This window comes from Choloepus didactylus, chromosome 6, assembly GCF_015220235.1.
Source record: "Choloepus didactylus isolate mChoDid1 chromosome 6, mChoDid1.pri, whole genome shotgun sequence".
Classification (NCBI taxonomy): Eukaryota; Metazoa; Chordata; class Mammalia; order Pilosa; family Megalonychidae; genus Choloepus; species Choloepus didactylus.
The window spans coordinates 18,308,304-18,452,482 of record NC_051312.1 but is presented as its reverse complement, the minus strand read 5'-3'; the positions used below and the strand labels follow the sequence as shown (position 1 = coordinate 18,452,482).

The 144,179-nt window shown below is 41.8% G+C and overlaps 5 protein-coding genes across 9 annotated transcripts in view; 4 read left to right on the top strand and 1 right to left on the bottom strand.

Annotated features, from left to right (window-relative positions):
* GLYATL1 (glycine-N-acyltransferase like 1) overlaps positions 1-5,266 on the top strand; it is a 9,193-nt gene extending 3,927 nt beyond the window's left edge. The window contains 6 exon segments of the mRNA XM_037839483.1: positions 2,632-2,651; positions 2,653-2,730; positions 3,052-3,179; positions 3,182-3,237; positions 3,663-3,756; positions 3,759-5,266. Coding sequence (XP_037695411.1) covers positions 2,632-2,651; positions 2,653-2,730; positions 3,052-3,179; positions 3,182-3,237; positions 3,663-3,756; positions 3,759-3,955 — 573 coding nt within the window. The 3' untranslated portion in view covers positions 3,956-5,266.
* A 25,765-nt stretch (positions 5,267-31,031) lies between these two features.
* Positions 31,032-39,451, top strand: FAM111B (FAM111 trypsin like peptidase B). The gene is given in 12 exon segments (XM_037839197.1): positions 31,032-31,307; positions 35,807-36,027; positions 36,029-36,135; positions 36,789-37,000; positions 37,003-37,200; positions 37,656-37,903; positions 37,906-37,998; positions 38,001-38,132; positions 38,134-38,583; positions 38,586-38,754; positions 38,757-38,795; positions 38,798-39,451. Coding segments are annotated over 11 exon segments (2,163 nt in total). The 5' UTR covers positions 31,032-31,307; positions 35,807-35,829; the 3' UTR covers positions 39,115-39,451.
* Positions 39,452-56,598: 17,147 nt separating this feature from the next.
* FAM111A (FAM111 trypsin like peptidase A) lies at positions 56,599-65,652 on the top strand. 3 transcript variants are annotated; one of them, XM_037838327.1, is made up of 3 exons: positions 56,599-56,709; positions 60,525-60,554; positions 63,004-65,652. In XM_037838327.1, exon 3 carries the CDS (start codon positions 63,043-63,045, stop codon positions 64,747-64,749), a length of 1,707 nt encoding a protein of 568 aa, XP_037694255.1. In that variant the 5' UTR covers positions 56,599-56,709; positions 60,525-60,554; positions 63,004-63,042; the 3' UTR covers positions 64,750-65,652. The 3 variants fall into 3 exon arrangements, with proteins under 3 accessions (XP_037694255.1, XP_037694256.1, XP_037694257.1); XM_037838328.1 differs by lacking the exon at positions 56,599-56,709 and adding an exon at positions 59,869-59,968; XM_037838329.1 differs by lacking the exon at positions 56,599-56,709 and adding an exon at positions 59,953-60,156.
* On the top strand, positions 59,883-120,911 carry DTX4 (deltex E3 ubiquitin ligase 4). Of its 3 annotated transcripts, XM_037838326.1 has the most exons (10): positions 59,883-59,968; positions 60,525-60,554; positions 98,807-99,530; positions 105,486-105,547; positions 105,905-106,066; positions 107,875-107,936; positions 108,868-109,020; positions 110,910-111,071; positions 114,855-114,944; positions 117,538-120,911. In XM_037838326.1, exons 3-10 carry the CDS (start codon positions 98,914-98,916, stop codon positions 117,769-117,771), a joined length of 1,542 nt encoding a protein of 513 aa, XP_037694254.1. In that variant the 5' UTR covers positions 59,883-59,968; positions 60,525-60,554; positions 98,807-98,913; the 3' UTR covers positions 117,772-120,911. The 3 variants fall into 3 exon arrangements, with proteins under 3 accessions (XP_037694254.1, XP_037694253.1, XP_037694252.1); XM_037838325.1 differs by lacking the exons at positions 59,883-59,968; positions 60,525-60,554 and adding an exon at positions 90,321-90,960 and having other exon boundaries at positions 115,205-117,675; XM_037838324.1 differs by lacking the exons at positions 59,883-59,968; positions 60,525-60,554 and adding an exon at positions 90,323-90,960.
* A 635-nt stretch (positions 120,912-121,546) lies between these two features.
* Positions 121,547-125,984, bottom strand: MPEG1 (macrophage expressed 1). Its single transcript, XM_037838323.1, has one exon. The coding sequence runs from the start codon at positions 125,813-125,815 to the stop codon at positions 123,659-123,661; it is 2,157 nt and encodes a 718-aa protein (XP_037694251.1). The 5' UTR covers positions 125,816-125,984; the 3' UTR covers positions 121,547-123,658.
* Positions 125,985-144,179: the final 18,195 nt, after the last annotated feature.

The window sequence follows — 144,179 nt, the reverse complement described above, 5'->3', positions numbered from 1 at the left end:
ATTTGCTGTTCATATCCTTTGACCATTTTTGTACTTGTTTTTTTTGTCACTCTTAAAGTTCTGTAACAGTGTTTGCAATAAATAACACTTTTGTGTATGCTACAACTTTGCTTCATAATTTATAATTATTCTTATTTTATTGATGGAGGCTTGACATAAGGAAAACTTCAGTTTTTATTTGTGAACTCAAATAGGTTGTATTTTTCATCATGACTTCTGAGTTTCTTTTTTGATTAGGAACATCTTTCACACTCCAAAGTTATGCAATATTTTCCTAACTTTTCTTATAATATGTTGATTATTACTTTTTAATTTCAATCTTCATTTCATCTGGAATACATTTTTGAATACCAAGAATTAAGATTTTTTAAATTTCTTTCCTCTATATTGCTACCTAATTTGCTGTACTGTGGTTAAATAAAACATTCTACTGAAACTTAAATGTCTTTTTACAAATTAAGCATCTGTGTATTTTTAGATCCATTTCTGTATCTATTTCTAGTCTTATGCTATTTCAATGCCTTTATAGTAAGTTTTAACATCCAATAAAGCAAATGTCCTTCCGGTATTCTTCTTTTTCATTTTCTTTTCCTTCTTATGGACTTATGAGCTATATGGACTTAAACTATTTTTCCACCAACTATTCATACTACTGTTGCAATTGTGAGTGGCATTGGATTTACCTTTTTTTTTTTTTAAACAATTGTGGAAGGATTGATATTCTGGGGATATGAAACCTTTTCATCTGGAAATCTGGTATGTATCTCTATTCACTCAGTTTGTTTTACACCGTTTGGTGAAATTTTAGTGTTTTCATTGGGTAAGCCCTATGATTTTCTCATTAAACTTTTCAGGTATTTATGGTATTTATCATAACTTTTAATGGAATTATTTTTCCTTTTCCATATCTGACTGTTACTACTTAGCTATGGAAAAATTTTAAGTTCTTAATTTCCAACTATGTCAGAAGATTCTTCAAAATTCTATTTTTGTTTTCTGTTGGAGTGTTTGTGTATGTGTGTGTGAGAGAGAGAACGTCTCTTGGATTTTCTAAATATATAATACTGATCTACAAACAAAGACAATTTGCTTCTTCTTTTTTTTTTTTCCAATATCTGTATTGGTTTTTAGTTTCTTGCCTTATTGCATACTGTAGCATCTAAGAAAACACTACTGACTAAATAGCTCCCTCCTTGTCTCATTCCTGATTTTAATGAAATGGTTTAACAACTCACATTTGGAATTATATATGAGTCTGTCTTCACGTGTTTATTTTTCTCCTATTCCTATTTTCTTGAATTTTATATTTAGAATAATGACAGGATTTTATGTTATTTGGTTTTGTTTATTTCTTTTCTTTTCCTTTTGGCAATTGATGTAATCATGTAGTTTTTCTCCTTTAATTCATTACACTGAATGATTTTCTGATTCTAAAGTAGTCTTGCCTTCCAAAAATAAACTCAACTTGTTCTTGTGTACTATTCTTTTGATACACTACTGAATATTTTATTCAGAATCATTGCACCTGCATTCATAAATGAAGATGGTCAGTGAATCTCTTTTGTTCCTTTTGTTCTTTCTTTCTGTTTCCATCTGTCACTTACCTGGTTTTGCTTTATGCAGAATATTAATATAAAATAACCTGACTGACCCTGACACCTTTTAAATAGTAGATATTTAATTTCACTTATAGTATTTTCTATTAGTCTGTTCAGATTCCCTATTTCTTTGAAGGTCAATTTTGATAGTTTATTTTTTGAGAGAAATCATTCATTTCTTCTAATTGGTACAACCTTCTCCTATTATTCTTTTATTCGTTTTCTCTGTTTCCTTCTGCAGGCTTTTTTTCCTTTTTCTCTTTGTCTCATTTTTCCTTAAAAATCAGAGGTTTAATTTTTTTATTGGACATTTAAAAATAAGCTTTTAAGCTTTACATATCCTTTGCATGATGTATTGTTCTCCTTTCATTATTTTCAGTTCTTTTTTTTTGTTTTGTATAATTGTTGCCTTTGTTTTCTTTTGGTTCATTTTGGCATTCTTTTTATAATTTCCTGAATAGTTAAACTTTGTCTATTTTAAGTCATTCTTTTAAAAATCAGACCTCAAAATATTACTATTTAGAATTCTTTAAAGTTTTGATTTTAGTCATGTTCAGGAACTGAATTTATACAAGCACACTCAAGTTCCAGAATATTTTAAAAATAGTCACACTATTTTATTTTCACTCTTTAATAATACAATTTCCAATATAATACACTCACTGCTAAAACTTTGACATGTATTGCTGCTTTTTATTCCCTCAGAAAGAGATTCCTTCTGTGTTCCTATCTTACGTTCTCAGGGACTTTGTGGCTTGCCAGAAGGGAGATTCCAAGTCTCTTTCTTCCAAGTCAGTGAGAATAATACTACATCAAGTTACACAGATTACTATTCAAAATTCTGAATACTTTATTCTATTTGCAGGCTTTTTGGTTTGAATAAAGTCTTACTATTAATCTGGGCAGGAACAATGTCTCATGGTTGTACCCACTGGAGTATCTCTCCCAAGCTCTAAACACTGTGGATTCTCAATAAATGAAAGTTGAAGAAAAAGGTCCAGGGAAGGATCTGACTTTTCACCATCCCATACAGGAGATGACTGATAACACGGATCAATGCATATCATCTATTTTCTAAAGAGCCTCAAAACTTACAAGAAGTTCTGGAAAACTGTGGGGCCATCAACAGGACATAAATGTCCAAATCCAAGGTAGCAAGGCAGAGACAATGGACAACATCACTGCTTCTCAAAATGAGTTCCCAACTAACACTGCCAGCATCACTCGGAGCTTGTTAGAAATGCAAATTCTCAGGCCTACTGGAATCAGAAACTCTGCGGGAGGGGACCAGAGAGAGGCAGCAATCTGTGCGGTAACCAGTGCTCCAGGTGACGCTGACATACGCTCAAGCTGAAGAACCACTAAGCGACTGTATCGATTTATTAATCATGTGGGAACAGCAGATGCAGCGAACCCTAAATCCCTGAGAGTATTTCTCACCTCTCTCTCCAAGTTGTCAAGACAGTTTGGGTGAGAGACTAAGAAAGGTTGTATCTTTAAAGTCAGTCCAAGTGGAATACCTGAACTCATGCCTCTGTATAACAGAAGACATCCTGAAGCTCAATGCCTCCAGTAAGAGCAAGCCAGAAACTGGTGTGAGGCAGGGCATCCAAATGAGTTTAGGCAGTACACAAAGCATGTGCCAATCTATCCTGCGGCTTTTCTTTGATATTATTTCTTATAATTTTGTAATTCACTGAAGTTTTAGAATAAGGAAAGGATGAATTCATTCACTGATATAAATAAAATATACTCCAAGCTATATTTTATGTCATATAATAGTGATACTTATCTGTAACTATTATTGTAAATATCATATATAATAAATAAAATAATATTTATTATATTATACATACTGTGTATATATACACATATAGGTGTATATATGCATATGTGTATGTATATATATACTTAAGTATATTCAAAATAAGCCACTTTTGAATGGTGCCTAAGTAATTGAGATGGCTGCCTGAGAGCACTGGAGTGAGATGGTATCTGGAAATTATAGGAGTAGGGATGAAAGTTGCTTGTTTTCTTTTCACAGTGAGGATCCCAACTTTTAAGTTTTCCCAACTGGACACCTCTCATTCTGAGCTGGTGAATGACACCTGGGACTGGGGTAAGAATGAGAGGAGCCTGCACAACATCCAGTGCTGCATTAGACCCCACCAGCATGCTGTCTGCTGGGCCCAGAGCATCCCCTGGGGCCGCCAGAGAACCCAGTAGTGAAGTGTGAATGGCCTGCACTCTGGATGGATACCAAACACCAACAGCCTCCTGAGACAGCTGATAATTCACTACAAGAAATCTTCGCCTCAGGGGAATATTTCATTTTACCTCTCTGTGTTGGAAAATAATGAAAAATCCCACAGATCTGTGGCACAAAGTGGATTCTTTGTGGTCCCATGTGCATGGTACCAGTGGACATGCTACCCACAGAAATTCAGTTCCATTTGTTGAAACAATGAAACTTTTTTTGCCATCTAGGGCAAGCTCCCTCGTAATATTGAAGAAGTCACAAAATACCATTCTTTCATTCACAAATGTTTATTGGGCATTTATGATGTGCCAGGAACTCTTCTGGCATGGAGATACAATATTAAAATAGACACAACCATACACCTGAAAAGCTTACAATCTAGGGGAGGATAATGCAGTCTTTCAATTCGTATGACAAGTGCTGCTGGGACTAGAAAGGGTTAACAGTAACCCCGTAACTGGGAAGCCAGAGGTGGTTTCCACATTGGGATTTGGATAAAATTAAAAGCAGAAGTTTAGGGTTGTGTCAAAACAACATAATCTGGCACTTAAAATGCAAGGGCAAACGCAGAAAGTGAAAGAAAAAACAAACTAAATTTGCCTATTTCAAAATATGCCTCAGGCAGGTCCCACATCCAGAAGAAGATACTTATCCAGGGTTTGAGGCACAGACCGCTTAGAAGAGTCCAGCTAGCGCCTTCACCTTCTTTGCCCATTCTTTGAGTGCAAGTCAGGTTCCTTTACCCAATCCTGTATTGCTTCATTAAAATAATGATTCCTAATCTTGGTCATGTGGCTGTTATAAAGAAACACCAAGAAAACAAAGGAAATAGGAAACGATTTTTAAGAAGACAGCAAAATTAAGTCCAAAATTAACAACAACAATAAAAATGAATAGAGTGCTATATATATTATCAATGCAATGTATTAATATCTCCAGGGAAAGCCTTCCCCAATGGTTCATTTTATGAAAAAGAGATAATGTACCAGAGAAGACAAACACTTGACCCAAGTTTTGGCATTCCATTCCCTCTGTATTCATGGAAGATTAGTCCAGTCATCCAAAACACTCTCTCACTCCTGGTCATCTAGGTAAGATCTCATTGAGCCACCGAATCCTTCTCAACACATTTCTCCATGGAACCAACTTTGAAGCCAATTTATTGTCATCCATGCCTATGGATATATGTAAAAGAACATGGACTTTGGAGTCAGATGAACTTGGGTTTGAATCCAGGGATCTACTTACTATTGTATAAACTGGGACAACAAATATAATATCCCTAAGCCACAATTTTCTCTTCTATAACATTAGGATAATAGCCCCTACGTCATAGTATTGTGAAGAATAAATGAGTTGATGCATTAGAGGTAATTTTTCAGAGTAGCAAACATGAAAAATGGTTCAATAAAGGGTAGCTTTTATCATTATACTTAAAAAAAGCAAACGGGTTATTTGTCCTGTTAAAATATCTCTATCTTATATTGAGTTAAAAAGAAAGTTCAAGAAGCACATTTGAAACAAACAACAGGAGAGGATTAAAAGGTTCGAGAGAGAAATACTAGGTAAATGTTAAACTGAAAGCAAGGTAATGCCATCAATTTCAGTCAAATGAATTGCAGGTAAAGAACATGTGATAAATATAAAATCCTCTCCCCAGATATGTCATGAATCTTCCTAACAACACAACACAACTACAAAATACATATAGTGACACCTGATAGATACAGAAAGAGAGATTGGCAAATCCACAATGATGGTGGGAGAATTCAGATCATGCCCTCAGAAAGCAACAGATCAAGTAGATAAAAAATGAAGACAATTGAGATTTAAGCGATACCATTATAACCTGATAGTTTATTGGGGCAGGCGCTGCATGTCCAGTCCTGGTGCTGAGACTCATCAGTTTAGCCTGTGGATAAATGCCACAGCATGTCATGTCAGGACAAAAGCAAGTGTGGACGATGTGGGGGTGAGGACTTGACAAGACTGACCACAACAAATGCATGTCCTAGGCTGCCTCCCACCCACTTCTTGCTTCTGTCATCCCCAAACTTGGAAGGTTTCTTTAATGGTTCCTGTCACCACGACAGTCTTCTCCCTCAAGTGGACTGGGGTTTCCTCCAGTTTCATGTGCCTGCTTAAAATTTCTGGCCCAAAGAGAGCACTATTTTTTTTTCTGTGAACTTACAGATATATTTTGTTATGTTTGTTTTTATCTTTTCCATTTCTCCACATAATTATTGGTAAGAAGACAGACAAGTTCACCATTTTGATTCCTCCTTCACCTAAATTTCTTTCTTGTTCATCTGGTCGCAGACCATTTCCCATCCATTGGATCCTTCATGTTCACTCACACAGTTACCCTTGTAGTCATTTGAAACAGGGCCAAGTCTACTACGGACATTAACTCACTCTGAAATATTACTGAGTCTTGGGCCTTGCCCCTACAAAAGCAAGTGGTTTTTCCTTTGACTTTCACTAAAGCATAAACTCAGGAGTGGGGGAAGTATTAAAATTCCACTGATCCCAATGGGCTGTCCATGAAGGTCATCTTGTGTCTTATTAGGGTTTTTTGAATGGGAAAAGGGGATAGGTTGGGAGGATCTCTTTCCTCCTTCCTTCCTCACCCTGAAGATGTTCCTGTTCTCTCAGGGAGAAATCAGGGTCAGCCCAATGGAAGCAGTTGGAAACCAAGCCTAGTCTTGTCAGCATGTCAAGAGTAGCTCATGTGCCCAGGGTGAGATTTTAAAAATTCAACAGTGATACCCAGGGATAATGAATAAAACATTTAAAAACCGGTAATGGCAGCAAACTGCCAGAAGAGTATGTCTTCCCAATCGCCTAATTCAGAACTGAAGATCATGGCACCTCACTAGCAGCCTCAGACATCCCCAAAGGCTACCCACGTGCTCCAACCAACACACACACACACACACACACACACACACACACACACACACACACATGCACACACACATCTACCTCCATTTTCTTTGGCTCCTGGTCTCTTCTAACTTTAGCCTACATTTTTATGTACTGTGCCCCCAAACTCATATGATGTGGGGCCTCTGACAATCCTTTTTTGAACATGTTCTCTGATCTCCTAAAAACTATTCATGAGAATATATTTAAGGTAAAACTTTTCATTTCAGATCAACAACTCTTCTGTGAATGCACATGAACTTCTTAGTCACCAGGAAAATACATGAAAAAAGGAGTTATTAATTAATTATTTCCCCTGTAAACCTTTTCTAAGTGTACCCTGTGTATCTATGACTCATTTAAAAGATATTTGTTAAAAGTGCTACAAAATACTAGCTATTCTTCTTCTGCTTCCCCCTTCTCCCCAGTAAGATGAGATCTATTCAATAGATTTGCTTCCCAATTCTACTCCTTCCTTACACTCAGTTGACTGTTATGAGTGAGACAAAATGTTTCTATTCCGCTACCCCTGTTTCCCTGAGCCTAAAGCAGGGGGTTTCAGTTCCAGGTATCAGTAGAATTTCTCTTGCAGTGCTTCAATTCAGTTTAAAGTATATTTCTTTAAAATTTTTTATCGCACATTCTCAGAGAGTCAATCCCTTTCCATTTTGATTTAACTATGCACATAAAAACTTGCCAGATTATTTTGCTCACCACTCTTTCCTGTTTCTCTGCTCTTGCCAAATATCTCTATTCCTATTTATTTGTTGTTTGGCTAGAATTCTTTCTGCAGTATTTTCCACATAGAAGTGTGTTAGTGATATAATTTCTGGAGTCTTCTGGATCCACAAAAATCTTTCTTTGACCCCCACAGAGGAATGATGCCCTGTGACCCCACATTTCAGGATGAATGAATTTTATTTTCCCCATTTTACATGAGAGGAAACTGAGGCTAAAAGAAATTAGGTAACCTGTCCGAGGTCACACAGCTTATAGGAAGCTGATGACTAGCAATGAGAGTTTCAGATGGGAATTAATGATTGAAATCACTGGATAAAAAGAGGTTTTAACCCAACTTTAAAGACTGTAAAGAGTTGGCAGAGCATATGCTTTCTCATCAGGAGTCTGCAATGACCCAGGGACAACTTCAAGGCCCAGCCACAGCAAGGGGTGCACTTGGTTGACGGCGACAAGGGTGTACACCACCTCAGTACAGGGAAGCTGCTACATGTCTGGGCTCTCAACTGTATCCCTTGCTAGTCATGTAGCTCTTCAGGGTGTGTGACTAGTTCCCATCCTCAGTACAGCTGGTTTGTATTAATTATAGATCATATAATAATCAATCTCGGCATCCACAATGGTTGCTCAGGATGTTCTCCTTACATTACACAGAAACTGGCAACGTAGCAGCATTCCTCATTCATTATGAGTTCAGGGCAAGGTTTGGGTAAGAAGTTCAATCCAGGGGCAACTCCCAGGTATCCTTGACTGTGGTGTTTGGCGAGTGGGGTGCAGAGAGAAGAGGGACATTCAACCATTCCGTTACATCCTTTCTTCTGAGGCAAACCCAGGAATGGAGAGGACATCTTCTGGCTCTTAGCCCAGAACAGTTTCTACAACCCCACAAATGCTTAAGTGAGAAGATGCTGAGACAGACAAACAGCAGAGTCTTTCTCTAAACTATAACTGATTCCTAGTAGAGGTCTTTTGGTATGTAAACTTCACCTTTCTTAACTGTAAGGCAGAGACTTAAAACGTGCTATCCTCACTAACAGGAGGAGGGAAGAAGAGAGGAACCTATAGATAACTGAGATAGATGAGGGGTTGGGTAATGTTGTCCCTGAGGACTGAAAGAATTTAGGAACCAAGAATGATATAAATAAACACCCCCCATCTTCCCGTCACTGCCACCCCAGTCCTGGGGCATTTCAGTGAGCACTAGGCAAGGCTTTCTCCCTTCATCCCCAACTCATTTTACTTTGCTGCTTACCCATCCCAGTCACCAGTGTCCTACAGGGAAATAGAAAATTTAAAAATTAATACTTTTACCAAATAGTGAGATGTACCATAGGAATAAGAAAGCAGAGGAGGAGAGGATGGTATTTTATAAGAAGTGGTCAGGGAAGGCCTTTTGAAAACCAGACGTTTGACAAAGTTCTGAAGAAAGAAGAGAGAGAAACAAATACATACCAGGGTTGGAAATTTCCAGATTCAGGAAGTACTACTGGATTGGAAATTTCCAGATTCAGGAAGTAGTACTGGAAGTGCCCAAGATCGTCCATTGGGGTGAACGAAGAAAATATTTCACCTTCCATTTATATTCATTTTATCTAAGAAAAATAAGAAATTAAGTATGCCTAACATTTAATATATCAATTATATTTGAACAAATTTCTACTATATAAATAAATATATATGGAGAAGATGCTCAGTTTGTTAAAAATCATAGATGTGTTAAATAAAAAGTTCAGAGATTCTACTGCCTAAGACAATGAGTTCCTGAAAGGCAAGGGTATATTTTATCCATCTTTGTATCTCAGTCGCCATCATATCATTTGGGACATATAGCTGTCAACAGCATGTTGAAAAATATAAGAAACCATGCTGAGCATAATAATGCTGTGTGTAACTTTTTTATTTCCTCTGTTTGAGAGGAAAGTTCTCATTCTTTTGTATTTTTAATAGCAACTAGACTCATACCTTGCCCAGATGGGTCCCTCAGTAAATGTCCTGGATGAACAGATGACTAAATGGACAGAAGGATAGACCAATGAGTGGGGAGAGATGATTCACAGGACCTGCAAGCACTGAAATGGTGCAAAGGCAGCCTTGGCACAATAAAAAACCTTGGGTTTTGATGTCGACATGAGTTAAAATCATCCAAAGACTGAGGTTCCCCAAGTTTGTTAATTTGTTTCCTAATCTGTGAAACAGACAAAGAATGAAATGAAAAGGTGACTAAATGAGACAACCCAATGGAAAATGCCAACACATAATGCCTGGCATTTAGTGGATGCTTCAAACAGGTTACCTTCCGCTATACTCTCTTTTTACCTCCTGCAGCCTGCACCCCACTCTAATGGTCAGAAATACTTAGTTGATAATGCAAAAAAGATCTCACACTAGCTTTGCCCCTAGAGACGCCCTTTACAAAAATTCCAAGGACCCCTCGTGATGGAAAGACACACGCTTGCTGAGACACAGGGGAGGCAGGACTTAGTTAATGGACAGTAAGGCAAATTGGCAAAAAAATGAACTGAGCCCATCTGAGTTATAGCACCAGTGGACAAACAGGTGGACCTTCAGGGAGAACCTGAGGAGGTATTTTTCACTCCACGTCTGCCTCACTCTATTCACAGCCACAGAAGCAATCAGCGTTTGGAAGCTCTTGGGTCCCACAGAACTGAGGATTGGACAAACCACCTCTACACAGCGCTGGTTTGGGCCATTAAGAGCGTCAGTCCTCGCATCGGCCCCGCCCTCCCCTCTGCTATTCCCGTCACGTTTCCTCCGGGGCCATCCTCTGGTACCCTCTGCAGGGAGCGCGCGGGAATCCAACCAACGCGGATAAATTGCCTTGCTGGCTGGGAGTCAATCCCGGGAGCTGGGAGCCGCGGGCACTGCAGGACGGTCACGCAGGGATAGGTGGGAGCGGCAGGGCCGGGAGGGTGGCTGAGAGAGGAAGCGCCCAGAAAAGATGGGGACTGATGAACAGTAGAGAGGAAGTAAAGCCTGGGGGGTAAGGGCGTGCGGGCAGATTGCCTTAGTTGTAATTCTGGCTCTGCTAATAGCTGTGTGTCTTGAGGTCAGTTACTTGACATATCTATGGCCCCAATTTCATTCGAAATGGGGATAATGAGCTGCCTCTTATAGTTGCTATACGGATAAAATTAATTAAAATTTGTAAGGTGCTTAGTTTAATTTTTATTCAACGAAATTTAAAATTGGCTTTAAAGATGGTCAGCAGATCAGCAGCACCTCTTGAGAAATGGAAATTACCGGGCCCAGCCCAACAGAATCAGGATCTCTGGGAGTGGAGGCCAGGAAGGCTTGTTTTCACATGCTGGTAAAATTTGCGAAGCGCTGGTCTAGGGCAGAGTTTCTCAGTCGGTTCTGTTGATGCAGGGTGCTTGTTAAAAGATGCAGATTACAGTGCCTTACCCCAGCCCTACTGAACCAAAACATGGGGTTGACACTAATGCAACGTGTTTATAATAGCGTGGTACATGGGAACTCTATTTTATGATGATTTTTCTGTAAACCTACAATTTCTCTAATAACAATAAATATATATATATAAATATATATATATATATATATATATATATATATATACACATATATGTTGGATCACAGAATCTGCCGGTTTTAAAAAGCTACCCATGTGATAAGTTTGAACATTGTTGTGGGGCATCATAAACAGGCAAATCTCTTTAACTTACAAGTAGGAAAGAAAGACACCCCACCCCACCCCCAAGAGGCAAGAGACATACTCAAGGTCTTCCTGCTGGGTTCTAAGACGCTGAAAGCCTTTAAGGTTAAAATCCTCCCTTCCATCCAACAAGTCCTATAGTCTCGGGCAAACTACCCATTTCCAAACCTGTGAAATGGGGGCAAGTCACACCTACCCCTAGAGGCTGCGAATGTTAACCAAAACCAAAACAAGTCAGCTACCAAGCACCGCCCACTGCCAACCAGGGGTGAACAAAAGGGTGGTCGTCAAGTCCGCACCCTTCTCCAGACCCTTAGCCTGAAACGCCTGCAGGCCCCTGGAACCCGCAGGGCCAGTTTCTCTCCGGGAGTCCTTATTAATATAAGACGCCTTGGAAACGCGAGTGACTGCCCGGGGTTGGGGGTTGGTGGGGAGGGAGAGAGGGATTCCAGAGAGGGCCGATCTCCTGACCTCTGAGCTTGGTCTGGGTCCCGCCCAGCCTGGGGCTCAATGGTTCTCTGGACCAGGAGAAATGCGCGCAGCCCTGGGATTTCCGCATCCGCAGTAGGAAAGCCGCGGGGAGTCCACTCAGCTCACCACTGCGTTTTGGACCCAGGTCACCTCTCCCAGCGACACAACGGGTAATTCTCTTCCTGTAGAGAGGAAACTCCCTGCTTGTTCTCAGCCTCCTCCTCGGGGTCCCTGAAGTCCAGGCAGGGAGGGATTTACCTTCTCCATGCAGGTGTCGCCTTTCTAAGATAGTCCGGATCCGGAGTCTCTGTGGGAAGGTTTAGCTGCCTGGGCTTCAGGACTGTGCTTGAGCAGTTGCTGGAGGCTTAAAGCCCCCACTCCAGCCTTCTTTCAAGGAGGCAGCTTCTAAACAAGAGTGGCTCGGGCCCATATGAACACATAGGAGCAAGGGAAGAAGGAATAGCCGATCGCTTCTAAAATTTGCAGATTCCATTGTAAACTCTGGGATAGGATGTCCAGGCTCTCATCCCTAAACCCTGGTCAGCAGCCAGTGCTACTTCAGCCTCCCTGATGCTTTATTCTTTGTACAGCTGAGGACAGTTCCTGTCTTCTCCTCTATCAAATTATTCCAACAAGATCTTCCATCAAACTCTTCCATCAAGACCCAATCTAAAGCTTTTTCTCTGAGGTACACGCTCAACGGAGATGTAACGGTGCCTTCCTCTCTGTTCCCATAACATATCGTCTACAACTCTAAATACAAAAATCAGCTACTCTGCTAGGATTTGAGGGAGAGGGCATCTTTCAGGGTTTGTGGAGTCATTATCCAAAAGCACTGGCCTTGTTCCTTAACTCCACCAGGCCTGGCCTTAGTATTTAATCCAGTCCCACTTCCCAACCATTTAAGTACTCTTTTCCTCTTTATGGGTTTGTCAATAGCAAAATAATCCCAACCATCCATTTGCCACTCAGCTAAAAGAATTCTTGTCACATTGATAATAAAATCCAGACTTCTTTCTATAGCAGACCAAGTGCTTAGTCCCAATGGAATATGCAGACTATGCAGTCATATTCCTTCCATATTCCTTTCCATCATATTCTCGGTCTCCAGGGCTGTCGGGCAAGTTCAACAGCTTCATATTAGTATCAGCTGAAGGTGAGGATTCCTTGAGCACCCCCGATTCTGTCACTGCTGCCAAGATCCAATAGATTTACATCAAACCTTCTCTGGCATCCTAGCACAGCCAGGAAAGGGAAAGCAAAGCTGAAGCTCTACTCAAGAGATTGCATACAAACCTATTGGCCCTAATCCAGCCAGTTTGAGCAGTTCCTTTGTGAGACGGAGTTTTATATTTAAGGTAGAAAGTGATAACTGCCACCTAAAGTGTCATCAGGTTAATTATTCCAAGCATGTAGGCCAGTTACTATTTCAATGACTACCAACTGAAGAGGGAGTATAAATATCAGCTATGTGCTAGGCTTAGGGAGCAGGGAAGCTCTGGAATTGGCAGAAAGCATTTACTGGTTAGGATGTCATTACAAATTAAGGGTGAACTACAGACAAATAAGAATACACATATCATCTAAGAAATAGGGGATCTAAAGAACAAGACAGGCTTTTTCTTTATTTTCCGCCAAGACATCTCCCTGTGAACTTTTTTCCTTTTAATTTTCACTATACCTCAATTATACTGTTCAGTTAATGTCTCGATGTCATCACCATCATAAGTCCAAGAGTCTCGTTCTCTGTCGCAATTTCCTCTTTTTTAATTTTCTTGTCCGACTCCGGGGGGCGCTGCTCGGGCTCCACGCCGCAACTGCGGAATCCGAGCAGGAAAAAAGCGGGAATCGCCCGGCGCCGCCCACTCCCGCGTAGCGCTCGGTCAGCTGCTCTCCCAGCGGGCGAGGCCTCTGCGTGCAAGAGACGCCCATGCCGAGGGAGGCGGTTCCTCAAAGTTTATCCCGGGAACGGCGGCTGGTCATAGACGGGAGTGTACAGGGTGGATCAGTGGGCCGTCGGCCCCGTCTTCAGGACAAATATGATGGGTAAGTGTCCCCCGGGACCGAGCTTTCTCCCGCTCCTCTCACTGGCTGAAGCGCGGCCAATCGGCTTCCGTATTGGATGAGTTGCCGCTCAAAGAGGCGGACTGTCTCCAGGTATCTCCGTCTATTGGCCAGATGCGGTGTCAATCCCGAAGACGGTTCTCGGGAGCGCGGAATTCGTCTGGCTTGAGGGAGAGGTCGGCCAGGGGAGCGAGCTGAGCGCCAACGGCCGTCACGCGCACAGTGTGATGCTGGCTCTCCTCTTTTGTAAGGGGTTCTCTTGGTCCTGGGGCAGACGTGGAATTCTGATGAGATTGTTGCCAAGGACACTAGGCAGAAGGACCCCAGAATCAGGGAGGTTCTGGATAGGGGCTGGGTGGCTGCCCATTGTGGAGACCAGCACTCCCTCCCCCGCCGCCCAGCTTCAGGGGTCGACTGGACTAACAGAGTTTTATTGCTGAAAAGACCCTTTCAGATAGTCTAAGCAGCTGTTCCACCCAACAAGTGTTGTGCAATTGCGGAGGAGAAAGGGTGATTGTTAAAAGTGCAAACTCTAACTGCACCCCAGATCTACAGAATCAGATTCATTAGGATGGGCCCTGAAATCTTTTTTTTTTTTTTTTTTAACAAGCTCATAGAGGGTATTTCACTAAAACAATGCATTTTTGGTCTGATCCAAACTCCGTCATTTACAAATAAAGAAACATATCTAAGGAGGGTTCAGGGAGAAGTTTGGAGTGAAGTTTCCCTGCAAGGTGTAAAACTTAAGACGATTCTGTCTTAAAGAAATGTAATGCATTCTGTGCCTGTACTTTACATTTTCGTATAGCCACATTTCCAAAAAAAGTAAAAAAGAAACAGGTGGAATTGCCCTTTCTTTAACCTAGTATTTTAAAAATATTATCATTTGAACCTTACTACAAAAATATTGAGATATAGTTTACATTTTTTTATAGTGACTTTAGAAATTGGTTTGTGTTTAACACTTACATAATATGTCAATTTGGACATGCCACATTTCAGATACTCAGTAACTACCATATTGAAACGTTCAGCTGTAAGGTTTCAAATTCAAATCCTCAAGAATTCTGTCTTTTGAATTTTAGCATTCTCCTTAGTGTGTATTTTCATCTCATTCTTTAATAACTGATGAAATTGTGAATTATTTCATGTGCTAATATCTTCTTTTGTGAGGTACTATTTTGCCTATTTTTAATTGGTTTGGTTTTGTCATTATTGAGTTGTCAGATTTCTGTATATTTTCCAGATACAAGTCCTATGTCAGATATACATTGTGCAAATATTTTTCCCAGTTGACTTTTTTCCATAACAAATAAACTTTAATTTTAATGAACTCCAGTTTACTGAGTTTTCTTTTAATTTAAATCATGCTTTTTATCTTATATTTAAGAAATCTCTGCCAAACACAAGGGCACTAAGGTTTCTCCTATATATATTTTCTTCTAGAAGTTCATAGTTTTAGCTTTAATATTTAAATCTCTGATCCATTTAGTTTACTTTCATAATGATGATACATATAATCAAAAATAGCTCCTGAATTTTTTTCAGAACCAACACAAAAGTTAAATTCCCCAAACTAGCATAGAATTATGTGCCGAACATCTTTGAAAAGTCCCTACCAGGATGCTTAAGCCCAGAAAGCCAATTAAGCCCATAAATAAGCACACCTATTCCAATTAAAAATAAAGCTCTGCTTACACTTAACCCACCCCTATAAGACTAACAGGTCCCTACTCCAATGAACAAAACCTATTAGTCTTTCTGTTTATAAAACTGTCCATAAACTCCAGGTCCTTGAAGCTGCTTTCACATTTTCAGGCTAAGGGTTTCCTTGCTGCTGAAGGAATCTTGGTGTCCTGAATAAAATGCTATCAATGGCACCTGACATTCTTTTTCAATGGCGAGGAAAGGGTCAAGGCTTATTTGTTTCCATATGGCTATTCAATTGTTCCATGATTTGTTGAAAAGATTATCCTTTTCCAACTGAATTGTCTTGGCACTTCCGTGGAAAATCAATTGATCGTGTATGTGTGTGTGTGAGGGGGGGTTATTTTGTATTTTTGTATTTTTTTCTGTTCCAATGATCTCTTTGTCTATAATTATGCTATCACCCTGCCTTGATTACAGTAACTTTATAATGAGATCTGAAAACAGAGGGTATAAACCAAAGTGTTTTGACCATTCTAGATCTTTTACATTTCCATATAAATTTTAGAATGAGCTTTTCAAATTTCTACAAAAAAAAAAAAAGATGCCTGTTGAAATTTTGATTGGAATTACACTGAATGTATCAATCAACTTGAGAAGAATCAGCATGTTAACAATATTGAGTTTTTCAATTCATGAACTTGGAGCATGTCTGCATTTATTCAGCTCTTACTACATTTGTTTCCAAGGTATGGGTCAGACTTATCCCTATACAGTTCATATTTTTTTCAAGATCTGTAAAGAGTATTTCTTTTTAATTTCAATTTCCAATTGTTTTATGTTAGTTGTCTTAGTTTGCCAAGTTGCTGTGACAAATACCAGCAATGGGTTGGCTCAAACAGTGGGAATTTGTTGTCTCATGGTTTCAGGGGCTAGAGGTCTAAAATCAAGGCAGAGGCAAGACCATGTTCTCTCCTGAAGTCTGTAGCATTCTGGTCCTCACTTGCCTCACTCCTGTGGGTTCCTTGGGTTGCATTTCTGCCTCTGTCACAGTCTCTCTCCTTGTATGTGCTTTTCCAGTTTCTGCTGACTTCTGACTCTTCCAGCTGAGTCAGAATATCCTCCATTAAGAAGGCCTCCAATCAAAGGGATTGAGACCCATCCTCATTCAGTTTGGCCACATCTAACTAGGCTCTTAGAAGATTCTAGTCACAAATGAGTACATACCTGAACTAATAATGTACCATCAAAGGATCTTATTTAAAAATAGGTTCGGAGGCGGGGCAAGATGGCGGACTGGTGAGCTGTATGTTTTAGTTACTCCTCCAGGAAAGTAGGTAGAAAGCCAGGAACTGCGTGGACTGGACACCACACAGCAATCTGACTTTGGGCATACTTCATACAACACTCATGAAAACGTGGAACTGCTGAGATCAGCGAAATCTGTAAGTTTTTGTGGCCAGGGGACCCGCACCCCTCCCTGCCAGGCTCAGTCCTGTGGGAGGAGGGGCTGTGAGCTCTGGGAAGGAGAAGGGAGAACTGCAGTGGCAGCCCTTATCAGAAACTCATTCTACTGATCCAAACTACAACCATAGATAGACTGAGACCAGACACCAGAGAATCTGAGAGCAGCCAGCCCAGCAGAGAGGAGACAGGCATAGAAAAAAACAACACGAAAAACTCCAAAATAAAAGCAGAGGATTTTTGGAGTTCTGGTGAACATAGAAAGGGGAAGGGCAGAGCTCACGCCCTGAGGCTCATATGCAAATCCCGAAGAAAAGCTGATCTCTCTGCCCTGTGGACCTTTCCTTAATGGCCCTAATTGCTTTGTCTCTTAGCATTTCAATAACCCATTAGATCTCTGAGGAGGGCCCTTTTTTTTAATCCTTTTTTCTTTTTCTAAAACAATTACTCTAAGAAGCCCAATACAGAAAGCTTCAAAGACTTGCAATTTGGGCAGGTCAAGACAAGAGCAGAACTAAGAGAGCTCTGAGACAAAAGGCAATAATCCAGTGGCTGAGAAAATTCACTAAACACCACAACTTCCCAAGAAAAGGGGGGTGTCTGCTCACAGCCATCATCCTGGTGGACAGGAAACACTCCTGCCCATCGCCAGCCCCATAGCCCAGAGCTGCCCCAGACAACCCAGTGTGATGGAAGGGCTTCGAATAACAGGCACACACCACAAAACTGGGTGTGGACATTAGTCTTCCCTGCAACCTCAGCTGATTGTCCCAGAGTTGGGAAGATGGAGCAGTGTGAATTAACAAAGCCCCATTCAGCCATCATTTCAGCAGACTGGGAGCCTCCCTACACAGCCCAGCAGCCCAGAACTGCCCTGGGGGGATGGCACTCACCTGAGACATAGCACAGTCATCCCTCAGCAGAGGACCCGGGGTGCACGGCCTGGAAGAGGGGCCCACTTGCAAGTCTCAGGAGCCATATGCCAACACCAAGGACTTGTGGGTCAGTGGCAGAGACAAACTGTGGCAGGACTGAACTGAAGGATTAGACTATTGCAGCAGCATTAAAACTCTAGGATCACCAAGGAGATTTGATTGTTAGAGCCACCCCCCCTCCCTGACAGCCCAGAAACACTCCCCATATACAGGGCGGGCAACACCAACTACACACGCAAGCTTGGTACACCAATTGGACCCCACAAGACTCACTCCCCCACTCACCAAAAAGGCTAAGCAGGGGAAAACTGGCTTGTGGAGAACAGGTGGCACATGGACGCCACCTGCTTGTTAGTTAGAGAAAGTGTACTCCACGAAGCTGTAGATCTGATAAATTAGAGATAAGGACTTCAATTGGTCTACAGATCCTAAAAGAATCCTATCAAGTTCAGCAAATGCCAAGAGGCTAAAAACAACAGAAAATTATAAAGCATATGAAAAAACCAGACAATATGGATAACCCAAGCCCAAGCACCCAAATCAAAAGACCAGAAGAGACACAGCACCTAGAGCAGCTACTCAAAGAACTAAAGATGAACAATGCGACCATAGTACGGGATACAAAGGATATCAAGAAGACCCTAGAAGAGCATAAAGAAGACATTGCAAGACTAAATAAAAAAATGGGTGATCTTATGGAAATTAAAGAAACTGTTGACCAAATTAAAAAGATTCTGGACACTCATAGTACAAGACTAGAGGAAGTTGAACAATGAATCAGTGACCTGGAAGATGACAGAATGGAAAATGAAAGCATAAAAGAAAGAATGGGGAAAAAAATTGAAAAAATCGAAATGGACCTCAGGGATATGATAGATAATATGAAACGTCCGAATATAAGACTCATTGGTGTTCCAGAAGGGGAAGAAAAGGGTAAAGGTCTAGGAAGAATATTCAAAGAAATTGTTGGGGAAAACTTCCCAAATCTTCTAAACAACATAAATACACAAATCATAAATGCTCAGCGAACTCCAAATAGAATAAATCCAAATAAACCCACTCCGAGACATATTCTGATCACACTGTCAAACACGGAAGAGAAGGAGCAAGTTCTGAAAGCAGCAAGAGAAAAGCAATTCACCACATACAAAGGAAACAGCATAAGACTAAGTAGTGACTACTCAGCAGCCACCATGGAGGCGAGAAGGCAGTGGCACGATATATTTAAAATTCTGAGTGAGAAAAATTTCCATCCAAAAATACTTTATCCAGCAAAGCTCTCCTTCAAATTTGAGGGAGAGCTTAAATTTTTCACAGACAAACAAATGCTGAGAGAATTTGCTAACAAGAGACCTGCCCTACTGGACATACTAAAGGGAGCCCTACAGACAAGAAACAAAGAAAGGACAGAGAGACTTGGAGAAAGGTTCAGTACTAAAGAGATTTGGTATGGGTACAATAAAAGATATTAATAGACAAAGGGGAAAAATATGACAAACATAAACCAAAGGATAAGATGGCTGATTCAAGAAATGCCTTCACGGTTATAACATTGAATGTAAATGGATTAAACTCCCCAATTAAAAGATATAGATTCGCAGAATGGATCAAAAAAAATGAACCATCAATATGTTGCATACAAGTGACTCATCTTAGACACAGGGACACAAAGAAACTGAAAGTGAAAGGATGGAAAAAAATATTTCGTGCAAGCTACAGCCAAAAGAAAGCAGGTGTAGCAATATTAATCTCAGATAAAATAGACTTTAAATGCAGGGATGTTTTGAGAGACAAAGAATGCCACTACATACTAATAAAAGGGGCAATTCAACAATAAGAAATAACAATCATAAATGTCTATGCACCCAATCAAGGTGCCACAAAATACATGAGAGAAACACTGGCAAAACTAAAGGAAGCAATTGATGTTTCCACAATAATTGTGGGAGACTTCAACACGTCACTCTCTCCTATAGATAGATCAACCAGACAGAAGACCAATAAGGAAATTGAAAACCTAAACAATCTGATAAATGAATTAGATTTAACAGACATATACAGGACATTACATCCCAAATCACCAGGATACACATACTTTTCTAGTGCTCACGGAACTTTCTCCAGAATAGATCATATGCTGGGACATAAAACAAGCCTCAATAAATTTAAAAAGATTGAAATTATTCAAAGCACATTCTCTGACCACAATGGAATACAATTAGAAGTCAATAACCATTCGAGACTTAGAAAATTCACAAATACCTGGAGGTTAAACAACACACTCCTAAACAATCAGTGGGTTAACGAAGAAATAGCAAGAGAAATTGCTAAATATATAGAGACAAATGAAAATGAGAACACAACATACCAAAACCTATGGGATGCAGCAAAAGCAGTGCTAAGGGGGAAGTTTATAGCACTAAACGCATATATTAAAAAGGAAGAAAGAGCCAAAATCAAAGAACTAATGGATCAACTGAAGAAACTAGAAAATGAACAGCAAACCAATCCTAAACCAAGTAGAAGAAAAGAAATAACAAGGATTAAAGCAGAAATAAATGACGTAGAGAACAAAAAAACAATAGAGAGGATAAATATCACCAAAAGTTGGTTCTTTGAGAAGATCAACAAGATTGACAAGCCCCTAGCTAGACTGACAAAATCAAAAACAGAGAACACCCATATAAACAAAATAATGAATGAAAAAGGTGACATAACTGCAGATCCTGAAGAAATTAAAAAAATTATAAGAGGATACTATGAACAACTGTATGGCAACAAACTGGATAATGTAGAGGAAATGGAGAATTTCCTGGAAACATATGAACAACCTAGACTGACCAGAGATGAAATAGAAGACCTCAACCAACCCATCACAAGCAAAGAGATCCAATCAGTCATCAAAAATCTTGCCACAAATAAATGCCCAGGGCCAGATGGCTTCACAGGGAATTCTACCAAACTGTCCAGAAAGAACTGACACCAATCTTACTCAAAGTCTTTCAAAACATTGAAGAAAATGGAACACTACCTAACTCATTTTATGAAGCTAACATCAATCTAATAGCAAAACCAGGCAAAGATGCTACAAAAAAGGAAAACTACCGGCCAATCTCCCTAATGAATATAGATGCAAAAATCCTCAACAAAATACTTGCAAATCGAATCCAAAGACACATTAAAAAAATCATACACCATGACCAAGTGGGGTTCATTCCAGGCATGCAAGGATGGTTCAACATAAGGAAATCAATCAATGTATTACAACACATTAACAAGTCGAAAGGGAAAAATCAATTGATCATCTCAATAGATGCTGAAAAAGCATTTGACAAAATCCAACATCTGTTTTTGATAAAAACTCTTCAAAAGGTAGGAATTGAAGGAAACTTTCTCAACATGATAAAGAGCATATATGAAAAACCCACAGCCAGCATAGTACTCAATGGTGAGAGACTGAAAGCCTTCCCTCTAAGATCAGGAACAAGACAAGGATGCCCGCTGTCACCACTGTTATTCAACATTGTGCTGGAAGTGCTAGCCAGGGCAATCCGGCAAGACAAAGAAATAAAAGGCATCCAAATTGGAAAAGAAGAAGTAAAACTGTCATTGTTTGCAGATGATATGATCTTATATCTGGAAAACCCTGAGAAATCAACGATACAGCTACTAGAGCTAATAAACAAATTTAGCAAAGTAGCGGGATACAAGATTAATGCACATAAGTCAGTAATGTTTCTATATGCTAGAAATGAACAAACTGAAGAGACACTCAAGAAAAAGATACCATTTTCAATAGCAACTAAAAAAATCAAGTACCTAGGAATAAACTTAACCAAAGATGTAAAAGACCTATACAAAGAAAACTACATAACTCTACTAAAAGAAATAGAAGGGGACCTTAAAAGATGGAAAAATATTCCATGTTCATGGATAGGAAGGCTAAATGTCATTAAGATGTCAATTCTACCCAAACTCATCTACAGATTCAATGCAATCCCAATCAAAATTCCAACAACATACTTTGCAGACTTGGAAAAGCTAGTTATCAAATTTATTTGGAAAGGGAAGATGCCTCGAATTGCTAAAGACACTCTAAAAAAGAAAAACGAAGTGGGAGGACTTACACTCCCTGACTTTGAAGCTTATTATAAAGCCACAATTGCCAAAACAGCATGGTACTGACACAAAGATAGACATATAGATCAATGGAATCGAATTGAGAATTCAGAGATAGACCCTCAGATCTATGGCCGACTGATCTTTGATAAGGCCCCCTAAGTCACTGAACTGAGTCATAATGGTCTTTTCAACAAATGGGGCTGGGATAGTTGGATATCCATATCCAAAAGAATGAAAGAGGACCCCTACCTCACCCCCTACACAAAAATTAACTCAAAATGGACGAAAGATCTCAATATAAAAGGAAGTACCATAAAACTCCTAGAAGATAATGTAGGAAAACATCTTCAAGACCTTGTATTCGGCGGCCACTTCCTAGACTTTACACCCAAAGCACAAGCAACAAAAGAGAAAATAGATAAATGGGAACTCCTCAAGCTTAGAAGTTTCTGCACCTCAAAGGAATTTCTCAAAAAGGTAAAGAGGCAGCCAACTCAATGGGAAAAAATTTTTGGAAACCATGTATCTGACAAAAGACTGATATCTTGCATATACAAAGAAATCCTACAACTCAATGACAATAGTGCAGACAGCCCAATTATAAAATGGGCAAAAGATATGAAAAGACAGTTCTCTGAAGAGGAAATACAAATGGCCAAGAAACACATGAAAAAATGTTCAGCTTCACTAGCTATTAGAGAGATGCAAATTAAGACCACAATGAGATACCATCTAACACCTATTAGAGTGGCTGGCATTAAACAAACAGGAAACTACAAATGCTGGAGGGGATGTGGAGAAATTGGAACTCTTATTCATTGTTGGTGGGACTGTATAATGGTTCAGCCACTCTGGAAGTCAGTCTGGCAGTTCCTTAGAAAACTAGATATAAAGTTACCATTCGATCCAGCGATTGCACTTCTTGGTATATACCCGGAAGGTCGGAAAGCAGTGACAAGAACAGATATCTGCACGCCAATGTTCATAGCAGCATTATTCACAATTGCCAAGAGATGGAAACAACCCAAATATCCTTCAACAGATGAGTGGATAAAGAAAATGTGGTATATACACACGATGGAATACTACGCGGCAGTAAGAAGGAACGATCTGGTGAAACATATGACAACATGGATGAACCTTGAAGACATAATGCTGAGTGAAATAAGCCAGGCACAAAAAGAGAAATATTATATGCTACCACTAATGTGAACTTTGAAAAATGTAAGACAAATGGTTTATAATGTAGAATGTAGGGGAACTAGCAATAGAGAGCAATTAAGGAAGGGGGAACAATAATCCAAGAAGAACAGATAAGCTATTTAACGTTCTGGGGATGCCCAGGAATGACTATGGTCTGTTAATTTCTGATATATATAGTAGAAACAAGTTCACAGAAATGTTGCTATATTAGGTAACTTTCTTGGGGTAAAGTAGGAACATGTTGGAAGTAAAGCAGTTATCTTAGGTTAGTTGTCTTTTTCTTACTCCCTTGTTATGGTCTCTTTGAAATGTTCTTTTATTGTATGTTTGTTTTCTTTTTAACTTTTTTTTCATACAGTTGATTTAAAAAAGAAGGGAAAGTTAAAAAAAAAAAAAGAAAAACAAGGAAAAAAAAGATGTAGTGCCCCCTTGAGGAGGCTGTGGAGAATGCAGGGGTATTCGCCTACCCCACCTCGATGGTTGCTAACATGACCACAGACATAGGGGACTGGTGGTTTGATGGGTTGAGCCCTCTACCATAGGTTTTACCCTTGGGAAGACGGTTGCTGCAAAGGAGAGGCTAGGCCTCCCTATAATTGTGCCTAAGAGCCTCCTCCCGAATGCCTCTTTGTTGCTCAGATGTGGCCCTCTCTCTCTAGCTAAGCCAACTTGAAAGGTGAAACCACTGCCCTCCCCCCTACGTGGGATCAGACACCCAGGGGAGTGAATCTCCCTGGCAACGTGGAGTATGACTCCCGGGGAGGAATGTAGACCCAGCATCGTGGGACGGAGAACATCTTCTTGACCAAAAGGGGGATGTGAAAGGAAATGAAATAAGCTTCAGTAGCAGAAAGATTCCAAAACGAGCCGAGAGGTCACTCTGGTGGGCTCTCTTACGCACACTTTAGACAACCCTTTTTAGGTTCTAAAGAATTGGGGTAGCTGGTGGTGGATACCTGAAACTATCAAACTACAACCCAGAACCCATGAATCTTGAAGACAGTTGTATTAAAATTTAGCTTATGAGGGGTGACAATGGGATTGGGAAAGCCATAAGGACAACACTCCACTTTGTCTAGTTTATGGATGGATGAGTAGAAAAATAGGGGAAGGAAACAAACAGACAAAGGTACCCAGTGTTCTTTTTTATTTCAATTGCTCTTTTTCACTCTAATTATTATTCTTGTTATTTCTGTGTGTGTGCTAATGAAGGTTTCAGGGATTGATTTAGGTGATGAATGTACAACTATGTAATGGTACTGTGAACAATTGAAAGTGCGATTTGTTTTGTATGACTGCGTGGTATGTGAATATATCTCAATAAAATGAAGATAAAAAAATAAAAAATTAAAAATTAAAAAAAAAAATAGGTTCACAGCCACAGGAACACTGATTAAGATTAAGAACATGTCTTTGTTGGTATACATAATTCAATCTATCATACTAGTTGATTTTTGTATATTGAGCATGTATCCTACAACCTTGCTAAGCTTTCAAATTGATTCTAGTATCTTTTATTTTAGATTCCTTAGGATTTTCTGCATAGACACATATTGTCTACAAATAAAGATGGTTTTACCTCTTTCTTTCAAATCTGGATGTCTTTTGTATGATGTTGAATAGAAGAGGCAGCAGGGGATACCCTGGCTTTGTTCCTAACCTTAGGATTTTCCCTAAGTCACCGTTAACTATAGTTTTCATAGATACCCTTTATCAGATTGAGGAAGTCCCTTTCTATGCCTCATTAGCTGATAGTTTTAAGAAGAGTGGGTGTTGGAGTTTGTCAAATGCTTTTAAGATGGTCATATAGTTTTTCTATTTTAGCCTGTTAATACAGTGAATTCCAAAATATAAACCAACATTTCATTTTTGAAATAAACTCCACATGGTCATAAAGTATATGGATATGATTGATTTTGTTTGCTAAAAACTTTTAAAAATATTGCATGCATGTTCATAAGGGATAGGATATTTAGTTCTTTTGTAATGTTGGTCTCTTAGAATGAAGTAGAAAGTGTCAATTTTCTGGGAGAGTTTGAATAGAAATAATATTATTTTGTCCTTATATGTTTCATGGAATTCACCAAGGAAGCCACCTAGGGCTATAGTTTTTGTAGGACTCTTTTAAGTTAAGAAAAAGAAAATAAATGTATTTGATAGCTTTAGGTTGTATGGGTCATCTATTTCTTCTGGAATGAACTATGTGAAGTTTTTGTCTTTTAAGCAGTTTGTCCATTTTACCTGAGTTGTCCAATTTATTGGCATAAGGTTTTTCATAATATTCTTAGTTTCCTTTTTATTGCCTTTGGGATGTATAGTGATGTACCTCTCTTATTCCTGATATAGTTAATTTATGCCTTCTCCCTTTTTTTCCTAATCATTCTGGCTAGAAGTCTATCAATATTAATTGAGTTTCTCAGACACAAGACTTTGGCATCATTGATTTTTATCTACTGTTTTCCAGTTTTCTACTTTATTGATTTTAAATGTGCTCTTTCTTAATTGCTTTCTTCTACTTATTTCAGGTTTAATCTTCTCACCTTTTTTTAGTTCCTTAAAGGGGAAACTGGGGTCATGATTTGAGATCTTTCTTCTTTTATAATATTCCTTCTTAAGAAATGGTTTGGCAACATCTCACAAATTTTGAAAAATTGAAAAGTTTTCATTTTTATTAAATTCAAAATAATTTTCGATTTCCCTTTTGATTTCTTCTTTTACTGAAGGATTATTTAGAAGTATGCCTTTTAGTTTCCAAATTTTGGGGGGATTTTTCAGATATATTTCTCTTACTGGCTTTAGTTTATTGAGTTCAGAGAACATACTTTGTATGATTTGACTCCTTTTGAATTTTTGAAACTTGTTTTATGACCCAGAATATAGTCTGTCTTGGTAAATGTTCCATGTGCACTTGAAAATAATATGTATTCTGCTTTAGTTGAATAGAGTATTCTATAAACGTCAGTTAGATCAAATTGGGACACAGTGTCATTCAAAGCTTCCATATCCTTACTAATTTTCTGTCTACTTCTTTCATCAAATATGGAGAGGGATAATGAAATCTCCCACTCTAATTGTTGCTATGTCTATTTCTCCTTTCAATTCTAATTGTTTTTGCTCGGTGTATTTTGAAGCTCTGAAACATTTGGGATTATTGTGTTCTCTTGATTTATTAACCACTTATCATCATGAAATGACCTTTATACCTAGTACTATTCTTTACTCTGGATCCATTTCATCCCTCCTTTCATTACTTTAAAGGTATTGTTCCACTGTCTTCTCACTTACATTATTTACTTCGAGAAATCTGTTTGCATCCTTTTTTCCTCTGTACATGTCTTTTTTCTCTGGGTCCTTGCAAGATTTTCTTCTTATTGCTTGTTTTGAGATATTTGATTATAACGTGCATTGATGGAGTTCTCATGTTGCTTGTGTTCATGTCCATTGATCTTCTTGGATCTTTCTTCAAATTTGGAAAACTTTTGGTCATTATTTCTTCAAACCTTTTTCTGTTCCCAGACTCTCTACAGCCCTTTGGGAACTCTAATAACACATGTATTAGGTCACTTGATGTTCTCCCACAGCATACTATCATACTGAAGCACCCCACAGGTGGGCAGACAGGGAGGTATAGGAGCATAGTTTGCATATGCTATTAAAGGTAAGTTGGTGTCAAAACAAAAAAGATTGTTACAGATTTAGGATGTTAAATTTAAGCCCCATAGTAACTGCAAATAAAATATCAGAGAACGTGCAAGCTCAAAGAAACAGAAATCAGAGAACAGGTTGCCAGGGTTGGAGGATGGGGGAATGGCAAGTTAGTGCAAAATGAGGGTGGATTTTCTGTTTGGGGAGATGGAAAAGCTTAGTAATGGAAGATGATGAGGTACCAGAACATAATGAATGTGATTGATCTCACTGAATGGTATGCTTGGGAGTGGATGAGATGAGAAAATTTATGTTACATATACATTTCCTAAATTAAAAAAAAAAAGCAATGAAAGAGACAATGAAAACAATTAAATGTAATTCATGATCCTGGATGGGATCTAACATGGCAGGAGAGAAGGCTCAAAAGGACATTGTATTAGTTAGGGTTCTCTTGGGAAACAGAATCAATGAGAGATGTCTCTGATTATCAAATTGTAAAAGTGACTCACGCAACTGTGGGTATGCACGAGTCCAAATTCTGAAGAGCCGTCAACAAACTGTCAACTCCAAGGAAGATGTCCGATGAACCCCTCGGGAAACGAACCAGCAACTTCCACGAGCTCCCCAGGAAATGCTTCACTGGGCAGCCGAAGAAGAAGTGAAGGTTCTCTAACCGTCCTGCTTATAAGCCTTCAACTGATCACTGGGACCAAATCCAGCCAATTGCATTCTCTCATTGTGGAAGGCACGCCCCTTGATGAGTCATCAGTCAGCTGCAGTCAATTGACTGATGATCCAACAAACCGGCTGATCACCCGGCCCAAATCCAGCCAATTACATTCTCTCATTGTGGAAGGCACGCCCCTTGATGAGTCATCAGTCAGCTACAGTCAATTGACTGATGATCCAACAAACCAGCCCCTTAGTTTATTAACCAGCCTCAAATGTCCTCACAGCAATCGTCAGGCCAGTGCCCGCTTGACCAGACAGCTGGGTCACCTAGCCAAGTTGACACATGAACGCAACCATCACAGACATTATTGGAACATACAAAAAAATTGGAATGTAGACTGTATGCTTTATATCAATATTAAATTTCTTCAACTTGATCACTGCATTTAATATGGTTACATAAGTGAATATCCTTTTTCTTAGGAAATGTGCATGGCAGTATTATGTGTTTCAGGAGACAATGTATACAACCTACACTCAAATGTTCAGAAATGGATTGATAGACTGAAAAACAGATGATTGATAGATTGATACAGCAAATGTGGCAAAATGTTAAAATTGGTGGATCTGGGTATCTGGGGAAATAGGAGTATGTTGGAGTTCTCTATGTGGGGTTTGTATTATTATTATTTTTTATCTGACCTGTAGGTTTGAAAGTATTTTGAAATAAAAAGTTTAAAATGTAAAAAAAAGTTAGTTGTAGTAATCATAGGAATTAGCTCATTTGTTACTGTCCTTAATTTCCAGTTCTGTGTAAACCATTGATCCATATATTTTGTCCATTTTGTTTTGTTTTCAGATTGGAGGGTAAATCTGATCCTATCCAATTTGGACAGCAATCCAAGGTAAGAACTGATTTAATCTTCTTGTCTACTAATTCAATCATCTGTGTCATTTCTGAATCTTGTTTCCATTCATTGGTTTCTCTCCTCTTTATGGGCTGTATTTTCCTGCTTCTTTCCTGGTAATTTTTGATTGGATAGTAAGCTTTGTTAATCTCACATTTTGGGGTGCTGAAAATTGTTATATTCTTATATTTTTAAGCTTTGTTCTAGGACACAGTTATGTTACATGAAAACACTTTGATCCTTTCAAGGTTTGCTGTTAAACTTTGTAGCTGGGACCAGAGCAGCCTTTAGTCTTGTGCTTATTGTGTCCCACTCCTAAGGTGTCCCAGCCCGTGGGACGATCAACGGAGGCTCCAAGTCCTGTGAAGGAAGAATGGTATGGGACAAGAGACACGAAGAAGGACAGCAAGACAGGTTTCTGATCAAGCTGCAAAACTTTATTGAAGAGGCAGGGTATATATGCCCTGGAGGGAGAGGGGGTGGCTAATAAGGACAGGTAGCGTCTGGGATTGGTGATTGCGGTTGCTAGGGTGGATGGCCAATGGGTGGCTACTGTTTAGGCGTGAACTAGCTACTGCTTAGGCGGGAACTACTGTTACTTCCTTGAAGAAGGCTAATTATAGCTTAAGCTGTTCTTGCATCAACCCTGGCGGCCATGTTGCATGTTACCGGTATCGCTGAAGGTGAATATTATATATGCTACCTTAATTGTCCCCAACATCTCCTCCCTTTGTTTTTCAAAAGGATGGAGGAAGAATGCTGATTGAGCATTCCTTTGGCATTAACCTGCTGGGGGAAATAGAGGCCTCATTCCCCAAGTTGTTTGTGGCTCTGTTTTTCTGGGGAGGGGATGTTTTGCAGAGCAAACCCCTATGCTAATGAGGCATACTTCTCAAGGAGCTCAAAACGGCCTTTGATTGTTTTGGCCCTCCTTTGCAGTGCTTTGCCTCGCACCCAGCGGTACCAATCATAGCATAAGCTAGAAGCATACTTTTGAGTTATATGCTGCTCCCGTAGGAGGGGGATTCTTACCCGTCAGGGTTGGTAGCATTCAAGCAGTCTGGATTTACGCCTTGGTCAGCGAGGTGGAGCCGGTGATAATGCACTTGAATAGGTTTGCCTAGGGCAGAATCAATTTGGTCCTTTACTAGCTGTATTATTCTTCTTATGGCCCAACGAGCAAAAGATATTATTAGGATTAGGGTTATCAAGGGGCCTAATATAGGGAGGAGGTAAGGGAGGATTCCATTGAATCCCCAGGAGGGGCCTCCTTGGGCTTCCCGCTCACGTTTGCGGTTTGCAATTCCTTCTCTAAGTTTGGTCATGGAATCTTTAACTATTCCAGAATAATCAGTGTAAAAGCAACATTCCTCGCCTAATGCTGCACAAAGCCCTCCTTGCTTAAGGAGAAGTAGATCTAAGCCTCTCCTGTTTTGGAGAACAACCTCCGATAAAGATGTAAGGGATTTTTCAAGATGGGTGATGGAGGTTTCAATGCGGGCTAAGTCCTCGTCTATTGCAGCTCTCAGGCTGGATGTTTGTTGGGCAAGTCGCAGTGAGACTGGAGACGCTCTGGAAGAGAGAAAAAAAAAGAAAGCTTCTCAGGGGGAGGAGGTTGCACCCTGGAAGAATTATTATTCGAGGGAAGGGGATGGTAAAGATGAGGGTGGAGACGTAGATGTATTAGAAGCGGGCTTCAACAGTGGAGAGTTAACATGTCTTATTAGCCTTTCTGGGAGCCAGCGAGGGCTTTCTTTCTCTTGATCATATATGCAAGCAGAGCCTCGTCCCCAAATAATAACGGGGCCAGGCCCATTCCATTTCGATGTTAAGGGGTCACGCCACATAACAGTGGCTTGCTGCGTTTGTGTTTTGGGATGCCAATGCCTATATTGCGGAAAGGGCGAATTGCTGCTTGGCAGGCAGCGTTAGCATTTTCATAGGCCAGGTGTTTAATAAAGTCACTTTCATTTTCGCTAGCCCCAAATAGGCGCTCAGCCATGCTTTGCAGGCGGCTGAGGAAGTCGCTGTACGGTTCATCGGGCCCCTGTCTAAGTTTAGCAAGAGAGGAAGTGGCGGCGCCCTTTTGCGGAAGTTTTTTCCATGCCCTAAGCGTGGCCGTTTGTACTTGTGCAAGAAGACCTGGAGGGAATTGAGCTTGCTTATTATTTTGATGATAGGGGCTTTGACCTAAAAATTTGTTTAATGTCCAGGTTTTAGAAGTGGTTTTTCGAGCATTGCGTAAGGCATACTTCTTGCAATGCTCTTCATAATCTGACTTCCATAATAGGAAATCGCCGCCGGACAGGGCGGCTTTAGCTAGGTGTGACCAATCGTTAGGAATAAGTTCCTTTTCACTGAGGCTTTCCAATAAGGTGAGCGTGAAGGGGGCGGTAGTGCCATAATCATTCACAGCCTTCTTTAATTTCTCTAAATGTTTTAAACTGAGTTTTTTATATTTAGCTATGGAGGTGGTACTAGCTTCCTCCTGCCCCTCCCCGCTAGAGTTACGGGCCTCCGACCCATCATCTTCCCCGCTTTCACTGCTAGAGTCGCCATTTTGGGACTCGCCGCCATTTTGGGACCCAGCAGCGCCACCCTGAGACCCAGCGGATGGGGGCTGGGCTCGACCACGCGCGACCGGAAAAGCGCAGGTGTGGTGAATGCAACGGGGACGCGACGAGGGGGCACCCTCTGGGAGCGCAAGGGCTGCAACACCCCGAGTCGCCGACCGGAGGTCAGCAAGCAAACTGGCAGCTCACAGGCGCCCCCGACCGAGGGCCCCCCCAAAACTATCGGCGTGCAGCCGGAGATCCTCCGCGGCTCCCCCCAAAGCATGGAACTGAGGCAGGGATGTGACTGGACAAAACTGAGGACGTGGTTGAGAACATGGCTCTGAAAAGCCAGGCGCATAAGGAGGTGGCCGAAACGGAGGAAGGGAATTATCCTCCACAGAAAGTACGTTTTCAGCCTTTGTTTCAACTTTACACTGATTGGCTAACGGACAAACCTGACTGACAGGGGTGTTTGGTCTACTTTTGTTTGGGTCCTCCTTTAGAGGTTCTTGTGAGATCTTTTTTTTTTTTTTTTAACTCTAGTTCCTCATGCCTTGAGTGATTCTTTGACCTGACTAATATATAACTAGTGCTGGGAAGTTACTTGTCCCATGATGGGGGTGGGGGGCTTACCTTTCGTTGTTTTCTTTCTTTTCTTTTCTTTTCTCCTTCTTTCGCCGACACTGATCAACTGCTGAACGGATTCGTCTGGCGAGCGAGTTACTTCACGGCGATCCCTGGTGCAGTGAGTGTGAGAGGCCTCTCTCCTTGAGTGCGGCGTTCCATCCCTCACAAGGCTCGAGCCCCACGTTGGGCACCAGTTGTCCCGGCCCGCGGGACGATCAACAGAGACTCTGATACCTGTGAGGGAGGAATGGTATGGGACAAGAGACACGAGGAATGACAGCAAGACAGGTTTCTGATCAAGCTGCAAAACTTTATTGAAGAGGCAGGGTATATATGCCCTGGAGGGAGAGGGGGTGGCTAATAAGGACAGGTAGCGGTCTGGGATTGGTGATTGCTGTTGCTAGGGTGGATGGCCAATGGGCGGCTACTGTTTAGGCGCGAACTAGCTACTGCTTAGGCGGGAACTACTGTTACTTCCTTGAAGAAGGCTAATTATAGCTTAGGCTGTTCTTGCATCAGCCCTGGCGGCCATGTTGCATGTTACCGGTATCGCTGAAGGTGAATATTATATATGCTACCTTAATTGTCCCCAACACTAAGGGAATACCTTTCTAACTGATACCTCATGAATTATGAAGTTTTCTAGTCTGACTTTCAGGAATAGAAACTATTCCCTGCCCTGTGTGGTCCTCAGGAATTATTCCCTCTGCTCCTATCAGGTAGTTCTTTTGCTCACTTACAATTTCATCACACTCCAATGCTGATAAGTACTTTGCTGAAATTTCACATACCCACTGTAGGTATCAAGCACTCTCTCTGTGTAGCTGTTGCTCTCTTCTCTCTAGTACTCTGTCCCCAGACCCCTACCACTTTGGTTACCCCAGATTCCCAGCTTGTCTTCTTAACTCAGGGAGACTTCCAAGCTCTGCCTGTGGTTCTGCTCCCTGAAATATGGCCTGGAAACTCTCTCCATACAGTAAGCTGGAAAAATTGTAGGGCTCACCTCATGACTCCCCTCTAACAAGGATGTCCTGCATTATCTGATATCCAGTATTTGAAAGTTATTGTTTCATATGGTTTGATTTTTTTTCTTAGTCATTTCATCGTGGAGGATAAATCCAATCCTTGTTCTCCATCTTGGCCAGTGGTGGAAGTTAGTTATATTTTCTTTGAACGCATCATGAATTCCATGAAGCCTGAAGAAAAGAAGTCATTCAGTGATTAAAAAAAAAAAAAAAAAAAGAAAAGAAAAGCAAAGAAAAAAAAATGACCGGAGTACCAAACTTGAATTTTTAATGTTAAATCTATTTTTTCTCAATTCTTCAGTGGAACAACACTCTAACATAGCACTTAGCAGGGGATAAGTTAACAAAGAATGGTAGTTTTAACACCTCCTCTTGTGTTGTTTAAAATATATTTGGGAGATCATATATAAGTGTTTGTCAAAAGCAGAATGATAGTATATAAATTAAATGACAATGCCAAGTTGTCTTAGGACAAGATAGTGACTAATGAATTGTATATACACTTAATGTCATTAGAAATGTATACCGGAAATAATAATAATAATAATAATAATATAACTATATTTACTGAGAAATCACTATGTACCTGGAATTATGTCTGTCACTTCATAAGGATTATCTCATTTAATAATAAAAACTTACGCAATTGTATTATCATCCTAATTTTACAAATGAAGAAACTAAAACCCAACTTGCTTAAAGTATCAAAAGTTAGGGACTTCAAAGCAAAGGTTTGCACCCAGGCAATCAGACTTCAGAGCCCAGGTTTTTGAACAACATAATATTTCACTCATAATATACAATATAATTATATTAAATTGAAAAACAAACAAGTGCTTTTAGAGTGCAGAGAGAAGAATACTTAATTCAGACTCAAGAAATTATGGCAATGGCTTATGAGAAAGATCTTAAAGAATGAATAAAATTTCACCAACTAAGTGTACCGAGGATTAGAGAATAGCCAAGCACATTCATGTAGTATCACAGAATATCTGGGGAACGATACAGCTATATTTGATAGTAAAAAAGGAGAATCCAAGAATGTGTTAGAAAAATAAAGCTGGGGAGGTAGTTGGGAGAAGTGCACATTAGGCTTTATATCAGTTAAGAATATTTTATATTGCCAGGAAAAAAATCCTTTTAGGATGAAACCATAAAACTGACCCTTTGGTTCATACAACTGTGACCTCCAGTGTTCAGCTGACTTTAATTCAACAACACACAATATCTTCATGGACTTGTTTAGATTTTCCATGTCTGTGTGCTGATTATCATATTATCCTCTGGCTGGCTTTCTGCAGAGTGATGAGCAATAAGTTGAGGTTGCGTATTGATATACTACACTACCCCAAAGAATGAGAGTACAGTTTTTCCTGGTACTCTGAGAAAACTCCCTGCATCTCATTGTCCCAAACTAAATAACACAAATATTCTTGCACAAAACCTTTTGACTTAGGAGATGCTCACAGCAATCAAGATCCACTCCTGGAGGTGGCACAAATCATTTCTATATACCCTTATGGCTGCAAAAAATGTCAGATGGATACAATAACTATTTAGAAAATAAGTAACTTCTACTTCCTTGAACTCCATGCCTAGGTGTCCAGATTTTATTCTGTAAGCAAAGAAGAAATATTTACAGTTTTTGTTCTTGTATGTATTAGGAGTAAAGATTCCATTTAGTTTTCTGTTAAGTTAAATTTTCATGTTATAATGTCTGAGTCTATGCTGTACAATATGGTAGCCAGTAGTCATATGTATCTATTTAAATGCAAATGTAACTTAACTAATATTAAATAAAGTAAATAATTCCGATCCTGGGTTGCACTAGCCACATTCAATAGTCACACGTGGATAGTGACTTATCATTGAACAAAAGATATAGAACAGATCCATCATTGCAGAAAGTTGTATTATTGGGCAGCTCTGATCTAGGTCATGCACTTAAAGAAAAGACCTAGTTAAAGAACAGAAAAAACATTATGAAACTTACAAAGTTTTAGAGGATAAAATGGAATGAGAGGTGAAAACCTACCTCAAAGAAGGTTACGAAGTGGAGGAATATAAATCTATAAAAAGTGAGGAATATAGAAATCACAAAACAAGATAACAGAAATGAATACAAATATTTCAGTTTCCAGTTAAAAAGAAAAATGAATATATGCTACGATGAAAAGATACAGGTTGGAGAACTGGATTTAAAAATAAATTTTATGCTTTTTAATGTGGCATACAACATAATGATTCAAAAATTTTAAATATGGAAGAATGGGAAAATGTAAGACCAGATAAATATTAATACCAAAACTGGAATAGATATGTTATTTCCAGTACAAATAGGCTTCAAGGCAAAAATTATTACTAGATATAAACAGGGTAACTGTTTATATATTTTTTAAAAAATTAATTCACCAGGAGTAAAAAATATAAATATACATGTGTCTTATAACATAGCTTAAAATATGAAAATAAAAGTGAAATATTGACAAATTACCAGTATGGTGAGAGGTGTGAATATACACATTTCTTAATTAGGAGATCAAATTGACAAAAATTATGTGACAAACAATTGAAAACCTATATAGAAAAATATTCCCAAGACATGAAACAAACTGTTTTTCAAGGAATTATTTTTAAACATTAATGAAACTGTGCCACTTCTAAGCCATAAACAAGGAAGAACAAATTTCAAAATGCTGGGGATGGTAAGTAGTACATTTTCTACAAAGCAATTAAGTTAGGAATCTATAACAAGATGCCTTCTCTCACACCCTTCCCCAAATCATTCATATATTTAGGGAAAAAAAAACCCACAATTTTCTGAATACCCTAAGGACTGTGAAGCAAATCAGTGTAGAAATTAAAAGCACTTAAAACTCAAAGAAAATGAAAATATCATATATCAAAATCAATGGAGTAAAAATTATTATATGGTGTAATACTACATGGCCCCACAAATCGTGCTTTAAAAATTTGTTTAACGGTGTGTAAAAGCACTGACAGATTGCTTAGTGAAAAATCAACTTATATACAGCATAGTGGCATTTTATAAACAATTTATATCTATATATAAAATAAAAGCAAATAATACAAAATCTTGAATGGCTATCTCTGATGATGGAATAATGATTGACTTTTCTCCAGTATATTATCCAATTTTTATTAGAAGGATCTATTACTTTCATAATTAGAAAAACATGAAACATTATTAAAGGTGATTCTTATTAAATTTTTGATTTCTCTTTTTCAGGATGAAAGCCAATTTGTTCTGGCATGCCTGTTGGTCATTCTTTGTCTGATCTGAGAGATTGTGGCAGCACATCAAAACTTAGAAATGAAGTCAGTAAGCATGAAACACCCTTTGAAATTTGGAACCCAAATTTGAGCACCAAGAAAGAATGCTCTTTCACCTTTTCTTTGAATGGAAGCTCCAGGAGATTAGACCATAGTGTATTTAGAATATATGGTGAACCCAAATGAGAATACCTACTCAGCTCTGCGATCCAATGACTCTTTCAGTGAAAGGATGGAAAATCATTCTAATAAGGACATTATTGTTTATGAAGAAAAAGAAGTGGTGTGCCAGTTTGAAACTGTTATGTACCCCAGGAAAGACTATGTCCTTTAATGCAATTTTGTGGGTGCAGATTTATTATGGGTGGGATCTTTTGATTAGGTTGTTTCCATGGGGATGTGACCCACCCAACTGTAGGTGAAAGCTTTTGACTGAATATTTCTATGGAGGTGTGACCCCACCCAGTCAGGGTGGGTCTTATTTAGATCACTGGAGGCCTTAAGAGAGCTGAGAGCCCACAGAGACCCAGACACTGGGAGATGCTAGGAGATGCAGATAGAAGGATGTTTGGAGATGCTAAGAGATGAAGCCCAGAGTTTACCCCGGAGAAGGTAAGAGAGGACTCCCAGATGCTTAGAGAGAAACACCTCATGAGAACCACGCAGAGAGCTGAGAGAAGCTGAGAGAGACAGAAGCCCAGAGACATTTTGGAGAAAGCCATTTTGAAACCAGAACCAGTCATGTGCCTTCCCAGCTGACAAAGGTGTTCCAGACACCATCAGCTGTTCTTCAGTGAAGGAATCCTCTTATTGATGCCTTAGTCTGGACACCTTTATGGCCTTAGAACTATAAATTTGCAACCTAAAGAACTCCATTTATAAAAAGCAATCCATATCTGGTATTTTGCATTCCAGCAGCTTTAGCAAACTGGAACAAGTGGATGTGTAAATTTAGGAATGCTTCTCAAGTGTCTGCCTAGATATTCTCATTTTAAAGTAGCATTTGGTCAAAGAATAAGTAAGCAGGAAGAAAGTGGTCAGATGTTACATCAGTGTGAAAACCCAAATATTGAATGTATTTTTTTTCATGTTGGTGCTATTGGGAAGGTGATAAGGGAAATTCTTAAGGTCCTGGAACTTCACCAAAAAAGAAGTATACTTTAAATGGTGAGACTATCAAAGAAACCCTTTGCAAGAATGATAGATTGTGGTGTGACCTAGATGAATTTTAATGGAAACTAATGGAAGGTCATAATAAAATTCATGGAAAACAGTCTCCAGTGGATGAAGTAACAGGAAAAGTCTTAGAAATGGACATTTCTAAAAGACTATTTATCAGAAAAGTTACCTGTGGTGGTTTGGAACTGCAGGTACTGCAGACAGACATGTCCTTAAATCTAATGCATTCCTGTGGGTGTGAACACATTGTAAGGACCTTTTGATGAAGTTACTTCAGTTAAGGTGTGGCCCACCTCAATCGGGATGGGTCTTAATACTATTACTGGAGTCCTCTGTAAAAGAATGAAATTCAGACAAAGAGAGAGAAAGCCACAATCAGAGCAGCCAGAAGCTGAACATCAACAAAACCCAGAAGAGAAGGGAGAGACCAGGAGATACTGAAATGTGCCTTGCCATGTGACAGACTAAGGACCAAGGATTGCTGGCAGCCAGTGCCAGAATGCCACAGCCTTCAGGAGATCGCCTAGGTGATGCCTTGATTTGGAATTTCTTTTAGCCTCAGAACCGTAAGCTAATAAACTCCCAATTTTTAATCCGACCCATCTCATGATATTTGGGCAGCCCAGGAAACTAAAACAGTACCCATAAATAATTTAAACAAGAGAATGAAAGTGTCACTGATGAAATCAATTCCTGTGCTTTGATACTGTCAAAGAACAACATCCACCAACTAGAGAAAGATGGAGAGAGTGAAGATATAGAACACAGCAGAGAAAAAATTCTCCCTCAAAGTTTAGGACATGATATTGAAGGTAAAGCACACCAGACAATTTCTAGTATTATTTATTATTATGATAATTGTTTTGGCAAAAAATATATAGGAAAATAAAATCACGAGTTAGGAAAAGGCCCTCTCTGGGTAGGCGACATGCTGTTAATCAGGATACCCATAAGAAGACAACTAATCTATGGCCAAAGTCTGCTGAATGTTGGACAAATCTATAATGCATCAATATCCAAGTTTTAGTGAAGAGGCACTTTGGAAGAGAAAGTATTGTCAGAAAGAACCAGAGGGACAAGTAATCTGCCGATATTTATACAATTCAATTTAAACAATTCAACCTTTATAAAAAGTTGTCTGGAAAAGTGTCTGAAAATTCTTCTTCGGTTGCAATCTGTGAACATCTTGTTCATCTTAATAAATCAGCTGGATTCATGAAATGGGACAATAATGAAAACACAGGTAACGCTGCTTGCTTTATCTTCAAGGATGGTTATATTTCCACCTGTCGACATGTTGAACGCCTTATGGTGGGAGAAAGCACAGGTCCAAGTTTGTGGCCAGATATAATCAGTAAGTGTACAAAGGTAACCTTCACTTATGAAAAGTTCTGCCCTATTGATGTCAATTGTTTTTCTATTGAGGCATGGTTTGCAGTGACTGTTGGAACTCTGGATTATGCCATTTTTAAACTAAAAGAAAATGGAAACACATATCCTCCAGGTCTATTTGGACAAATTTCCTCTCAACCATCTGATGGCTTGGTTTACTTTAAATTAGTTTCCCAGAAGGCCAGATCAAGCAAATAGATGGTCATACAATGACCCCTCTAGATCAATGATTTGAGAGGTATCCAGAGCATCATCAAGATGGGTGGTAGAACTCCATGCTGCTTGTCCCATTTACCCAAAGATGTTTCTTCTCGGAGGTTTGGAGGACTGACACACTTATGATTCTTGTTTCACTAGTATTTCCTCTGGATCCCCATGTTTAATGCATCTGGCAAGTCGGTTGTGCATACCATTGGGCATTTTTGTAAACATGGTCATAATGTTTATGCCCTTATTGAATTTGGTTATTCCGTGGATTCAGTTCTTGGTGATATTAAACAGAAAAAAAATGAGAGCTTATAAACATAATTAAATAAAGAGAAAAATGAGAACCACAATGAAGAAAAAAATAAGGAAGAAGAATCATCACCTCAAGATCATCAGATTGAACCTAGGAAATATCAGGTAAAAAACTGCTCTCTGCAAGAAAATGTGTCAGGGGAAAATGTGGAAATATTAAATTCACCTACCTAGGGAATTCCCTATATTCTCACAAGCACTGGGGACTATCAATATAGTAGGCCGAGCCCTTGATCTTGGGGCTTGCTCTTATGAAGCCTGTTACTGCCAAGAAGAGGCTAAGCCTACTTATAATTGTGCCTAAGAGTCACTCCCAGAGAACCTCTTTTGTTGCTCAGATGTGACCTCTCTCTAAGCCAACTTGGCAGGGGGACCTGCTACCTTCCCCCCTATGTTGGACATGACTCCCAGGGGTGTAAGTCTCCCTGGCAACATGGGACATGACTCCCGGGGATGAGTCTGGACCCAGCATCATGGGATTTAGAAAGCCTTCTTGACCAAAAGGAGGAAGAGAAATGAAAAAAAATAGTTTCCATGGCTAAGAGATTTCAAATGGAGTCACAAGGTCATTCTGGAGGTTATACTTATGCATTATACAGATATCCCTTTTTAGTTTTAGTGTATTAGAATATCTAGAAGGAAGTACTTGAAACTATTCAACTGTAACTCAGTAGCCTTGATTCTTGAAGATGAGTGTACAACTATATAGCTTATACAGTGTGACTGTGATTGTGAAAATCTTGTGGCTCACACTCCCTTTATCCATTGTATGGACAGATGAGTAGAAAAATGGGGACAAAAAAGTAAATGAATAATATGGAGGGATGGGGGATGAGATGTTTTGTTCTTTTTTACTTTTGTTTTTATTCCTGTTTTTATTTTTATTACCTTTTTTTGGAGTAATGAAAATGTTCAAAAATTGATTGTGGTGATGAATGCACAACTATATGATGATACTGTGAACCACTGATTGTATACTTTAGATGATTGTATGGTATGTGACTATATCAATAAAATTGCAAAAAAAAAAAAAAAGAAAAAGAAAGTATGTCAATGACTTGGAGTTTTGGGAGGTTGTTCCTCTTAGAGTATAATAATAATACTCTAGAGTATAATAATATTCTTTCTTAATTAGAAGTTTTAGAAGTCACATGGATGTGCAAAACATACATTAGAGCTCAAATAAATACTGATTTCTTCTCTCATTGGCTTTTTTAAACTTTGAAACAATTTCAAGCCTCATTTAAAATGCTTAGCTGTCTTACACAAATACAAACAATTTGGTATTTGCCATCCTAAATGCCTGGACGGTACATCCACCCCATCTTCATAACTGGCAAAGTGATTATGGTTCCCTACTTAACAAGACAATGAGGAATTACATCTTTAAAGTTAAGAGCAAAAGTGGAAATGTTCTTCAAAACTTCCAAATTATTGCTAATCTTAATTTCTTTCCTTCCATGCCACCCATGATGTCCACCTCTCTTGCAAATGCCAGTAGCCAGTTCCAGCTTTTCAGCTGTCAACTCTAGTTCAGCAATAGCTAACCTTTCTATGGTAGATATAAGGAGTGGTATATATCCATCCCCATCCTCGAAGGTCCAGAGTCTAAAAATTTCAGAGTAACTTTTCCACTTTTTCTTCCAGTCAGTCCTAGATGTGAATAACTATAGTCAAAGACATCAGCTCTTTATTGGTTTGGATGAAAGACAGCATTGTTATTCTTTTCTTTATTGCTTGGTTGGCTCCCTCTCTGGAAATGTATCAAAGGGAAGGGGCCTGAGAAAGGCTGAGGACCACAATTGGGTCTGACTCCTCAGAGCCACCTCCTGCCACTGCTTAGGTGTGAGGACCAGGGCAGGGGGGCCCCCGCCCCCTCCTCCATTATGAGATAATGCAGCCACATACATGACCAGGCAATAGGCCCCTCCCCCCCGGGAGGAAAGGATTAAAATTTCCCCTCCCCTAATCACTGTTAGTAACCAAATCTCATGAGAAACTCCATTGTCACAAATCTTTATAACGCCCCCCTCACACACACACACACACACACACACACACACTTGGCACTCCTCCCTCTTTTCCCCCCTCTGAAAACTGAGAGACCATCATCTCTTGTCAGTAAGTCCCAATTAAACCCATATCCACTTCCATGCCTGGTTTGTTCTTCAGTCTTAGGGCTAAGCTGAGTTGGAACATTAAGTTAGTATAGAACAGTTTGCTCTTCCACATGTATGAGAGTCCATATTCCCAGATTTTTGGTCAATTTAATCGCAATTTAACCTGCAATTAAAGTCTCTCCTTACAGACTGGCTAGCTTTTGCCTGAATTTCTCTTTCTCTTGTTGGAACCCAACAAAAGGTAAAAGAAGCAGCCCACACATAATGACACTTCCCATTTTTTCAACTTTTTCCCCTAGAGCTTCAGGCTTGTGGGCATTTATTCATGGCAGTACAGGCAAGAGGTTTACCAAATGTCTTGCTTCTAATAGCTGTGCCACCATCACTTGACCTCTAAGGCAATGATATCCTAGGCTCTGTTAAGATAGCACTCCCTTTCAGCTGCCATAATCTGTGTTAGCTAAGATTTACGTATGGCCAAAATTGATTAATCCAAAATAACAGTTGCTTATATAAGATGGCAATGTATTCTTTCTTAACAGTCCTCACAGAAATAGGCCAGGGTGAATGTGGTAGCTTCACAATATCAGGGACCCACTATTGCTCTAACTTGTACCACGTTCCCTTACAATCTTCGACATGTAGCTTCCATCTCATGCTCCAGACTAAACCACCTTCAGCTCTAGCACCTTGGCACCAACAGATGGTCCTCTGGGGAGCACTTGGGAGCCAGTGCCCAGCTCCCCAACTCTAACTGCTAATTTCTCCCAACACCCCAATCCACTCAGCCAGAGGAAAGCAGTTTCCTAAAGGGTTAAAGTTCTTGGTCCAGAGGACTGAGGATTGGAAAAACCACCTCCATTTGCTCCTCCATGCTCCAGGCCTAGAGCTCCCTCCCCTCCGCTGCGCTGCCCCCAAATGCACCGCACCTCCAGTTCTGTCTGTCTCCTCCGCTGGCGCCATCTGCAGGCAGCGGGCGGGACTCCATCCGCCCTGAAGTTAGCCCTTGGCCGTGGCGAGTGCTGGGGCTCAGAGCGCTTCTTAGGTCCCCACTTGAGTGCCGCAGCGCTCCCCGAGGGGAGCTGCCAGTGAGAGGAGCCCAGAGACAACTTGGGAGAGTCACGCTGGGGACAGAGGGAAGCGGAGCAGGAAGTACCCGGTTGGGTGGGGTCACAGAGGCTGATCCGAGCAAAGGAGAGGAAGAAGTTTTGGGACTAAAGGCACTGGCCGGGATCCTCCTGTGTTAAACGGGGATGACAAGAATTTTCCCTACCTCATAAAGGTCTTGAGGTAACTAAATGACTAAATATTTGTAAAGTGCACAGAACAGTGCCAGGCATAGTGAGCCGTGATGTATTTGTTAAATGAAATTAACAGTTGGCTTTGAAATGGACTAATCCAAGAGTTTCTGACCAGTTTTGTTAACATTGGTGTTAGGTTGGAGTGGTTCAAGAATCCACACAATGCAGCAAGTCAAAGTTTTAAGTAGAAAGTTTAAGATTTATTACAGGAAGAAAGCAGGTGGGAGTCAGCGAAAAGAAAGAAAATGGCTCCGGCTCTCTTTCTGAGAGCTGCATTTTTAAAGAAAAAAACCGTGTTGGGAGGGGTGTCTGCTGAGTGGTATTCTGTGCCTCGATTGGGTGAGGGCTTATCAACTTCTGAGCTGATGGGTTGCTAGGGTTCTGATGCACTATTCTTCTTCGAAGAGCAGCTACATTATCTATTTGGAGGGAGCAGGCCTTTTGGGTGCTGAGGTGCCACCATGACTGGAGTTTCTAAAACTGCCTTCAACCCGTGTTTTATGGCCCATCTGGTTTCTGTGACATAAGCTGCGGGGCCCCTGGGTCAGAAATTCCTTCTATATGTTAGACTGTTTTCTGGGATCTGACATTCCTGCCTTTTACTTTTAATAGAATTGGTAAAAGTTTGGGTTAAATTCGGGTTAATGCTTTAACTTAGCTTGAAGCAACCTTTGGAGTGAGCAGGGGCATTGCATTCTTTCTTTAGCTACTTTCAGCTGAGTGGGGATGTAGTTGGGGGAAAGCTGCTTCAAACTAAGCTTTAGCATTATCAAATTGAGGTTTGGGCATCTTCCGTTGGAACGGGCTGATAGTGATGCTTTTGCTGCAGCAGGAGCAAGCTCTCAAATTTTTGTTGCAACAGGAATATGTTTTCGGAATTTTGCTGGTTAGTAACGGCTGCTATTGACCTATTGACAAATTTAATTAGACATTGTAAGAGGCAAGGAGTAAAAAGGAAAATTAATATAAGGATAATTAATGGCCTAATGAGGGGGAACAGAAGAGCTTATAGAGGCATAGAAAAGAATGAAAGAAAATTTGAGAGAAAGTTTTTTAACTAAGAGCTGTCTACATTTGCTAGACTATCTTTTATTATGTTTATATTTTGTTTTAGTACTTGTAAGTTTTGTTTGATTTGTCCTGTATTATTGATGTAAAAACAACAGGTTTCATTTATTATTGCACAAGTTCCTCTTGCTGTTGCAGTTAGAATGTTTAATGCTCTTTTATTTTGCATGACTACTTTAGCTAAACTATTTAAAGATTGTTTTTGTTTTTCTAATGCCTTGATAGGGTTTTATAAACCTAAACAGACAAAGAAATGGCCAGAAACCAGAAGAAAGCAGAAAGGAAAAAAAATAGAAGAGAGAAAGCTGTTTGGTCAGCATCTTCTTGTTATTTTTAGGTTTTCCCCTCATTTAGGCTTGCTTTTCAAGGTCTTAATTATGAAACCATATGGTTATATCCCTCATATCTTACTGCAGGCAATGCTGGGAAAGTTTTTGGGAATAGAGAATATGTTTTTGTTGTTCAGATTAGAGCAACAGCAACTTATTTTAACAAGGGCTTTTCTTGGTCAGAATAACTTAAAGCTGCTTGAGTGACCTGATCTTAATAAACAGTTTTTTTTTTCCTCTATTGGCTATTGAGGACTATACTAACCATTTTCTAGCTAAAGAATTATATTGAGTATTTTCTACTTATCCAGCTATCAAAGCCCCCCTTTTAATGAGACTTTTTTTTTTATTTTTAAGAAACGGTATCTTGTGAGCATTTCTTATAAAAGGGAAAGTGGGCAGAGGTCTTTCTTCTTGTAACTGCTTCCTGCTGAGTAAGGGTGAAGAGGTTCTTATATTAATTTGGAAGATGCTCTGGACATAAACTCACAGATACAATACAGGCAACAACAAGACAAACAAATGACAAGTAGAATAAAAACCATGGCAATAAGGGCTATTTTCTATTTCATAGTAAATTCATTAACCACTTAGAAAATGCATCTATTTTACTGTAATTTTAACATGATTGTTATTATCCTGCATATGATTTAATATTGAAGAGACATTGTTATATTTATTTGGTATATATGTGTAGCACTTAATGCTAATGAATGCTTAAGTTTTTTTTTTTTTTCTGAGCTGCATTGGGTGTTAAGTTTACAATACCATACATGCTGTCCCCTCATAGGAGCAGGCCTTAGTGTTAATTATGTTTTTAGGTTTTAACCACATCACACTGGCAATTACAGCTCTGGGAGGTATCTTCTTTGTACAGTTGTTGTAGTGCAGCATCGTTGGTCCTCTGGGAAACAGGATGGTGGGCTTTAGGGTTCCATTGGGCTGTTTCACAGCACCCTCTGGCACCATGCAGCAGAGCTAGTCTGGAGGCAATGTTCACTGAAAAGCTAAAGTGATTTGAGTTTTTTTTCTGGCAGGCAGAGGCAAAGGTGTTCGTGTAAAAGGTGTTTTTAGTAACAGCATGTTCTTATCTACTTCTGGAGCACATCCATGTGATGTGGTTGACCCCCTTATAGTTCTAGGGACCACAGAAACAGGTCTCACCAATAACTCTGATGGGGAGAGAGCATGCAGGCACAGCACTAGGAGCTTGGTTTAAACATGCAAGCACTTCAATTAAAACAGCGGTCTAATTTTTCTTTACATTTTTACTAAGGTTATGTTAGATAATGGATAGTACATAATTTATATACTTGCCTTGCTTCTTTTTAAAAGTCTTTCTTTGTTGTTGAAGATGAAGCTCTGACTTGTAGCTAACTGCAAGCACTTTCAGAAAAGCATTCGAGTAAAGCAATGTAACTTCCAAGGAAATTTGGCTGTTTTTGTGACAGATAACACTTTAAAAATAACTAAAATTATAACTAGCAGTACTATATTATTGTTTGATATGCACATCAGTAACTAAAAGTTTAGAAGTTTTTAATTTTTATGACATTGTTTAAACATTTTTTTTTGCAACTTTTAACATATTACATGAATTTAATTATTTTTAGCACTTGATTTTTTTTTAAGGTGAATGAACAAATTCTTTGTAACTTGGGAATAAAAAGATATTCTTTAGGGCTTGACCTTGAGAAAGCAAAATGTTAAAAGTAATCAGGTTTGAAACAGTATTTTTTTTTATTTAACTCTAGTCAAGGAAAAGACTTAGCTCTTTTAAAAGTGAGAAGACAATATTTTTAAATCACTATGGACATGATAAAGTTAACATGAAGTGCAAGAAGCTATTTTGATAAAACAGATTTTTTGCTTTTTACATTGATTATTCAGGAAACATTTTTTTATAACTTCTTACTAAAAATGACACCTTAATAATCTAATGAAACCCCTTTTTTAAATAAAAGTACATTTTTTTTAAATATTTCACATTAAAAGTTACCAAAATGATTTTTGAAATTGTTTTTAAGCAAACATTTTACAACATACAATTGCCATGATGAGAAGTAGGATAGGAGAAGCAGGAAGAGAGTGGCCGGGTTGATAGTAAAACAGCAGGAGTATATTTTGTGAATTATTAAGCACATGCATACAACATTGGATATTAATTACTGCTTTGGGTGGTGGTTAGAATATTTAATGCTATTTTGTTTTATAAAACCACTCTTTTTTTCTTTAAGTTGTGAGGTTATATTGTTAAGCAGAGTTATTACTAGTTTTTACCATTATTTAACTTAGACCACAGAAATAATTGTTTCCACAAACCTTTTACAGCTTTCTGTATCTATTTTTTAACTTTGACTACACAAATAAATCTCCCACTTCACAAACCTTCTGCAACTTTCTGTATTCATTCAGGCTTTATCCCAATTTTTTAAACAATCAGTCATTTAGGACAAAGCTATTTTCTTTTTCCTTTTAATTAGAAAAACATTCTTTACACCTTTTATACAACATGCTATTACCATTAAAATTAAATTTGTTAGAATAATTCTAAATATTTAAAACACTTTAGTTAATGCATCTTGAAACAGTAATAAACAATCTTTTGGCAGGGATTAATGGAATGTATATGTGTTATATTGTTTCTCTTAAAAAATACAAACAATGATTTAACTTTGCATGAATTTTGAAATTTATGAAAGTATTTTGTTTTCTTAGTTCTGTTAAATTCTTTACAGGCATTATGGCTCTATGTATATGTCTATTACCATATTATTGAATGAAGGTGGAGCTACAAATAAGCTTTACATCTTGTATAATAATTATTAAATTAGAGTATTTGAGAGAGATTTTTAATGTTTTTGCAATTTGCCATTTTATGGCTGCTCCTCTATGCTTACCTTTTATGTGCCATAAGGCAGCTTCCTCAGCAGGTGTGGGACATTTTAGGAGGATATGGGCTAAAGCCTTTGCTTTGTGGTTACTAGGAGAAGTTTTCCCAATTTAATTAGTTACATGGCAAAGTATTCTCTTATTTTTTTTTAATGTATTTGTGGTAAGAGAGGGCTTATTAGGGATGGGGGTGGGTTTGGGAAGGGAAGGGGTTAAGGATGAGGGGAGAGAAGTGGAAGGGGTTGGAGAAGAATGGGGAGGGGAAGTATAGTCAGGAGGGGATGGTCCACAGGTTAAAGGAGCAGAAGCTGTTTAAAGGCTTTTCAGGATTAGGGGGTTTTGTAATTTCTGTAGAGGGGGAGTGGAAGACTTGGAAAGTTTTTTTTTTTTTAATGGAGGAGGAGGATTTGGTGGGAGGCGACAGAGTGGCACAAAGATAGCTGGGACGGAAGAGTTTAGAAAGCTTGAGAATAGGGAGCTTTAGCCCATTTGCCATTGTGCCGAATAAAATTATCAAGTTTAGTGAGAATTTGCCACTTGAAAGTGCCATTTTCTGGCCAACGTTTTTGTTGTTCTAAAGGATATTGCAGCCAAATTGTATTACAGAAATGAAGTGTTTTTGGCTTTACCTCCCCTTCTAATTGAAGTTTGTTGAGATTGCAGAGTAAACATCCAAGGGGAGTCGATTTAGGAGGAAATTTAGTTTTGGAGTCACTTTAAAGTGACTGGCTATTACCCAAGATAATTTAAGAGATTTAAGAGGCTTGTTGCTTATTAGGGAACTTTGCTCTTGGGAGGCTTACGGAGATTGCCCATGAAAGGCTCACGGTCCTCCTGCTCCCTTGGAGGCTTGCAGAGACCACCCAAAACATTGCTCAAGTGAGGCTATCAACCGAGATCTGCATGATCCATCACAACTACAAAGCAGGTGTCCCCAGTTTGTCATTGGGGATCAGGAAATTGCATGCAGTCTTTTGCTCAAGGCATCCCCCGAGTTACTTTGCTGCAATGGGGAAAAATGTTTCTGGAGCATTGGAGAGTTTTGACTGAGCACTCAGATTTTTAGGCTTATGAAGCCAGGTGCTGCATTAGAGTGGGTCGAGGCACCGCACTAAGGCAGGCCAAGGTGTCCCCAGGACACTGAACAAACTCTCGAGGGGAGGATCTGGGCAGAAAGACGTCACTTACCTAGGGCCAAATTAGTTGTAGATATTTTAGAGCCATGAGGTTGAGCTGGTGTCACATCAAGGTGGTTTGAATTGATGGACTAAAGCCACTGAATACATGGAAACTTGAACAACTGCGTAGTTCAGGGAACGTAGTCGACTGGAAGACTGCCCAGTTGCCCTGAGGGGCCAGGAAACTTAAACCTCAGTTGGTCCTCTGAACAGGGTTGACCAAGAGGCTGTCCTGTTGCCCCTAAGGGGCCGGAGACTCAAGCTTCGGTCAAATCTCCGATCCAAGTCATGGCACCAGATGTTAGGTTCGAGTCATTCAAGAATCTACACAACGCAGCAAGTCAAAGTTTTAAGTAGAAAGCTTAAGATTTATTAGAGGTAGAAAGCAGGTGGGAGCCAGCAAAAAGAAAGAGAATGGCTCTGGCTCTCTTTCTGAGAGCTGCATTTTTAAAGAAAAAAACTGCATTGGGAGGGAAGAGTGTCTGCTGAGTGGTATTCTGTGCCTCGATTGGGTGAGGGCTTATCAACTTCTGAGCTGATGGGTTGCTAGGGTTCTGATGCACTATTCTTCTTCGAAGAGCAGCTACATTATCTATTTGGAGGGAGCAGGCCTTTTGGGGGCTGAGGTGCCACCATGACTGGAGTTTCTAAAACTGCCTTCAACCTGTACTTTATGGCCCATCTGGTTTCTGTGAGATAAGCTGCAGGGCCCCTGGGTCAGAAATTCCTTCTATATGTTAGACTCTTTTCTGGGATCTGACAGTTGGGTGACTTGTAAAAGGTGCAGATTGCTGTGCCTCACCCCAGACCTATTGGGTTGGCTCTAAGAATCTGCATTTTTTAACACCACTCCAAGTATTTCTCTTGATACTAAAGTTGAGGAACCACTGATCTGGGTCAACCTCTTTGATCTACATATGAAGGAACTGAAACCAACTCAGAAGTTTCTTTATGGTGTCCAACTCCCCACACCATAAAGGAACTACACAAGCCTTATAGGCAGGATCCTATGAGGCTGTGAGGCTCCTAAGTTAAAATCCTCTCAGAAACCAACTCTCCACTCCCCAACTCACTCCATTTCCTTGGTCAGATTAACCAGTCTCCTAAGTTGTGAAATGGGGGCAGAAACCACACACCTATCTCAAGGACTGGCTGTGTGGATCAAATGAGAACAAGATGAGTCAGACACAGTCCCAGCTTACAAAAGGGCATGAATAAACTTGTCATCCTCCCTCCTTCCTCCCACCCCTGACTGCCGTCCAGTTTTTCCAGGCACAAGGCTGATTTCTCCTAGGAAACCCTCCTTAAAACAGCTGGTCTTGCAAGTGTGAGGGGGGTTCTGGGGAAGCCTGACTTGGTGGGGGTTGGGAGCAGTTCACTTCCTCAGGAGAGATCCATGTGGGGGCAGCCAGGAGAGGGGTTCTAGCAGCAGGCTGTAGGAGATATGCTGAGGACACATAGGTCTGAGCTGCCCTGGCGTCAGGCCACATTTAAGCAGGGCGGCGAGGATATTTCTCTTTCTAGAGAGAGGGAGACCCCATCCTCCTGGCAGGCTTCTTGGTGGATCATCTGGACTCAGCATGGGGCAAGTAGCCTTCCTGAGGTCTGAGCAGGGGCCCTTCATAAGGGCGTTACTTTCCTCATGTAGGTGCATTTCCTTCCTGGCTTTGGGCGGACCTAGAGTCTCTGATTTGGTTCTGATCATAGGAACTCAAGTTGAAATCAAAATCCTCTCTTCCTGCTGGAGGGAGAGAAATTGGCTACTTCCTTTCTGTAGAGTGATTTGGCAGTTTTTACCCCAAACCTTAAAAATGTGCATAGCTTTTTGACCTAGTGCAAGCATTTTAGGCAGGAATACACTGAAACAGAAATACATGGTAGTTTGCCTGCAAATACCAGCGACAGCAGGTGATTGGAGGCTTCAGTAGAGCTAATTATCCACTGATCTCTAACAACTGTTTGCATGTTGTAGCTCTTATTGAGATTGAAGCAGAGTGCACACTCACCAATGAGAACCCCCAAAGATTTAATATGACTGTAAAGGTGATAGATGGGTATGGAGGAAAAGCCACACAAATAATGCAAACCACCCTAACATTGCAAATCAGGTGCCTCACCCCACCCCCATCCCCCAAAAGTATATTGTATGTATTTCTCCCATTCTCTCATATATATTAGGGTTGGATGTGTTCAAGACCTAGACCTTTACCACCACCACTGGTGAATTTCGCCTTTGCAGGATGGAATCAATTATCCAGGGTGCTGCTTGTTGGTTCCCAGTTCACCTGGCTCCATCCAAGAGGGTCACCATACCAAACAATGTTGCCTCCTGGGTGGACATGCTGAAATCAGTGAGACATTACAAGAACTCACTGTAGGGGAGATCATATGACCAGCACAGAGCCCATTTAATAGTCCTCTATGGCCAGTGATAAAACCTGATGGTAATTGGATAATGACAGTTGATTATCGAGAATTAGATAAGATTGTTCCTCTTATTCACACCACAGTGCCAAATATTGCAATGCTTCTCAATAATTTATTGCCCCTGTTAGGACAGTTCCATTATGTATTAGACTTAGCTAAAGCCTTTTTCAGTATCCCACTAGCTAAAGCTAGCCAAGATCAATGTGCATTTATGTGGGGGGTGGGTAGTAGTAGACTTTCCAGGTTTTGCTGCAAGGGTACCTACAAAATTCTGTTCTCCATTCCAGAATGGTAGCACCTGATTTAGTAAGATGGGAAAAGCCAACAAATGTTGCTGTTTCACTACATTGATGATATAAGCTTACTTCTGACAGCATTACATCTCTAGAAATTGCAGCCCTGCCATAACAGTGACTTTTAATGAGCCAAGGATGGGCCATCAATGATGCCAAGATGCAGAGGCCTGGACAATGTAAAATTCCTAGAGGTGGTTTGGTCTGGTAAAACAAAGGTCATTCCAGTAGCAGTCAAAGATAAAGTACAAAAGAATCCAACTCCCTACACCATATAGGAACTGAAAGTCTTTATAGGCTTATTAAATTACTGAAGACCCTTTATACCCCATGTAACTCAAATACTTCGGCCATTATATAGATTGATTAAAAAATTGGGGGGTGGGAGGCACTGATATAGGGACACTGAGGCTGAGCAAGCATTCCAACAAGAAAAAATAGCTGTAAAACAGATTAGTCTCTGGGTACTTTAATAACAGGGCAAGCTTGTGAGTTGGATGTTGCCAGCTACCAAGAGAGTTTGGGTGGGGCCTGTGGCAGAAACAAAACAGGAAAGGAGTATCACTAGAGTTCTGGTCCCAGCTGTGGAAAGGAACAATCCTACTGAAAAACAACTGTCAACAGTATATCTTGTTCTTATGCAAACTGAGCCTATAACAATGACTTCCAATAACTGTGTGAATGTCATTGTGAAGAAGTGGATCGGTCAAAGATACTTTTATTTGACCCAAAAGTGCTTATGCATAGACTGGCACACTCCAAAAAAAAAAAAAAAAAATGGCATGCTTATTTACAACAGAGTTCTCTCCATACTAGCCCACTATCTGAGAAGTTACAAAAATTATTGGGGCTAGTTACATATGTAGAGAATCTGAATTCCCCTACACCATCCATGCCAGTGATAGAGAAACTAGCATCAATAATAGAGGGTGTAAGAGCCCCATTGGAGGATGCCTGATATACTGATGGTTCCTGAAGAGGACAACCCCCTAATGGCACACAATAGCAATTCAAATAACTCCGGACACCATATGCATGGATGAAGGAGAAAGTCAAAGCAGACTGTGGGCTGAATTATGAGTTGTCTGGATAATTATAGTCCATGAGCCTATGCAGATCTCCTTATGTGCTGAGAGCTGGACTGTGTATCTTGCTTTGACTCTTAGTGGCAACAGGAAAAATGAACTGTAGCCAGTAAGGACATCCTGGGTAAAGCCCTGTGGGAAGATATATAGGCTTGAGCACAAAGCCCCTAAGCCAAAATAACAACCTGGTTCATTCCACTTCAGTCTTCACACACACCTCTGAGAAATTTGGGACCGACATCTTAGCTAAAATTAGATAGGTTGGTGAAAACCACTTTGCACTGGCCCAGGAGGCTTTCAACTTTCTCAGATGCTTTTGCAGCTCACGATGGTGTCCCCCCACCCAAGGGAAGTGGGAAGATGCTCACACCTCCCTGGCAGGGATTTTGAAAGTATGAAGTGAAACAGGCACCTGTAATGCCAAGCACAGAGAGGAACTCAAAGTAATTCCCCAGCAAATGTTATTTTCCTGTACACCCTTGATAACCCTTCCATGGCCAGACATATGTGTTAGCTGGTCAATGAAAGCAGCCAAGCCTTTCATTGCCTGTGAAATCCCCTGTCACCCCTTTTAAAAAATTCCTGCAAAAGTATAATCATAAGAAAATTTTATATACCAACAACAATGACATTTTTAACTCAATCACAAATCTTACTTTATCAAACAGGTAATACTTTATATCACAATGGTATTACTGTGAATAACTAAGAAGGAGTAAGGGCAACAAAATAAAGAAACTTAGAGTGTAATGACCCAAGACTTTTTGGTTACTTAGTTGTTTTTTGTTTTGTTTTGTTTTGTTTTTAAATTACAGCACTGTCATGGCTTTTTAAATAAACTTTGAAGTAAAAATGGGAAACAAAGCATTCTCATGTATACACCATCTTTTTGCTATAAGAAGGCCTTGCAAAAAAGAAAGATAGTAAAAATGTGGATTATTTTATGCAATGTCTTATAGGTATAGTATCTGTACTGGTTTGGATATATTATGTCCCCCAAAACACAATGTTCTTTGATGCAGTCTTGTGTGGGCAGATGTATTAGTGTTGATTAGGTTGGAACCTTTTGATTGTTTCCATGGAAATGTGATTAGTAACACCTTTGATTGGGGTGTGACCTGTTGATGGGATTGTTTCCATGGGGGTATGGCCCCACCCATTCAGCTTCAGTCTTGGAGCCCTATAAAAGCTCAGAAACAGAAGGACTTCAGAGAAGCTGCAGCTCAGAGACACATTTTAAAGACGGCCATTGAAAGCTGACACTGACATTTTGGAGAACGCCGTTTGGAAACACAACCTGGGAGCAAGCAGACACCAGCCATGTACCTTCACAGCTAACAGAGGTTTTCCGAATGCCAATGGCTTTCTTCAGTGAAGGTACCCTATTGTTGATGCCTTACCTTGGATTCTTTATGGCCTTAAGATGTAACTTTGTGACCAAATAAACCCCCTTTATAAAAGCCAATCCATTTCTGGTGTTTTGCAAAATGGCAGCATTAGCAAACCAGAACAGTATCTAATTAAGATTTTTCTTAACAGGGTTTCTTATTTGAAAGCCACAGTAAACATTCTCCAAACATACCAGTCACCAAAGAATAGTTATACTGTGATAGTTTAAAGCTACATGTACCAAAAGCATGTTCTTAAATTTATTCCATTCCCGTGGGTCCCATTGTAAGTAGGACCATTTGATGAAGTTAATTCAGTTAAGGTGTGTCCCACTTAAATCTGGATGGAACTTGATCCTATTACTGGGTCCTTTATAAGAGAATGAAATTCTGACATAGGGTAGAAAGCCAGAAGAGAAGGGAGAGACCAGGAGATGCCGCCATGTACATTGCCACGTGACAGAGGAACGAAGGATTGGTGGCAACCAGCCCCTGAATGCCACAGTCTTTGGGAAGAAAGCATCACCTTGGTGATGCCTTGATTTGGACTTTCTTTTGGCTTCAAAACTGTGAGCTAATAACTTCCCATTGTTTTAAGCCACCGATATTACCTTGAGCAGTCTAGGAAACTAAAACATATAACCATGTATATTATTATTGACATCTGCTTCCCATAATAAAATTAATCATAGAATATGTGAATTATCAATTAAAATTGATATTTTTGGATTAAGGTGTCATTTTTGGACTAATGAAAAGCCATGATAGAGTAATTTTACATATTTCCCAAGAAGTTAGATGAGGTATAAGCTTTGCATATAATAACAATTCATGTATAATAATGATGTACTTCTGTAGCACAATAAGAAACACAGGAACTATATCAAGAATGATACTGTGCTAAGTCTGTTCTGCTCTTAACTATGCAAGTACATAAAAGCAAGAGGCAAGAATTAAAATGGAGTATGTGGGGGTGGAAGAAAATTCATTCCATACTGTAACCTTTACATTTGACCTGTTACCTTTATATTTGAACTTGCATATAAAAATTAATTTCTTCCTATCAAGGAAGAAATCCATCCCCATCCCTACCCCTCATAAAAGCTACCTACTACCTGGGAATTAAAAATGGAGGAACAAAATCCTCTGGAGGCTTAATTTGGAAAAGACTTCTCTGTAGACCTATTCTAAGAATAAAAAAGTAGTCTATTTGATGAATTTTTGTTCAAGACCCAAATTAATTTTTTAGAATTGGAATTTCACAGTATTTACAAGAACATTGGTCTTTAGGAGACAAAAATACTAAATTTTATGTGAACTTTGTTTTAGATATTACTAGGTATATTTTGTAATATTGAAATTAAGACTTCATTTTGTCTGAAATTTGCAGGAAAAACAATAGTCAAAGTTTGCTATGGAAGAAGAAATATCAATCTTATATCTTTAAAAAAAAGGTAAGAAACTTTGGTAATATAAACTAAGAAAATGGCAGAGAAGTAGGTTGATAAGAAAAAAATGTAATAGTAAACTTTCATCCCCAGTTACTTTCCTATTAAATTAAATAAAAATGTATTTTATTGCAACAATACATAAGGTTTTAGAATTACCTTGTTTTATACCCTTTCCCCAGGCCAGCAAATAACTCTAATAAGAAAACAGAAATGTTTTAAAAATAAATGATTAAAAGCATATAAAGATTTAATAAAAAATGTGATAGATATCTTGATACATAATAAGATTAATTGCACAGATTTTAGCTAATTAGAGGGGCATATTTATATCCTCTGGAATAGTAACTTTTTATTATAATTTATGCACAAATATTTCAATCTATTAAAATCATTTGAATAAGCTTTCCAGTAAATCATTTTGCAGATTAGAAATCAAATTTATCAGTTTGTTGCATTCTTAATATCCATGCTTTAGAAAGTGTCATTTAGACTATTGACTTCTAAATCTCTAAATTGTTTATACAATGAAATTTTAAACACACAGAAAAAGAAAGATACAAAAGAGAAAGAATATGAGTGGAGACAAAGAAGACAGGAAGGAAGGAGGAGAGGGAGGAAGGAAATGCAGGCACAGAAAATGCTTTGCATGTGTGCAAACATTCTCAGTGAAACCACTTCTGTGTTGGTCTCTTGCAGCAGGTCTTCTTAGCCTTCAGTATTGCTACATGCAGTGTCTTGAACAATACCTGTATTTGTTCCAAACAGGACTTAACTGTTCTTCATAGTTTTCCAAGGTCCTTTTCTTGGTCATTAGGCAAAATCTCAAAAGCCTATCAAATGCTAACAAGCCAACTCAAATGACAGGATGTTCTTTTGGGGTGACCAGGCTAGCTCTCCAAAACACTGTCCTCAGATTCTTGGCTAATTTCAATTCCAGTATTCTCTACCACCTCTTGCTTGTCATTGAAATTTTTACTGCTCCAGAATCCATAATGAAAAAAAGAATCAGCGAAATCCTGATTCTTTGGTGGTTTTAACAGGCACTGCTTTCAAGGGTGTAGAAACCTCTGAAAGATTAAAAAAATGGCAGTGAATGATAACATTTTCATAAAATGTGTTGTGGAAAAAAAAAAAAAAAAAAAAAAGCAATTATTCTTTATCCAAATCCCTGAAAACCCAGAAGAGGAACAGGTAATTTTAGCTGCTCTGGGTGTAATGTGCGTACCTTTAGGCCAATTCCTCCAACTTTCCACATTTATTGTACTTACAATACACCTTTCAAACCCTCCAGTTTATACATATCAGATGTTCCTCTCTCGATTGTATTAAAACTGTCACCGATGTGACCTTCATCCATTATATACTCCCCTTCTCCAACACAGCCATGGAATATCTGCACACCTGCTCTGAATTAAAGTCCTTAATAGCAGGCTGCCTTTGCAAGTCCTTCCCAATCGAGTTTTCTCATCATCAGCTTTGAGATGCGTATTCCCGGAGTAACACCATGATCCTCAGGATTGTAAATTTCACATATGGATGCACGTTTGGAGAACAGATTTATGACAAGAGCGATCCCTCTGCATTCGCGGCTTCTTCCTGATTCTCATAGTCCTGGGGGCTTGTCCTGCTGCTCCCGATGGCGCCCCAAGGAGGCTCCTGAATCCCATAAAACCCACTCAGCGGAGTTGCCGCGCTTCCTGTGCGTTGGCGCTGGAGCAAGTGTGCGGAGCGGGAACGAATCTGGTGCCTCCACGCCTCTTTCCCGCGCCATAATCTCGAGGCGGGGACTGTGGACACCTAGAAGCCGTGTTCCCGCCCTCGGCTTGCTGGCTCCGGCGCGCGGAACTCAGTCTCCCTTGGTGGCCCCGCCGCCAGCGCCCTTGCGCCTGCCGCTACCGCGCCCCCTCTAGCCCTTTCCAGCTTTCGGCGGGAGCGGGAGCAGAGGAGAGTTAAAGCGGTGTTGACGGTTGTGGGCAGCGGGGTCTTGAGGCAATTTTCTCTCCGCCTGCGAGCTGAGTGGGTGTACACCCGCTCTCTCCCGCGCTTCTTTGGCTCCAGTCGGCTTCTCCAGAGGGCGAGTTGCTGTCCGATAGAACAGAGGAACTCCAGGATCTCTCCTTCCATTGGCGACAATCTCCAGGCTTTTCTCAGGAGCGCGGAATTCCTCTTGCTAGAAGGTTCCTCCGAAGTCTCAAATACAGACGAGTGGTGGCAACGTTTGGGACGGACTCTCTTAGGTAAGTCACCCCTTTGGTCCTGGTGCTGGCCTGAGTTGTGGGGAAACTTGTTGGCAGGGACATATGCAGAAAACCCTCAGACTGGTGGGGAGGGGATGGAAAAAACATACTTTGATGCAGTGTTCCTAAAAAGGGGGCTGGGTGCTGTCCCTGGAAATCTCCATTAGACCCAGACCGTTTTCATAGAGAACTGAAAGTGAAAGGGGGCTCTAGTCTATTAGATACTGCTTGTGGGAGTGTGTTTATAGGACAGCAAAACTGTGCGGGTGGGCAATACAGCTGTGGGCATTTTTAAAGGGTCATACTCCCCAAGAAAACATTACACCTCTAGGAATTTATTATACTCAGATATAAGTACATCTTAAGGAATTTATCATAGTGTACATTTCAATTTTTACAAATATAAAAAGATATTAGTTGAGGGTATTCACGGTGAGAGAGAGAGAGCTTAATGGTTAGAGCCCCAGCTCTGGAGTCAGGCTGCCTGGGTTCCAATCACAGCTCTTCCAGGAACTGGTGTGTGACTTTTGGCAAGTTGTTTAACTAAACTCTTTGTGCCTCTCTAAAATGAGGACCCAGTAGTACCTATACTAAAGTTTTTTTTTTTTCAATGGAGTATAATTGATATAGAGTAAAATATAAAACCCTAAGTATACTGCTTGATAATTTTTTGTTCTATTTGCCTTTTTTTTTTTTTAGGTTTTCGGGGTCTAATCAAAATACAATGTACTGCATAGGTATAAAGTGTACAATTTTATGAGCTCTGACCTAAGTATACAGCTGTGAAACCATCACAATAATAAAAAAAAATTGAATGTTTAGCCTATAGAACAAGTCCCACCCAAATTCTGTGTAGGATTTGTGATAGTTAATGTAAACTATCACTGTTTGTGTGTTCCTCTGTGTCTCAAGACTGCCCACTTCCTAGAGGATACCCACAGTTAGTCACCACTGTGCCTTTCCCTTCATGGTTGCTTCCTTCATCAAGCCAACAGAGATTCTAGATAGTAGCAATGTAAAATAATTCCAGAAGCGACATCCCCTATTGGCACAAGTCTCCCCCAAGTCAAAGGAGGGAATTATACATGTGTATGAACACCAGGAGGCAGGCAGCATGGAGAAGTAACCCAAATTAGGTACACAACATCACCTTGCAAAATTCTGTTGCTGTCAGTCATAATCCTGCTACTATTACTTATCCTATCCCTTGTCATCAACAAACTAGTTAGGTAGTGAGTATCTCTAATTATCCTCAGACATTCTCTATGGCCGCAATATGCATTCTTCTCTCTGTGATACCACTTCTGCTAATCTGAAAGGGAGGGATCTACCATGCAGATGGAGTTGTCAGATTATGTGTCCTCTTGTGATCTCTTCCTTGAAATCCTTATAGGATGCCTATATTTGTAATGAGATCATAGCAAATTTGGGCATTGATTGATTGGTATCCTTGTGTTTTGAACAAGCCTCAAATGAAGATCTCAAGGAGTTGCCAAACGTTTGTGGGCAAACATTTCTATGGTATAGTCAGGATTATTGGGGCTGAACACAATAACATTCAGATTGGTCCATCAAAACCTTTACCCAAACTCACATAATGCCCTCTTAAAACAGAAGCTAAAGATGAACTAAAACTGATAATTCTCCCCCACCCCTCAAGAAAACATGAATTTTGTTAGTCGCTAATGTCAGGTTAGTCTTATTTGGTTCTTCAGCACTTGATCATTCTCAGGGAACTGAGCTGCGGAGTTCAGTTCCTGTGATGCTAGTCCCATCCCTGCACAGACTTCCTGACTTCGCTTTGTTAATTGCTCCCCAGCAAGTTCATCTTCAGTTCATCCTTCTCCAATAACATTGTTCTCTCTGCTCATTCAGATGATCAAGAAATATTTATTGACAGCCAAGTGTATGCTCAGCATTGTTCCAGGTTCAGATCCCTTACTTTCTTACGTTGCAGGTACAGGTCCCTTCCAATGTGCCTTACATTCTGTCTGGGAGAAGAAAAACAAATGACCAACAAAAACCCAAATAACTTCAGGTGGTGATAAGCATTATTAAGTAAATAATATAGAGTAATGCTTAGGGCATTCCTGGAAAACTAATGAGGTATTGAGGGAAGGCTTCTCTGAGGAGGTGGCAATTGCGCTGAGACCAGAATGAAGGGAAGGAGCCTGCCATGTGCACTTCTGGAGAAATTGCATTCCTGGCAGAAGGAATAGCTAGAACAGAGCCTTAAGGTGGGAAGGAGCTTAGAGTATTTGAGGGGTAGAAGGGCTAGTGTGGCCAAAGCATACTGAATATTGGAGTCACCAGGTCGTGTGGATTCCGTGAGGTTCCTCAAACCTGCCCCCTCCTCTTTCTGCCTCTTTTCAATGCAGCCCAAGTTTTCCTTCTCCTACTTTAGCATCATAACGCAAACCGATGGTGTGTTTAATATGTGCCAGGCACCACGTAAGAGCTTTAAATACATTCTGCCTTAAAGCTCACCACAGTCCTATGAAATCTGGTAGGAAAGCGAAGGCACTCAGAGGTTAAATTTCCTGGGTGTTCCCACCTAAACGACCAACCAACCGGGAACTGATATGCATGCAGGGCTGCAATCCCTCTCTCCAGCGTCTCGGTCAACACTTAACTCCTCTCCAGCACTGTTGCAAATCCTCTAGTGGGTCTCTCACCTCCAGGCTCTGGCGGAAGCACAGGGCAAGGCGAGGTCTCAGGTGGAGCAACGTAAGCCCCCCGACAGCCCGACTCCCCACTTCCCCAGCTGTCCAAAGAAGTAAAGAACCAGAGACGGCGGGGTTGGGCGAGTGGGCGTCAAAGATCGAAGGAGATCTGGAGGATGTGAAAGCGAAAGGAAGTTAACCAGTAATTCCACCCAGGCGGGCGATCCTGTCTGACCGAGCTCCGCCCCATCCCACTTGCCGCCTTTCTTGCGCAGAGCCGACCCGCGCGCTCTCCCCGTCCAGGCCAGCCGTCTGTAGGCAGAGCTCCGGAGGACACTTCTCTTCCTCCCACAAACGCGCGGCCTCCGTGGGCGCTGGATTGTTCGCGGCGGGGCTGCGCCTTGTGGGACGCGAGACGTAGAGGGAGCCAGGCCGGCACCGCCCAGCTGGAGGGCTGCTAGGGGACAGGTTTTATTTCCGCGATTTGAGTGGCTGCTTCTGATGCCCACTGTGGACTCGAGGGAAAAGGAGGAGGAGACCTTGAAGGAGACCCAGGGTCAGCCGCGATCCTTACCTCTGCCAGGCTGAATCAGCTGGTATGTGTGTTTTCTCTCATGCCAGCCAGCAGGAATTCCAAGGGGGAGCCTTCGGGTGGGCTGGAGATGGGACACAGGACAGGTTGTATTGCTCTCCCTTTGCTGTAGAACATCGGGCAGGTCCCTTAGGCCAACAGAACTTCGACTTCTCCAACTATCCAAGAGGAGCTAGGGTAGGATAGCAAAAGGTATGTCACATTTTGGTAAATCAGGGTTCAGTTAGTATATTGGAAACTGGATTTGGGGGTGGGATATTGGAGTGTTTTCTTACCCTCTTGCCCCTTTCCACTGTGATTCCTCAAGGTTGTCCCAATGGAATGCACAATCCTTGTTTTTTTCTGCCCCTTTATATTCCTGTTTTGGTCCCTGGATAATAAATACTCCTAAAGCATCTGGGCCCTCCCTCAAATTCTAAAAGATGATTATTCATCAACAGAGACACTGAATCCCCAAACTCTGTCTGTTGTGGGATAGTTAAGTTCCTGTTTAATGATTGTACAAAATGGCCAGACTGTTCAATTATACGTAGCCATTTTTTTTTGGTTTGTTTTCCCAGGTTCTGTGCTGTTTAAACGGTATCCCTGTGGTAAGTATATTGATGCTGATAATATTAATAACATTAACATTTATTGGGTTAATTGTTATGTGCCATGCATTTTTCTGAAGATGTCACATGCACTATATTATTTGATCTGCACTATGATGGAGGGTTGGTTCTACCACTACTCTTGTCCTAAAGGCAAAGAAAATTAGGCAAGAGAGTAGTTAATTAATATGTCTAGGTCATGTCATTAATAAGTGATGACCTGATATTTGAACTGATATGATCTTATAGAAGCTAACATTGATGGCACTTTCATATTTCTGAGCTCATTTAGAATCATTTTCTCATGTTGCAAACAGGAAACCACTATGGCTCAGAGAGGCTCAGTGAGTTTCCTTAATAGCTTATCATCAATAAATGAGAAAGCCAGGGCTCCTGCTCCATAGTGGATAGTTAAGAGAATAAGCATAGTCTCAAGATAACTTCAACTTGACAGGGAATACAGGGGGTTGAGCATAAATTAAGTGACATGAGTAAGCAACTCAAGACAACAGACAACTGCTCTGTTTTCTTCAACAAATCGATGCTTTTGCAGAGTAAAAGAGACTTAAGAGATATAACGATCAAAGGCAACATATGGACCTCAACTGGATCTTGGTTTGAATAAAGAAGTATTGTTGTATAAGAAAAAGTCCTTAATTTTTAGAGATGAAAAGCAACAAAGTTTAATGTCATGATGTCTGTAATTAACTTTGAAACGATCAAGTAAAATAAAAAGATGATGTAAATTTGCAAAAAATATTAATAATTATTTACTGTAGTTGATAGGCATATGGGTTATCATTATACTATTTTCTACTTTTTTCTGTTTGAAAATGTTCATACTAAGCTATTAAAAAGTGTACTCTGTGGAGCTTTGTGACCTTGAGTAAATAGTGTAGCCTCTCTGGGCTTTTAGCTTCTTCATAGGTAAAATGGGACTAATACCTATCTCATAGGGTTGTAAGAATTCTCCTTGGATTTATCACAAAGAAGGCTGAGAAATGAAAAGCATTTGGAAATGCAGATTAAAAGCCTTTAACTCATTCTCTTTTGCTCTTGTTCTAGAAAACTAGAGCATCCAAGGATGTAGAAAACCCAAGACTAGCCTGGTTCTGTTTTTCTCTGTTTTACTCCATGGCAGAGTGAGCTACTAAGCACACGTTACCCTCACATCCCCTGTAGAAAAAGGCTTATATCTACCCAAGAATCTTTTGAATAGTTGGAAGTCCATTCCAGCACTCCCATGGGGTGTTTGACAAGGGTGTCCCTGAGAGCAGTAGGCTGAACAAATGATCTTCGAGAGTTTGTTTATATGCTCAGAGTAAATGTATGTTACTTGATGTTCCTCTTGTTTGTTGGATCCAAAATACTAGTACTTTTACAAAGAAGGAAAGCAAAAGTTAACCTAGTATCTGCCAGTCATTGTGCTAGGCATCATCACACGTGATGTTCCATTTCCTCTTTTTGGCAATCCTGGGCATTGTTATGCCTGTTCTCAGTAAGCGGCGTGGCTGCCATATGAACCCGTATGGGTTGATGCCCATACCATAATGAAATCATTTGGAGAAAATGTATCTTTTGGAAATAGGAGTCAGGCCCTCCTCATTTTCATTGAGTTTCTGCTATTTGATTAATCCTTTTTATTTAATTCTCCTCTCCTCCTCCCACCCTGATGTTTAAGTCAATGCTCTATGAAAATGAGAATGGTGTATACAGAATTTACAAAAAAGAATGCATAGTTTAATGGAAAAAATTCCTGGACTAGGTATTGTAGTTCTGATCATTCATTGTGTGACTGTAGGAAAGGCACTCACAAGGAAAGTGCCTTCTGTGCCTCAGTTTATCCACCAAAAACAGAGGGACCACATTTCACTGATGTAATTGAGGAAAGAATGTGAGTTCCTTGCAGAATAGAATCAAGGTATTTATTATTAGAAATAATTATATTATAATGACCACATGATTAGTTAACAAATGATTGCTTTATTAAATATTTAATACCTGATAATAAACTCTGATAACTTATTCTTCCTGAATTCAGTATTTTAAGACCAGAGTTTTTGGTGTGATCCATCACTATGCCCAGGTAAAGTAAATATTACGTAGCTGACAATAGTATACAAGATCTGAAATAACAATGTAAGAGTGCTGGAAGACATTTAAGCATCTGTTTTTGATGTACCTGGAAAAAAAAGTTGTGCTTCTTCCCTCGTATTTCTCAGAAAAATGTACCTGTGTAGTAGCATCCACACCTTATCTGACTGATGTGACAGGAAGTTCTGTTTATATTTTGGATCACAAGTTAAACTCTGATCAAATTCTATCAGTGACCTTTTGAAATTCATTCTGAGTTTCCCATAGGAATTTTGTGAAGTGGTTAGTAAAAGGGGAAAAAAAAAGGCTAGAGTTTCAGTCAGAGTTCTAAAGTATTCAACTTGTTTATTTTTAGGTCACTAATAGACAAGAGAATAATTCTGATCTTCCCGAAATGAACATGAGCTCTAGAAAATGTACAACAGATGAAAATAACACCTGGGCTCAAGGATCTAATTCACCCAAGGAAAATCTAAAAGACCGGACTATGGCTGCAAATAAGACAATTGAAATTACCTTAGATGTAAACCGCAGGAAAGACAAAAACATGAAATATCAGATTGTACATAATGAGAGGGATAGTTTATATGTGGCTCTCATCTCTTGTAAGGCTGTCAAAGATGAGATAGAACGTCAGCAAGACAAAGCAATGCTGGTGTATGGGAAGGAAGGAATTCAAGGGTACGTAAACCTTGGAATGCCCCTCAGTTGTATTCCTGACAAATCTCACTTGGTAATTTCATTTTTCCAAAGTTTAAGTGAGCAGAAAGACAATAACCAGGTATTTCGCCAGCATGACATGACATCTACTGACTATGTAAAATTTTATATTCATGCAATTGGGAAGAGGGGAAACAAGATTGTTAAGTACAAGAAACTTCAGCAACAAGGGCACAAACTCTGTCTCTATGCTTTCAAAGGAGAAACTATCAAGGAAGCTGTGTGCAAGGATGGCAGATTTCTTCCCTTTCTGGAGAATACTGCTTGGAAACTCATTAAAAACCTGGACACCATTTTAGAATGTACACTGCCAGTTGACGACTTAGAGGGAAACCTCTTTGAGGTAGAGATTGAAGAAAGAAGTAGGTCCAGGGCAGCAACCCCTCAGAATCTGGAATCAGAAGAAAGAAAAACCCACCTAGTGAAAACATATATTGTGGACCAGTACCCCAGTTTGAGAAGAGAGAGTGAAAAAATCAAAGAACACTTCAAGAAGGAAATGAACAAGTCAGTGTTTGATTCGCATAGAGTAAACTTTGGTAAACTGACAAAAAACTCTACTCTGGTTAAAGTGCACAAGCTTCTTTCTCATCTCAGTAATTCAGTCGGGTATATATCCTGGGACAACAATGGTATAGGGGGTTGTGCCACCTGCTTTGTTCTTAGAGGATTGTTCATTTTCACTTGTAGGCATGTAATAAATGACATTGTGGGTGAAGGAATAGAGCTAAGTAAGTGGGCAGACATAATTAGTCAATGTGCCAAGGTGACATTTGCTTATGAAGAGTCCAAAGAAAAAGAGAAGAACTGTTTTTTCATTGAACCTTGGTTTGAAATAGCTGATGCAACTCTTGATTATGCTGTTCTGAAACTGAAGGGAAGTAAACAAAAAGTGCCTTTGGGACTATATGAGAATATTGGTCCTGTACCACGTAGTGGGTTGATATATATCATTGGCCACCCAGATGGAGAGGCAAAGTCTACTGATGCTTGTAGTATTATCCCTCTGGGTCAGCGAGAAGTGAAATATCAGGAATATTTTCAGGCTACAGAAGCAGAAAGTTACCATGGTCATGTGCCATATATCCATATGTATACTCAAAGAAGTTTCCAGGAACTAGCTCTTAACCCTAGTGTGATTACCTATGACACCACTTTTTACTTTGGGGCCTCTGGCTCCCCAGTGTTTGATTCAAAAGGTCGTTTGGTGGCTATGCATATGGCTGGCTTCGATTATGACTACAAAAAGTTGCATAGCATCATTGAGTTTGGCTCTACAATGGACGCCATCCTCATTGATATTAAACAAAAGTATAGCATGTGGTATGAAAAAGTGTGTGTAAGCCAGCAGGATGTAGACATGGTGAGTGATGAAGATTGAGGGCTAGTGAGAATTCAGTCTGTTTAATGGCTTAAAGGGAGTTGCCTATGGCATTGTTATTCCACAGGCAATGTTGATGGTTTTCTAAATTCCCAAATGGTCAGTTTCAACAAAAATATTAGTCATTAACATTATTGGTCATTTCCTATGTGCCAGGCAGTTTTCTAAGCACTTGAAGAAACTAATCTAATCCTCCTAACGATTTTGTGGGGTAGACTTTTATCCCCATTTTAGAAAGTCAAGCAATAGGAGGAATGATTAGATTAAGATATAATCAATTTTGTAACATTAAAAGTAGTATAATCCATTGATTTTTTTCATCTCCCATCTATTCCCTAAATTCAGTTGCTAGAGGGCAGGATCCAACACTTTGTTAGCCTAATTTTCCCCAATGTCTGACACATAGAAAGTAAGTGCTTAGAAAATATGTGGGTTGATTGGTAGCAAAACTTGAGGGCTGAAGTTAGAGTGCTTGGTTAGAAATGATCTCAAAATCTTTTAGTATTTCCAAAATCCTAACATCATTAAAACAGTCAGGGTATGTATGTTCTGAAATTCAGGGGGTAATATTCACTCTTTCTAGATTTATTGTCAGCCTAAAGCATTGGAAGGGGGAGAGTAGTTGAATGTGGGGAAATCTGAGAAGTTGCCATGTCTTTGCCATGTTGCAAAATTGCTGCATCAAAATGCCACCTACAAGTGAAGCTTGTAGAGATATTACAAAGTCCTGTCTGATTGTCGTGACCTTCCAAGAAATAATGACTGTGTTTCATTTCCACCTGTGCTGGTTTGGATGTATTATGTATTACGTCCCCCCAAACGCCATGTTCTTTAATGCAGTCTTGTGGGACCAGACATGCTAGTGTTGATTAGGTAGGAATCTTTGGATTAGGTTGTTTCCATGGAGATGTGACCTACCCAACTGTAGGTGATAACTCTGATTGGATTATTTCCCTGGAGGTGTGGCCCCACCCATTTAGTGGGCTCACTGCTGCAGCTTAGAGAGACATTTGAAGATGGCTGTTGAAAACTGATACTGACGTTTTGGAGGACGACATTTTGAAACGCCACCTGGGAGCAAGCAGACATCAGCCACGTGCCTTCTGAGCTAACAGGTTTTCCAAATGCCATCGGCCATCCTTCAGTGAAGGTACCCTATTGTTGATGCCTTACCTTGGACCCTTTATGACCTTAAGACTATAACTTTGTAACCAAATAAACCCCCTTATAAAAGCCAATCCATTTCTGGTATTTTGCATTCTGCAGCATTAGCAAACTGGAACACCACCTTCCAATTTCTTACGTGTTTTTCTCATTGGCAAACATGAGCCCAGAATGTAGAGGGATCCTGGAAAAATGGTTCCCAGCTTTATAAGGAAATAGTATTGCTAATAAATTGCAACTTTATCTTCCAGTATTAAGTTGTCTGTACATTCATTTTGTCCTGAAAATAAATGATAGTGTAAACAAATCTTATCATTAGGTGTTTTGTTTATAGCTGAAATATTCTGCCATGTTTAATATCTGATGCCATCATATAGAGAGAAGAATCACGTAAAAAATAAATCAAGGTAAAATTGGGCATAGGTAGGAAAAAACATTCTCACTGATCTTTCATCTAGACACCTCTTTTCTTTCTTCACTATTTTCTGCATGGGAATTCCAAGTGAGCTTATGAAAGCTTTAAATATGGCCTTTCTCTCATTTCTCCCATCATTTCTTTCGAAAGCATGCACTTCCCTATTTTATCCTTTCCCATCTCTTTCACACTAAAACACAAACTCTTGGTTTCTGTCCCCTCCCTTCCCAGTCCCTTTGGAGCCAGCCTGAAAGAATTTTGAATTTAAAATTTGGAAAACTAGTTGCCCCAATATGTATGCATTGGGCAAATTAATTAAACTCCCTACACCTTGATTTCTCATCTCTAATTAAAAAAATAAAGTAAACCTGATGTTGTATGCTTATGGGCTAACCATTGTTTTAAGTGTTTTACGTGCATTAACTCTAAATCCTCACGTCCACCCTATTAAGTAGGTACTTTAATTTATCTCCATTTTACTGATGAGGAGATGGAGGTACATATGGGTTAAGGAAATTGACCGAGCTAGTAAGAGCCGGAGTACAAACCCCAGCCAGTCTGGCTTTTGCGTCTGTGCTCCTAACTCTTCTACACAGCTTCTCAAGATGTAAGATGGAAATAATAATGCTTCTGAGGAGTATTGGGTGATGTACCCTTGATTCTCTTTTGCCCTTGTCCTTCAAACTCTGAAAGTTGTGGTTTTATGAATTATCTTATTTGGGTTGGATTAGAGATCTTTTAAAGCCTGAAGAACAGACCTAATACCTTTTCTCTTTAGACTTCTGTGCTGGTATGGGAGAAAGAGTGAGACAGGGAAATGGGAGTGGGAAAGTTCAAAGATGGGAGAAAGGGCACCTGCTCGTGGAAAGGTCTGACCTCTGATCAAAATCCATTGATCTTTTACGACTTTTTCCGTAAGCTCTCTGTGCTGGTTTGAATCTGTTATGTACCCCATAAAAAGACTATGTTCTTTTAATCCATTCTTTTGGTTGCAGAACTATTGTGGGTGGGATCTTTTAATTAGGTTGTTTCCATGGAGGTGTGATGTTGCCCATTTTAGGTGGGTCTTAGTTTGTTGGCATCCTCTATGAGAAGATAAAAGGCAGAGACATTTTGAAGAGAGTTCAGAGACACTTAGAGATAAAACACTCAGAGATATTTTGGAGAGAGCCATCTAAACCAGAGCCTATAGAGACCCAGACTCTTGGAGAGGCAGACAGAAAGACATTTGGAGAAAGCCGTTTTGAAACCAGAACCCAGAAGAAGGACAAGCAGATGTTGCCATGTGCCTTCCCATGGAACAGAGGAATCCCAGATGCCATCGGCTTTTCCTCAGAGAAAGTATCTACGTCTTGTCCTTAATTTGGACATTTTCATGGCCTTAGAACTGTAAATTTGTGAACTAATAAAACCCAATCCATTTCTGGTATTTTTGCATTCCAGCAGCTTTAGCAAACCGGAACACACACTTTTTATTTCTTAACTTACATGCAGTAAAATACCCTTTTCTTTTTAGGGTACAGTCCTCCATATAGTCCTGTAGTCTTAACACATGCATACATTCTTGTAACCACCACCACGAATAGGTTACAGGACAATTGCAGCACCCCCAAAGAATTCCCTCATGCTATCCCTTTGCAGTTGTATCCATCCCCTCTGTTAATCCTTGACAACCACTTGTTCTCTGTCTTATAAGACTGTGCTTTTTTGTTAGCTTTTTTATGACATCCTGATTCTCCTTCCACTCTCAGATCACACCCTTCTCTCCTCTTTCTTCTCTTACTATACAAATGTCAGAGTTCTCTTGGAATCCTATCTTCAGTCCTCTTCATCCTCCTTACTCTCTACTAATCCCAACCATTGTTTAAGCCTCCCTCTTCCTCTATCTGTATCATCCCATAATTACTATTTCAAGCTGTGACATCTCTCAGGAGTACAAACTGCTTGACACAGTCCCCTCAAATCCAATTTGTTAAAAAAAACGAAAGCATAGTGACTCCCCTCCCAATCTCCAATCCAGATCTGCCTCTTTCCTGGCATCTTCATTCTTTGCACAGGCCCACCAGCTACACAGCCTTCCAGTCTAAAATCTTTGCAAGCACTTTTGAGCACTCATTTTCCCTCTTCTGCACTGACTCTGTCAACAAGCTTGTTGAAACTGTGACTTTCCTCAAACTTGGTACCTCCCCTCCAGTTCTTCATTTTATTTCCCTTCTCTTTCATCTCTTCCATCAATAGCATATCATGGTAACTAATATTTTTTTGCCAGGCACTGTGCTAAAACTTTAAACATAATATCACATTTGAACTTTGCAACAAAAATTCAAATAGAATGTGATCATTGAAGTAAGTTATGAAATACAGAACGAAAGGAATACCATTTCTCACGTTTCTCAACCTGAGAATATGTATCATTTCAAATATAGTTGCAAGTCTCTAATCATAATGGCCCCTTTCATTTACATAGACTTTACTGTTTATTACATAATTTTTAATATATTATCTCAACACAATCCTATTAGATAGGCCAAGTGGATATTATTATTCCTGTTTCCTAAGTGAGGAGAAAGGAGGATAACTGAGTTAATGCCCAAATTTCTGGTAGATCTTGGCATGACTTAAAACGAGGTCCTGATATATAGTTTACTGCTCTTCCTACTGAGTTGGTTCAGCAGAGCAAGACAGTGCTGTGTCCATCCCTGCATCTAAAATTCTTGTACCCCAGACCACTTAAGGGGAAGCATTGTAAGCTTTTGATAATATAACAAATACCTTTTTCTTAGTTTCATTTGTCCTAGCACTAAAAATTCAGCTAGAAAAGCCAAGTTGGGCCTGGCACCATTTTGGCATGTCTTCATCTCCTCCCATGATAAAGCCAACCTAACATTCTGGAGTACCCCAGCTCTCTCTTTGAAATGATAAGGATGTTTCTGGGACTATTAGGCTGAAAAGAGTGCTCCTTGAGAGGTTTTGAATGTATGCAGGCCAAGAGTAAATTTGCTTTGTTTTATTTGGCATTAATTCTATTTATTTTACTTTTCTAATTAATTCTATTTTTATACAGGGGAGGAGGTGTTAAGCATCTACCAGGTATCATTTACTGTGCCAGGCAAAGTCGCATAAGTCATTTCACATAATTTCCACAACAATCCTGGCACTTTATCTTTTAGAAGAGGTTAAGACATTTGAAAAATTTGTCCAAGGTACTGCAACTAATAAGTGGCAGAGCTGAAATATGAACCATATTTGTGTGACTTCTGTACTATATTGGTTTCCTACGGCTGCTGTAACAAATTGCCACAAACTTGGTGGCTTAAAACAGTAGAAGTTTATTCTTTCACAGTTTCTGGAGGCCGGAAGTCTGCAGTCAGGGTCACTGGCCAAGAGCAAGGCGTCAGCAGGCCCATGCTCCCTCTGGAAGCTCTGGGGGAGAACTGGTCGCCTCTTCTGGGGGCTGCCTGCCTCCCTTGGCTGGCAGCCACATCACCCTCGTCTGCCTCCATGGTCACACTGCCTCCTCCTCTTTTGTCTGTGTTGAATCTCTCTGCCTTTCTCTCATAAGGACATTTACGATTGCATTTAGGGCCCACTCATATAATAAAGGATAATCTCTCTATCCAGTGATCCTTAATTTAATTACGTCTGTAAAGTTTTTGCCATATGAGGTAACATTCAGATGTTCTGAGGATTAGGATGTGGATATATCTTTGGGGGCCATTATTTAGCCCACCACTGTCATTGGGTTCATCTCTTTACACCTCAAGCTAGTGATCACCTTTAGAAAAGGTCTAAACCTTATCTGTTTGTGATTCAGTAAGCTTGGACTTCAAGCAAACTCCCACTCAAATAAGAGTATTGGGTGGACAATCATTTTAAAGTAAAGAGTACTCAAGACAAAAATTCAAATTCTATATATATTTACTAAAGGAGTACTTAAGGTAAAAGGAACAGGTTTACAAAGCAAATATAAATTCATACATTACCAAGCTTGGGAACTCTAGTCTCTCCAGTCACAGCTGAATATAAGAAAAGAGTTCCTGTATATTCTTAGCACAGGGTATTTATATTGTAAATGATAAAGTTTGCATCTTCAACCAAATTACATTTTCTGGCACTGGCATAGGGGGCTGTTAACTAAAACTTCAATCTTAATCATACGAGTCACATTCCTTTTATGTTCAGCAAGCAATAAAGTCTTAGTTCAACCTTAATCAAAAAAGCAAGTGTCCCGTGGCTCATACTAAAACTAAAGTGAACCAAGATAAGAGACGTATATATTTCTGGATTAATCATTAGTCCCAAATAAGAGCATTACATCACTTTAGCAAGCGTGTGATTGGTTAAGAATGATTTTGTAATCTTGCAACTAACTGTGACTCATATAAAGAGCAGGATGGTCTTTCGTTGTCTGCGGTTGACAACACTGGAGAGGTTCTTATTACTTTTACAGTTTCCCAGCCTTTCTCGGGGGTAGAAAAAAAGCAAGAGCTATTCATTTGATTGAGCCCAAGCCATCACAGGCCACATGAAACTGAAAATAAGTAAGTGAAGCTGCTTTCATCTCCTTCCAAAATCACTGATCCCTACCTTCCTTTCTCCCCAAATTTCAGCTTATTTAGGAGAAAGATGATTACAGGTGGGGCTGAGATCTCCCTGTCCCCAGGTTGGGGACCAAAAGCCACACACACCTGTGTGTGTATGCTGGAGAACTTCAGGGAGGGGGGCTCAAACTGTTATGGCTCTGTTGGATACAAGCACCCTGTGCCAGTTTGAATGTATTGTGTCCCCCAAACGCCATTATCTTTGATGTAGTCTTGTGGGGCAGACGTTTTGGTGCTGATTAGATTTGCTTGGAATGCGCCCCACCCAGCTGTGGATGATGACTCTGATGAGATATTCCCATGGAGGCATGGCCCCACCCATTCAGGGTGGGCCTTGATCAGTGGAGTCATATAAATGAGCTGACTCAAAGAGAAGGAACTCAGTGCAGCTGTGAGTGATGTTTTGAAGAGGAGCAAGCTTGCTAGAGAGGAACATTCTGGGAGAAAGCCATTTTGAAACCAGAACTTTGGAGCAGATGCCAGCCTCGTGCCCTCCCAGCTAACAGAGGTTTTCCGGATGCCATTGGCCATCCTCCAATGAAGGTACCCGATTACTGATGTGTTACCTTGGACACTTTATGGCCTTAAGACTGTAACTGTGTAGCCAAATAAACCCCCTTTTTATAAAAGCCAATCTATCTCTGGTGTTTTGCATTCCGCAGCATTAGCAAACTAGAACACACCCCAATCACCATCCTACCCTCTCCTGTGAAGTGCTGGGCAAGGCGTAGTCAAAGACACCGAGGGCTGTGGGTCATGGCTGAGGATACATGTGTGGGGCATAAAGGGAGGTCCCTAGGCCTGGGTGCTCACTAGATATTGACATATGGAGGAGGAACCAGCGCTGGCATTTGGGTACTGGCCTTGGAGCAAGGGACGGAAAGAGGGAAAGAGGCTCTCAATTACGTTTTCTCCCCTTTACTGCTACCATCTCTCTCTCCACCCTTGCCTGCCTCCCCTGCCACCCTGAATTCTTTCCCTAGCCACTGGCCTGCAGGAACTACTGTAGTCCCTGATTTGCCGTGTGCTCCTGCAGGAGCAAAGACACTCAAATTCAGTTGATGGGATTTAGGCACGAATTGCAGAGGGAAGGAAAGCTAAAGTGACCTTGCGGCTGGGGCCCTTTGGGTGGATTCAGTGTACTGGTGTTGAACTATTGTGCTATCTGCTTGCATGTCCTCATCTCATGAGCATCAGAGGGATTCTGTTGTTCAGGGACTGCTTCAAACGGGACCTGCATCGTGCCCCCCAACCCACTTCCTTGTTTCCTCTGGGTTATCCAGCAGAAAACATACAGAAACCCAAAAGAATGAAGGGAAATCCCAGCTTTGGTGGAAGATTCAATGGCTGCCTGGGCACTCAAACCATTTCCCAGTACAACAGCGCCACCTGCCGGTTGCAGCCTCTAAGTACACCCTTTCTAAACAGACCTGTGACCAAACTCTTGTTGAAACTGACCGCGTGACCTCTTCCACCTGGCATCCCCATTTTGGGGTGTTTCAACTCACCAACTCATCGACTAACAAAGGAAGGGATCAAAGGCCTCCTTACTCAAATTAAAAAAGGAACAAGAGCTCAGCAAGCCTGGCCCTGGCATCATGAGAAAGGGGCAGCTGCCTTTCTTGGGGAAAATGTATCCTCCACACCATCGCCTGGAGTTTGTTATTTTCCTCCAAGGAGGGTTCACTCTACCTATCCTCTGATAGCCAGAACCTGTGAAATGAGATCATTTTAATCCAGGCAGGAACTAAATTGACTTGAGACTGAGATGGAGAATTTTAAGGCTCTGTTTACCTGTGGTTGGGGTGTTTTCTAGTGCCCCTACCTTATCAAATACTGATCTCCAACTTTTACATTTACAGCACCTGCAAGTCTACGGGGAACCCTGCTCCACCTTTCATTGATCTACTGCCTAGTTCTTAGCTTCTTGCACTGTGCAGTTTCAGAGGGGAAAACTTTCCAGTATTAAGCTCACTTTTTCTGCACCTTCCTTTTCATGGGGAATTTAAGTTTTGACTTTCTCTCCAGATTTAAATACAACTTTTAGCCCCATGTGATCACCAAAAGTTCTTCTTCTGACCTTTGCCTCTTAGCAGGAGCTATCTTCCCATACCATTATGCAGATTCTTGGCCTCTATGTCAGGAAATAGCAAATGCCCTGTGGGTAAAAGGAGCAGTAGACTGTCAGCTCAACTCTCTGAAGTTCCTTTTTCTCTGATATCTTGGCTACTCAAGTCATGATTGCTTTAGCAGCATTCATATTCCTTCATGGATGTTGTTTTATATTGTACCTGGATTTTCTAGTTGTTCCCATGGGAACTTTGGTCTGTTGAAAGTGTTCAATCATAGCTGGAAATTGAAGTCTAGTTAACTAACTTTTAAGTATAATGATTTAGTGCCTGGTAATACACCATAATAATAAAACTTTTCTTAATGAAATACATTTTAAGAACACTTTAAGATAAAAACAAAACAAAACAAAAAAAAAAAACTCTGTTGTGGACCAATGTTATGCTATGAAAAAAAAATATTAAGCATTTAAGTGAAAACAGTAAAAGAGACATAAAAGAAGAAAATAGCACAGGGGAACTGGTAGATTCATAAGGGTATCTTTTTTTTTTTTTTTCATGACCTGGAAAAGAGTTGCATTTCTCCCTTACCCCGACTGTCACATAGTAGATGTGTCAATAACTAATTTGCTATGACTGACATGATGAGCATGGGGATGAACTCCTCCTATCCCCTTCGAAGGAGAGCATGTTGCCCCAGATGCTGGCTGTGCTGTCGGTACCCATCCTTTAGCTCTCAGGCCTTTCAGAGATTGTCCCAGAGGCAGAGGTGCCTCACCCAAGGTTACATCTTTTCCAGGGTAGTCCACATCCAGTGATTACTTTAGACAGGGGTATAAAGGCCTGGCCATTTTGGCTTAAAGTGGAAATAGGTTTTGATGGCTCAGTTCCCTATATGGTCCTCCAAGGCTGTCTTGGGTCTGAATATTGGTTTGATTTCTCCCTTGGCCCAATCCTACTACTTCTCCCATCCACTGGTGTTGCTCCCAAAGGCACCCCCTGAATGCACATTTGCCCGGTAAACTCTGTCTCAGTGTCTGCTTCCATGAGGACCCAAACCATTACAACTGATGCCAGGAATGGCCCAGGAAAGCAAGTTATAAGATGGGGATTTGACACCGGACTACCACTACCCAGTTTGCAATGAGGACCCCATCATTGATGGTTGATGGTACACAGGTTGCTTCTGGCACAAGATAGGAGTCCCGTTATTAAAACTTTTTCCATTGGTAAATTAGGATGGTATACAAGTAGAAGGAAATACACTAGCTGATAGGATGTATCCGTTATTTGAAAGGCATAGGGAAAAAGTAACTTTAAAGACCAATTGGGTTGCTATTGCTATGCTTGACTGTGGCTTTAGAACAAGGTAAAGAAAGGCAGAAAGTAATTAACAGGCCACTGAAAGCAAAGTGAAAGCCATAGACTTTCTTTGGAAACTTGAAAATAGGCTCACTTCTCCTGAAACTGGAAGGCAGAGGAAGTTGAGGACCAGGACAAGGAATTAATTGTCAGTGTAGCTGAGCTCCATCCAAACAAGGTTAAAGTTCCAGCTGAGGTAGGTCTTGGCCATGATTGGGAAAGAATGTGGCTCTGAAATGTAGGATGGGAACATCTGAGTTGACGTCATTGAATATCTTGAATTTCCAGTGTCCTTAAATTCTCTGACACTGCAAAATGGTCCAACCCTCCCTATTAAGAGCTAGCACTCTCTCCTTGCTTTAGGGCAATGAGGAGACCTCTAGATCACAAGACAACCAGTACTTCCAGCAGAATCTGCTCACCTCTCCTCCTAGCCACAAGGCCTATAATTAGAGCTTAATCACAGTATAACCCAGCTGATGATGCACTGGGCCTGATAAGAAAGGGGAGGGACTGCAAAACTTTAGCCAGCATGCCCTGGCAAAATCCAGGGGATTATGTATGGGGCTGGATTCTCAGGGTGTTTGATCAAAGGGAGTGGGTGCAGATTATAAAATTGGATAAGGAAGAGATTGTTGATTTGGGAGCAACTTCCTGAGACACAGGATTTAACAAGGCACCACATAAAAGGCAAAGAAATGGGTTCTCCCCTAGAGCTTCCAGAAAGGAGCTCAGCCCTAAAAACACCTTGATTTTTTTCAATGCAATTTTACTGAGATATATTCATATACCAGACAATCATCCAAAGTGTAAAAATCAATGGTTCGCGGTATCATCATATACTTGTGCATTCATCACAACAATCAATTTTTGAACATTTTCATTACTCCAAAATAAAAATAAAAATAAAAAAAGAACACCCAAAACATCCCAAACCCTTATCCCCCCTATTATTTGTTAACTTTTTGTCTTACTCATCTGTCCATACGTGATCAAGGGAGTGTCAGTTACAAGGTTTTCACAATTTCACAGTCACACAGTGTAAGCTATATAGTTATACAATCTCTTCAACAATCAAGGCTACTGGATTACAGCTCAACAGTTTCAGGTATTTCCTTCTAGCTATTCCAATACACTAAAAACTAAAAAGGGATATCTATATAAAGCATAAGAATAACCTCCAGAATGACCTCTTGACTCCATTTGAAATCTCTCAGTCAGTGAAACTCTATTTTGTTTCATTTCTCTTCCCCCTTTTGGTCAAGAAGGCTTTCTCAATCTCACAATGCCAGGGCCAGGCTCACCCTGGGAGTCATACCCCATTTTGCCAGGGGCAGTTACACCCCTGGGGTCATGTCCCATGTAGGGGGGAGGGCAGTGAGTTCACCCGCAGAGTTGGCTTAGAGAGGCTACATCTGAGCAACAAAAGAGGTTCTCTGGAAGTGACTCTTAGGCATAATTCTAAGTGGGCTTAGCTTCTCCAGACACCTTTATTTATTTATTTATTTATTTATTTATTTGTTTGTTTATTTATGCAATTTTATTGAGATATATTCACATAATATACAATCCTTCAAAGTGTACAATCAGTTGATCATAGTATATAGTTGTGCATTCATCACCACAATCTTTGAACATTCTCATTACTCCAAAAAATAAAATAAAAATTAAAATAAAAAAGAACATCCAAAACATTCCACTCCCCTCCTCCCCTCATTGTTCATTTGCTTTTTTTATCACTCATTCATTGCTTTTTTTAACTTTATAAAAAAATTAAGAAAACAAACAATAAAAAACAATATTTCAAACAAAACCTAGACAAAGGAATAATAAAAAGCAAATAACCTAAGATAACTGCATTGCTTCCAACATGTTCCTACCCTACCCCAAGAAAATAAACTATAACCAAACAAAGGAATAAGAAAAAAAATAACCTAAAATAACTACATTTCTGGGAATTGTTCCTACCATACCCCCCAAAAATCAACAAATTATAGTCATTCCTGAACATTCCCATAACATTAAGTTTACCCTCTATAACTTATCTGTTCTTATTAGATTATCATTCCCCCTTCACTATTTGCTATCGCTAGGTCCCCTACATTCTTCAATAAAAACTATTTATTTTACAATTTTCCACAGAGTTCACATTAATGGTAACATACAATATCTCTCTTTTTGTGTCTGACTTATTTCACTCAGCATGATCAGACACCTTGATTTTTAAGCCAGTGAGACCCATATTGAACTTCTGACCTCCAGAATTATAAGACAGTAAATTTGTGTTGTTTTAAGTTTGTGTTAATTTGTTGCAGCAGCAAGAAATATTGAGATCAGGAAGTGTGGGGCTGCTGTAACACCTAAAAATGTGGAGCGGTATTGGAATACGTCAGTTAGGAGAGGCTGGGAGAATTTCAAAGAGCATAATAGAAAATGCCTAGATTGCGTTGAGCAGATTGTTGGTAGAAATAGGGATATTAGAGAATCTGTCTTTGAGGACTCAGAAGAAAGCAAGGACCATGGCAGAGAAAAGATATAGCACCTAGAGAATACCTAAAATTTATGTACAGACTGTTGGTAGAAATACAAATGCTAAAGGTGCTGTAGAGGAGGCTCAGAAGGAAACGAGGACAATGCTATTGAAGTAGAGGAAAGGGGATCTTTGTTATACAGCTGCAGGAAGCTTTGCAGAATTGTCTCTTGCATTTATGTGGAAAGCAGAATTTGTAAGCAATGAAGTTGGATATTTAGCTGAGGATATTTCCAAGCAAAGTGTTGGGGGTGTGGCCTTGTTTCTTCTTGCTGCTTACAGGAACATCTGAGAGGAAAGATATAAATTGAGGGAAGAAATATTGTACAAAAATGAACCATAGCTTAATAATTTGGAAAATACTCAGCCTATCCAGTTTGCAAATAACGCTAAAATTAAGAGATTCACTGTCAGGAAAATATGTCTAGAGGAAGGACCAAAGATGTGGCTGGACAACCTTTTGCTAAAACCTCAGAATGATCAAAAGGTCAGATTTTTAGTCATACAAAATGTGCAACTCATATATATATCCTCAGCCGTGTCAACAGAAGCCCAAAATAGAGATGAAGTTAGCTGGGAAGGATCTGTAGAGGAGCCACTTGTCCAATGGAGTAAATCCCCATGATATACATGGAAGAATTTTGCATCAGCAGAAACACTGCCAGCTTGGACCAAAAAGGACAGGGACAATATAAAAATGAAAGAAGTCTGCCGAACCTCCAAAATTCTACAGGTGGGAAACAGGCTGATAAAACTGCTCAGCTACAAACATGTGCTACCTTCCACAAAAAAGAAAAGATGACCCAGGTGGCAGAGCCTCAAGTCCAGAAGGTAGAACTCAGGCACAGAGAATTCAAGAGAACTTGAGCTCCAGAGGATTCTTATCAGACTTTGAAAGTAGACAGGAGTTTGCCCAGCCTGCCCCATCATGGCATTTTATTTCTTGAGGTTCACAATGTCTTAGTTTGCCACACTGCTATGACAAATACCACAAACAGGTTGGCTTAAACAACCAGAATTTATTGGTTTTAGAGACCAGAAGTCCCAAGTCAAGGCAATGGCAAGACCATGCTTTCTCCCTGAAGTTGGTAATGTTCTGGTGCTGGTTTTCTACAATCCTTGGGGTTACTTGGTTCGAATGTCTGCCTGCTGAAATGGCTGATGTGATGGAATGATCCATCTGTAGTTTAGATCCCTAGCTCAACTTTGATCAAATTTTACTCAATAGACTTGAGATTCATTCTTTTTTTTTTTTTTTTGAGATTTATTCCTAACTTTCCATAGAAAAATTCCCTTTTATGATGTATAAAAGGGAAAACAAAAATTTTAAGTTGCTTTAGGAACTTTTAAGCCTATAAATTATTTGTCTTCAAGACCTCAAAGACAATTAGGATAAGTCTGAAAAATAAATTTTGTGGTCAGAGGGGTTTTAGGAAAAGCTTAAGAAAGGTGACTGTCACCTAGTTTCAAGGACCACATTCATCTGAATAAAATCCCAAATTCTAGACAAGTTCCTATAATGAGAAATTTTCCATTTGGATGTAAATCACAAGAAATGCAGAAAAAATAAACACAAGCTTAAAAGTGAGGAAAGTTAAAACAAGTATATGGTACTTAATTCTCTCATAGCTCTCAAAATAGGGAGAGAAACTCAATAAGTCAAGGAAGACAAAAGGAACTGAGGAATGTGTTAAATCGCTGAATGCCTCTCAGAAATTTCTCACTTTGAAAGTAAGCATACATAAAAAGGTAACCAGGTATTTGGCCTCCATGACAAGATAGCTACTGACTATGACAACTTTTATCTTCATGAAATTGGGGAGAAGAAAAAAACTGTTAAATGCAGGGAACTTTACAAAGTGAGATGCAAACTTTGAGTTGCTGTTTTCAAGGGAGAAACCATCAAAGATGCTTTATTTAAGGTGGCAGTTCTCTTCCCTTTTGATAAATGATGATTGGACTCCATTTTAGAAAGCACACAGTCTGTTGCTGGTTTAGAGGACAAGCTCTTTGAAATAAAATTTAAAGGAAGAGTTACCCTAAAGTAGTAGTCCCTCAATGTCCTGAATCAGAGGAAGAATCACTGGGGGAGAGGGAAAAAAAAATCTATGGGTTGACAAATCTCATCCTGGATCAGTGGTCCTATCTGAAAAGTGAAAAGATCCAAGAACACATCAGAAAAATACAAAATAAGGAAAAGCAATATCTTGACTGTTTAACTTGCACAAAAACATTTTGGGAAGCTGACAAAAATCTGTACTATGGTTAAATTACACAAAGTTCTTTCTCATCTCAGTGATTCAGTTGAGCATATATTTTGGGAAAGCAATCAAATATGGGGTCTACCATCTGATATCCTCTAAGTTCAGAATATTGTTCATTATCACTTTCAGCATGTAATAAACAACATCATAGGAAATGGAATAGAGCCAAGTAACTGTAAAGAATTGACTAGTCAACAGGCAAAGGTATGAAAGATTATATTTTGAAAAATAATGTTTCTGGTCCCATTTGCTCTTACAGATGTTATTACACCCCCGTGAGGAAGTGTAGTCTGTGGGGTCTATAGCTGCCTTGCCTGATGGAGGACCATGGAAATGACACTATGTCATAAGAGGCAATACAACAGGAAAGACAACAGGACTTTGCTTTTGCAAAGAAGTAGACATACTTTTCCCTATTCCTCCCACTAAGTAGCTAAAACTCCTGGACAAACATAAGAAGACTCGGAGAGGTGGAGCGAAGAAGGCAGACCTGCCAGGGACCACAGGACCTAAGAAATAACATGGCTGTGAGTCCTTTGGTTTTCTTTTTGCCTCAAATATTCCAGATGTGGAGCTGAAGAAGATGGCATCTCGGAAACACCAATGGGCACAGATAAGAAAAGACTATCACAAGCCTACTCTTTCTAACCAAAAGACTAAGGAAGGGGCAACCCAGCAAGACAGAAAACTATTAGACAATAACCACTTTGGCTAAACACTACAGAAAAAAAATCTGTGTAGGGATCCAACACTTCTACCCTTGTCAGACTTTAATGAGATGTCCCAACCCTACCACAGAACAGGCTGAGACTTTTCTCCTCACCTGGCAGTAAGAAGGCTCCTCCCACGGTGCCAGTGTTGACCCCAAAGGTGAGAACTGGACTTCCACCCCATCCTGCAATAAGGAGGCATCTCCTCCACTCCCCACTGCAGTGGAGTCAGAGGAGGCCACGTGGAGAGTCAGGACTTTCCCTGCTGCCCAGTGGTAAAGACACATAAACACACACACACACACACACACACACACACTGTGGTGTCAGTAGAGGCCATGTGTGGAGCACTAATGAGGCATTTCTAGTGGGAAGCTGGAACTCCCACTGCTGCCCAGCAGGAATGAGGAACTTCTTTTTTCCCTATGGGTGTCATTGGAGGCTGATTGGGATATAAATAGCAATAATGTGGTGGTGTCCCTTTCCCCCTCACTGGACCTGTGTCAGGGGAAGCCAGCTAAAACAGAAGATTTAAATAATATCTAGAATCACATAATATCCCAAATTTCCAAATTTCAATAGAAAATCACTAATTATACCAAGAACAGGATGATCTCAAACTGAATGGAAAAGACATTCGATAGATGCCAACACCAAGATGACAGATGTTAGAATTATCTGATACAGATTTATAATCAGCAGTCACAAAAATGCTTTAATGAGAAATTATGAGCATGCTTGAAACCAATGAAAAAATAAAAAGTGACAGAAAGAAGTAGAAAATATAAAGAACCAAATAGAAATTTTAGAATTGAAGAACACAGCAGAGTGGAAGAAATAGAGGAAAGAATTAAAGAAATGGCAGACAGGAAAAGAAATTACCCAATCTGACCAACAGAGAGAAAATAGATTGGATGGGGGGAGGGTGGGGGCAGGAACAGGACTTCAGAATCCTGAGGAATGTACAGAATATTTAAAATTCCTATCATCAGAGTCCTGAGAGGAGAGTAGAAAGAGGGGAAAGAAGGCAGGGCTGAAAATGAAATTGAATAAATAATGACTAACTTCTGAAAATCAAAGATAAAAGAAAATCTTAAAAGCAGCTGTCACAAGATAATATCTCTACTGAGGAATCTGATAATGAGGACATTCCTCTCTGCATAAGGATCAGATAACTGAGGAACCTTGCTGCTCTCACATACCTAATGCTTTCTGTCCTGATAGTGAAGAACCAGTTATTCCTTCTGATATAGAAGCATATTTAATAGAACTTTTACCCAAAAGTACTCAAGTACAATTTCCAAATGATAGAAAGTGGAAAGGCCTTACTATAATAACTGGGACAGATGATTCATATCCTTTGAGTCCCATATTTGAAGACTGTACTGAAGGAAAGGCTGAACAGGCCCAAGCAGAAAAGAAAGAGGTGAGAGACATAATATGATGTAATAGCTAGACTAATTATAGAATAAAATAATAAAACTATACTAATAAGTTAGTTATAAGTAAAAGTAATCTCTCTTCTACTTGTTAGTTTTATATAAGTAAAAGGTGTGTTAAAGCACTCTTACAGAAGTCAAAGCTTAATTAGTAGAAATATTTTTGGTAGAATTTTGTAGACATGCAAGGTTAAGTTTGAATCTCTGATAGCACTGTGAATACCCTTGTTTGACTTTGACTCACTTGTGGTTCACCACACATCATTCCCATGGTTCAAATATAAAAATAGAGTATGACTTAATTGAGTGTACCCTAAATCAAAGGCTCTATAAATACTCTGTAACTTAGACAGGAGGGGTCTTCTGATCTCACGTCCAACTTCATCTGGAAGGGACAGACATCCCCAAGCTTCGTAATGTATCAATTTATTTTTGCATTGTAAATTTGTTCCTTTATCTCAAGTGCTCCTTTAGTAAATATGTATTGAACTTGAATTCTTGTCTTGAGTATCTTTACTTTTAAATTACTATTTGTCCCTATACTCTTGAGAGGGAGGTTATTTGATGAAGCCCAAACCCACTGAATCAGGACCTGATAAGGCTCAGGTCTTTTCTAACAGAGATCACAGGTTTGAGGTGTAGAGATGAACCTGTGACACAGCAAGAAAGAAAAGGAGCTTGACCTAGACTAAAAACAATTCAAATGATAATGAATTTCTCATCAAAAACCATGAGTGGCCCCCAAATTTTCAACTGCTGAAAGAGAAGAAATGGGAATCCAGAATTCTATATCCAGTAATCATCTAAGCACCCACTCAAGAACCCAGGTAAAAGAAGCACAAAATAAATCCAAAGAGAGCTGAAGGAAGGAAATAATAAAGATGAGATCAGAAATAAATACAACAGAAAACAGAAAACCAATAGAGAAGATCAATGAAAGAAAGACCTGGTTCTTTGAAAAAAATCCATAAAATTGACAAACCCCTAGCAAGACTGGCAGAGAGAGAATGAGGCACACATATACACACACACACACTGACCAAGAAAGAGAGGCTGAGACATGAATTGCCAATATCAGGGATGAAACGGGATTTCAACACAGTTGCAGATTCCAAAAGGATAATAAAGGAAGGCAAACATAAATTTGGCAACTTAGCTAAATGGACCAATTCCTTAGAAAACACAAACTACCACAACTTATTCAATATTAAAGAGATAATTTGAATAGCCCTGTAACTATTAAGGGGATTGAAACTGTAATTAATTGAATAAAATAAATTAATTGAATATTATAAACTAATTGTACTAATAAATTATAATGTAATTGAAATTGTAATTAAAAAATTTCCTGAGAAAGAAATCTCTAGGCCTATGGTTTCACTGGAGAAGTTCACCAAATGTTTAAAAAATTGTTGAATTAGGTAACAATAATGACACTAGCTCATATTTGTTGAGCTCCTCAGTTGTATCTCATACTGTTGTAAGTGGTTTATAGGCTTCTGTTTGTAATAGGAATTATAATTTTATATCAATAAAGGAGCAAGATAGTAACTATTTCTCTCTCTCTAAAACTACATCTATCTATCTATCTATCTATCTATCTATCTATCTATCTATCTCTAAAGTTGTATTCCAATTCTTCCAGCAAGTTGAGTTCCTCAAGAAAAGGGCTGGTCACTGTTCCATCTTGTTATTCAGAGCGTAGGGGCTTAGAAAATATGTGAGCAAATCTTGGAGAAAGTGCCCAAGGGGCTAAAGAAGAAAACTCATATTCATATCAATAGATGCAGGAAAAGCATTTGACAAAATCCAATACCCACTCATGATAAAAAAAAACAAAAACAAAAACAAAAAAGCAAGAAACAACAACTCTCAGCAAAGGGGAACTTCTCAATTTGACAAAGAACATCTTCAAAAACCCTTCAGCCAGCATCATACTTAATGGTGAGAAGATTGATGCTAAGATCGGGAGCAAGACAAGGATGTCCCGTCTCATCACTTCTGTTCAATATCATACAGGAAGTCCTTTCTAATGCAATAAAACAAGAAAAGGAAATAAAAGTTATATAAATTCGGAAGGAAGAAATAAAACTGCCTTTGTTCATAGATGGCATGATTGTCTATGTAGAAAATCTAAAAAAAAAACTCCTGGGACTAATAAGTGATTTCAGCAAGGTTGCAGGATACAAGGTTCATATACAAACACCAATAGCTTTTGTATGTACAAGCAATGAACAATTGGGATTTTAAATAAAAAACACACCACCATTTACATTAGCACCAAGAAAGAAAGAAAGAAATACTTCAGTAAAAATCATACATTCAAGATCTATATGAAGAAAATTACAAAACTCTAATGAAAGAAATAAAAGGAGATCTAAATAAATGGGGAGATATTCATGTTCATGGATAGGAAGACTCAATATTATTAAGATGTCAGTTGTTGCCAAATTGATATTAAATTCCAGCAAGTTGTTTTGTGGATATTTGCAAACTGATTCTAAAGTTTTTATGGACAAGCAAAAGATCCAGGATAGCCAACACAATCCTAAAGAACAGTCAGAGGACTGACACTACCTAACTTCAAGACTTACAATAAGGCTACACTGATGAAGACAGTGTGATGCTAGCAAAACAATAAACAAATAGATGAACGGAACTGAATAGATAAGACACACAAAAATACATTCAACTGACCTTTGACAAAGAAGCACAGGAAATTCAACAGAGAAAGGAAAGTCTTTCCAACAAATGATGCTGGAATAACTGGACATCTATATGCAAAAAAAAAAAAAAAAAAAAAAAAAAAAAAAAAAAGACCTTACACCTTTACACAAAAATTAACTCAAAATAGATCATAGACCTACATGTAAAATCCAAAACTATAAAATTTCTACAAGATTACATAGGACAAAATCTACATGACTTTGGGTTTGGCAAGGAATTTTTAGATACAACACCAAAAGCACGATCTGTGAGAGAAAAATTGATAAATTAGACTTCATTAAAATTGAAAACTTCTGCTCTTAGGAAGACATTGTTAGGAGAGTGAAAAGACAAGCCACAGACTGGAAGAAAATATGTGTGCAACACTCACATCTGACAAAAGACTTGTTTCCAAAATATACAAATTCTTACAACTCAACAATAAGAAAAACAACCCAATTTAAAAATGGGCAAAAGACATGAACAGAAACCTCACTAAAGAAGATATACAGATAGCAAATAAGCGTATAAAAAAGATGTGCAACATCATATGTCATTGTAGAATTGCAAATTAAAACAACAATTTGATACCACCACACACCTATTAGAATGGCTCCAATCCAAAATTATGACAAAACCAAATGCTGGCAAGGATGCAGAGCAACTGGGATTTTCATTCATTGCTGGGGAGAAGACACTATGGAAGTCAGTTTGGCAATTTCTTAGAAAGCTAAACTGGTTTACAATACAATCCAGCAATTGTATTCCAAAGTATTTACCCAAATAAGTTGAAACTTGTGTCCATGCAAAAACCTGCTTGCAAATGTTTATAGCAAATATTTATATTTTAAAAAAATGTTTGTAGCCGCTTTATTCATAATTCCCCCAAATTGGAAGCAAACAAAATGCCATTCAGTAGGTGAGCTGGATAAACAAATTTTATGTATGTACATAACTACAATTCAATATTATTCATGGATAAAAAGAAATGAGTTATCAAGCCAGGAAAAGACATGGAGGAACCCTAAATACATATTGTTACATGAAAGAAGCCAGTCTGAAGGGCTACATACCACATTGATCCAACCGTATGACTTTCTGGAAAAGACAAATCTGTGGAGACAGTAAAAAGATCAGTAGTTTCCAGGGGTTCAGGTGGAGCACAGGATACTTTTTAGGGCAGTAAACTATCCCATCTGATACTCTAATGGTGAATACATGACATCATGCATTTGTCAAAACACATAGACGTGTACAATCAAGAATGAACCCTAATGTCAACTATAGTTATTAATTATGTATCAACATTGGTTCATCAATTTTAACAAATGTACCACATGAATGCAAGATATTAGTAATAGAGAAACTATGATAGTTTGTGTGTAATTGCTGTGGTAAAACTGCTAAAAAAAAAAAAAAAAAAAGTCTTTAACCAAAAAGCCCAAAGAGTAGGGTTAATCTTACCTGGCAAGCCAAATGCTTACTTTGAAATTACCTCAAGCCAAAACTTATATTATCCAAAGATCACTGATAACAGGTTATATATTCTGAATGCCATAAGACATTTTTTGATGTAAGAATTCTTTAGAAATGTACATTTACTTTTGAATTCCCAAACATATTGTGCTTTTTGGTTTATCTTTTAGTTGTTGATTTTTCATTTCAGTGGATTTGATCACTGTGAGAAACAAGCACTATACCTAAAAAGGAATAAACACTCACCCAATTGTGGAAAAGAAAAGAATTTATTCACGATCTTGCAAGAATGGGCATGCAACCAAAATGTAGGGGTTGGCACACCAAACAATAGACCCAGCACTATTTATTCCCTATACCTAACCCTCAAGTCCGCCCGTTTCTCCAGTGGCTGGATACTTCAGAGGTTACTTTCTATACTAGCCAGTGCAAATTTGAAACATGCAGCCTGTGCAAATTGGAAACATTTGAAAAAGTCTCCTGTGCCAACTTGAAACATCTGAAACAAGTCTCCACCCCTGACTATAACTGTTATGCCCATATAAGGTAGTGACACCACTTCTATGCTTACCTGGCCTCCTTCCTTTGTTCTTTAACTGCAGAGCCAGTCTGAGCTAGTTTGGTAACAAGTTATGAAGCTATTTTAGGAACCTCTACCCCTGGGTCTCCACCTTGCAAGGATAGTGGGTGGATAAACAGGGGGACCAGCTGCCGATTACAGCTTGGCTTCTTAACCCTCTGCCATTCCCCTGAGCTGCCTCCACCCTGTGTGAAAGCTAAACTTAATCTAATTCTCACAATCATAGAGCTTTGCATGATATTGTGTGGCGTTATATGCCCTATATGTGCTTGAGAAGATCATGTAGTCTCCTATTATAAGATGTAGGTGCTACATATTTCCATAAAATTATGTTTGTTAATTTGTGAGATTCAGACACTATGGCCTTATTAATTGGAGTTATGCTTTATCTATCAGTATCTGATTTATCTATCAGTATCTGTATTTAAACATTAGTATCTGTATTTAAACATGTATCTGATAGGTACATGTTTAAAAATCTTCCACAAGATTGCAGATTGATTAGTTTCTCCTTATCTATCAATTTTTGTGTCATTTATTTTTAGGCTATACTGTTAAATTGACTCAAGTTTAGAATTTTTCTACCTCTAAAAAAGTAATAAATTTTTCATTAGTTATTATGCAATATATCCCTAGTAAAAATGAATAAACATTTTAAAACTGGAAATTTGCTAATTGAGAAGGCCACACAAGTCAAGGCAACTGTTTGCCTAATAGTCAAAACTACTCATTTCAAAAGAATTCATTAGTGTCCTATGTTAGGCAGCATCTAAAATGGCACCCATAAGCCCCATCTTGTGTATTCATGTCCTTGTGTAATCTCCTCCAGCAAAAGTGTCCTTGTGTAATCTCCTCCAGCAAAAGTGATGGTTGTCAGGTCTAAGATTAGATTACAAAAAGATACTGGCTTCGTACAAAAATGGGGGCAAAAAAGAAAAAAAAAAGGCACCCAGTGTTCTTTTTTACTTTAATTGTTCTTTTTCACTTTAATTTTTATTCTTATTATTTTTGTGTGTGTGGTAATGACAACGTTCAAAAATTAATTTTGGTGATGAACACACAACTATGTAATGGTACTGTGAACAACTGAATGTATGCTTTGTATGGCTGCATGGTATATGAATATATCTCGATAAAATTGAATTTTAAAAAAAAGACACCAGCTTCTAATTTGTTTGCCCTCTTTTGCTGTCTTGCCTGCTTGCTTCGATGAAGCTACCTGCCATATTGTGAACTACTCTATGGAGAGGTCCATGTGGCAAGGAAGTGATGTCTCTGGCCAGAAGTCAGTAAGAAACTAAGCCCTCAGCCCAATAGTCCTTGAATCCTGTCAACAAATTCACTCTGTGACTACACTTGGACACAGAGCTTCTCTTGGTTGAGCCTTCAGGTGAGATCACAGCTCTGTCCAACAACATATTGACAGCCCTGAGGCAGAGGCACCCAGATAAACCACGCGTAGATTCCTGACCCACAGAAACTGTGAGATAATGTTTCTTGTGTTAAGCCCTAAGTGTTGGGGGGTAATTTGTTATGCAGCAATAGGTAACTAATACACATTCAAAAATATAATTTAAAAATCTGCTTTTGTAAACAGAATGAATCCCATGGACCTCTACCAAGCAGTATTTTGTAAGTGTAGTTATAGTTATCCTATATACTTTTAAAGCAATAAGTACACTTTAAAAAGTATTATCCAATTATCCTTTGAACAATTCCCACTGGCTTCTTTCAATTAGTCTTAATTATTGAGGTTTCATTATGGCTACCACATTGTCCAAATTACAAATCAGGGCACATCATTCAATCAAAGATTTTCATGCCCTTTATGGGTAAATGAGACAAAATTGAATCTCTGAATTTTTTAAGGGTTTATGATACAGATTATTTGAAATTAATATGGTCTTGGGAGATCTAAGAAATTTATATATATATATATATAATATATATATATATATATATAATATCATTAATATGTAATTATATGTAGTTATTGCCAAATGGATTTTGGTAAATTATAAATTATCACAGCCAAATTCTTATCAAAATAGATATTTTTATGACTATAACTGATTACTAATGTCATCTATATATTCACTTTTTCTGGCAAATAAATAAGACTATTCAAACCCTATCATGTGTCATCAGGCATTTTTGTTCTTCTATGATACTCTGTCATGTTTAACATGGGAGATACAAGACCAGATAAAAAATCAGGCTGGAACATAGATAGGAGCAAGTTCCTTCCTGCTTTCCATTCATCTTTCTGACAGCCCGTCTAGCATTTGTTAAAAGCGTTCTTACCTGGCTTAGGCTTTTTCCTCACGGGAATTCCTGGCTTAGCTGGTCAGTGTTGTCTTCTCACTACTTCCAGTATCTTTATCAATCATGGCTAGTAGTTTCTGCACGCATGCCTGCCAAAACCAGAAGAATGTTTTCTAAGTCTTCATACTCTTGGTTGCATGATTTGAAGTAAAAGTAGCTCACTAACACTTTAGTTACCTTTTTTCCGTTCCACTTTTGTTTCTCTTCCTGAACACTACATTCTTATTTTCGCCCTTCCTTTTCTTTCACACAGAGACACTTCTGCATTGCCACGTCTGGCCTCCTACTTTTCTACCTCGATGTCCTATGACGTGTTATGGAATAGGCATTTTTATTAGAGCCAGCCCAACTAAGTTCCCCCTCTGACTAGATGTGTAACCTTAGACAAATTGTTTCAATTCCCTAAATCTATCATTTGCAAAATGGGAATAATAATGGCTTTAGGTTGGGTTAATTGAGGCATCCTTGCCTCCTTTTACTTTCATCCTTCAAACTCCAAACATCGGTGTTTTAATGAATGGAGTTTACTGAGTTCGACTGGGAGATTGGCTTTAAGGGAGAGGATGATTCGAGATTCTGGAGGTAATGCAGGGAAGGTTTTGGGGCAAGGTGACCAGCAAGAACAAAGCATAGAAATAGCCTTGAGCCTGGTGTTTTTGGAGGCCTGGAGAAGAGCAGAACTGATACTTTTTCTTTCGTTTTGTATTTTGTATTTAGCACTCCTGGATGGATGGCTAAGGTAAAGGGGGGGGGGGAGATACTGATGATGAGAGAAAGGACATCTGTGAACAAGGAAAGAATTAAAAAAACAAAAAACAAAATTTCCCCAAATATGAAGATCGTATGACATTATTAAAGAAAACGATTATTTTAAAAAAGATTCATAATCTCCCTCTCTAACACATACTCTATTTTTATTTTTCCATAGTGTCTCCTGGATCTAGATGGTACGAATTCATTGGGGTTTTGTGTGTTTGCAACCTCAACCAAACAAAGTTTGTGTTCTCTGGAAAGATGAACCTGTAATCCTGATTTCAATTTTCCCTTTTAGTCAGAGTTCACCCATATAGATTCTCGTGAACATTAAGTATTAATGACCACAATAACCAAGAGTAGCGTGGGTTGTAGTGTCCCATTATTTTGGTCGTGGACACGCTGCAGAATAAATACATTTGGCATGCGTCTTCTTGGCTCTAATAGTGTCAAGTAGGACAGAAAAAACAGTTTGCTCTTTACATAGATGACATAAATCCATTATTCGCCAATTCGCTGCATTCCTTTGTACTCGTCTCAGCAGGGGTTGGAGTAGGGTATTATTTACTGTGCAGCCATTTGCCGGCACGCGGCGCTTTGCACCAGTAGGGGGCGTGTGAGTTCCAGGGCACCCACCAGAAGAGCAAGAGGGCGTGGCTTCTGCGTCCTTGACGGACAGCTAAAGATGCGGGCGACGCCGAGCTAATAAGAGCTGGAGCGAGGGGGGCGCACACGTGTGCGCGTCCGTGTGTGTGTGTGCGAATGTGAGTGTGCAAGTGCGTGCGCGCCAGCGGAGACCCTGTGTGTCTTGGAGCTCGCGCTGCGGACACTGATCGCGCTGCATTAAAAAAAAAGAAAAATTCTTTTCCAGGGAGGGAGCTGTGAAGTTGCCGCCGACGGCAGCCGCGGTCCCCTAGACCGAGTCGTGGCGGGTGGTTCGCGGCAGCCTGGGACTGGGGGAATCCCCGCGGGCGCGGGTTTGCCTTAGCGCCGCGTTTGGGAGGGGCGGCTCATTCTGGAAAGCGACTGAGCTGAGCCACAGGGAGGGGGAGCTCTTGCCGAGGCGGCGACCGCATTTCGTGCAGGGAAAGGGTGGGGAGGGAGGGGAGAGAGGGGAGGGGAACCGAGCGGGCCATTCTGAGCGCGATTGTGCAGCTAGATCCCACCCCGGCTTCTGCAGAACCGGAGGCGCAACTGGTGCGAGGTCTCGGTCGTCGCCGCGTGGTCAGCCCCAGCTCGCCGCCGCCGGGCCTCCGGCCGCGCGCCCGCCGGGTGGCTTTGCAAGGCGGGGGCCTGTTTGCAGAGAGCCGGACATTTGCATGAAGCGACTCGACCCCACAGAGCAGCGGCAGCAGCGGCGGACCCCGGCGGCGGCGGCGGCGGCTCGCGGTCCGAGCCGGGTGTCCCGGGTCTCCGGGCCCCGGTGGATGCGCGGCTGGGGTGGGGCCAATGGGCCGGAGCTGAGGCTGCCCTGGGCGTCCAGGCGCGGGGCGGGGGGCGCGGTCGAGGCCCGGAGGCGGCGGCGCAGGAGGAAGCGGAGGAGGACGGGCGCGCCGGGCCCAGGAGGCAGGCAGCGCAGCGCTGCCGCCACAGCTCCGGGCTCGCCATGCTCCTGGCCTCGGCCGTGGTTGTCTGGGAATGGCTGAACGAGCACGGGCGCTGGCGACCCTACAGCCCGGCCGTGAGCCACCACATCGAGGCGGTGGTCCGCGCCGGCTCCCGCGCCGGGGGCAGCGTGGTGCTGGGCCAGGTGGACAGCCGTCTCGCGCCCTACATCATCGACCTGCAGTCTATGAACCAGTTCCGCCAGGACACGGGTGAGCTGGCCACCTCTGCCCCGCCCGCGCCCATCTCTCCTTCCTTCCCCGGGACCTCTCGCATCACTTGCCCACCGACTAAGCCCATGCAGAGGTGTCACCAAGAGGTCATGTGGTGGGCTCTTTTACTCCCGGTGATCTTCTTAAGACCCTCTTTCCCCAAGTGAAGATCCCTCCGAGTAGTAGCAGCGTAGTAGTATCAGTATCAGATTATGCAAACCCAGCTTCAATCTAGCCCCTCAGAAACCCCCTTCCACGCCCCCTTTTCAGTGCTCGGTGGCCCTAAATCCTCACATATGGATACTCTGGTCCTAGCCCACAAACAATCCCAGCCCCTCACACCTGCTAGCACAGGTTTCCAGCTCGTCATCCCTGACGCCCCACTGACACTGCTTTGCTTCAGGCACCATGGCGCCTGGCATTACCCCCCATCTTTCTGTCTCTGCCCCTCCTGTGTGCGCTGCCTTCTCACACTATCCTGGGAAGCTCTAGGGTCTGGCACAGGAAGGGCCAGGCCCTGGGAGCAGAGGCTGGAGTTCCTGGGATTCCAGGGGATGAACCCCCCAGGATGCCATGGCACTGGTGAGTGCTGCTGCCTGTGCACTCCAATTGCTGAAGCAACAGGCCCCAGCAGATGGGGAGAGGCTGGGGAGGAAGGGGCAGGGGAATGCCAGGCTGGGAAGCCGCTCCCTTTGTCCCTGCCGGAGGAGGCAGATTCCTAAGCAGAAACTCCCCAAGCTTCCTCCTGAAACATAGCCTATGAGGGGGAGGCATCTCAGCCTCCCAGAGAGCTAAACTCCTATCTTTAAATGAGAATCAGGTTACCACTGTGGCCAGCACAACCCCACCCCCCAGCAGACCGGCCTTTCCAGGTTACTGGGAGGAAGGGTGGGGGTTAGGTTGGCCGGTCATTGGTCATCAGAGGAAGGAGCAGGGCAGAGCTCCAGTATATTGAGGGTTAATGGGCGACCTGGGACCAGAGTCCACTGTCTCTCCAGTAATCGATTCAGTGAGGGGTGGAGAGAGTGGGGAGGGAGAATTCTGGAATTCCAGCTAGTTCTCGGCAGAGGCGGAACACAACTGAGGAGCCTGGAGAGGCAGGTGTGGAGGGGAGGGAGCAGAGAGGATGATTAGGAGAGTCCCAGAGGGTCAGAGAACAGCTGTTTGAGCAGGCATCCCAGACTCCTTGGAAAGCCCCCACATCCTGTGTGCTAATTAGGATGGTCATGGGAAAGGAGTATCTTTCCCCCCTGACATCCCCTCCTTTAGTCCTTTAGTCATAACTCCCAATAACCTCTTTGCCAAGGACCTTGCAGACACTGGCCGATTGAGCAATGCTTTCTGGGGAAAGGATTCCAGAAGTGTTAGCATCTGGAGGGGCTTAAACCTTGGTGGGAAAAGGGAGGGCGGTGGGGCTGAGAGAGACTGGGAGGAGGAGGGAATAAGGAGGAATGGGGGGAGAGTGAGAAAGAGGATTAAGTGTGGTTGAACGGAGGAGGAGAATGTAATTGTGCAATTGGGTTAGAGGTTGTGGAGGTGAGGGTGGAGGTGTCAGGTGGGGGGAGTGTGTGTGTGTGTGTGTGTGTGAGTGAGTGAGGGAGCTGAGGTGCAGAGGTGGGACGTGGAGGCCAGCATTTAAGACATCTGGCAGGGAATTCCAGTCCTGCTCAAAATAGACAGGCAGGTGTTAGCTTTTCTATTTCACACTCTATCTCAGCAGCATGTGGAGACACACCTTGATGACATAAAGTTCCCTGCCCCTGTCTGCATTTGGGAAGGGCAAATATTTCATCTGTGTTTGAGGGTACCTAAAAGGGTCATGACCCAAAGATCCCTTTTCATGGAAGTGAGATTCTAGAGAAAACCAGGCTTAAGGACAGAAGCTTCCTCCCCCGGGACCCCAGAAGCCGGCTGACTACTCTGGTGATTAACAGTTTAGAGGCTGGGGGCTCCTCAGGTTTTATGGCGGAGGCCTGAACATTTTAAAGACTGCCTCGTGGTTCAGACTGCTTTGGTTTCGTCTACTCCTTCCAGGAATGCTGGGTCTGTCAGAGCTTGTCAAGTGAGAATAGGCCTGTCTCTGGGTTGCTGGGCTCTGAGCCCCCTCCTCTCTCTCCTCTGTCAACAGGCACTCAGTTCCTCTCAATATAGCTCATTGATGAGGCCCTGACAGGGTAGGAACTTTAAACCACCAGCTCCCAGGCAACCTCAGCCAAGCCCTGGCAATGTTTAATTAAATTACCCGCCATCCCCAAGCCACGATTTAAAGCTGGGAACCAGAAACATCCCCGTAAACAAAGGAGAGCTGGAAGTCCCCTACCCAGAGGCGATTCCTCTCCGCTTTTTGTTGCCTCATCTATCAGGGGACATTTCCTGACATGGGAGCTTTGTCTTGCCTCCCTGGCTGCAGAGTCCTCAGGCCCTCTACTCCCCTGGGCTCCAGACCCCATCTAGCCAGTCTCCAGGGCAATGGCTGGGATGCTGCAGGCACCGTCTGCCCGCCTCTTCCCTGGGCCCTCTTCTCCCCTGACCGCCTCATTTGCATGCTATGCTGGTCTCTAGGCATATGGCGCCTGAGAGTCTGAAGGAAGGAAAGGAATGGGGTGAGGTAGAGGAGACAGGGTCTTGGCTTGGTCATTGGTCAGGCCCTCTGTGCCCATAGCCACTTACCTTGACTGGGATGCTCTTTTTCTGTTGTGGGGAAGTGGCTGGGACGCTTTACTTCAGCCTCACTTCCCCTGCATCTTCCGTCACACTTGACCACTGACATCTCCAAGGCCACAGCAGGAGGGGGGGAAGCCCAGGCTGGGATTGGGAGACCTGATTTGCACTCTCCTCCTGGATTCGTTTATCTCACTTGCAAGACCTTGGGCAAGTCCCTTAGCCACTCAGGCTTCTCTTCCCATCCTGCCCGTGAATGGATTTGGTCCTGCCCCAATTATGTTGCTAATAAGAAGCATCATGGTGTGAAGGAAGGGTTCTTTCCAGAGTTTTCTGTGCAAGTTTTGCTTCTTTTATGTGGTGAGATGGGTCAAATGGAGAGAGAGTCGGTCTGATTTAAGAATTTGACCAGCTGATTCTCAGGCCCCTTGTGGTATGTCCCCGGCCCTGTGCGTACAGTAGCAGAGGAGGCAGCTATCACGATGGTCAAAATGAGAATTACAGTCCCGGGGATGTGCCCGATGCCGTCATTATACCAAGTGTACTGCACATGTGTTTAATCTGTACAACCATCTTAGGAAGAACCTAAAATTATTTCTATTTTGTAGGAAAGGAAACAAGTTGAAAAGTGAAGTTGCTCAAGGTTTTACAGCTAGTAAATGGTAGACCTGAATTTGAAATCAAATGCCTTGAGCTCTACTTACCTTCATTTGTTAAATGCTTACAGAGACATCCACGTGCTTGGGATATAGCAATAACAAAGCATCTGAGTTTTTGCCCGTGTGGAATATATTAGTTGAGGAAGGGGAATGAGGTGTGAGAGGCATGTGATTTTCTGCCCACAGTGGAAGCTGTAAACGCAGTGAGTCACTTGAGTAGATGTGGCAGAAATGTCCCCAGAGACCTCAGATTGTGCCTGGAAGGCATTGCCTCCCATTTCCCGGGAACCAAAATATCCTGGGTGCTTTTGGGTTCCAGGTTTGAGTTGGGAAAACTTTCTTTTTCTTTCCTCCTCCTTGGTTTGTAAACATCCTCTGTCCCTATCCTGTTAGAGGCCTTTTCTTGGGATGCTGTGTCCTGGTATCAGATGGGATGTCCTCAGATCATCTAGCTCATGATCCTGATTCTAGAAAGGTCTGAGGCTAGCCTATTTCAAATAGGTCCTTGAAAACAGAAAGGAAATCCCACCATCTCTGTTGTCCCAAAACTTTGGTTCTGTCCACTGTCTCTAACTCCCTTCTGAGCCTGCTGTAGCTCCTCTAGGGCTGAACTGAACTCAACAACTTTCCCTCCCAAAACCAGTTCTTCCTCTTGACACTCTTCTGCCTGCTAATGATGCCTCTGGTTTCCTTCTTGCCTATGGTCAAAGTTTCAGAATTCTTTGACTCCTTCCATCATTCAGAGTCTTAATTGGGTGCCGAATACTTCCAGGCACATAGACCATGTGGCCCAGTAGTTCAGCCTTCATTGTGGATGATGCAAACCCAGGGCTGTTGTTGACATGCAGATCCCCAGGCCCAGGTCCCGGAGCTCTGACCCATTGGAGCACATTGCTGACCCTTTCCCCAGGAGATTCTGAAGCAGGAGATCCTTGAACCTCTCATGGAAAGCAGTCAGCCACTCATGGTTCAGGTCCTACCCGTTTCCTCTCTATAGAGTCTCTCCAGTTGGTCACCTCCTTTCCATTTCTACTGCCAGCACCCTCATTTCTTCTCACCTGGGTATAATTAATGGAATAGCTCTGGTCTACTGCTTCTCTGCTTAATGAATTTCATTGGTTCTCTGTGGCCTATAAATTAAACCCTCTACAGCCTGGCGTTCCAGACCTTCCACATCCTAGTCCTAGACCTTTCCAGTTTTATCATCTTCTACCCCGTAGTAATTTCCTCTACTCCTGCCAAACAGATAGCCCTTTTACCCTCATGCATTCCCTCCTAGTTCTCTTTATCTCCCCACCCCACCCACACCCAAAATTTTCACCAGGTCTTTCTACTGAAATGCCCTCTTTTGCCATTTTGCCCATTGACATTCTCCCAAACCTTCAAGTTCTATGCCGTTTGTCATCTGCTCCTTGAATTGTTCTCCAAACCTTCATTACTTTATTTATTCATTCGATGTTCATTGAGCCCTTAGGAAATGCCAGGTACAGGGCATACGGCAGTGAGCAAAACCTTGTTGCCCGCTCTTGTGGGATTGGGAGGCTGGTGAGGAAGACAGATGTTCATGGAACCAGACTCACAAATAAACATATAACCAGGCATTGAGATAAGTGCCATAAAGAACTGGAATGGGAATTCGATGTGGCTAGGGCAGCTCAGAGGGGCCTTCTTGAGGAAATGAGCTGAGGAATGAGGAATGAGCTTTCCTAAAGAAACTGAGTAAGTTGCTCAGTGCAAAGGATGCTAGAGTGTTTCACCAGCATTGTGAAAAGCCCCAACACGGGAGAAGTAGGCAAGGGGAAGAGCCTGAAGGAGGCTGGTGTAGTAGAAAAGGGGGCAGAGTAATGCAGGTGAGGGGGCTGCAGAGGTTGGTAGATGGAAAGGATTTAGACCTTACCTAAGGAAGTCGTGGAAGGCATTTAAGCAGAGTGGCTATACAGTCAGATTCCTGCCAACTGAGCCCCCATACCATTTTGTTGACATCCTTCTTGTGGCATACACTGCCTCATAAATAGGCTTTTGCGCACTTGTCTTCTGGCTCACATCTTAGGCTGTAAGTTACTTGTGGAATGAGTGAGTTTTTTCTTTCTTCATAGCAGCTAACATGTGCTCAGCAATATGCGATAAATGATTAAATGGGAAGGTAGCTGGATGTCTTCAATCAATCATAGCACATGTGGGGAGCCCTCATTACAGCCAGACTATACAAGGCGCCTAGAATATGAAAAGATATACAGCGGTATCCCTGTCCCCATTGAATGCACTCAAAGTGCAGAAACACACAGTCAAGATATGCATTCTGGACTCCTGAGGGTGGGGCCTGGGTTTAGAGAACTTTTCAAGGAACAGGTGACAAATGACATAGAACTTGAATGCCTAGGAGAATGTCAATAGGCAAAAAGGCAAAGGAGGGCATTTCAATTAGAAGGACCTGGTGAATAGTGTGTGGGGGGAATGGGGTCAGAGAACTACAAGGGAACGCATAAGGATAAAAGGGTTATCTGGCAGGAGAAGTGGAAATTTCAGGGGACCAAGGAAGATAAACTAGAAAGGTATGTTCGAGTCAGGGCATAGCTTGCAGAAGCTTCTGGGCAACTCTTGGGCATCCGCAGGATTGATATCTCTATTGGAAAAAAATGCCTTTTTAATTACCCTTGTGAAAATTGGTCAAGGACATTATTCTGGCTACCTTGTAGAGAATATAATAGTTTCTGCCTCTGTAAAAGATGTTTCATAGAATTGCCGTGAAGATCATATGCAATGGGACATGTGAAAGTCCTTTCTAATTAATAAGATTGTGCAAATGAGACACACACAAACGACATCCCCCAAAACTAAACTTTCCCCATGACTCTCAATCCTGCTTAGACATATAACACAAAATAAATTGGAAAAATAATCTCCGACTATTACTGAGCTCCTGCCACGTGACAAGTGCTGTTTTAGCACTTTATATTTATTCCTTCATTTAATCCTGAAATCCACCCTGTGTAGTAGCTACCAGGGACCCCTGTTTTACAGATGAGGAAACTGAGGCTTCATCATGCAGCTGGAAGGGATGGAACCTCCGCGTGGCCCCTGCTCTTTGTTCCTGAGCAGGGTGGCTGCTTAGAAAGGAAAGGGATACACAGGAGGAGGAAACTCCAGCCCACCTCCCTTCTCCCTTCTCCCCTCCTCCCATGCCACCACCCCATGCCCCCCAGCCCAGCCGAGTCCTGGTGCTGAAAAGGGGATTGTTCTGCTTCTCCCTCTGTGCCTCTGAGAGTTGATGTTTTGGGTCATTAAGGGACTCGGAGATGGAGTGAGGGGTGGGTTATGACCCTGGCCAAGGCCTGAATGGCCATTGTTCTTTTCTTCCCCCCTTGAATGGGATTCTGTCCCCAGTCTTGGTTGGAGGAAGGAGTGGGTCAGAGGCCGGGGGAAGGAAGCCTTTTCCCACCACTTTGGTGGATGAAGCTTAAATCTACCGATGCAGAGATTCCGGCATCTTTGGAGCCCTCCCCAGCCTTCCCTCCTCTCCCTTGAGCCGGGCGTTTTTAGCCTTGATGTTGACGCCCATGCAGTGGGCCCTGGTTGGGGATTCAGGTTTTGTGTGGTGGGGGAGAAAGAGGCAACAGTTACAGGGTCAGTCCCCTTCTGGTCCTGCTGGTTCATTTCTGCACACCCTTCCCTTATGACAGCCCTGGCCTCTTCCGTACTCCCCCCAGTGAAACTAAAAATTAAGGAGGCTTTGAGCTTCCTGAAACATGTTAGAAAGAAGTGAAATTATTATCATGACCAGTATTATTGTTGATGTAAGATTGAATGTGGAGGAAGATGAGATGGTTTTCTCAAGCCTGATTTCCCTTCGTGTCCTCACAGTAAAGTGTCATTTTGTACCTCACCCGTAAAGTTATCTCTGGCTGCTGCCTCCAGGAAGCTTTCCTGATTGAAGGCAGAATCTTCCCATCCCTCCCCTAGGCTTCCCTGGGTCCTTCAGGGCAGAGGAGGGGTGGGGTGTATGGAGGAGCAGGGGAGAAGGAGTATGATATTTATGAGCACGTAGTATGTGTCAGGGACTTTATATACCTTAGTGCAAGTTACGTGAAGTCCAGTACCTGGCTTACCCAAGTTGCTCCATATACATTAATTGAACGAATAAGTGAGGCACATTTAATCTTCACAGAAACTCTGAGAGGTAGTCGTTATCCCATTTCCCAGGGAAGAAAAGGAGACTGGGACGTTTTGTGTTAGCTGATAAGTGAACTGGTTTGGCTGGAAACCAAGGTCTCCTGACTCCAAACCAGAAGGCCTTCTTTCTGGGGCTTGGCATTGCCCCCCCATAGCCTTCTTGTTGCAACTGATCTACACCCACTCATGTTTATCTCCTTAAAGGCTGGACTGAGTTTCATTCACAACTGATCCCTCAACAGGCAGTGTAGTACCCAGCACACAGTAGGGCTTGTTTGGTGTTTGCCTATTAACGGAGCACAATTACTTTTCATTCCATACTGACCCAGACCCTCTCTTCTGTCCCACTCCGGCAGGGACCCTCCGTCCGGTTCGTCGCAACTACTACGACCCATCCTCGGCCCCTGGGAAGGGCGTGGTGTGGGAGTGGGAGAACGACAATGGCTCTTGGACTCCCTACGACATGGAAGTGGGCATCACCATCCAGCACGCCTATGAGAAGCAGCACCCCTGGATCGACCTCACCTCCATCGGCTTTAGCTACATCATTGACTTCAGCACCATGGGCCAGATCAACCGACAGACCCAGCGCCAGCGCCGCATCCGCAGGCGTCTCGACCTCATCTACCCCATGGTCACCGGCACCTTGGCCAAGGCTCAGTCCTGGCCGGCCAGCCCCGGCGCGGCTGCCTCGCCCCCCGCCCCGCCCTGCTCCTGCCCACAGTGTGTCCTGGTGATGAGTGTTAAGGCGGCTGTGGTCAATGGGGGCACCGGGCCCCTACAGCCCCCAGCAGCCCGCAAGCACATGCCCCCATCCGGAGCGGTCAAGCTGCCCCCACCCCCAGGCCCCGGGGCCAAGCCACTGGACAGCACGGGCACCATTCGCGGCCCGGTGAAAACTGTCCCGTCGCAGGTGAGCCGACGACCGGCGTCCAGCATGCCGGCTGGTGCAATCGTGGGCTCCCCAGCCAGCCCCCCAGGAGTCAGTGGCAAGACTGGAAGTGTGGCCCTGGCAACCTTGAATCGCACCAACCTGCAGCGACTGGCCATCGCCCAGTCCCGGGTGCTGATCGCCTCCGGGTAGGTGCTTTCATGGCTGCGTCAGAGCACCTCTTCATGGTGATGTAATCTCTGCCTGGGCCAGAGATTAAGGAAGGTCTGCCAGGATTTAAGCTCCTCAACTCGTCCTGACCTCTGGCTGCAGGTGGAAGACAGCATGGGGTGGTAGACGAGGGAGGCTTTGATCTTTGGGGTCCAACAGGTCTGGGTTCCAATTGAGATTTTGCCTCCTAGCCATGTGATTTTGGGCAAGGTCCCTAATATCATTGAGTCCCAATTTTACTTTATCTGTAAAAATGTTGGCAATAGTATGCCTATGACGGTGGCTGTGAGGAATAAAGATTATAAGTAAGAATAGGCAACATTAATAGGGCTCCTGCTATGTTCTAGTCTCATTTAATCCTTGTAAGTCTATGAGGTAGGCATTATTAACCCATTTTACAGATGAAGAAAATAGAGTCTCACTTACTTAAGGGCACACAGCTAATCATTGGCACACTGGGAGTGAAGCCTTAGGAAGTCTGACTTCAGAGCCAGGCTGCTTCCCTAGCAAGCACATACCACAGTGCCCAGCTCACAGTAGGTGCTGTTGGAGAGTTAGTCACTTTCCTGTAGTCTCTTTGGAAGCTGAAGAAGTGACTCCAGATTGGAATAGCAGCTCATATTTCTTGGACAACCTGGTGATGTGGTGAGCTCAGTGATTATCCCATTTTATGGTCTTGATCTTCCTGATCATAAAATGGGTGATCATAAAACGTGGTGCCCACAGATTTCCCTTTGCCTGCCAGCCCCTGATTTCTTTCTTGTCTGCCTTTCACACCCACCTGGTCTTCCCTTTCTCTAGCGGGTCCTGGCTGGTCTGCAGCCCCTGAGCCCCCAATGGTCAGGATGGTTTTATGGTTAGGGTGGGTGCCAGATCCTAAAATTCCAGGCTGCCCAGAGGAGGTGTCATCGCACTTAGCTTGTTCTTGGCATATAGGAAGATCTGTGCTGAGAGGAGGGAGGAAGGTGGGTATAGGGGAGAGCAGGGGCAGAGCTTAGCAGGGAGAGGACTGGACCGAGAGTATGGAGGCCCCTCTTCTCCTCCTGTCTCTGCCTCAGCATCTTTGCAAGGTCCAGTTTCCTCATGTGTGAAAGGGCGCTCATCATACTTGCCTTACCTGCCCCACGGCATCGGTGTGAAATTCTCTACTAAGGGAACCCACCCCTTGGCAGCTCACCAGATGTGCTTGCCCCCATTATCCTGTTCCCATACCCTGTGATACAAGTTTTAGGCCTGGGCACTTAAGCTCAGAATTTGCTTCACATGGAGGGCCACATGGATCATGTGCTACTGTGTGGGGCTGGGACTCAGCTTTTGGTCTCCTCATCCAGTGCCCTTTGGCCAAAGCCCCAAAGCTCCTTCCTTGTATGTGAAGATAATTTATTAATGGTGAAATGCTGGTCAAATGCATGGGATTTTATGTCACTTCCTCTCAGCTGGCAGGAGTGTTTGGCAGAGCTGCTCTCCTTCTCCATGCTGTCATGCAGCAGTGTCCCGGAGCCTCTAGCAGGCCTCTACAGTGACTGCAGGTGTGGAAAAAGGAGCCTCCTACAGTGATAAGAACCCAGCCTCCAGATCCAGACCACCTGGGCTTGAATCCAATTCTCCACTGTGCAACTGGGGGCAAATTTTGCAAACTCTGTCTTCAGTTTCCTCATCTATAAAAGGAGGATAGTAATAGTACCTTCCTTATAGGGTTGTTGTAAGGATTCAATGAGATATTCAGTGTACAGATTTAGTGCAATGTTTGGCTGCACAATGAGACCTCAGTTGGTCTGAACTCCTATTCTTGTTCTTATTATTAACAGTTACCTATTGAATAAGCACTATGTAGTTGAACTGAAGTCAAAACTGAGCAGGGTCTAATACCCCACCTCATTTCTGGTGCCCTTGACAAATGCCAAGTGACCCCATGCCATAATCCAAGAAAAGGCACCCCAGATTGCTTTGAATCTGTGAGGGAGTAGCAGCTCTTTATCTCTCTTCTTTATTCCCTGTGCCTGCCAATAGAATTGGAGCTACAGAATGGGGTGGAGGGCTGGGCAGTGTAGTTTCAAAAGGGCTATAGAAACAAAATTTTTCTTTTCCTCTGCTGTTTCCCTGACAAGGGAGGCCCCTCCCTACCCCTCTCTGTCTTCCAGCCCTTTCCTCTTCACTTCTTACCACCTCCCTCACCCCCACTACCATCTTCTCCTGGAGCCTTTCTTGGACATTTAATTAGCGTGATTATTCCTTTTGTCTGGCACTGCCATCGACCTTCTGTCGTTGCATGCCCCCTTCCCCCTCCTCTCTCTGCCCATGACCTCTTCAAGCAACTTTCCCACGGAAAAAAGGGAGACCAGGGAGGGAGGTAGAAGTGGATGAAGAGGAGGGTTTGGGGGTGGGGAGGGACAAAAGATACTGTGACTTATTCAGAGACACAAGCAGGGGGTTTCTAAAGAGAAGAGAAGGGGGGCTGTGCTTTGGAGGGCTGGAGTCGCCCCTCTGTCCCTCTCCTTTAGAATGGAGGCTTCTCTATCTCCAGCTCAGCCTTAGTAACCATAAAGACAAGACCATTGTCCTGCCTTAGGATTCCTGGGTTGGCAGCTCTTAGCTCCCAGAAAAACACTGCTTCTCACTACGGTGTCTGCAGAGATAGTCTCCCTCCAGCACCCCCCTCCCCTGTTACCTTGCCAGCTCTTCTCTGTTTAGTTTTATATTTTAGGGACGGAAATTAAAACTTGGCTCCTCCATTCCTGGGAACAGCCCACTGGAATAGAGGAGGGGATCTCCTGATTGGCTGCACAGTTTTGGCTGAGTTGAGTTGCCTGGAGGATGTGAGAAGCATGCTTGTCACTAGGTTGGTACCTTTTAGAAGGAGGGCTCGGCCCCCACACTGGGTGTGGCCAGTGTGGACCATGTTGATTGTTCTAAGGGTTTCTCATGTTAGCTTGTAATGGTGGGGTGGAGGAGGGGACCTCAGGTATCGCAAGCTCAAAAATTCCAAATACTGCTCAGCACTCAACTTTATATTTGCTGTCTATATCTGCAAGAATCTGAGAACATGGAACATTAGAGCAGAAAAAGGCTTTATCAAGCCTAACCTGCTCTTACATGTGGGAAATAAAGATGTAAACAGTCACCCAAATTTGCACTTGGCTATTTACAAAATGTTAAACCCAGATCCTAAATCCTCCCAGAGACCCCACGAGGCAAACATTTTGGGTGCCCAGTTTTATAGCTGTGGTTACTCAAATGTGGTCAGTGACGTTCAGAGAGGCTGCCTGGCTCTCCCAAAGGCACAAAGCAAGCCAGAGGCTACTGAACCGGACTAGACTGCAGATTTCCTGACTCCCTGTTCTGTGCTCCTTCCAGTGTACCCTTCTGTATTTCTCTAGTAAATAGTGCCCCACATTGCCAAGCCCTGCTGCCACCCAGATCCTAGTGACCAGTTGTCCACCACACTGTCCCTTCCCTGACGTGGAGGGGCCATGCACCTGTCCCACATCTTGGCACCGCAGTAGACATGAGCGACCAGGGGCCACATGCAGATCTTGCCCTTGATGGCAGGCTGCCTGGGAAGCTTGCTCTGGGGATTGGATTATTTCCTGGTTGACCAGATTGGGTGGGTGTGGAAGCCTGCCAGTCCAGTTTGTGAGAACAAAGGTAGCTTTTGTCACCCAGATCACAGCTACTTATCAGCTGAAGTGGGGGGCCTTGGAGATGGTGAGGGGGATGCAGGTGCAGGGCTGGCTGTGGACACTGCCCCTTGGTGGGCAGCAGGGGAAGCTCCTCCTTCCCAGCCTCTCTGGATGGAGCTGGGGGAGAAGGTTCTGAGCTCAGCAGGGCTTAGGCTGCCACTTCATTCTTAGGTATTGGGGTGGGAGATCAAGAAATCTCTCTGGCGTCTTCTAACCCAGCTCCCTCACAGTTTTATAGATAGAGAAAGGGACGCTCTGGAAAGCTCACTGACTGAGTGAGGAGTTACAGGCAGAGTTGGGGTTTGAGCTTGGTTTTCCTGACTTGATGTGCACTGTACCGTGCCTGGCCCCATGGGGCAGGTCGTGGAGCCCAGTATCAGGTTTGTTGGGTCCCCTTTTATTGGTCCAGGTTTCCTTGTTTTGAAGTCAGCTGTCCCTTCCCCCCATCAGGGTATGATTTCTCCTGGGGACGGTTCCTGGAGAAGAATAGCCTTTGGTTGACCTTCCTGCTCAGCCTCGAGGTGCCAGGTTGGTTCCACAGAGACCTATGTGGGTTTCCATTCCAGCTTTCTCCTCTACAAGGTTTATTCGTTACATTCTCTGAGCTTCATGCTCAGTTACCTACGATGTTACAATTTTCCATAAGACCCAAGAACAACGACCTGGTGCTGGTTAAGAAGTGGACTCCGGAGCCAGATTTTCTGGGTTCAGATCCATGGCTGTGTGACCTTGGTCAAGTTTGCTAACCTTTCTGTGCCTCAGCTTCCTTGTCTATGAAATGGGGTTAGCCCTCATTCATATCTGCTGCACCCGTTGCTGGGAGGAGTAACCAGGTTGGTACATTGTGAAGTTAGAACCATGCCTGGTACAAGGGGAGCTGTATGCGTGAAGGATTATAACATACAGATGCCTGGCACAAGGCAAGGCCCTCTGAGGCCCTGGGTTGGGTCTTGTTCATTGCTGTGTTCCCATCATCTAGCATAGCGTCCAACACAAACTAGGGCTCGAAAAATACTTTTTTGAATGGGCACACAACCAAATAAATAAATAAACAAATGCTCTCTTCCTGCTTTCTATAGTGCCATGCCACCCCCCAGAACTGACCCCCTAGCTTCTGAGGCTGTCTGGCCTCCAGAGTCCTCTTTGATCCAGTCCGTTGACCTTCCTATGCCCGTGTACCGACTCCAGACCCAGCTGTAGAAGCCACAGTGGCAGAAGGAATAGCACAAGACCCAGCCCCACACCCCCCATGTTTTCTGTAGCCAGCACTGTGGGAGGCCTCGCCTCTCCCGGGCAGCTGTGCCACCCCACCCCCCTCCTCCAGCCTGGCTTGAGTTGCTGGGAGAGGGGAGAAAGTACAAGTGGTTTTTCCTGATATTTATATTTCTCGAGGAAAAGAAGTGACAACTGTTAGAGTAATGGTTTCCAAATGTTGGACTGGGGATTAGCTACATCAGCATCCTCTTGGGAGCTGTGTAAAAATACAAATTCCTGTGTACCACCCATGCAGGTTCTGGCTGAGCCTAGGACTGTGCCTTTTTAGAAGCTGTTTAGATGCTGCTTCTGGACATTCAGGCTTGGACCTGCTTCTTTATTCTTCATTCACTCAAAAAATATTTATTGAGTGCCTACTGGTTGCAGGCTCTGAACAAAACAGACAAAACCCTCTGTTCTTGTAGAGCTTAAGTTCTAGAAGGTGAGATAATATAGTTAGAAAACCATAAATTTCATGGAATAAAAGAGGATAAGAGGGTGGGATGGAGGAGTAGTTATGTGGGTAAGATTTGAGCCAAGAATGAAGGAGTTGAGGGAGGGAGCCATGCAGAAACCTGCTGGAAGGGCATTTCAGGCAGCGGGAACAGCATTTGCAAAGGCTCTGAGGCAGGAGCAGGCTTGGTGTGTGTGAGGAAGAGCTGGGACATAGTGAAGACGTGAGTAGGAAGCCAGAGAGATAAGGGGACTGGGGTGGGAGGTCATATAGGGCTGTGTAGGTAGGTCCTTGCTCGGACTTTGAGTTTGACCCTGAGTAAACTGGGGAGCTACTGCCGAGTTCTGAGTGGAGGAGTGACTTAGTCTGACTTAGGCTTTGAAGGTGTCACTGCTGACTGCTGTGATAAGACCTTACTACTTCTTTAGGTAGATTCTGTAAGAAAGGTGAAGTTTCTTCTCCGTGGGTGAAGTTTCAGGGCCCAATCCTGGCCCATTTTCCCCTGCCTGTCAAAGCCGTAATATATCTGCTCTTTCCTTCCACAGGGTCCCCACTGTCCCAGTGAAGAACTTAAATGGGTCCAGCCCTGTAAATCCTGCCTTGGCAGGTAAGAGAAACATGGGGCTGGAATTGTTGCTGCAGATGTAAAAGTGAAAGTAATGAAATAGGTAACGAGCATTTGTAAAAGCAAGAGAATTTGGATGTTAATGAAAACAAATGGGGATTTCAGAAGTTGCCCTGAGAGTGCAGGAGAAGTCTGGGGAGAATTGATTGCTTAAAGCAAAGCCTGCTATTGAAAGTGAGTGGAGGAGTAAATCTCTGGGAAAAGTAGAGGGTACAGAAGGGAATCCATGACCTGTGAGAGCTCTGCTGGAATGCAGAGTAGGTTGATGGAGAGGAAAGATTTTGGGGAGTGAGGAGCTAATTCTTCAGTCCTTGCTCACCCCTCCTCTGCCCCTTCTAGGAATCACTGGGATCCTCATGAGTGCAGCGGGGTTGCCTGTGTGCCTCACCAGGCCGCCAAAGCTGGTCCTACACCCGCCCCCGGTCAGCAAGAGTGAAATAAAATCCATCCCAGGGGTTTCCAACACAAGCCGCAAGACCACCAAAAAACAAGCCAAGAAAGGTACCGGCCTCCTTCTCTTAGGGGACTGGGAGTCAGAAGGATTTCCTCCCAGCCTTGCGTTGCCTCCATCCTCAAGTGCCTTGATCTCTGCATCTGTTACGTGAGCCTAATACTGACACCTGTTCTGATGATTATACCAAAGTGGGTTGTGTATGGATTGAATGGAAACACTTTAAGAAATAAGAATCTGCAATGCAAAAATATGGAAACACAACAATATAAAACGAGGCACACACAAAAAAATGTGCTGGGGGAGAAAGATCACTTTGGCATTGGAGCCAAAAAGAGTGGATTCAGATCTCAGCTTTGTCATTTACAAGTTGTGTAACCTGTGGAGCCTGTTTTCTCATGTTTGCAATAGAGTAAAAATGCTCATGACCAGCAGGGAGGCCCTGGAATGCTTCCATGACAATTGGGAAATAGCCACTGTCTTGTGTCCCTTGAGAGCCTCCAGACCCCCTGGCACATGTTCCTCCTTCAGGAACCCCTCCCTACCTCCCCAAGACCCAGCAACCTAGGGGTCAGTGCCAAAACTTCCCTAGCTTTGCACAACCCCTCCTCAGCACCGCTTCTGCTCCTTCTAATTGCTGGTATTTGTGGTTCAATGTTGTGACCTTCACCCCTAAAACCCCTGCCTTATAAGCTTATTGTAAAGTTAAAATCAGATCATAAGTATAGTTTCCTTAGCCAGGGCCAGGGAAGTGATGGGCTCTCAATTCACAGAAGCTTCATGCTTAGATGCCATGCAGTGGAAGGAAAAGCTTGCATCCCAGCTTTCAAGTGCTGCATGATCTGTTACCCCAGATGCTTATCCGGCTTTTCCAGTCTCTTGAAATGTCCCTGCTTATAATGAACTACACTGCCTGCTTGTAGTCTGATAGGAAATCGCCTTCCCACTCTTCTTGTTATATTATTACAATATGATATTGTCAGATGAGGGCCCAATATGTGTCATCTGACAAATTGCTGAAGGGCTGTGCATCCATTAGCTCACTTAGTCATCACAGCTGCCCTGGAGGCCTGTGCTATTACTAGTCCCCATTTTACAGATGAGAAAACTGAAGCCTAGAGAAGTTTAGAGAGTGGCCTCAGGTAGCACTGATCTGTTTCCCTTCTGTGCCCAGCCCATCCTCTGCCTTGGCTGTGTCCTAAGAGTCCAGTCCCCAAAGAGGTTCCAAAATCATTGCAACCTGTGAGGATGCTTCTCAGCCCACCCACCGTTTCCCTGCTGCTGGGCTATATCTGCTGGCAGTGACAGCACCGTTAAAAGCCAAGGAAGATTGCCCCGAAGTTCTGGATCATGACTTCCTGGTTTCCCATTAAAAAAAAAGAAATCTTACTTTGAATGCCACATTGTAGATTGACACAGTTCCTAGGAAATGGTTAAATGAGTGCAGTAAGAATACCTAATGTTTACTCAACATTGAACACTTCACAAGGCGCTTTCATTTCTGTTATCTCATTAGATCCTTTGGGCTAGTCCAGGCTCCTTGATTAGAAGGAGACAACCCTTTTCGACCTATTTCAGTTAAAAAGTTTGTTGACCATGTCAGGGAAGTGACTGCAGGAGGGAAAGGCAGATCCGAACCCCTCCTACCTCCTCAGACCCTCTCTGGCTCTTCTCCCCTCTGTATTCCCATTCAAATTCTTAAATCTGATGTAGAATGAATTCCTAAAGATCTTCATCTTCAGGGTTCTCCCCTCTCCTGCTTTGGATTTGGCTCTCACTCCCCCTTCTGCTTTGCTTAGGCGACTGTTTGATCCTTTTTCTCTGTCTTGGTGGTCCATGGATCTTCTTGTCCCCACAGGCAAAACCCCAGAAGAAGTGCTGAAGAAGTATCTGCAGAAAGTCCGGCACCCGCCAGATGAGGTGAGTGAGGAGGAAGTAGGGCAGGGATCAGCCTCTCCCTTTCCCAGGAGCATGTCCTCTGCCATCGTTTTCAGGATGTGCAAGAGCTGCTTTCTAAGTCCTGGCTGGAACAGTGTTGGTCAGAACTGATCTCCCTGCCTTCAGATTTGCCACTGTGACTTGACCTCTCCCACTCCCCATTCAGCAGGCTGTTCGCTCGTTTTTACCTACCTTAACGTGATGGTCTGGATTTAAGAAAACCAGTACGATAAGCCGTAGGGGCTGCTTTAAAGTGGGTTTAATATGTGTCACTCGTTCTCAACTGGGGGCACTTTTGCCCCCTAGGGTCCATTTGGCAATGTCCACAGATATTTTTGGTTGTCACAACTGCGGTGGAGTGGTACTGGCATCTAGTGGGTAAAGACCAGGGATGCTGCTAAATATCCTAAGTGCACAGGACAGCTCCCTGAGAGCAAAGCATAAGCCAGCCGGAAATGTCAATAGTGCCAAGGTTGAGAAACCCTGTCTTAGATTTATTTAAATAGTAATCCCCTCTGAAATACAATTCCCCTTGCAAAAGTTCGGTTTAAATAGAACGTGTCAGTGTGTCTATCAACAATCATTCATTTCCTCCACTGGCCATTGGAGGACACAAAGGAAGGACAATGCATTGTCACAGCCCTAAGGAGATTCTGATTTAGTTGGCAAGCCCAAGTTAACATGGAAAACTTCCAGGAATTATTTAGGAGTTTCTGCATTGTGTAAAGTGAGACAAAACTGTACTTAGATTCCCAAGGACACATGCACCCTGATTTGTGAGCTTTCTAGAAGAGGCGTGACACCAGCTTTTCTGGCCTCTGAGTCCACGTGGGAACCATCATGGAGATGTTCTGGCCTCCGTGGCTTGGTGCGATCTGAGGACCTCTCTGCTTTTTCGCCTCCCACTCCCCAGGACTGCACCATCTGTATGGAGCGCCTGATGGCCCCCTCGGGCTACAGGGGCCCGCAGCCCACGGTCAAGCCTGACCTGGTGGGAAAGCTGTCCAGGTGCGGCCACATCTACCACATCTACTGCCTGGTCGCCATGTACAACAATGGGAACAAGGTGAGTGCCAGGCCCTGGGGCTGCCGCTGCCTCCGCTCTGGGCCCCAGAATAGCACGAGGGCCCTGCCAGGGCTGCCTCCAGGTGATCTGGGGGAGTCTGAGAGGCTGTCCAAGTCCCCCAGTCTCCACCATGTATGAATAGTCTGAGGGGTGTGGACTTAGGCCCATGAGGATTCTGACGGAATTTGTCCTTTGTCTTGGCCCATGGCTCATGGGCCCCCATCAGTGATGGTGAAAGCTCATGGTGCTGGGCCCTTGGTGAGCATTGATACCTGGGGATTTTCAGGTATAATTCATTTTCTGTGGACAACTTCAGAACACCTGTGATTGATCTTTCAAAGGTATCAGATACTGTTGCCAAAGTATCCTGGGAATCCCTGCCTAGAATGCCGCTGGTAGAGGAGGGCAAGGCTGTTTGTGATGCTTGCCATGTCCATTAACTAGCAGTGGGGTGGTTTTCTCTGATTAGGGCTGGTTTCTGGACTCGGGGAGTTTCTGTGATAGTTCTGTCTTTCCAGTGTCTGAGTTTTTTCTAACTCATTGACTTTGCTCACACTCTTTCCTGTGCCTGGAATACATCAGTCCCTTCTAAGTAATTTCTGCACACTTTATCCTCCATTCTTCTAAGCCAATTCATAACTGTTCCCAAAGGACCATTTTTTTTAGTCATCCTCATTTCCTCCAGCTCATGGTGCCTAATTTCTCTTTTCATACTAGTGGTTTCCAAACTTGTATGAGCATTAGACTTGCTATAGAAATCATACAAATACTAATAACATTTAGATATGCCACATGCTGAACAATTCCTATGGATTAACTCATTTAATTCCCCCATCAACCCAGTGAGTTAGATGCTGTTGTTTTCCTTGTTCTCCTAATAAGGGAACCGAGACTCAGAGAGGTTAATTAATTTTTCCGGGGTCACACAGCTTTGACAAGGTGGTTAACAGAGCTGGGAATCAAATCCAGACAGTCTGATTTTAGAGTTCACATTCTTAACCACTCTACTTTGCAGCCTCTCATTTGTGGCTCAGTAGATCTAGAGTGGGGCCCAGGCACTTTTATTTTTAACAAGCTCCCCAGAGGGTTCTGATGCTCAGTCAGGTTGGGCAGTCACCGCTCTAGAGTGCTTGCCATCTGTTCCATTCATTTGGTACTTAGTGGTTAAATAAGGACTCCACATGTACCCTTGCCCTGGTGAGATGGTTTCCTCCTCAAGGACAAGGACCTCTCTTACATCCCCCTTAGCATGGAGATAGGGGCTTGTTTTAATTTTTTGGCTGCTGAAACAAATCCCATATAATGGTTGACTTAATGACAGGAATTATTGGTTCACAGTTTCAGGGATTAGAAGGCTTGCTGCATCCTGGGGTCAATATCTTCTGGTTAGCCGGCAATTTTGGGGTTCCTTGGCTTTTCTATCACATGGCAATGTGACAAAGGTGTCATCCTTTTCTTCCTCTTCTGGGTTCCATTAACTTCCTGCCCCTGGTTGCTTCCTGTGGCTTCTCTCTCTGTGACCTTCTCTATAAGGACTCCAGTAACAGGATTAAGACCCAGTTGGGCCACACCTTAACTGAAGTTACCCCATCAAAAGGTCTTATTTATAATGGGTTCACAGCCACAGGAATGGATTAAGATTAAGAACATGGTTTTCTGGGGTATGTAACTCGAAGCAACCACAGGACTGTTTGTGGAATTTATCTCCTGTTACTTTGGAAGATACAGAAACGGGCTAGATAGTTGGGCAGGGAGACCCAAATAACTGTCTGTTATTTATTATTTTGTACATTTTGGCCCCATTTGTCTCTGGTGGCTTTTGGGGTCGGGTTTCGAGGTCATTACCAAAACCATTTTTCAATCCAGCTGTTCTGGTTTCGCCCCCTCAGGATGGGAGTTTGCAGTGTCCAACTTGTAAGACCATTTATGGGGTGAAGACAGGCACCCAGCCTCCGGGGAAGATGGAGTATCATCTCATCCCCCACTCCTTGCCTGGCCACCCAGACTGCAAAACCATCCGGATCATCTACAGCATCCCCCCTGGGATTCAGGTGAACCTCCCCTTACCCTTGGTTGGGATTAAGTTTAAATGTGTGTGTGTAAAATGCTCTACTGTAAAAAGTCCCCTTCCCACTATTGTCCCTACCTACCCACTCTCACCCTCCCCACCGCTGCCATTGTTCTTACTTTCTTATGCATCCTTCCAAGATTCTTTGTGCATATACAACATAAAGATTGCATCTACCCCCCTACACAAAGGGTGACATACTATAGACATTGTTCTGCACCCTACATTTTTCAATTAACAATATAGTCTGTAGATCTCTCCATGTCGGTATAGAGAGAGCTTCCTCATTCTTTCTTATATCTGGGCAATAATCCATTGTATAAATGTACCATAATTTATATTCAGCACTCTCCATTTGATGGGCCTTTGGATTGTTTCCAATCTTTTGTTACAACAAATAATGCTGTAATGAATAACCTTGTACTGACGCGAGCATATCCGTAGAATAATTTTTTAGAAGTGAATTTCTTGGTCCAATCGTTATTTGCATTTGTAATTTGATAGATATTCCTTGGCTTTTATTTCTGTGGCCATTCCTTTCCTCTGATGATTTTTGGAGAAACAGTAAATGCAAATGTGACCCTTCCTTCACACGTGTAAGCTTTTTCTAAATGTCTCAAGTTCTAGGGCACTTACTGGATTCACCTATTTAAACAGTGTTTATTTGTTCACACCTCCTTCCTCCTCCTTTCCTTCTTCCATTTTTCTCTTTTATTTGACAGACATTTGAGTATGGATTACAGGCCAGCCATGTTCTGGGTGCTGGGGAGACAGTGACCAGGAAAACAAAGTCCTTGTTCCTCTTGAGTCTCCATTCTAGCGGGAGGAGGAAAATAATAAAGGAAATAAATGAACAAACAATAGTGATAAGTGCTGTGGAGGAAATACAACAGGGAGGTGTGATAGCCTTCAAAAGAATTGAATTAAACATGGCCAATCCTCCAGGGACTTAATTAACCAGTTGGAAAAATAAATTGACACCATTCATTAAGCTACAGAGCCAGAAAATAGCGTGCACTAAGAGTGGTGTTGATAAGGTCAGAGAGCAGGATGGACAAAGTGGGAAACACAAGGTCTTCAAAATCTGATGGACGCAGGTTGACTCCTTATTAGCCAGAGATTTGGGACACTCTCTCGACCTTTCTGAGCCCAGTTTCTTCACCTGTACAGGGACAAAGGCAGGTAGGGCTTCTGTGAGGATGGGAGATAATGTTTTAAGTGTCTGGTATGGAGCTGGGCAGAGCCCTAAGGTGCTCAATGCCTCGTCACCATCATTATTTGAATACTGTATTGCCCTGGTAAGAAGGAGGCTCATGTTGGTCTGTCTAGGAGGGTCAGAGGACACTTTCTAGGGCAGGGGGCTCCCGAGTTGAGCCTTGAAAGATGTGAAGAAATGGAGGGAAGACTTTCTAGTTGGAGGCCACAGCAGAGTTGTAAAGGAGAGAAAGTGAGGATGTTGAAGGGCAATCCAGAAGACTTTAATTTGGGGCCTGGGACTTGCAAACGGTGGGTGCCAGAGAGTATGCAGGTGATGTAGAAGGCGAGGAATGGAGGAAGGTTGTGGCCAGGCCATAGGGGGCCTTGAATGCTAGGGTCAGGCGTGGACTCTCCTTCTCATGCTGTGGGGATTCCCTGAAGGTTGTCGGGTGTGTGATCAGGACTGTGGTTCAGGGATGCCAGTCGGGCAAAAGAGTGGAGGATGACCAGAGGACAGAAGGTCAGTTAGGAAACCACTGCATTAGTCTGGGCTTGGGGAATGGGTCCTGAATGAGGTAAGGGCCAGAGAGAGAGAGAGAGATTTAGTGGGATGTGGGGGCAGGCGAGACATCTGGAGTGATCCAGAGGCAGCCAGTGGAGGCGATAGGGATGTGAATGAAAATATGGGAATCAGAAGAGATGATGGCCGTGGTAGGAAGTAGAACAACCTGAAGTGCCCCAAAACTGGGCTGTGGCAACCAGTTTGGAGGAGGTTTATTTTCTAACTTCCAGGATCAGAGAGCCTGCAGTAGGGTATTAGAGGTGCCTGAATATTGCCTCTGAGGATGCCATGGCTCCTACAGGAAAACCCAGACTCACATCAAGCAACAAGCATCTCTTTGCTATCGAGTCAGCACAGCCACTCTGTCTGTAGACTCACCCCTGAGCCAGTAGCTGGATGCTGAGTGCCACATCCCTTAAGACTCCAGGGGCCACAGGCCTTGGGTTCCATGATGAGTTGAAACCTTTAAGCTCTGCCTTTGCTGCAGAGAACGATTCTCTGGGGGAAAAGCTCTGAGCTGGGCTGACGCCGAGTCGTGACAGCTCTGCCCAGTGATGGGCAAGGAGGAGGCACGCAGCCTCACTGGGTCAGTGCCAGGCAGGCATCTGAGTTGGCAGAAGACGAGCAGTCAGCAATTCCGCTATTGGAATTGGCCCTTCAGTCAGGCAGGCTGGCTTAGAAGCAGCCATGGCCGTGGGGGTATTATAAATTTGTAGTGATTTCGTATCAGTATGAAATTCAGAACAGTCATGTCCTAGGACTCCAAGAAGATGTTTCTTCTTCCAGCACATGATGATCTTTCACTTCTGTGATATGCCATTCTATTAATCATGCTGTTCAATTTGCCACCTCATAGAGGATCTTCAATCCTATTTTTTTAAAATAAAAATCACTGAATTTTTAATCATTTTGGAACCATTGTCCATAATAAGAGAATATGAAAAATCTGGGTTCTCTGGCAGTTTTGTCATTCATTCATTCATTCACTCATTCACTCACTCACTCATTTATTCAGCCAGGACATGTTTACCAGTCATCTGTATGAGAATTTGTACCAGCAGATGCATGGAATTATCAATTTTACATTGGTTTCATCTTGAGTGGGTTTTTAAACAGGATGCCACAGATCCTGAAAAGGACACAAATGCTCAGAAACTGTAGGCAAACATTTGTGTGTAGGGGGGAACATATGCATATTGTTAGGGGAAGAAAACACTTTGCTTTCATCAGCTTCTCAAGGGGGCTGAGGAATCCATTCAGGATGATGATTAGGAAGACTGGGTTCTGGCTAAATTTCAGTTCAGTTTCTTTCTCACCCCATGGCCTGAGATTGCTTGTTTGTATTAGATGATTACAGTTTACATATATTGTTAGGAGATTTTGACTTGGGAATATCCTAATTCATATTGTTAAGCAAGAAAACAAACAAAAACCCCCAAGGACAAAGGAGAGGAGCCACAGGAATCATTCAGAAAATTCTGATGGCCTAGCTCTTAGCTGGAGGCCCTTTAGTCCTTCCCAGAGATTTATAGATAAACGGTTCTCAGTGAGCCTCAGGAAACCTGGGCCGCTAACATTATGGAAGTCATTTAACCTCTCTGGGCTGCAGTTTTCCTGTTTTATAAAACAAAAGAGACAGAATAGAGCTAGGAGGAGGATGATAAACTTTCCTGAGCTCTCCCTGGCACCATGCTCACTCAGTGTTCCTAATAGTCCCAGGAGGCGAGTATTCCACCTTATCCCCACTTAACAGATGGGAAACCCAAGTCCTGAGAGAGGACTCCAGCTGACAGCTGGAGGTGGCAGCTCTGCATCCAGACCAGGTCCAAGGACTCCAAAGCTCGTATGTTAAAAACCACTACCCACACTGCTTTTTGGGTCTGTTCTCGGTCTAGGCTCTGTGGCCATTATTATTGTCATCAATATCTGAATTAGCCTCAGCCTGCACTACCTCTTGTCAGAAATCTTTTGAAAAATGCCCTGAGCTTTCTTTCCTTTTGCTTTCAGGGGCCAGAACACCCAAACCCCGGGAAGAGTTTCAGCGCCCGTGGCTTCCCGCGACACTGTTACCTTCCAGACAGTGAGAAAGGGAGAAAAGTAAGAGAGGGTGGCTTCAGGGTGGCGCCAGGGGATTGACTTCTATTCTTAGGGCCCAAAGTTTTGCTCCCTGTGATGTACAGGCAGCGGAGAACTGGGGCTCCCTTAACTCTGTGCACATGACAGTGAGGCCGTATTGGGTCAACCGTAGGTAATGCTGGATATTAATGAAATTATTATTATTTTTTATTTTGGTGGGAAGAATTGCTTTTGGCTTTTCCCTTTCCAGGATATTACTGGCAATACTCTATTTATTTCAGGATCCTTCCTCTGTGCCTTCCTGCTTAAAGCCTGTTCCTGGATCTAATACCTAGGAGCTTATTGGAAATGCAGAGCCTCCTTCATTTTAACACAATCCCTAGTTGATCTGAGAACACATTCAAGCTGGAGAAACTCTTCTCTGGGGTGCTAGTCTTCATTGGGGTTGGGGGCAATTACTTATTTTCTTTTTGTATTCTTTGACTTTTTCCAAAAGAGTGGTCGGCGACAACCGTTGGGTTTCTGGATTCCTGGTGATTCATGGCCAGGCTTCAGTAGCTCTATGAACTTTCTAAAATTAGAAAAAAAATTTTCTTTCATTTCTCTGGGAGAAGTCACTGGGTTTTCAAAGTCTTCTCTGATTTCAAAAGGGGATAAGGACAACTGACTTAAGGGGAAGTGTTTTCCCTCTTTCTTTTGGGAATCCTGGGGAACATGCTGGACAAGAGGCCCATTTCAATCAGCTTTCTCTAAGTCATGCTGCATAACAAACAATCCGTAAATCAACCTGTAGGTGCCTGACTCCACGTCCAATGAAGGTGGCATTCGTAAAATGCTCGGCACAGTGGCAACTATCATTACAATCATCCATGCCTTGGCTTATTTGTTAGTTCCTGTGTTGGAAAGTCTTTCCTTGTTGATCCACCTCAAATCCTCTCCTTCCTCTGGGACTGAGCTCAAAAGCAGCCGCCTCTGTGAAATCTATTCTGAACCCCATGTGAGAGTCACTGGAATTATGATTCAGACCATGCACTTTGGAGTCAGGCCCCCTGAGGTCAAGCCCCCTACCCTGCCCCTTACAAGCTGTATGACCAAGGCAAGTCCTTTATCCTCTGGGTCTCTGTTTCCCTGTCAGCCAAAAGAGGGTGATGAGAGCACCTGCCTCTGACTAGCGTAATCACTACCTGGCCCAGTGCCTGGCACTTAGTGTACATGCAGGAAATGGTAGCCCGTATTTTTAACTTCTGCTCTTAGTATTTCGATTACTACTATTACGATTCCCCAATCTCAGTCCATGTCATTTTTACAGTGTTTCAACTTTGAACTCATTCATTAAGTTAACGCATTTTTATCAAGTGCCTACATCGTGCTGGACCCTGCACTGACCAAGGGCTGTAATAGGGGCTTAGGTAGTCATCTGGTTCAACAGAGGTTTTTTTTAAAAAATTAGCTGAATCAGGACAGTCTTTAAACCACAACACCTCTCTGGGCCTCAACTGCAAAACAGGGACATTAACAGCACCTGCCATACCTGGCTCCAAGTATGGTGATGAGGACCAGATGAGCAAATAAATAGGAGGTAGTTTAAATGAGATCAAAGCACTTCATCTGTGTCACTGGAGAAATATTTCACAACTTTAGCTGTGGGTGAATTAATAGCACATTCAGGTGGTGGTGATCTTAAGCACCTTGAACTCCTAGATCATATCTTTTGACAATGCAGCTATTATGTTGGTAGATAACATTTATTGCATACTTTATCCCAGGCACTGCTTTGAAAGTACTTTTCACATAGTGTCCCATAAAATGCTCACAACCTTTAGATGCAGTTTATGCCTTTGCCATTTTATAAATAAGGGAACTGAAGCTCAGAGAGGGGGAAATAACTTGTCCAAGGTCACAGTTAGTTGTTGACAGAGCTAAGACTTGATTGGTAGTTGCCTGACTCCAAGTCCAATTCTCTTTCTATTCCACTGTGCTACTTAGGGTATTGTATTAGAGTAGGGGTCCTCTAGAGAAACAGAAGCAACAGGATATGTGTGGGTGTGGGTGTGTGTGCATGTATATATATATATATTGAGATTTATCATAGGACTTGGCTTGAGTGACGGGAGGGCTGGCAAGTCTGAATTCCGCAGGGCATGCCACAGGTTGGAAACTCCAATAAAGTGATGTTGAATTCTTATTCCAAATTCCCCTGGGGAAGTTGGCTGGCTGGAAATTCTGGCAAGAGCCAATGTTGAAGTTGGGGTGGAAATTCTTCTGATGTCTGAAACCCTCAGTTCTTACCTTTAAGACTCCAACTGATTGGATGAGGCGTTTATTCACATTGCTGAGGGCACTCTCCTTTGTTGGTTGTAGATGCAATCAACTGATTGCAGATGCGACAACTATGCAAGTCCCATCTACAAAAGGCCTTTACAGTAACACTAGGCCAGGGTTCACCCAAACAACTGGGTACCTTAACCTAGCCAAGTTGGTATATGAAATTAACCATTACAAGGCAAGAAGCAGGGGGAGGCTTGGGAGGACTCTTCCTCCTTATGCCATCTAAGGAGTAGTCTCTGGTCTACTGTGAATGTCTGCCTTTGGTCTCCCACCTTTGCCCTCCTAGGTTCTGAAGCTGCTGCTTGTTGCCTGGGATCGCCGCCTCATCTTTGCCATTGGTACCTCCAGCACCACGGGCGAGTCAGACACTGTCATCTGGAATGAGGTCCATCACAAGACAGAGTTCGGCTCCAATCTCACTGGCCATGGCTACCCAGATGCCAATTACCTGGATAACGTGCTAGCCGAACTGGCAGCCCAGGGCATCTCTGAGGACAGTACTGCCCAGGAGAAGGACTGAGGCTGGAGAAGCTTTGGGGTGGGAGGGACTGAGGGGACCGCAGGGCAGGGGAGAATCAAGGTGGAAGTTCATGCCATGCCTTCCCAACTCCCTCATCTCCCCTCCTGACCTGTCCCTATCCCTCCCGTCCCTCCCAACCCTCCCAACCACAGGGGGAGCCAGATAGCATTAAGGTGACGTCGTTCATAAACCTCATCCAACACAAAGGGGACATGGGTTGAGGGCCCTCCTTGGTCTGTTCCCATGGAGTTTTGGTGCTGGGCAGGCAGGAACCCCCTCTCCACCCCCAGAGCAGGGGGCTGGGTCAGCACACTTGGGGTATGGATGGTGCATGGGCACTGCCTACCCTGGCCTTGTGAAGCCTGCGGCTGATTGCCTCAGCTGGCTTCTTGCTGCTTCCACTCTGCCTTGAGAATGGAGTTTCCACTTTTCTCTCCTCCACTGGAGGCAGAGAGCTCTCACTGTGCAAGTTTGGGGGACAAAAGGGAAGAACCGCTAAACTGCTGTGACATCAGAAATCAGATGCCTTGGTATAGGGTAAGGATGCACTTCTTGCTGAGAGGGGCAGGGAGGCAAAGGTCTCTGGGAGCAGTTCAGCTCTCTTAATAGTTCTTAGCTTCTCTGGGGCCTCCCTCCTCACACCTTTGACCCGTTGTGCGGATGGCTGGACTCTGGGATTCCTCTCTGGGGTGGCAACCCATGATGCTGTTTCCAGCTACTCTGATCAGACCAGAGCCTGCATCCCACTTAGCATCTGAACCGTCCTCAGGGAGAGGAGCCCATAGCCTTCTTCCAGACTCATTCTAGACCAGCTCAAAGAGTCCATGAATATCATTATGTCACTGTGAGTAGAGCCACCACTAGGCTCTGTGCATGTGTGTATGTGCATGTGTGTGTGTGTGTGTGCACAACTGGGCAAGGTTGGTGGGGAGTCCCATGTTCCTGTACTCTGTTTCACGAGATGTCAAACCCAGTTCTGAAGGGGAATCAAACATCCAGGGTGTGGTTCCTTGACTTTCCTTTGCTAACTCATCCTGTAGCAAACTTGGACCCTGATGGAGAGAGAACTGTGCTTGGAGAGCTCTTTCAAGATTGGAGCAGAGCCCATTTCCATCCAGTCTTGTTTTTCTGAGGGATTCAGTCTATCTCAATGCTGATCAGAGCCCAGAAAAGGTGCTGGGCCCCTCATCCTGCTTGTCTATTACAGCTTGACCGAGAACATGGATGGAGCACCTGTAGCTTATTCCTAATAGGGTTGAGATCACATTTTCATGAGGTCCAACCTGCTTCTGATTGTGTCTTAAGACCCATTCCATCCCTTCCCCAATATTCTTCTTGCCTTCAGCTCCCATTAAGGAATGAGTTGGTGTCAGGAAGGAGTGAAAAGGGATCAAGAAGGGAAACCCAATTACTCCTTTGATAGTGGGTTCTTTGAACTATGTGTTTGGGAGAACTTCCTCTGGATACTAATATGAATTTATATACCTCAAGTTTGGGGAGTCTGACGTAAATATATATGCATATATATTTCATAATGTTTGGAAGGTCTTTGATGCTAGAAAAACTGAAACAAAAGAACCTCCAAAAATAGTACTTAAGTTAGAACTGGAGACCAAACTTTCATGAGAGCCAGCCCCATAGCTACTTGTTAGGCCTGCAGCCTTTTCGATGTTGGTGTGGTCAGTGGATTCACCTGGTGAGTGTCACCTAGTTCCTCGGGACATGCTGGTGCTGAGCCTTTCCTCCCTTTCCAAGTGGCCATGGGGACGTCAGTCAGCTCCACGAGGGGGAGCTCTTAGAGGACGTATCGTTCCTGCCATCTTAGTTCCAGGTTCTCCTATCAGCGGGCAGCTGTTTTATCTTGCCAGCAGACAAGGCAGTTGGTCCTGAGTTCACTGGCAGTTTCTGGCCCTAGATGGGAAGGAAACATCTGAACTAAAGGGAAGAGACATCTCTACGGTGTTTAATGCCGAGTCCCATTCCCTTTGCCAGGTTATCATATACCAGGGGAGCCAAGAGTTTCCTTGGAGTCCTTTGATCCTCATTGAAGGCTAGTACCATCTCCACCTTCAGTACCCTGCCGGGCTTCTCACCCACAGGGACAAGGAAACAGACTGAGGGTCCATGGGTAGAGAAACACAACTGAGGCAGTAGGAGGTGGGGAAGGAAGGAAGTCATGCTTTGACAACTGGAATGGGTAGTGTGGGAAAGAGGGATTTCCCTGCATCAGGTGGGAGAAAGTGGAGGTTGGGAAGGTGAAGGCCAAGCACAGAAGAAGGAGGATCCAGAGGCTGTTTACGGGAGTCGGGACACCAGGGCCAATGGCACTTTAAGAGTTCATCTTCCTTCCTTCAAGCCTTCCCTTGCTAGGATTTCGATGATGTCTTTGCTTCTCCTCCTCTTTGAGGGTGTTCAGAAGGGGCTCCTTTATCCTCACACTGCTCTCCTGGAACTTTCTGGCCAGAAGGGATGTTGAATTTCCCCTCTAATGCTGTGCCAGCCAAGGAGGGGCATTCTTTTTTTCTTTCTCTTCAGCCAACCTGGAAAGGTAGTCTCAGGTTGAGCAGGAACCTGGCCAGCAGAGGCTTTGTGGGCCCCCTACTTGGATGCCAGGAGCATTTTCCCTGACAGATGCCCTGCCTTGCTCCCCTGGCCCTTGGGGCAATGACAAGCCTTTCTTTTCATCATCTTAGCACCAGCAGCCTAGTTTCTCCCTTCCTGAGTCTCTGGGCACAACAAACAAGATTGGAGACAAACCTTGTCAGAAGCTCATCCTTTAAGAGGTGAATTGTGCATATGTGGTTGCGTGTGCCTTTGTGTTTTCATTCTCCCCTTTTTGTAAAATTTGGACTTCTCTGTGGTTTTATACTTGTCCTGGTATTGCACTGATGTGCACATGAGAGAGCTGAGGAAAGCCTGTCTGGAACAGGAAAGGGCCCTGGGCCCCTTTCCTTGTGGGTGGGCACTGGCATTTATGGGGGGGCTTTGGGGAGTGGGCAGGTGAATGTCCTACTGTAAATTGTTCTGTTTGTAACTGGTGCGTTCTGAAGTCCTTAGTGTTGCTCTGTGAGAGGACATCGCCACCTGGTGCTCATGATGTGTATGTGCAGAACAATAAATGGCAAATGAACAACCACAAATTTTTGTTGACCTGCTGCTTTTTGTCAATCAGTGCACCTGTATGTGAGGCATTTGGGTGAGCTCCCAAGCAACCACAAGCCCTTGCACTGGTCGGGGGGAAAATCCCTTGTCTCTCTTTATCACATATTTTCCACCCACATATTTAACCAAGGGACTTGACTTATTCTTTGTTCCGCTAAAGAATGAAACCGCATGGCAGGGTATATAAGCAAAGGAACCTGTGGGAGAAGCAAATGATCACTTCGTAAAGGTCCTTTCACCTGACTACAATATGGCATATATTTCAGTAGTCTACAGGCTGTTGGTTTTCAAGTAAATGTTTAGAATTCCCCATCTCGATACTAATGAGATTGCAAAAATAAAATACAAATGCAAAGCCACCCTCATCACCCAAATCCTTCACTGTTTCTGATAGCTCATGGTATATCATTTTCTGGAAGCCAGAATTTGTTTTCCACAGACGCCAGTCTGAGATCCCCAGTTAGGAAACCAGGAAGGTACAGTCAGTTCCCAGCCTCAGTAAGCAAAGCCTGTGAGTTCCCCCACCAGGATTCAGACTTTGTAAAATGACTGGATGGATGTAATCTGCACCCTCCCCTTCTAATTCCATATGGATGAGCAGTTGGACAGAGGGTTTCTTAAGAACATATTTTAATGCATATTTTTGTGCAATTTTGTTAGTAGAAAACATAAGTTTATGGAGAACTTTTATTTCAATGGACAGTTAGTGCATTAAAAGTCTGGGAGCCTTTGGCTATAATTTGTCTCTCTGACTCGTTAGTCTTCAAAGAATTCATGGGAAACTTGGTATTTGCAGAAAAGTGGTTAGCTTGGCTGAAACTTAACTCACCGAACACCCAGAGTTTAGGAGAATGGTTTAGTGCCTTTCTTGAAAGCTCTAGAAGAGGTAGGGTTAAGTGAAGAGGTTGTAGAAGTCAGTGTCTCTGTTGGGTCTTCAGGAGAGCAGGGCTCAGATTCCGTTATTCACTTCTCTCTGTGTCTCAGTTGGAGGTGAACGAGCAGCCTCGTTCCCATCTGCCCACAGGCTTCTCAGAAGAAAGGGCTGTTGTAAGTATAAGCTTTTAATTCTCAACATTAATGAGGAGAGAACAAGTCACCCTACAAAGAACATAACTCACTAATGGCATTTGACGTGGGGAGGAAATACATAATTTTTTAAAATGTTGTGGTGCAACATTAATAGATTTGCCTTGGTAATTATGATTAGGTGAGATTGGTATTAAAATTGGGCAAAGCCTAAAACACTGCCAGGTGACAATCGTGCATCCTGCTGGGTGCCCCAGGGAAGTGAGCCTAGAACTGAAATAAATGCTTCATAAGTGGTGCTGGATGCCTTTTCATTTCATTTCAAAACATGGATTTGATCCTGCCGACACCCCTTTCTGCTGGGAAAAAAGGCAGGGTGCATAACTGATGCTTTCTCTTCTGCTTTCATTTTGGAGGGGAAGTAATGCTTAAGTGGGAGCTGACTCTGACTTTGCTCCCTTCCTGAAAAATGCAAATTTCTTTGGGGACTATGGGTGTGGGTGTGTATGTATGTGTGTTGGTGTGTGCGTGTGAGATGCATGTGCATTGGAGGGTTATGTGGGTGTGCAGTGAGGTGTATATGTTTTCATGGTAAGTGTGTATGTTAGTGTGTGCTTATGGGTATATGTATGTTTGTGTGCATGGGAGGTGTATATGTGTTATGGGGGTGCATGTGTGTGTATTTGCATGCAGTGAAAGGACAGAAGGGTCAAGGGCCATCCGTGGAAGAGGAGGATGTTGTGCTCTCGTAAACTAGAACATGAAATGGTAATGCTGGATCTATCCAAATCTATGTCTCCTTTTAGGTGCCCCATTTATACTGAGCTAAGAAAAATCAACCAAGTAGTTAGTTGGGGGTAAGAATTCCAGCTTCCCCTGAGCATCTGAATCTTATCTAGGTTGTACACTTTCTTCACTTACTGCTTGTCTCCCAACTATCCCCACTCCCCTGACCTCCTAATAGAAGTTGATAAGTTAAAATATTTTCAGGGGGCTTTATGACAATGGTTAGGAGTCCAAAAGTTGTCTAATCTAAGTAAATCTTAACTGTGGGGAAGGTGGAAGAAGTGGGATTGGTATAGACAGCATCTTATTTTCAGATGGGAGACCCTGAGATGATCCAGAGATGACACCATCTGTCAACATGAGGCCCCCAAAGCTAAAAGGCAGTGGCCAAACAGGACTGCCCATGTTTTTGGGGGGTTTTGTCAGCCTCCAGGAGTATGAAATCCATGCAGTTTTTAAAGACACAGAACAAAACTGGCCGAGCAATACATAAAGGCAGAAATTCTTATAGCTCATGTATGACTATAGCTCACGAGCCACCCCAGACCTCAGATTAAATGCCTAGTCTCCAAATCAAAATGCCAGCATTCTCCCACCTCTCTTTTTATACGAATGCATTCCAGTGAAGACAATTTGTGATGCACATAGAGAAAAGACACAACCCCCTTCTTGTTTTAGCACCCAGGATGATTTTTGCCTAAAAAGGCACGATTGCTCCCAGCACTGGCAACCTTGTCTGTGTGCTCCAGTAATTTCCTGGGCCAGAGACCTCAAGAAGAAGTCACAAAGTAATACCTGTTTCTGCTGACTTGCCACTTCAGGAATGAGGAAGGCACAAGTAGAGAGGAGAGGAACAAAAGATGCGCTGGCAGCCCTGGGCAGGGATGGCAGGAAACAGCTTTCCAGCAGAGATTTAGGCTGGACTTAGCTCCTGCTTTTTGTCGGGGCTGTCTCCTGTTGTTGCAGCACCCGGAGCCAAGCTCTGCCTCTCTTCTTCGAGTGCCTGGTATTCTCTTTTCCTGTACTTGCGTATGCCATAGATGCCCAGGGCGATGACGGCTGCCAGGATGGTGGTGACCGCCACTGTGACCCCAGCTGCTGCCCCTCCCGACAGACCACTGCTGTCCCCGTGGATGTCTTTCATGGCTCTGCGCAGCTCCAGTGGCTCTCCCAGCCTCCACTGGTGGGTCTTGTAGTCTTTAATCCAGGAGCTTGTGGTCTCAGTGTTGGTCACCATCACAGTGTTGGTGGCAGCCTGACTCATGAGGGGTGGTCGAGTGTAAGGCGGGAGCCTGACGGGGGGCAGGGACCCGCCAGTAAAGAGCCCAGATTTGACGCAGTAGGACACTTGGCACCCATCGCTGATGAGTGCCAGGTGTTGGCTAAAGCCCCCGGGACACTTTTTCAAGGAAGGTGCCCCTATATCTCTGGATATGGCAGGATCCACCAGTGGGTTTCCAGCCACGCAGCTGAAGAACCCACCAAAGGGGACTGAAAACCTGTACCCCAACTCATAGTCCTGAGAGGCACATACCTTGAGGCTTTCAAAGAGCCTCAGTGGAAAATAGCCAGCCGGGCACGACTGCGCGTTTGTCAAAGGGTTTATGCTCTTCCCACTGAAGAGGCCCCCAAAAAGCAGTCCTGAGTTCTCGGGTACTTGTCCACTGGCTGCACACCAAAAAGCCCTAAATTCAGCCTTTGCCACCCGGAACACATCTTCGCACACTGTCTTGCAGAAGAAGAGGAAGGTGCACTTCCTCAGGCACTCCAGGTGGTTGTAACCCTCCTCGTGGATCTGGGAAAGCAGGTGGATTGGGGAGTAGCCAGAGGGGCAAGAAAAGTCTCCAGTGAGTGGATTCTTCTGCTCCAAGTTCTGGCAGAGGAGGATAACCCCATTCCCCAAGAGCTGAGTGCATTCCTGATAAACCCCGCCAAAGGAGAAGTTGGTCATTTTCCCTTCACAGGAGCCATCATCAGTATTGGCCTGAAAATTGAAGTTTGGCGAATTGAGATCCGTGCATCCAGGGTAGGTGTTGAACGTGTAATAGCGCCTCACAGCAGCTTCTACCGTCTTAGACAACTTCTTCACCAAGGGGCCTGGCAAACCAGGCAGCAGGTCTGGGTTGATAAAGAAATAGAGAGGCAGGCCAGCTCGGTCGATGGCCACCAGGTGGTTGGTGATGGCTTGCTGCCAGACCTGGAGGGTGATGCCTGGGTAAAAAGGAACCCCTCCCAGGCTTTGCACCCTGGAGTTGGTTCGGTTTGAGAGGTAGCTCTTGGTGAGGGCATTCTGTGAGGTGTAGTTGTCCTCAAATTTGAAGTTTATGATGTTTTGGAAGGTAACTCCAGCGGATGCCGTCACAGTGCTGTGGCTGCTCTGGCTGTTCTCCAGGAAGGAGGCTCTGAGGTAGTCCTCCTGAATGAGAGCAGCCCCAGCATCCACACTGGTAATGACGTGGGTGCCGTAGTTGAGGACCAGAAGTTCCGCCAGGTAGGTGGCCATCCGTGTCTGGTTGTTCTCCAGGTGGTCGGAGATGTCCGTGAGCTCCTTCTGGAACCCCCAGCTTAATTCTGAAGTTGGGTTGATTTTGACTGTGTAGACCAGGTTTCTTACCTGAACCCGGGTAGTTATAGCTTGGTTCTTCACTTGAAGGGTCTTCATCCTCTGGAATTCAGAGGAGAACTTGCCATTGACCTTGGAGAAAAGGGTGAGCTCCAGGTTGATGGAGTTGGAGGTACTGCTCTGGTAATTCGTCCAGGATTCCAGGATATCTGAATTCATCTCCAGGTTGCTCTGTTTCTGGGGAATGGTGAAGATGTCATCAGGGATGATGTATTCTCCGTCCTCTGTGGTCCTGCAGTTGGTGTAGGTCAAGGCCATCACCCGCCCCATGTCCACATTCCGCAGGTTATCCCAGCCTCCTCCAGGTAAGACTTCCAGAACAGGTAGGTTCAAGGCACTTTTGCATTTTTGAAATCCAGCCTCATCTATCTTCTCTCCCAGAAGCTTGTCCATTTTAGCCCATGCTGCCACTGACCAGAAGAGGAGGGCAGCCCTGAAGCTGTTCATGGCTCAGACAGCCCCAGTCACACACCAACTCTAAGTGAACTTGGTGCAAACTGAATGGATGGGAAAGAAAGCAGCTACTGACACAGAAAATTCACCAGTTCTCCTAAAGCCACCAGTTCCTCTTTGTAGGCTCATCTAGTTGCAAAATGGGGAAGTGAGAGTCAGTTGGAATTTTAAGGTCCACCAGGACTTTGAAGAAATAACGCTGTACTCAATATGCAAACAGCCCTCTGCTCTGAATACGTTAACAACCCTAACTGCCCCTGCCCCTCCCTACTCGTCACTCTGCAGCAGTGGTGTGCAATCAAAAAATAGTGCTATCACACAGGCTACCACTTACCCCACGGGAGCTCTCTGGTTTCACCAGCTGAAGCAACTTTTCTCTGGGCCCCCTAATCTCTGCATCCCTCCTCCCACCTGCATCTTTGTACTCTGGTTTTGCTTTTTGTTTGCTGCCTTGATGATTCATATTTTCCTGATTGCTCTAGCCTGGGGCTCGGGTACCAGTTCCCTTTTACTGGAAGTGCAGGACTAAATGCCAACATCACCCTAGGTGAGACACTGCTGCCTCTGCCATACCAGGCTAACTGTAGTGAAGGCCAAGGGCCTGGGTTTCCCACTCACCTGAGAAGGAAGGTTGTTCACACATAAGAAAGGGGTGAAAATCTTGTGCATGTGTCCTGTGGGATTTCATTATTATAAGTTCTCATAGTCATGACTTTGGAGATTTGTTACTTGGTACGGAGCTGGAGGGGCCTGAAGAGGATCCTGTTTGCTATATTCTTTTTGCCTCAGTCTGTATAGCCCTAAGTATTCAAAGTGAGGGCAAGGGGCCCCCAACCTGTGCTGTTGTTTATGTTAAAATAGAAATATTCAAGCAACGAGAAAATCCACATTATAATCCAGATTTTGATTTATCAAAATTAGACAGCGGCCAAAGAACAAAGGTAATAGTTGGGTATGTGTATACAGACTTACATCTTGCATATATAGCTGGCAATAGGTTGGTACCTGCTGTTTCATGTACAATTCTTCATTCCATGGTCAAGTGCATGCAATCAATACAGGTGCAGGAAAAAGAATGTGGCTCTTCATAACTCATTTTTTTTTTCAAATGAAGCTTCATTTGTTATAACTCTAGGGGAGCACAATTTCATGAATTTCCTTCTGGTGCTGATTCCAGGTTTGTTAGATCCTATACTTTAGAATCAATTCCAGGTCCATTGATCTAGTGCCAAAATCGATTGATGTCCAGATTTTCTAATTCTTTGGGACAATTAGGGTGCATCTTAGTACGTTTAGTGATAGCTATGGAATCCAGAGGAGTTAATGAAGCTTCCAATTGCACTCGAAAGGCTCCCTAAATCATACCATAAGCCAATTGAAATGCTGAGACTGAAAAAGTCATGTTTCATTTCACAGGTATCACAACACCTAGATACATCCTGGAAAGAATGTTCCAAGGAATTTAATTACCTCTGTCACTGATGCAGCTGAGAAGGGTCATTAGAAAGAATGGGGCCAGTTGCCTAGCTTCACTAGTTATTATTAAAACCTTGAAGGTGTTCTGTAAACCCAGAAATATAAATTTGTCTATTCAAGCCTCAGTTTTCATGCTTCAAGGAAATGAGGTGCAACATACTTGTGAGCCAAGTGTCCAAATTATTAATTCACAGTGGAAGACATACTTGGATTGAGAACCAAATTTCTGCCTAGGATGTTCTAGTTAATTTATAAATCAGTTCATTATAAATTTATTGTTCAGTGGAGCAAGCCTAGAATTAGAAAAATTGAAGTTGAATGCCCTTGAGTACTTCCAATAAGCCTGTTGAAACATCCACACTCTTCTCTTTAAACCTTTTCAGGGCTGTTTCGTCAGAATCAGAACATTCTGTTATCTGCACTATTTTGGAGACATGCTGACAATTTCTTACTTTTTACTTTCCTCTCAATAGACCCTATTGAGACCTCACTCTTCTGCAAAGAGAATACAAGAAAGGTAAATCTAGACGATAGGGTGTTCCTATATCTCTGAACACCTTTTTTTTGTTGTTGTTTGATTTTTGTGTGTATTAAAGTCTTTATCTTCAATTTTATCAAAGTAAAAGGTTGAAGATAGCTAAAGACCCAAAAGCTATGAAACTATATTGTGTACATAAGACAAAATATTTTGCAGCCATTATAATTATATTTTCAAATAATTTTAATAACACGAAAAATTCTCCTGCCAAAAAGTGAAAAAAGCAAGGTATACATTCAACATGACCTCAACTATGTACAAATATATATGACTTGAGGAAATACACCTACACATCGACAGTGATTATATCTGGGTAGTAGATTTTATGACTCATTTATGTTGTTTCTGAATTTTCAGTTATGAGCATGTCTTTACTCGTTTAACAAAGTTTTATTGGGAACCTCCTAAGCACCAAACATAAGGCCAGGGACTGGGTAATTGTCACTTTTGAACTCCAGAGAATAACCAACAGATATCCATTTAGAAAAACAAAAGAAACAAATTTTCATCTGCCAGAACCAGTCCAAAGCCTGTGCACTTTGAGACTGCTGTTCCTCAAGGAAGTTCTCTTTTCACTTCACAGGGAGACAATGAAAGGAGAAGAAAAAGTGACAGGAATTTTGGCTCAACTTAAACTTGCATGCCAAGAGCAGGAAAAGCTGCTCCAAAGGGTCAGGTGGGAGGAAGTGCTAGCAAGAGGTTGTTGGCCTGTGCATTTCACTCACACTTTTCCTGCTTTATTCTGCTCACCAGCAGTTTTCTCTGCTTCATTATTATTTTTTTAACTGAAATGCTTATGCAATCATATAAACTCTCCCGATGGCCAAACTCGAAGGGCCTGAGTATAAAAACTAGACTGCGGTCTCTAAAAGAAAAAAACACTTTTCCACAAAAGGTATGTGTTTGCATTGCAGAAGAGGGACCTCACTTCCTCAAAACAGAGGCAAGAGGGAAGTCACATGTGGGCTTGCTTTCTCAGTTTGAGCAGATGTTACCTTTTGACACCATCTCATGCACAGGCAGGCCAGACCATGATTAATAGCTGAGATTCAGTTCTGTGTGGGTGTAGGACTAGACCAGGTGTTTCCTATTTTTGCATTTCACCTGCAGCCTAAAATAGGGAAGAAAGTCTGACTGCTGTTGCAGAGGAAAGTCTGGCTGCTGTTGCAGAGGAATCTAGAAGACTGTAGACTGCCATACAATTGATTAATGATTCAGAGAAGTATAACTTTTTTAAAAAATGTAGTTTTATTGAGCTATATTCACATATCATACAATCCATCCAAAATAAACAATCATTGGTTCACAGTATCATCACATAGTTGTGCATTCATCACCATGATCAGTTTTAGATCATTTTCATTACTCCAGAAAAAGAAATGAAATAAGAAAACCCCAAACATCCCATACCCCTTACCACCACCCACCCCATTATTAATCACTGGTATTGCACTCAACCCAACTTTTTTTTTATTGAGATTGTTCACATACCATACAATTATCCAAAGATCCAAAGTGTACAATCAATTGCCCTGGTACCATCATAGAGCTGTGTACTCATCACCACAATTAATTTTTTTTTTCAATTTTTAGAACATTTCCATTACTCCAGAAAAGAAATAAAAATAAGAAAGAAAACTCAAATCATCCCATACCCCTAACCACCCTCCCTCCATTGTTGACTCATAGTATTGGTATAGTACATTTGTTACTGTTGATGAAAGAATGTTAAAATACTACAACTGTAGTATATAGTTTGCAATAGGTATATTGTTTCCCTATATTCTCTATTATTAACTTCTAGCTATAGTGTCATACATTTGTTCTGGTTCATGAAAGAGATTTCTAATATTTGTACATTAATCACGGACATTGCCTACCACAAGGTTCACTGTTTTATACATTCCCATCTTTTAACCTCCAACTTTCCTTCTGGTGACATATGTGACTCTGAGCTTCCCCTTTCCACCACATTCCTGCACCATTCAGCAGTGTTAGTTATTCTCACAATGTGCTGTCACCTCTGTTCATTTCCAAACATTTAAGTTCAACCTAGTTGAACATTCTGCTCATAATAAGCAACCACTCCCCATTCTTTAGCCTCATTCTCTATCCTGGTAACTTATGTTTCATGTCTATGAGTTTACATATTATAACTAGTTCATATCAGGGAGACCCTGCAATATTTGTCCTTATGTGTCTGACTTATTTCACTCAATATAGTGCCCTCAGGGTTTCTTCATCAACCCATTTTTTCAAGACAGTTTTGTTCACACACCATACATTCTGTCCTAAGAAAACAATCGATGGTTTCCTGTATAGTAAAGTTTTTATGTATTCACCACCCTCACCACTACCTATATAAGGACATCTCAATTTCTTCTACAAAGCATGAGGAAGAGTCAAAGAAGATAGACAAAAGAATAAGAAAAAAGAAAGAAAGAAACAAACATGACAGCTAGGAAGCAACAGAAGGAAATATAGCTTTAAACTGAAGTAGAATAGCTACTGGATTAAAGCTCACCAACTTCAGGTATTTCCTTCTGGCTATTCTAAGACAATAGACACTAAAAAGAAGTATCTATTAGTGAGTCAATAGTCACAGTCATTTGTTAAATCTTAATCAGAGAGCTATGAATTTTGTAGTCTCTGAAACAGACTATATTATGTAAAACTAGACAATGTCAGTTAATAAAGTGGAATTATGTTCTTTTCTAACAGTTGATTCCTAACCTGATGCTTTGAGAGTTGCTTTGTCAGAAGCTCTTTCTGACCAGAGACTGTTCTTTCCACCAGAAATGTCTGTGTCCTGGTCACAAAAATAAGAACATAGTGGTTTCTTGATTCCTTTTAATTTTGAGGGTAAATGCAGAAGTCCCACATGAAATGCTCTCTATTCCCATTGAAATCTAGGCCAGAATTTGGCAACACTAAGCTGGTTTATTTCTTTTCTCTAGCAGTACTTTTTTCCTTCCCCTCTTACTCCCAATTTCCCTCAACCTTTTTCTCTCTACCAACTACTACTTTTCTGCTCTCTCTCTCTTTTTTTTTCTTTTCGGCATTTCCATATTTAGTTTGGGGTATACAAGTCTGGCATTTAAGGTACTGCATCCCCTACACTAAAGAAGAAGGAAATCCCTGAAGGAAGACAATATTTAGGCAATCTCTCCCCCATTCCATGCCACAGCAGACATTACTAATCAGCCACACTATTAGTGTACCCTGAGCTCTGAAGCTGCCTCAATATCTTTCACAATATAGTCCCCTAAGAAAGTCTAATTGAAACCTATTTCATCCATCCATTTATTGAGCATCTATTATTTTTCAGGAACTGCAGGAGATGCCATTTTTTAAGTAGCCAGCTATCAATTTTAATGCTATTTCAAGAGATGCGGGGAGACAGAGCTAGCCCTTGGGGCTGCTCCTCCCCTCCCTGCCTTTTTTTCTCTGACTCTCCAGACTAAGCTTACAAAGCTTGAAGAATTGAGACCAACTCATTCCCCCTCCTCATCTTTCTTCAGGTTTCCCAATGACATCAGCCACTTATGAAAAGTGCCTCTTGCGTTCTCCTTCTGCTGAAAATGGGTTAACATGGAAGGCTTTGCACACAATAGGAAGAGAAACACAGTGGAATTTACCTTATGCCCTAATTTCTCATAACCCACTACTTCTTTCTTGCCATGTGACTTCCTCTTTGAGGGGGACTTGAACAAAAGAAGTGGCTGAGGGGCATTGGAACTCTCTGGGTTAACTGCTGGCAGATTTTCTTATTTTTATCCCTGTTTCATTATTGGACAACACAAAACCAATCTAACGTTCAATCTCACTCTTTTGTTTTTAATAGAGAAGTTATGGGTTTACAGAATAATCATGCATAAAATACACAATTCCCACATACCGCCTTGTTATTAACACCTTCCACTGGTGTGAAACATTTTTTACAACTGATGAAAGCATATGTTTATAATTGTACTATTAACTATAGTCCATGGTTTAACTTATGTTCACTGTTAGTGGAGTTCCATGGATTTTAAAAAAATGTATTCTGTTACCATATGTACAATCTAACATTTCTCCTTTTAACCACAGATATATATTTCAGTGCTGTTAATTACATTCACAATGTTGTGTTACCATCATCACCATCCATTACCAAAACAGTTCCATCATTACAAATAGGAGTTCTGTACATTTTAAGTCTCAACTTTCCATTCCCTATCCCCACCCCACCCCTTCATAACCTATATTCTAGATTCTGACTCTATGAGTTTGCTTATTATAATTATTTCAAATCAGTGAGATAATACATTTGTCCTTATTTCACTCATCATGATGTCTTTGAGGTTCAACCATGTTGTTGCATGCATCAGGACTCCGTTCCTTTTTATGGCTGAATAATATACCATTGTATGTATATACCACATTTTGTTTATGCTTTCATTAGTTGATGGACACTTGAATTGCTTCAGTATTTCAGCAATTGTGAATAATGCAGCTATGAACATCAGTGTGCAAATATCTGTTTGAGTCCCTGCTTTCATTTCTTTGGAGTATATACCTAGTAATGGGATTGCCAGGTCATATGGTAGTTGAATTGAGGGCTTTGCACTCAATAGGATGAGAAACACAGTGGAATTTACCTTATGCCCTAATTTCTCATAACCTACTACTTCTTTCTTGCCATGTGACTTCCTCTTTGAGGAGGACTTGAACAAAAGTGACTGAGGGGCATTGGAACTCTCTGGGTTCCAATGCCTGGCTTCTTGAGAAACCACCAAACTGCCTTCCACCATGGCTCACCATTTTACATTGCCACCAGCAATGAATGAATGTTCCAATTTCTCCACATCCTCTCCAACACTTATTATTATTTATTTTTATTATATTTTGGTTGTATAAGTTTTTATTTCATAATCATAAACTTAACTCTATAATACATCTATACTTGGAAGGGGGAGCATAATGTAGAACCCAAAGGACTGCAGTGAAAGCACAAAGATGATAGGAAACAGAGCAGTCCAGGGGTGGTGGGGTGCTCTCCTGAGCTACAGAAGGAATGGTCTGGTGGTTAAGACAAAACAAATCAAATTTATTAGATTTGTTCACAGCCAGCAATGGTGATCTTCTTGCTGGTCTTGCCATTCCTGGATCCAAAGTGCTCCATGGCTCCCACTATATGCACACCCTCTTTTACCTTGTCAAAGCCCATATGCTTGTCATCCAACCACTCAGTCTTAGCAGTGCAGATGAAACACTGGGAACCATTTGTGTCGGGGTCAGCACTGGACACGGACAAGATGCCAGGGCCCATATGCTTCAAGATGAAGTTCTTGTTATCAAACTTCTTCCCATAGATGGACTTGCCACCAGGGCATTATGGCTTGTGAAGCCACCGCCCTGGCACATAAACCCAGGAATAATTCTGTGAAAGCAGAAACTCTTATAACCAAATTCTTTCTCCTCAGTGTTCAGATAATGAAAATTTTCTGCTGTCTTTGGAACTTTTTTCTGCAAACAGCTCAAGTGAGATGCAGCCCAAGGGCTTGCTGTCGATGACAATGTTGAAGAACATGGTGGAGATGACCATGGCTGTGGGCAGGGGAGTACAGTGTTTGCAAGGCTTATTATTATTTTTTAAATAGCAGCCATTCTAATGGTTGTGAAATGGTATCTCATTGTGGTTTTGATTTGCATTTCTCTTATGGCTAATGATGTTGAGCATCTTTTCATGTGCTTTCTGGCCATTTGTATAACTTCTTAGGAGAAATGTCTGTTTAAATCTTTTGCCCATCTTTTAATTGGGTTGTTTGTTTTTTTGTTGTTGAGTTGAAGGATTTCTTTATATATTCTGGATATTAAACCTTTATCAGACATGTGGCTTCCAAGTATTTTCTCCCATTGAGTAGGTTGTCATTTTACTTTCATGATAAAGTCATTTGGGGTACAAAAGTTTTTAATTTTAATGAAGTACCATTTATTTATTTTCTTTTTGGTTGCTTGTGCTTCTGATGTAAAGACCAAGAAACCACTGCCTAACACAAGGTCCTAAGGATGCGTCCCTCTGTTTTCTTCTTTGAGTTTTTATAGTTCTGGCTCTTATATTTACCATGGAATCCTCAGATGGATTTGAGCTGAGACAAGCAAAAATTATCCCCATTTTTCTTTGTACGTGACATAAACTTGAATAAATTAAGGTGAAAACAAGTTTATTAGGTGAAGTGGTTCTCCCATCACAAAACTATGCAGATTTGGTAGCTTCTGGTCCTCCACTGAAATGTTACTATTTTCTTTTTTTTTTTCCTTGGTAATCTGACTATGAGATTAAAAGCAAATCTGTAGACCTAGAATTTCTAAAGCATAGGTTGGGTTGTATGTCTACCCCAACTCTAGACTTTGGTTCTGCTTTGTATAGAGTAACTCAAAATTTCTCCGCTGCTGGACTGATGAAAATGGATGTGAGACAGAGATCTCAGAATTGAACTATAGGTGACTTCTTGCCTCCATATGTGACTTTGAGCAAGTTCTGCTGCCAGTTCTAAGCCTCCGTCTCCTCAACTGTGAAACACAATAGCAAATACCTCCGTGTAGCATATGAGGTTGTTAAGAGGATTGACATGCTGGTCCATGTAAAGGTCTACGGGAAGCAAGTAGGACTGCAACATATCTTAGCCTTCAGCTTTGCTGAGCTTGTTGCTGCAGCCTTCAGATGGACCATCTAGTTCATTCTCTTCAGTATGGGAATGATGGAAAGAGAAAGGTCTCTGGAGCTTGATTTTCCCCTGATGGTCCATTTGGCAGTATGGGAAGACATATTGATTCAAAAGGACTATCAGAATATTATTTTCTAATATCTTAAACAAAGGCATGCATCTCTTTAAGAAAAACAATCTGGTAACAATGTTACTTGGATTAATGACATAGGTAAATTAGGACTGATTGTTTGCTTTCTCAAAGAATTCATCCTAGATTTCTTTATCTAGTTCAACAACTTTTTCTATAAATGGCCAGCTCTTTTGGTCACTGTTGTGATTAAACGGTGGTCTCTGTGATGACTATTTGACTCTGCCACTGTAGTGCAAAAGTAGATGAAATGTAAATGAATGAGCATAGCTGTGTTCCAATAAAATTTTATTTACAAAATCAAGTGCGGGCTGGATTTGGCCTTGGGCTGTAGTTTGCTGATCCCAATCTACATTCACAGAATTCTAGAATCCCATGTTTGGAAAGCACCCACCCTCCCAGGCATTGCATGAGCCTCTTCCAATACCATCTTACAAAGTGGCCACTAGCCTCTGCTTGGATGCCTCCAGTGATGGGTGGCCCCCTCCTTCCTGTCTGGGGAAGTTCCAATTCTTAGAAAAGCTCTTGCATTCTATTGATCCCAAATCATCTGTGTGATCCTCTGGAGACCGATAAGACTCTTTTGTGTTATTGGCCATCTTGACAGTGATGCTCCGTTCTAGATCCAAGCAAGAGAAGGTGGTTGGCTTAGATGTTCACCAGTCTACAGTCCCATGAGACTGTGACTGTGTCTACCTTGTTCACTGTCTGATCAGAACAGATGAGGATCATAGTGTGAAGCATGGTCCTAGAGGCTTCCTACTGGGCCAATTAACCCTTTATTGCTAAATCATGGGGTGATCCAGGGGTCTCCAGGGCAAGGGCAAGGGTGGATAGGGCAGGATGGAGAAGCATGTGTTAACCTATAAGAAGAAAACATTTCAATACTTTAAAAACCTGTATATGGTCTAGGGTGTATTGGATCAATACCAGCCATCCCCAGCAGACAGCCCAGCACATGGTAGGTGATCAATACATATTTGTTGGCTAGATCAAAGGAATGAAGGGATGAATCAATGTAAGAACTTTCAATATTTGAACTCTATTAATGAAATTCTAGAATAGTCAATTGCAGAGACCAACAGGCACATGGTGTTGGGAGCAAAAGAACAAGACATTCCATTCAGGAGTGGCATCCAGTTTTGGTTTGATGCTGTCAAGAATTCACATCTCAGAAATTATTTTATGCCAGCAATCTCAGGCCTGTCAAAATTGGGGGTATATGTTTTTTATCACAGTGAGATGGTAATTGTGAGACACAAGGAGCCGGAGACCCTTTGAAGAGTTTAGGTCTTCCTTTATTTTCCATCAAATGTAAAGTCAAATGATGTTAAGAGTCCTCACCCCTAACCCTAACCACCCTCCCCAGCTTCTCTAGCCCTTTGCCTAGAATTGGCTCCTTTAATTGCCTGAATGATGCTGATCCACCAGAGTGGCTAGGATTCCCTGCCACCCAGCCTACATATTACACAATCCCCTGTAGGCACAACTGGCAGCCATCCAAGAGAGCAGATATTTTGACTTTGTTGGTTACTTACCTCTTTGGTTGATAATGAGGCATAATTTATCCTATTTTTAATACGAAGATATATAAAAATAAACAGCTTGGCAAACTTTCTAAAACTAATGTGCACTTTGAGCAGGACCTTTGGAATTTTACGGATTCTCCTTCCTTGTTGCAGCTCTGCAGCTTCTCTTCTGGGAAGGGGCAAATGAACCTTTGGCTACCTTGACTAAGAACAGTATTTAGTAGACAGTTTGTTTATCCCACCTATGTCTTATGAAAAGGAAAACAGTTATATGAGATTGTCAGTGTTTTTCAAGCCCCATGTGGGGGGATTTTTCTGAAGAGCTCCCGTAACTGGGAGGTCGGAGACTCCTTGTTTCCTGGGAGAGTTATGAGGATAATTATTGGGCTTTCCTCAAGTTCAACCTGATATAAGATGTGTAGGAAATATTCACAAGCTTGGGGATTGTGTAATATGTAAGGAAATTTTGACAATGTGTATTAGGGACTGTTGTAGACGAAAAGTCAAATTGAAAAGTTGAGAGATGGAGGCGAACAGACAGTGGCAGGCAGTTACTTGAACCTGAAGTGCTTTCTCAAGGTTCTGGGTAGACAATGCTGGTTGTTCTTAATGGGCCACTCCCCAAATTCTCCAGGATAATACCTTCTTATCCTTTAGATTTCAGTTTAAATATTATTTCTTCCTAGTGGCCTCCCTTAGAACTGAACCTATATGTCTAGGTTTGGTGACTATATGAGACCAATTTTTGTGCCTCCCTAGAAACCTTCAGCAGTACCTCCCCTGCTTCTTTAGTGAAGAGCCCTTGGTGCTGCCCCCAACCCCTCACCTCCAAGCACCACTAGGCCTCCCCCAGGAAGAAGCCAGGGTTCTGGCATAGGCTCCACCTTTCTAGTAGCTCCAGTACCCAGGCCCAACATGAGCAGGGTTTCCAGATTTATAGTATACCCGGTTAAATTTGCCTTTCAGATAAACAATAAATAATTTTTTTAGTGTAAGTATGGCCCATGCAATATTTGGAACATACTTATACTAAAATATTATTCATTATTTATCTATAATTCAAATGTAACTGAGCATCATATATTATATCTCATGACTCTAAACATGACTGGACCCAAGGAGACTCTGGCTCTTCCCACCACTTCTGGACTCAGATGAAGCTCTGGGTCACAAGATGCTGAATATGCCTTCTTCAGTGACTAGATGGAGGAGGTTGGATATCACACTCCAGAGGTGCAGAGGGGTTAATGCCACATGGTGGTGGACATTAATGAATGAGAGACAAAAGAGACGGGGGATCTGGAAGATACTCTGCTTATCCTTTCTCTCTTCAGTTGTGTGGTCTGAAGGTTTCATGTGGTCTGTCTGGAGACATTTGATTGACCATCCTCCTGTGTCTTTTCATTAGGCTGTGATCAGTTCAGCAACGCACCGCTCAACTTTTCTTTGTCTCCTTCCCTGCCTCCCATTTGTTGCCATGGGATTGCATTTCCCAATGAAGACTTTATTAATGTATAGCATTAATTAATATTATAGTTCCCCTCTTATGTGTTCCTTGAATTTATTTCTGTATATTGACTTTTGTTTGACTTTTTCCTCTAGTAAACTCCCAGATTCTCAAGGCAAGGACTGTGTCTTTTTGTTTCATCATTGTATTCCTGGAAACTTGCACAGTATCTGGTACATAGTAGATTTTCAATCAATATTTGTTAATTTTGAATGAATAAACATGTAAATAAATCAGACAAAGATGATAATATTTTCCAAACATTTCCCTGGAAAAGCAGGCCATGATTGGTTGGGAATGAATATTCAAGACCAAGCAACATTATTATATGAATTCTGTTTTAATTTACTTCAATATTTTTGAGCACTTTTCTTTGGTTTAGCTTGTGCTATTTGTATTTCTAATTGAAAAAGGAATTTGGTTTTCTGGTTTATATTTGTGTCCTCAATGAAACTGGAATGGTATGAATCTAAGTGTCTTACATAATAAATAAATGACAAAAACCCAGAGGGAGTGTGGGAGTGCTCTTATGTGTCAAAGATTTTGCCTTTTTTTTTTTTTTTTTACCTCTAGGTGATCTGAAATCAGGCTGTCACCCTACAGTATTAAACCCATGTGTATTTTCATAACCCACCTTGATCCCCATCATTGCCAGATATCTGCAGCTAGTGAGGCTAGCCTAAAGCTGCCTGCTCTCACTATCCTTCCCCTTTCCCTCTTCCTAACTCTCCTATGCAGGTGGACAAGCAGGTCTTAACTGGAGGGCAGGACAGAGGTGGAAGAAGAAGGAAAAACTATCACATTACCTGGACTGCCCCAATTCAGATGACATGTCCTTCATGATGACAGTCAAGAGAAAGACTAAGGAAAGTTAGGGAAGAGCAGGAAGGAGGAACAGGTTAGCATAGTGCAAAAGGAAGATAGGAGGGTGGTATTTAAAATTCTCAGTTATTAGAGAGCCAAATCTGAGCTTTGCGCATAAGAACCAGGGTCATTTTCCTTAGTCCTGGATAGGTCTTTTCATATTGCTTTCCTCCTGATACTCTCTTAAAGCTAGATCTTTAATTTCCACTTTGGAAAATTAGTGCATGTGGGATAGCAAAAGTAGGTAGCACAAGGTTGGGAATCTGGAGACCTAGATTCTATTCCTATTTCTGCCACTAACTTCCTAGTGACATTAGACAAGTCACTTCCCCTCTCTCAGTCTCTGTTTCCCCACATATAAATTAAGAGGGTTTGTCAAGTTTCTTTCCAGCATGATGCATAATATATGAGTCTGCGATGCAATTACAACCACTCACTTCAACTGAAAGCGATGACTATGGTCTTTTACTAAATTTTTAAAGAATATTTTGCTATATGCAGGTCATGGCATGCAAATTTTCTCATTTGTTCTTTCTGTTGACACTTCCTTTTGGTGAGTTGTTTTCTTATTGCGGTTTGTAATTTATGACTCTTGCCTTCCTTTTCCTTGGGGTTATTTGCTTTGGGAGGCCTGTTTGCTCTGGTTTGTGGAGTTGTTCCTCCAAAAGGGTTTTAGCTTTGCCTCTATTGAGGTCTTACACTCATATTGGACCCATATTTATAGTAACTTTTTGGTTCAAGGTCAATATGAACTAAGACTTCACATCTATATGAACATGGGTCTGGGGTTCTGATAGTTCTTGAAAGATGGCAATCATCCTAGCAGTTTTCCACAGGCAAGAGGTGGAGACTTTCTCAGCTCCAGTTCATGGCTGAGGCAGCCCTTCCTGACTCCCAGCACAGTTCTAGCTGTCTTTATACTTCTACACAGGACTGGGGGCCTGAACCCCCTCTCACATCCCTTAAAGCCCCTGTACCCTGTTGTTAGGTCTATATCTGGCTCAGAAAACCCCTTAGCTACAGAACTTCAGCACTGCTCTGATTTTGAGCTATTTCTTTCTTTCCAGCACTCAGAGATGTCCTTTTCCTGATTTTGAGTTTGAATCTTTGCATTTGGAAAAATGTGTCTATGTCAATGTGTCTAAGGGATGGGAGTGGGGCAGGGGTGGGGCTTCCATGTGTCAGCTCAGCCAGCCAGATTCTCTGCAGCCATTTATTTTGTGTTGTCAATTTTTTCATAAATTTAATGGGTGGCAACATATGTAGTGTAATATCAAGGCCTTGGGAAACAAACTTTCCTACTATCACACCCCTCCTCCCAATAAAGCATCCCCTTAACTGAAGTCCAAAACAACTTTTTAAAGAGGCAAGAACTTTCTTTCCGTAGGGAGAACTCAGGCTTCAAACATAGTCTCTTTCCTTCTCCATGTACCCCAAGGAAGGAGATGAAGAACTGCTATTCTCAATGTGTGACAAAAACAGAAATTTTCCTGAGAGCAAGGTGAGGGAAAAAGAGTAGGTTGTTCCTGAATAAGCGAGATGGAGAAAGGGAAAGTGAAGCAAACTAGGGTCTTGGGTTGGAGAAATGTCTGGAGACGAACTTTACTGGCAGTATGATGTTAAAAAGAGCCAATTCTACCCACCTTCTTCACTTTCATAGTATATGTGAGAGTGTGTGTTTGTGTGAGATGGTACAAATGAATGCATGGAAAGAAAAGTGCATGGCTAGGACACTGGAAGTCAGGAGAACTCAGTATGAATCCCAGTTTTGCCACTGTTTTGCAAATTGCTTACCATCTCTGGATTTTAAATTCCTCATTCATAAAATTGGAGAATTGCATTAAGTTTGTGGATCATAAACATTATTTAGCAGTAGACCCTTTATTTTCAAATATGAGCTCTCATGGAAACTAAAATATAAAACATATAAAAGAGGATTGCCTCTTATGCCTCATATCTTTTGCAGGAGGCCTGCCCAGAACCATGAAGATCCCTAGAACGCTGTTTAAAACGGCCAGCCCATGTACATTCTCTACCATTCCTTCCAGTTGAGGCATTTTAATTATGATGAGAAGAAGAAAACTCTCACAGCTATAAAATTCATAGAGCAGAGCAGGAGTAGCATGATTTCCCTGAAAACAGGAAATCAGAGTTGCTGAACTGTGAAGGATTTTCAGACTCTACTGCATTCTTCCTTCTAGAAACTTTCATCTCCTTTTGGAGAAGTTGTTGATATGCAACGGCCAGCTGTTGCGAGATAATGGAAAGATTGTTGGGCTAAGACTTAGAAGAGTTTTCTTTAGCCAGCTGTGAGTCATTAGCAAATTATTGCACCACTTGGAGCTTCAAGTCTTTATTTGTAAAATGAGGGGAGTAGAATAGACTAATCTCTGGAAGTCCACTTATAGCTCTAAAAATGTTCTGAGATATAATCAAATTATTAATTTACTCAACAAGTATTTATTGAGCAAATGTTATATGTCAGGCACGACTTACTTTGTCTCCTTATGGAGATTATACTTTAATGGGAGACAGACATTGAACCATGGTGCATTACATAAAAGGGGGTACAGGGATCTATGGAAACATGGAGGAAGGCCAACTTGGTCCAAGGGTCAGAGTCATCCTCCCAGAGGAAGAGAAAGTAAAAGAGAGAGAATGAGACCGAGAATGGAGAAGCCCAGGATGACTATAGATTAGGAAGGTGTGTGTGGCAAGAACAGAAGTTAGTGAGTTTGTAAATGATAGCCTATGGAAAGGGTTTTGGACTTCATCCTAAAGAAAGTGATAAGTTAATGAAGGGTTTTACCCACAGGAGTAAATGATACAATTTCTGTTTTTAAAAGATCCCTCAGGATGCGCCAAGGGGAATGGATTGGGATCATTGTGTACGTCATTGTACTAGTTTCCTGCTGCTGCTGTAACAAATTCGCACACATTTAGAGCTTGAAACAACAGATTTATCATCTTAGAGTTCTGGAGGTCAGATACATCAATAGGACTGTGTACCTTCTAGTGGCTTCAAGGTGTCCATTTCCTTGGTGTTTTTCAGCTTCTAGAGGCTGCTTCTATTTGCCTCACTCCATCCTCTTGCTTTCATCATCACATCTCCTCCCACTGACTCTGATCCTCCTGCCTCCCTTGTATAGGACACTTGTGGTTACACTGGGCCCACCTGGATAATCTAGGATAATCTTTATCAAGATCCTTAATTTAATCACATTCACAGAGAAACAGAATCACAGGTTCCAAGGATTAGGATGCGGGCATATTTGGTGGACAGGTTTTGAGCTTACCTTGGTCATGGTAACTGATGGCCAAAGGCTCAAATACATAAGCCATTTAGTGCCTTCAGAAGGGTGAGAGGTAAGATTTCCTGAGTGGTTTTTTTTTTTTTTTTTTCAGATAACTGACAATATTTGAGAGTGAAAATAAATATGAAAATTTACCTGGAGTGTCACCTAAGACCTGCCTACTCATTCTGCATTTCGTGAGCCCATGCTGTATTCTTGAATAACACTCTATGGAGTGCTCATTTTGAATAATGGTCACCTTCTTTTAGTATATCCTCTTTCTTCAGTGAAATGTTAGTAAGAAAAATAGTGCATCATTATATTTAAATCTCAGTATATTGAAAAGTAGTGAAATAGCATTTGTGCATCAGCAGGCAACAGATATATTTGTTTCACTGAAGGTAAAAGTATTTGTCAGCGTGTTTTTCACATTCTCTTGACCCAATCTTGAGCAATGAATAAGGGAGAGAGGGTCTTCCTTTACCTAAGTACAATTTATTTTTGTGCTTTTATTTGGGAATGGATTCAAGGATTTAGCATTTTTGAGCAGGTGCTAGAAACCAATTTTGCTGGTCTTCATTAGGAGTTGTATGTTTTCAAAGCAGAATTTTAACAGTTTACATTTTTCGGCAGTTTCAGAAGTTTTTTTTTTTTTTTTAACAGGAAAGCGGCTGTATTTCTGTTAAATGTCATAAATGGGATTACCAAAATCATAATCCTGAAAACACAGGGGCAGTTTTTCATGATTACACACGAGATGCCATAAATTAGTTTATGTTGCTGGTCTGCGGTTTCTTACAAACATTTATTTTTCTTCTTTTTTAAATTGGACCCCCTCAATCACCAAATATAGAGCTGTTCAAAATGTACTTGAGAATTCACTTGACACTTGAATACTAAGAAGGTGCATTCATTTTATGGTTCACAAAATTGCTTTTACATGTATCATTTATTTTGAGCCTCACTCAAACTTGTACAGCTAATTTATATAATGGAAGGACAGCTATTAATTTTTCCATTATATAAATTAGGACACTGGGACATCCACTTTATCTTAAAAGACATATAATTTGAGTAAGAAACCAGAGTACAATTATTCTAAATCCTAGACTAATTAGTTTTCTAAAGTGGACATTTATAATTTATTTTCCTTTTGTAGCAGTAGATTGAGTTTTCTGACATTTGCAACCAAAAAAAACCATGACTAATTCATTAATTTCTGTTCTAATGCATTACTCTGGTGGGTAAAGCCATTTTTTTCTATTACACCTTGCTTTAAAGTTTTTAAGCAAGCACCTTGCAAAGACAAATAAAATATACAAGATAAATTAAAAGAAAGATGAAAGAAAAATGTTGGTACACAGAGTTGAGTCAGGAACAAGAATTAAAGGGTACAGCATAGTGACCTAAATTCTTGCTCCAAATGGGCAACAAATTTCATTCTCGACTTCTCAGCAGCCGATGTAGAAAGGGTCTAGGTTTCCATGTTCAGTGGTACAATTCAGTGTCGACAGGACGCATACAGAAAAATTCTTGGGAAGAAGGCAGTTGTCAGAGTGGATTTATCCTAGAGTCCTGTAATATAAACAATCCAGGATAAACAATTCCCTGCGGATGCCAATGCAGTGTTGCCTGCCAAGCTCTCTCCTGATCTGGCCTGATCCGAAGGTGGACTTGAGAACTTCAAGCCTTCCCTTATTATCTCCCCACACTAGTATCTTGTTACATTTCTTGAGTGGCAGAAGCTCACTCCTGTTCTCCTTTGTCAGAGCTTGCAGACAGCACAGCTGGTCATGCCTGTAACTGAATACAAATGCAGTTGCTATAAACTGGGATTGTTACCTTTGGAAAGCATTATTAATTCCTTATTCATTTGATTCCATTTTTATTTTAACATTTTGGTTTCTTTCTTGTTTCATGGTCATTTGGGAATAAAAGCATTTATGAAATTGTTCCACTGAGAAATCCATTTCTGAATAATGCTGTTTTAAATAAAGCTCATCACTCCAAAAACATAACTTAAGTGTTGATCTTGGTGAACCAAATTCTAGCTATTTAACAGAAGTAAGCCTGTTCTCCTTAACTCTGCAGGTAAATCATGCCTGACTTAAGAAAATACTTTGGCAGTTTTTGATGGAATCTGCTTTAATATTGTCTTCTTCTTTGAGTGATGCCACACATACTTGTGAGAATGTGTATTGTCAATTAGTGGTTGTAGTGTCATGTGGGTATACCTCAGGACCTCTAACTCATTAGCTTGTGCCCTTGGGTGCATTACTTATCCTCCTCCCTGAATCTTTACATGTCTTAT

Coding starts and splice junctions, on each gene's coding strand:
- FAM111A (XM_037838327.1), top strand. CDS start 63,043: ATGAACATGAGCTCTAGAAAATGTACAACAGATGAAAATAACACCTGG.
- DTX4 (XM_037838324.1), top strand. CDS start 90,750: ATGCTCCTGGCCTCGGCCGTGGTTGTCTGGGAATGGCTGAACGAGCAC. Junction 109,021..110,909: donor TGTACAACAATGGGAACAAG/GTGAGTGCCAGG, acceptor TCGCCCCCTCAG/GATGGGAGTTTGCAGTGTCC. Junction 114,945..117,537: donor ACAGTGAGAAAGGGAGAAAA/GTAAGAGAGGGT, acceptor TTGCCCTCCTAG/GTTCTGAAGCTGCTGCTTGT.
- MPEG1 (XM_037838323.1), bottom strand. CDS start 125,815: ATGAACAGCTTCAGGGCTGCCCTCCTCTTCTGGTCAGTGGCAGCATGG.